Here is a 124,005-nt window from a genome sequence, read left to right as displayed (position 1 = left end):
AACCGTCTTTTGCTTGACTTCTTTTCATTTCTCTTGCCGTTGTTTCCTGTCATCTTTCCACTGATTGCTATGTAATAAAGTGATTTTAAAGATTATTTATAAAAAGCAAAGACATGCATTCATCTTCACATTCATGAAAACACACGCATTATCTTTAGCCAAAAAACGTGTGTTGGCCTACAATAAATGGTTATCCTTGTAGGGATCAGCTTTATGTGCCCTGTATGCCCCCATGTAGCCCATATCCTAAGCCTTAACCTAAACGTAATCTAACCTAAAACCAACCTTCAAGCTCTTTCCAAAAATGTCCTCAGTCTAAAAGTCGTCATCGCTTTGCTGTCTTCCCTGTCTCTCGTCTTGTCTCATTATATTTCCTTCTCGTTTTGAAGGAAATATAATGTGATTCAGCCAACATGGCAATTCATATCTAATTAATTACACATGAGGAGGAGTACTATACTGTTGTATTTTATTTACTGAGGCGGGTGTGCAGCCTGTCGTTGGAGGGAGGCTGTAGTTACAACATGCTTCCTAAATGACATGGCACAAAAGTAGATTCATAATAATACACTCACATAAATGTATACCACATTTTTAAGCTTCATTAATAAATAAAACTCTCATCTTTCCTTCTGTTTTCACCATTTCTAACTTCCATTTCTTCTGTCTGTCACATCTGTGTGCATGTGATTAGCAATGTGAGCAGAAAACCAGAAGTGTTTACTGAATAAACCGGTGATGTTACAACATTTCATGATGGCATTCATTGGCCTGTGGTCACATTAAAAATACATTTGAGTACAGTTCCAGGAGCAACTAATCAGCGGCCGCACATTTGTTTCTTTTAATGTATTCCTGTATCTCCACATAAACCTCAACATCCAGTCTTCCTCCCTGCTCTAGTCACCATCTCCCTGTATCTTCCTCCACTGTCAATCATGCCTCACTGTCAGTTCTTTTCCTCCTTTTTTTTCTGTAACTCCCTCACTCTGCTTCTCTGCTTCGTCTCTGCTATGTTCTTCAGAGAGGCTCATGAAAACAGAGGGAGAGTAGGAGACAGAGACAGCTGGAGCAGGAGCATGTCAAATATATTTGCAGTTGGGATGACCATCTTTGTTTAAATCAAACCAGCTTGTATGCTCACACAAACAACTCAAGGTCAAGAAATGGAACAGCCATAAAATAACATGATTAGGAGACCTCTAACAGTGCATGTGAACATATCTAGCAGTAAGTAGCCAGTACCTCACCGCTTCAACTCTTCTACCAAACTGATGCATTTTGTTGCAACTATGTTGTTGTCACTGTCACCAGTAAAGGTCATCTTATGAATAACCATCTTCAGTACATCAGGTGATCCTGCGCAGAAGACGCCCATCACTGTTTTCAGGGTGATGAGTTTCCCTACATGCACCCACATTATGTTCCTGTCACGCAAAGACTACACAAACCACTGTTTACTGCAACTATTTTTTTTAATGGACGACCCTGTGCGAAGGGAAACGTCAAGGTTCCTCGTCTGCTCTTCCTTGGTGAAATAAGACAAACATACTTGTTATTTAGCACCTCTGGACAAATCGCAACTCATACAATCAATCATCAGGAAGTCAGACTGCTGTTTGCAGCCGCTAAGCACCAGCTCTGCCTAAAATAGCGCACTGAACCCGGCGCCATATGCCCATAGACGCACAGCTAAGATCTGCGCCCCGGTGTGTGTGTGTGTGTGTGTGTGTGTGTGTGTGCGTGTGTGCGCGCGCGCGCGTGTGTGCGTGTGCGCGCTCGTGTGTGTGTGTTAGAGAGAGAGAGAAAGAGCGACAGAGGAGGGCAAGCCTATAGGCTATAGACTGTGCAACACCTAAAACAACCGCAATCATTTGTCTCTGCTGTAAAATCACAACCGTGATAATAAAAGTGATACCACACCAGAGCAGGCTGATGGGATATTGCCATGAGCAATCTTTTTGCATAACTCTCATGCCTTCATATAATCAAATCCTTGTCAATTCACTAAAATAGAACAGATGAAGTGTAATCCATTCTGTGCGTAAATGGTTTTCAAAGATGAGATAACCAGTGGACTGTTTACACAGGCATATTCATGCACGCCAGGTGTGCCTCGAATTCCCTTTTTTTTTTATAACGCACACTTATCATGGCGTTAACGAAAACAACATTAAAACCATAAGATGCACCGGGCTGGTCTGTGCAGGTGTAAAGGCGATCCAGGGATCCATACCTGTTGGTGCAGTGTGGTCTTGTTCTGTTAGCCCAGCAGGTGAACCTCTCTCCTCATAGCCGCTCCGCTATCCGAGACGGAGGAGAGGTTCGCATCCCCTCTCCAGTACCATAAATCGGCTCCTCTCACGCACCGGCCGCTCAGGTTCGACTGGAGCGGTAAAGTTATACCATACCATCCACCTGCCGCAGCCGGGCCGCAGAGAAACTAGACGTGACCCCCTGGATTAAAACCAGCGCGCTACTCCGGTGCAAGGAAAGGTCCCCTGAAAGTTCCGCTCCTCTCCTCTCCTCTCTTGGTGAGACAGGAAACTTAGTTATGAAGCCATACCAACATGGAGGAAACATCCAACTTAAACCGCCGCAATCAGGCTTTTGTTTTGCACCGAGAATCCCCTCTTTATCCTCTTTATAGGGAGAGACGAGAAAGTAGCCCAGAGTGACGGGACAGAGGTGCGATGCGGTCGGGGAGTCAGGCAGACTGTTGGTGCGCTCCCGTCCGTCCGCCTGGAAGATGGAGAGCGCAGCTTGACGCTCAGCTGTGAAGTGGAGCAGCGCTCCCTAGCGGCACGAGGGGGGGACGGCTAAGCAGAGGAGCGCATGCAATAAATGTAAATGATACTGTACAGTAATGTGAAGAGGGCCATATGGGCTGCGCCAAGACCTGTTGGATATATGATATTAGTCGTCTCTTTTCAGCATAGACTGGCAGACACACAGAAAGAGGCATGGACTAATGTATCAGCTCAAACTCACAAAAGGACACACACACACACACACACACACACACACAGTCAAACACACACACACACACAGTCATACAACTCCAGATGCGTCAGCATTGTTCCTCAGGGGGCTGGATGCTGGACATGGGGGAAGTCTGAAATGTTTGTGTCACTTCAAGAAGGACAAAACAATATTGGCTCTCATCCTCCCCCCCATCTCTCTCTCCCTCCCTCCCTTCTCATCCCCCCTCTCCCTCTCCCTCTCTCTCTATCTCTCTCGCTCTCTACTGTGTGAAGTTCAAATTAAATTGAACTCACTTTAGCTGAGCTATGGGCATTTCCCAGTAGACTACACCAAGAGGAGCAGAGGGGTGATCGACACCATGCCCGACCACACTGACCTGTGCGTGTGTGTGTGGTCTCAGTCTCTTCCACTGCCTGAAATGACCTGCACTGCCCAAAGAAGTTTACTCACAACAAATGACTTTGTCCAGACGCAGTCACTCTGACCAATGCAGTTCATTTGAGGAATCAGCCCCAGCGGCTCTGGGGTGTAACTGTGTGTGTGTGTGCGTGTGCATCCATGTGTGTGTGTCGTGGGGCGGGGTGTGGGTTTCTCCTCTGGCTGCAAGAGAAACAGATGGACAGTAATAGGTATTAAGGCCACAGAAGTCAGGCAGTAGAGAAACTTGGTCGTAAAACACTAGACACACAAACACAGCCTGCTCAGTGAAACAAAGTACAGCTGAAGTTCTAGCAGTGTGTGTATAGAATATATAGGAGTCAGCATGCGAGTGCCTGAGAGTTTGTGTGTGTGAGATGTAATCGAGGTGATGATGTATGGTTGCACACATGGATGACAGGGTAATTGATCCATAGTGGGGGCGTGATTGTGCGCGTGTGCATGTGAGGAGGCCCAGTGCCAGTCATATATCATTTCACCCAGTGAGCTAATCTGTTACTCTGACAAAGAGTTCAGATTACTGATCTCTCCTCTCCTTTCCGTCCTCCTCCTTGAACCTTCAACACTCTCTCCTCCTCTTTTATGCTCTTCTTCTCTTTTTTTTTCATCTTTCCCCAACCTCTGTGCTTTCATTTCTTTTTTTTGATCCCTCCATAATATCTTCTTTATATAGCAAGGCATTCTCCTTCCCTCTCTCTGTCTCTCCATTGCTCTCTCTCTCTCTCTCTTAAGTATAACACGGGTGAATCATGGATAACCTAGGCATGGGATTTGTCTTCTGCACTGTTCTCTGGCAGCACAGTTAAACTCAGCATGTGGACTGCAAGATAACAAATGGAGACACACATGCATGCAAGATCCCAGGGCTGCTTGGAAGCCCTCAAAAATCAACCTAATTCCTTTGGGATCTGTGGCATTTGCACACATACATCCTCACCCACACACGCTCCAGTTGTTGGCCTCCCAGTTACACAGAGAGGGATTTAACATGTGCCAATCAGAGACACTGGTGCACTTCTGTCACAGAATAGATAGTCGATTCCCACGGAGAGAAGCTTTACAGACCACATGACAGCCTTGGAGAGGCATGTACATGGGGTAGCACACACACACGCCTGTGTGCACACACAAAGGCAGGCACGTGGACACATTAATAGAGCAGCTCAAAATAGTCTAATCACATTCATTTGTCACATTTCCCTCACTCACTGGAGTAAATGGGAAATCAGCTGAACAAAACAGCTGAAATGGAGACAAATGCTGCTGGACTATGAGATAATCCATGCAGACATGAGGAGTTTGCCACATGGTCCTGCATATTAGCTTCTCATAATCCTGTGTGATTCAGGGGGAGATCGAAAATGAAATTCACTTTTGTTCTATTGTCCATTATGTCATAATTTTAGACACAGGCATTTCCTAAAATGTCTACAGAAAGTCCTGATTTGTTTTGTATATGAGATGAATGTAGACCTCAGTACATTAATAGTGTTACACCTACCTGAAATTGTGTTAAAGTCTTACGAACAACAGACAAGGGTGCTTTATGTTAAAGTTGTCTGTTAATAGCTGTAATGTCTAAGGAGCAGGACTGTGTTGTCTATTTGGTTAGACATTGATTAACATGTATGGGAGTGTTTTCCATTTTTTCTTTCGCTCTCATTGTTCTATGTTGTTGTTCCTGTTTGTTATGTTTGTAGTGTCTTGTAAGCCAGTGCAGGCTGGGCACCTTTTAATGCATGACACATGAAATATAAATGACCTTACTTTTCCTCACCATAATCATCAGAGCTGTTAATGAGTGTTTTGTTCTGTGGTGCAGCTATCACATACAAAACCTCATAGAGAAAAAGTTCCTTTTTTAAGATTATAATGAAATGAATGAATAACTAATCTAAAAACTGACAATGAGAAAACGTGACAAAATGAATCAGGTCACTCATATTGATAAACCTGTAGAGAGTTATCACCTGAATCTATATCTCCACTCGGCTTTAGGAATTTCATTACAAATTTCAGCTCATTGTTTAGCTGTCCAGCCACAAATTACCGTTCACTCTCACAGCTCTCATAGCATTGTTTTGGGCCCCAGCAGGCAGCTGCGTTCTGTGAAAAAGCCTTAAAAATACAGTGTATACTTGCAGCTCAGCACCAAACATCAGGCAGACATAGTCAGCAATTAGCCGGTGAGCATAGTGGGGAATTCAGCAATGAAAATGGCTGATATTTCCCTCAGAAGTTGGAGGATGACCAAAAACAGAAAATTAACATTGGACTTACATTCGGCAGGTGGCCAGAAACACAACTCTAATTGAATGATAGTGCTGCTTCACAACTTGTTTCTGCTGCCAAATGTGGCCAAAACAAAGATCAGTCAAACTTAAGTAATTTTCTAAAACTGGGCACTGAAAATTTTAGCAAACGTCCTTGAAACAGGAGTAAATAGTGTACATGTTGGTGACAATCACAGCTGTACTATTGAGTATTTACAGCAGCAGAATGGTGTACGTGGGATGGACTAAGTAAACCATATTAATTGCAAGGAAAGAACACGTCACTCAGTGCAACATGATGGCTAATTTAAGTTTTTTTGAATAGTTTATGGACAACAACAAAGGTCAAAGGAACAAGCAACAGTGTATCAGGCTTTGGCTTGACAGAGAATACTTAGGATCAGTAAAATGTTGGTTCTGGTCTTTTCATGGGATTTGTTGCCAGTAAGAAAAATGTAGAATATCACCAGATTTGTCCTTTAAGAAAAATGCCATTTCCCTTGGCCGCCAACTGGCATCACAAACCTAGCTCAGTACAATATTGTATCGCATTTCATTTTCATTTTCATGTAAAAACATCAAACCAAAGATGAAAGCTTTTTACACAGTAATATGTGTGAACGCGTGCATATGTTTCAAAGCCTTGCCAGATGATTCGTATTACCAATACCATGTGAGTGCATCGTCTCATTTGGAATAAACACACATAAACATGTGCACACGCAAAAACACACACATTGTCCTCTGTGTTGCGTTGGCAGGCAGTAATACCAACATTAGCATATGAAAGGCAGCAGCTGGAAGGTGTAGCTGTCACTGTTGTTGTTGCTTGTTGCTGGTTGTGTTATCCATTTGGATGGCAGCTCCCCTGTTCTTCCTAAACCTCGTCTTATGAGCGCTCACTGTTGCGCTCCTTCCTGTCTCTCTGTGTATCTCCTTCTGTCTGTCAGTCATACTGCTTGTGTTTTTTCCTGGGCCTCCACGTGTGACTAATCACATCTCTCGGGGAAAGTAAGGGACTACATACAGTATATGTTTGAGTGGACATTGTTCATCATATTTTGTTTCATTTTTCTTGGTCAAAATTCAAACATATGCTGACTTTCCACTTATTCTAAAGGTTATTTCCTATAAATTCTCTTAATCTGGAAAACTCTGTATTCATTTATAAAATTGAAACAGCTGAGGAAGCCATTTTTTTTTACTTGAGCAGTGATTTTTGAAACTCAGAATAATGTGAGTTACAGTGTAAAAAAGTTACAGTAGATCACTTATCACAGGCTGTAAGTTGAGTTGAAAGACAGAGCTGCCCTCGGCAAAGAATACTTTATCTCAGATAGCAGCAGGGTGCAACCTACCATCTCAGCTCTCTCTCCTCATGTCTGTTTCTCTCTTTCTCTCTCTCAAAGATGTAAATGTTCAAACGGACTAATTCCTTCAAAGCTACGATGAGCATGAAAGACCAGTCTCCGCCCTCATTGCTAATTGATGGCCTTGCATCGCAGCATGAAAGCTAGATGAGCGTTGCTTGAGACTCTCATTAGCGGTAACTACACTACAGTTAGCTCCATTAAAATTACATTACAGACATCCTAGACACACCTTACACTGATCTCCTCTCAGTCTAATTCCTTCACTTTAAATGTCACTTACAATACATGGAAGTGAGCTGAATGATCTGCAGAGGAAGGCGCCTACATTTATATGGTCTGATTAATTTTTAATTTGCATAATAACAATAGATGCAAGAATGTTGCACTTTTCTCTACTTTATCTGAAAAATCTGAAAAATGGTCTCTAGTGTAAAATAATGAGATCAATCATCAAAACTTCCAGACATTCCAGTCCTTTATAAATGCAGACATTTGCATTAAGCCCCAACTTTCCTTGTGACTGGTCAAACCACAAGAACAGACCTCTTTTTCAGACTGAGCGTTTCCCCTGGGAATGCTGGTAGATGCTAACACGTGACAATATGCAGTTGTTGAACCTCAAGTTCAAGAGCAACATGACAGAGTGAATGACAACATTTCCCAGCTGGTATGGCAGCATCTGGAGATCCTCCAGGGAGAGATGTTCTCAATAAAGAACATCTACGATACTCTTGACCTGATGCCACTGCACCTTTAACCTGAAAGTTCGGCTGGAAGATGCGGGAGAAGTTGCATTTATTAGTTTTAGTAAAATAGCTTTCTCTTAAAGCAGCATTAATTGATTTTTTTGCCACTTGGGGCAGCAGAACAAGTTGTAAACACAACACTGTCGAATTGTTATGACAAAAATGTTAGCACGCACTTCCAGCCAGTAGACACAGAGCAACATTAGCATTCATTTGGAGTCTTGTTTCTGGCCTCTCTGAAAATATAAGTCCAATATTCACTCTCCTTTCAGCACTGTTTTGGCCTCTGGCTCTGTAGCTGCTAAGTTCTTTGTCTGTCTGGTGCTGGGCAGGATAGTGGATTTATTAGAGCTTTTTCACTGAAAACAGCTGCCTGCTGCAGTGGGGAAAAAGGTTGATGATGGCGGTGAGTGTGAACCAGACAGTAAAGTTGACGTTTGTAAAAACAAAGCATTGAGCTGAAAGAAAGTTTAAGAGCTGAGGGGATCACCAGAGTCGGGTGACAATTATCTGTCAGTTTGTGTGTGTGTGTCACTACGAGTGACCCATTTCACACACGGTCATTTAATCCATTGTTATAATAAAAATATGGCTAAGAACTGCTTTAAACACAATTTGGATCACCACTGTATGTCTCTCCTTTGGCCCTCGAGTTAGTTCAATAATAGTATGATACTTTACAATGTGATGACATTATTACTTTCCTTTGTCTTTCCCCATTATCCAAACTGGTGATGTGAGAGGACTGAGGGGCAACAACTCCACAAATGCTCTTTTCATATATAAATGCAATGGTCACACACATACAGTAGGCTTTAGGACATTCATGATAGCGGCCTCCTTACATCCAGTTGACTTTGATAAACACAGCAAGGAGGAAATGAAGAGAGCTGGGTCACTACTTGATGTTCTGTTCTCAAAATGTCACTTCCTTATGCTTTGTCAGGCTCTGCACTAATGTAAACACAACAGGAGTGCAGCAGGGACACCTTTGCAGGGAACACACTGTCCTCTGCAGGAATAATTGTTGCCTAGGTCCTTATAGTCTAATTGAGGCTGATGTTGAAATTCAGTGCCAAATGTGGAAAAGGTGTGATGCTTTCAAAAAAACTTTTGACATTGAACTCGGTCATTGATGGTTTCTGTTTACCATGCTGGCGATCTCATATGACCAAGCTGAACTACAGTGGTAAGTAGAAGAGAAAACACACATATGTGTTGTTTAGGAATGCAGCGACACCTATTTTGTCACACATGGGCCGCTCTGGAACAAGAGGAGGACCCAGAGTGATGACCCTTTAACTTATCAGGTATCCATGTGTGATGGGAGTCAGTTGTCCCATACATGGAGGATGATATGCACACCAGCTGGAAAGCTCTCTCAGTGCAATGAGAGAGGCTGCATGAGACTTGTTTCCATGGCTTTTTAAAATATTCAGTGGTGAAGATGATGGCACAGGTTCACAAAGCATTCTGGCTTTGACACTGCAAATAAAAGCTCTAATGCTTTTTACAGTTAATAGGGACCAATGAAGTGTCTGAGTATATAAGAGAAAAATATAGAGAATTGTTTTTTTAATTCTTAGTCTAATCTTTTCAAACTCTTCTCTCAGTCTCTCTCCTTGCCATGTGTCTTGACCTCTTAGCTCCACTCATCTGAGCTGCGTGGGCAGTGAGGTCGTGTTTATAATCTCCAGAGCACAATGAGATACAGGCGTTATGATACAACAGCCACTCATAATCCAAAAGCTTTTCAAGAAAAACAACGCCCATAAAAATCCGGGATTATGTTGTTCCGCGCTACCGGTTCAGGGACAGGAATATCTGTCGCTACTTCTGTCTTTCTTTTTCTAATCCTCTCTCACTCTCCATTTTTCAGCCTATCTTTCTCTGTCTCCCTCTTAGTGTCTCTCTCTCTCTCTCTCTCTCTTTCCTTCTCTAAATCTCGTAAACAGCTTTAGTTCTTATCAGGATGGGATCAGACACAAAGGGCTCTATTTGGAAGCTGAAGAGAAAAGTTTTCTGCAAATGCAGGTTTATACTGTACTATAGCACAGACTCACAGAGACACAGAGAGAGGGAGAGAGCATATAGTTTCTTAGGGTTTAGAGACTGCTCTTCCTCTTGCATTGAAAAGTATTAACAGATATTGTGCCCTTAACCCATCCCTGCATCCAACACCCTGCTATACTGTGGCTCTGTGTATATAAGCTGGATTAGAGGCACAAACACAAGCATGGATGCACTCCTTTAGCTTTACATATTTGAGCGCCACAGCTGGATATTTCGCCCAAGTGAAATGGGATTAAACTTTTTAAGGTCTCCTCAATTCCTGGTTTTTATGTTTGGCGACTTGCTCATCCTTGTGAACATGGTCTGCTGAACAAAAGTCTGTCCAGCCCAGATTCACAGTTATATAGGTTTAAATTGCCTGATAGTCAGACAACATCCCACCCATACAGATGTGTGTCTATAACCCCATAGAGGCATCACTGTGCAAAGCACGGCCACTGAAAGCAATTCAGTCTGTTTGTATAAGCTGCCAGTGGGACTACACTGCATTGATTCATCCGTCTCACCCCTCCCTCGCCCTTCCTTTCCCACCTGCTTCCCCCTTTCCCCTCGCTTCTTTCCTCTGACCTCCTCACTTTAGTCTGATGACAACACCTACTCATGATTAATGATAATCCATGCTGGCCATTGGCTGCGATTTGGGAGCATTTTATATGAGAGGCAGCAGGGGGAATTTTCACTCACTCTGTCTCTGTTCCCAGCAGTGTCTTTTACTCAACTGACTCCAGCTTACCGAGGAAAAAGACACCAGAGGGAGCCAAGATAAAAGACACTTTGGAGAGGAGAAAACCAGTGAGCCCACATTCTCTGCTACTAATAGCACTATTTTGAAGAAAAATCAGCTCCAAGCAAGAGTAGGAGGAGGCAGACGAGGTCGGTGGTTATAAATGTTGTCTCGTGGAGAAATGTAATTCTTTTTATTTAGTTTTGGCCTAGTTTACAAATCCCAAACTTATCCTCTGAAGGGGAGAATGAGCATGAGCAATGGGTAGGGTTGGTTCATCAGATGTCAGGGCTGGTAAAATTAGTCACCTAAAACACCTTATATAAAGAATATTCATTATTATGCAATCATAAAGACAGAAAGGCATACAGAGGAGGGGTGTTACATTTGTTTGATTTTAGGTCCCTCTAGTGGTCAGGTCTGCATGCACTTTGATTTTTTATACTACCAGAAACAACTGTTTCCACTATTTTTACATGAGTGCAATAAATTATTGGCCTCGTGTTGTGTAACATCAGATTATTTACTTGAATGTTTTGTTGCAGATGTATGATTAGTTCTTCACAATTATGAAGATTTTTCCTTTTGTGATATGAGAAAAGACTTTTTACTATCTGATCTGCCACGACCATCCACTTTTTGAACTGCAACTAACAATCCCTTTCATTATTGATTAATCCACTAATCATTTTGATGATTATCTGGTTATGCGGTCTGTAAAACAGCAAATTGTGAAAAATTCCCATCCCAATTTCCCAGAACCCATAGTGAAGTTTTGAAACATCTTGCTTCGTCTCATCAACAGTCCAAATATTCAGTTTACTACCTTGATAGACAAAGAAAACAAGAATAAATCACATTTAAGAAGCTTGAACCAATGAGTCTTTGCTCAAACAAGACATTCATTACCAAAGTAGCTGCCAATAGATTTCCTCGTCTAATCAGTTAATCGGCCAATCATTCCAGCTCTGTTGTTGATTAATTGTGATTATTTTTCACTGCACATCTGATCTTTTTTTTTTTTAAATTATCTATATTTTCTACTTTAATTTGTATTCTACACACAGTATTTTGACATATATTGTTTGTCTCATTTTAACGCGTTTTCTTTAAATGTATGTGTGTTCAGTCAGGTGGCAGGTGTTTGTTGTTACAGCCCGTGACTTTAGCATAAATTTAAAGAATATGTCTCTAATAAATTCATTGCTGACAGTGTGCAGGACCTTTTCCTTTAAAGTATTTATGAGGAAAATGAGGAAAAAGAGTCCAGATCCCGTTTCTGTTCTTTTAGCCAGACCTTGTCAGATGGTTGTATAATGATTTTAGCCAAAGAAGAGAATGAGAGCAGACAGGTTATTGTGGTGGATTTCCTTCTGCTCCTTGTCATAGGTGTTCCTCACTGTGCCTACAGGATTGTCTGATACAGTGATGTGCATGCAGGTTGTACTATGTGTACAACCACTAAGTGTCACTGTGTCCTCACATTTCAGCTGTGTTAGTACAGTAAGGGTGAAGCGAGGACATCTAGTCCACCTCCACTCTCCTGATTAAACTTCCTCTGGGACACGATGGGTGACTCAGTAGCAGTCTGGAGCTTGATCTCTTGTTTTCTGTGTTCACTGATCCATAACGACCAGTGTGGGTAAAAAGATGAGAAATGCCAAGCCTAAGTTACACACAGTTATTATTGATAATGTGACGTTGTGTCCTGAGGGTGAAAACACAGTTAACCATATACTGAGTTATATAAACTTTGTTAAATCAATGAAGGGTTCACAGGTCTTTGTTTGTGCAGCTTTAAACACACAAGCAGTCCTTTCAAAGTGATACTTTTAGCTAAAACAGAAATGCAACAGTTAAGTTTTTGAATTTGCATTAAAAACACTCAGAGGTTTGTGAATCTCACATCTTGCATGGAGAGATGTCAGAACACCCTCAGAAACAGAAACTAAATAGAATCAGAAATAGAAACTAAAACTAACTTTCGGTGCTGGTGTTAATCAACAGCTTGTCCTTTCTAAAGTTTTAGACGCCACAATCGATGCTGTTATTCTGTATGTCCTGTGCTTATTCATTTATTTTTGATCAAAACAATGGTATATGAAAAGGTGTCCTACACTCTGTCCTCACACTGTCATCTCAGCTGTAGAAAAAATGTTCAAGAATAGAACAGCAGCCTTTAAATCCAGCATAATGGTGACATGTTGACACCAGAGTCTACTGTACTACTCTATAATCCATTTTTGAATAACAAAAATTTCCTCTGACAATTCGTGACTGTATTTCCACCTCAGGCTTTTCTACCAAGCAGTGTTGCCTCACAGCAGGAAGGTTCTGGGTTTGGCCCTCTCGGCTGGTTGGGGTCTTTCTGTGTGGAGTTTGCATGTTCTCCCTGTGTTTGCGTGGGTTCTCTCCAGGTACTCCAGCTTCCTCCCACAGTCCAAAGACATGCAGGTTAAGTTAATTGGTGACTCTAAATTGACTTCAGGTTGTGAGTGGTTGTCTGTCTCTATGTGTGGGCCCTGTGATTGACTGGCGACCAGTCCAGGGTGGACCCTGCCTCTCGCCTAATGCCAGCTGGGATTGGCTCCAGCCCCCCTGCAACCCTGAAGGATAAGTGATATGGATAATGCATTAATGGATGGATTTTTCTACCATGTAATGTGTACTACTTGACACTTAACATTTTCATTCAACTTACAAATTGAGTTCTTTCAAACAGCCTTGAAAGGTAAATAGGGGGAGAGTTCACGATCTGGTTCTTATTGGTCTTCAAGGCAGACATCTGATTTATTTGTCAGCATGTAACAATAACAGTTAAATTTTCTACTCTAACAATAATATAAAACATGCTGAAGTTAATCCAATATCAGCTTTTCTGAGTTGTTCGGTTTGGTGAAGTTAGTACAGCCTTGTTGTTAATGTTGACATGGTTCATGTGGCTGTAAATAATACTTAAATGTTTTTTTATTGCTGCCACTTTCATGAGCTGGAGGCTCACTGATAGTGATGACTTCTTTGAGTCTCGGTTTCAAACGGTTAACTCAAGAAATTGTATTTGTGCCATCCACTTCTGTTTAACGAAGGATTACAAACTTTGCCACTTCTCTTTAGTGGAGTATTTTATAGTCTGGCAGAGCAGGGTGTTTTAAATTGGGTGGTGTGACACAGCTAATATTATTGCTTGGTTTCTATATTGGACCAGGTCCCTCTGCACAGTCAAGTTGAATTATCTCAAAGGCACGAGTTTACATGTGAAAACACAATTCTGTTTCACCTCCACGAGCCAGTCCACTGATTTAATTCCATTTAAATGAATTGATTTCAGCATGGAATAAGTGCTTGTGTCATTGGGCTGTAAGACACTTAGACTCCAAAGTGACTCTGTGTGCACTGATTCAAGTAAATATCTGAATTTCAACACTGTAGATGTCTCCATACAATCCAACCAGCTAAATTTACAGAATCAGATGACGCACCGTGTAGTATAGTGTCAAAATAAGAGTTTACAGAGGGACAGGGGAGAATGGTAGAGAGTATGGGTGTGTTGTGAACCAATATGTGGGGTTGTGTTCTCCCTGAACTGCAGCTGCACTTCAAACACTCATCTTTCTCCCATCAACACACATTAGCCGGTAGCTCCCGCTCCCAGACAGCTTACAGAAATAGCATCGCTGTTGCATGGGACTGGGAGGTGCCACTGTGCACCGTTTTTCCTCATGCTACAGTATGTGGGTATTACCATGGAAACTGCAGAGAAATGTCCAAATTACTGTCAAAGAGCCAGGATACAGAGACGTAGGCTTACATCAGTTTGTACAGTCAGTTTGTGCATCCAGCCTCTCAACAACTAAGCCTTTGTTTTACTTCTACTTCCCTCCATGAGAAGCTAAACCAGAACACCAGAAATTTGCCGCTAGGTGTTGTTTTTTGAGCACAATAAAACTTCTTGATTTACTTTAAAAAGAGCACTTGATAAGATTTGTGAGTGCTAATAATACTGTGGGTTAACAATGTGCATATTGAAGGTCCTGAAATGTTCTTAAACTGGGGCTGCTGTGTTTTTACAGTGCACTGCACTGGAGGGTGAATGAACTTACGACCTCATTGAGGGAATGGCATGTTAAAAAGCTCAAATCCCTGTAGTGTGATTTCCTGTTGCACTGTGGGAGAAAAGCACTTGGGTCAAAGTTCACTCCCTTATATAATAATGATAATAATAATGATAGCAACAATAAACGAAGTATTCATCTCACATTTTACACAGAAATATTGCTGGTGGGATAATGGAAATCCCGACTAATGCTGACAACTTAAATGGCACACACCTCCTGATGAAAATGACGTCATCATTCTCTAACCGTAAAGGGGAGGGACCTTGTAACGGTTAAATCCTCTCAGCCATTAGCGTGGAGGCGCTGCAATCTCAAACAGCGAGGGCACCATGCTGCATTCAGGTACAGTCGAGAATTTTCTAATCGCCCTTTTAGTGCTCTGGTGGAAATGTGTGGTATGCATTTGACCCTCTGTCTCAAATGTGTTTTATACTCTTTGCCAAATCTGTGTTTTTCACTATATTCGATAACATGTGGACTATTTCTGTCTCAGGATGCCACACGCAGCATTAATGCAGGGGCCTTTTTTAGCTGAAAAAAGTGTAAATATTGTCAGCAGTAGTGTGACAGTTCTGGAAACAGTTCACAAAAATAAAAAATAAATTGCACTGATTCTTAGAGAGACACTTACACACACAGACGTACATACGCAGACAAATATCTGTTTTTATCTTGTCTTGTTATGCCTTATCCCCATTTTATGCTGCTTTGCACTTTTACTCCACAACATTTTGAATGCAATATTACTTTACTGCTTTTTACTCAACTACATTTATTTGACATGTTAGTTACGTTGCAGATTTAGACTATCAATACAAAATATTAGTCAACTAACAAATACTGACACATTATTATGTATTAAGCCTCCCTGTACTGTATAAAGCAGTTAAAATTAGCTCCACCTTTTCTAGCAGTGACATTTAAGTGACATGCACATTAATGCATCAGTAACTCTAACCCTATAATATAATGTACATGAATCTGAAATGGGCCATTTTGTATAATGAATTGTTTTACTTTTGGTACTTTAAGGACTATTTGGGCAGCTTAGTATTGCTATTTTTTTCCACAATATTTTTATTGAGTTTTCAACTACATAAAATACAACATGTTATATACATATAGTGTATAAACATCAGTAGATTGCTGCTTTGAAAAACACAGAAACACAGAACAGAGTACTCTAATTCCTTTGTGTAAAATATAACAAGTAGGCCTCTTAAGAAAATTATTAATTCTAGAAGATCGGAAACTGCACTGTCTGCAGTCAGTCTCTTCTGTTAGATCCAATCCCTTCACATAATTAATGAAGGGCGTCTAAATGCTCTCAAATACCTGCTGTGTAGCTTTTAAAATATAAGTTATCCTCTGTAACAGAAGGCTTGATAACATCCATCTTATCCACTGAGTAGTGCCTGAGTCTGTGAGTCTGTTGCAATACATGTTTTGGCATAGAGCAGGCTGAGATCTATAAATTCTTATTTATTTTTACTTCAATTGTGTTTCTCCAGATACACACCCAACAGAAAAAGCTTTGGGTCATCTAAGATTTGTTTTGAAATAATCTTTTCGATTATAGCTCTTACCTCTTCTCATGACTTTTGAATTTTTCTGCATTTCCATATATAGTAAAGCAACATCCCTCTTGTTTTCTGTACATTAGCATTGCTATTCTTACTTAAAGTTCCCATATTGTGCCAAATGCACTTTCTAATGCCTTCTCAAAATAAATGTGTCCAGTCCATGTGTTTATTCCCCTGCTCCATCTTTCAGTAAATGTGTGAGAAAACACCTCATTCAGATTTACCTCCCTTTATGATGTCACAAGGGGATCTGTTGATCATATCCTCCAGCCAATCAGTAGGTGGACTGTCTCCACCCATGAAAACCTCCTGAGTCCACCTTGGTGTCCGCCATTGTTTTTTCCTCACTAAAACCAACTCAGGGTAACAGAAAGATGGTGAATGCAAAAGCAAAGCACAGTTTGTCCTGTTCATCTAAAACAGAGTGTGCAGAAAGAGGCTGGAAAAACTGCAGCAGCCCTCTCATGCACATTAAACCATTTAAACCTATTCTAGTAGGACCCCCAAATACAAGTATGGACTTTAAAATGAATATAATATGGAACCTTTAAATAAAATATCTGAGAAAAATAAAAATTATTGTCAGTTGCAGCCCTGTTTTCCAGCGAGCACAGGCATAGATGAATGCTAAATGTTCCGAGGGGTCATGAATGCAGCAGTATGGGAGGGTCTAGTGAGTAGCAGTCTGGCCGCTGCCTCGGTCCTTCACTCCGACCACAGCTGCTTCACGGGAAGGACTCCAGCGGGAGGGAAACACGGAGGTCTCAGACACTTGAAAGCTCACTGTGGGAAAAGGTAAGAGAACAAACTGTGGCTTTTTGTCTCTTTGGCTTCATTTCACAAGCGCCGAAAAGCGCCTGGAGCCGTTCGAGCGAGTTTGCGGTGTGTAGGAAAAAAGTAGTTCAGGCGAGCACCGATCTGTGAAGACACGCTAATGAGCCGAGACAGCAGCGGCAGCTCGGCCAGCTGAAACCTGTTACTTGTTTAGAAGTTTTCCAACGGAATGACTCTAGTGTTTCGACGTTTGGTGGCTGGAAATGCCGGAGAAAAGTGTGAGAAAGTGGGGACACTCCTGTTTGTCCTCTCTCTGTCTCTCCAGCAGTATCCTGTCGGAGATATGGATCATATCAGCATTCCTGCCACACAAACCCAGCCCAGTCTGTACCCATAAAATACTTCAATACGTATTTAAACCATATGGACTTGAGCTGTGGAGGCAGACAGACGATATTTACCCGCTGTAAAAACTTTATCTTTTCTTTCTCTTTGGGAACCTGTTTGGCCAGTAAAGGGAAAGGATGGTATCGGATGTTTTTTTCCTCTGGACAGGGATCCCTGGAAAGCAAAATATACATATATAAAAACCACTTTTATGCTAACGACAGAGTATTTTTCACGTTTTTATTTGCTCAAGAAAAGTCTATCCTCTCGCCTGTTTAGAATAATTGCTCAAACATTTGTCTGTCCCGAGGAAATTCCTCTCTCCGAGTCACCACACCCTTGTTGTGTTGCTCGGCTACTGTAGCGCAGACCCTCATATCTCTCCCAGGCTTGCTCCCTTGTCTTGACATGTCCCCCATAGCAAAATGCACCACCAGCATCGACCGTCAATCCTGCAAAAGTCAACCATGCATCCACTGGGTGGGTTACTCCCTTTTGTGATTGTGCTCTGGCACAGAGAGAGATGATGCTAAAAGGCAAGACACAAACAGGATAAGGATGCATGAAATGTTTTCCTACATCTTCATCGCCTTATGTGTGCATGCAAAGTGTTTGTGTTTGTGTGGCTACTACAGGAGAAAGTATGATGTCATTGTAGCTGAACAGCTGAGTGCTGACCAAGCTGTTTGCAGGTGGTGGTCAGAAGTGGAAGTGTTACCCAGTGGTATACACAAACACAAATCAGTGTCAATGCAGTGGGAGGAAATGTTGTGGAAATCCCCAATCTAGACTATGTTAGTGTAAAAGCAGACGTTAGGATGTCTGCTCTTCACATCCGTGTGTGGTTTTGACTGTGGTTCCACTAAGTGATGTAATCCAGAGCCACACTGTGTGAAGTTAGCCGTGTTAAAGGAAGTAGTTTTAATGGCGTTATATACACATATAAGTGCTGTGGATTCTGGGTTGGATATTTTAGTATGCAGACAATAAGTAAGAGCCCACACACAGTGGGAATTCCTGCAGAAATGTAAGTGGGGAAATGGTTGAAGATGAATATCTCTAGTCAAACCATTAAATAATTAAATGTTTTGCAGAGAGTTCCAAGCATTTAGAACATAAACAAGCTAAAATTTAATATATTTCTAAACCATCTGTCAATAGTAGTACAGTAGAATGAGTTAAACACAACAAAATATGCAGACAGATATATTAATGTAAATATGATTACCAGCCAGGTGGTTTTGTCATTTCTTGATTGCTTGTTCGGTTTTATAAAATGTAAGAAAGTAGTGAAAAATGTCCATCACAGTTAATCAAAACTCAGTGTTAGGTCTTCATGTGTCTCGTTTTGTCTGGCCAACAGTCCAAAACCCAAACATAATAAATGAATGTAAAACTGATTAAAGCAGCAAATTCTCACATATTGGAAGCTGGAAGTTAGTTGGTGTTTTTGCTTCAAAAATGACTTCAATGATTAATCAATTAACAAAATAGCTACCAATTGATTTTTGGTTGATTGATTAATCAGTCCATCAGCCAATTATTTCAGCTCTATACCAGAGGTTGTTATACTGATCTAAATGGACCATCATATCCCTCCACTTTTTTTAGACCTGAGTCCTACTTTTACATATTTTCATGTCTAGATGACTTTTAGGTAGAAAAACTTTTGTAATAATCCACTGGACCTTTTCCAAAAGTTTTTGCACCAGTCATTTCAAACCCAAAATATGTAAGTACAGGAGCCAGGATGACATATATTTGGGTTATATTTTAAGTAGATATAAGTATCGGATGGGGTATCACTATCGGCAGATTCATCGTTAAAGGACTCTGGTTGGAATCGGGTCTAAAAAAACAAAAACGCTACCTCTGCGAATAACCTTTAATATCCTAAATTTCAAATTAAGATAACAAGACAAGGTGTTTCATGTTGACCGAGTTGACATTTGGATATGGTATCTTCCATCTCTAGCTTGTGAGTTCTACGTATTTTTCTTCTTGCCATATTGAGGTCATTTCAGAATACCACTCAATAAGCTCAGTAGGTCAGGATGAAAGCCTTCATGGAAAACTATTATGGATCAAAAGCTCCATATATGCCAGGATCGCCAGAGGCCATTTCACCCTGGTGCTGCGTCTCATTTTGCTCCCCGTGACATGCTCTCCACCACCGACCGACAATGAGTGTTTTACTATTCACCAGCCGGAGCTTCAGGGATGGTGAACATAGGAAGTACACTCAGAATAGTTCTCCAAAGCAAACCCCCTAAACAAATATTTAGGAAGAAGTGCATGAACAGAAGGGGGGTTGCTCAGATGGCATTTTTTCCATCCTTCCTGCTCATGTTATTACGCTATAGGTGCTTATCAGCAGGGGTATTCAGACACAATGCTCCACAGTATCCTTTCTTAGATTAGTCAACTTTCCATCAGTGGTGATTTCCAAGGAGGCCAGCGTCATCCTGAAAACTAATTTTACTGCAGTATCTTTTACACAGAGAACACAGGAAAATGCTGAGTTCAGGCTCTTAACTGATTCTGTTTCCCAGTCATCTGATGGTGACCAACGAACATGTCCGCATGGAAAATTGTGTCTGTGGCCTGTGGGGTGTATCAACCACAGACAGCAAGCCAGATGAGCAAATCCTCTGTGGTTTAAAAAAATAAAAAATAATCTCTTGGAGAGTTTCCTGTTTGGATCTTGGTGCTTGCTGTCTCAGGAAGTCCCAAAAAGGACATTTCAGAAAGCTGAACACTTCTTCTGAGTTAGCAGCAGAGTCCGAAGGGATGGTTTCTGATAGCCGCTTCCATTTCGGATCCAGTTCCCGCTTAGCTAATTACCCAGATTTGTTTAGCTCAGACACTAACGAATCTTTTTCTCTCCTCCACAGTTAAACCTTAACTTATATGATATCGACATTTTGAATAGTTCCGAATCAGGACCTTCAGTATTTGGAGTAAAGAGGCTACAGCTGTTAATTAAATGTGTCCAACACATTTATTTAACATGTCATATATTATACTAATTATCTCATTCCCAGGTCGTACATGATGTGAACATTGATTGGGCTGCCAGTAAAAACTAGTGTTTCTGTCTAGTCAGCCAGTAAAAGGCAGTTAGACTATCTCAGTTGGTTAGCCTTGAGTGTCTCGCAGATGTTAAGATGATAAGATTCAATAAAGGATTTGATAAAACGAAACTGCCGAGGTGATGTGGGTGGTGACTCCATCCAGGCTGCATGCGTGTCTCAGCTTCTGCTTTCATTTGTGCTGTGTGAGTCGGAAAGGAGGAATGCAGCACCCTAAGGATACAGAACATTAGCTCCCCGATGGTGACATCACACTGCAACACAGGAAGAGAGGGAGAGGCAGAAAAAGGAAGGGATGAGAGGAGGACACAGTGTGAACAAGAGCCCGGAGGAGGATGTGTAGAAGAGGGGTAGCTATAAAGGAATAAATCATGAGTGAGTGAGAAAGACGTTGTAATAAAGTTCAACAGAGGCGGTGTGTGTCCGTAAATATGCACACTTTATAATCTTGTAGCAGCAGCGGAAACTTAGAAAACAGAAATGCAGTCATGAAATGCATTCAAATCCTGATTAGCTCCATTCCCAATCCACTCCATGACTAATTCATCCTCTTTTTTTTATTTCATTCACATGGAATATTAATCAAAGACTTGCTTACTTACTAATCTTTGATATGTTTTAAGTTTATCCAAATGTGTTGCTTGTGCTATAACATGTTCTAGTTTTGACCACCACGCCTCTCCTTCCTCTCTTCCCTCCGTCTGTCCGACTTTTCTTTCTGTTTGTACTGCAAGCGGAGGCTCAGGGGCGGATGAAAGCATAATTCTGTGTGATATTCCTCTCTTTCGTCCTCTGCTCTGAGCTGAGCTGTGTGCACTGTGATAAATTGGGCTGGGGGAGTCTCAATGGCTCTGTCCTATTTTGGGCTCCAGCTAGGTTCTCTGACTTGAGCTGCCTCCCTGGCCTGGATCCTGAGCAGCCACTTCTGGTCTCAAGTGTGATTCAACCTTGAAAATTTGAGCTTGGCTTCAACTTCTCAACAAGAATTTCTCTAATCCCACCTCATGCAAAAGGTTGTTTAATAATAACAATATATTCTATAATGAGAGAGAGCAAAAATCTCATCGGCCGCAGCACTATTTTGTAGGTGCGTCTTAATGAGTCTGGTTTGCTCTCCCAGAGTTCGATCCAGTATGTATATATCTTAATTGTATATTTAATTTGTTTTCCCTACACAGCTCCTATACATCTCCACAGTGCACTCCTAGCCTTAAGTAGGTCTACATAAAAATTACGAAAGCAGTCTGAGTGTTTGTCTGCTAAATAGCTCTGCATTAAGAAAGTACAGCCAGCATCTCCCTTAATGGTTTCTATTAAAGGGGAACACCAATGATCTCACACATCAAACTCTGTTTACGGGTTTTAAAGAGTATGGTTTCAAAAAAAAAATTATAATCCAGAGGGAGCTACTTGAAATCTGAAGTTTGAAAATTTGTAGACACTACAAGGCATTCATTAGAAAAGCAAACTTGTTTTGTACGTAAGTACTGTATTCGCCATCCTTTGTCCTGTTCTCATTAAGCAGTTCTCATTAAGTGGTCACATGCACCGTTTTTTTTTGTCTTTTTCATGTTGTCCAGCCAAATTGAACAAAGGACCTCCTCTTCCTGTCAGGCAGCCGTCGTCATGTTTTCTAGCGTGTATGTGTGGAAGGTCTGAGAGACGAACTTTTGCATATTTGGGGACAGTAAGCTAATTGTGAATGTAAGTTTAAACACATTTGTTTAGATACACGTTCTGTATGTTTATGGTAGAGTGTGCTTCATGTATAATCCTGTCCTCAACATTTCAACCCGGAGAAACAGAGGCAGACGCTGCTGGGAGGAGGGATGTTGTGTGTTTAGAAGAAAAGGGTGAGGGGTGTTGAAAGTGGGTGAGACATTCCTCACAGCTTACGTCCTTCCACAGTCAGACAGTGTGTGTGTGTGTGTGTGTGTGTGTGTGTGTGTGTGTGTGTGTGTGTGTGTGTGTGTGTGTGTGTGTGTGTGTGTGTGTGTGTGTGTGTGTGTGTGTGTGAGAGCATCCAGTGACCTGTTATTAATCATCATGTGGAATGCATTTTGCTGCTTTGACCAATCAGTGTGTCAATACCTGAGCTGCTAACCCTCAGTTAATATTTGTCTGTAACAGCTCAAATGTTTTGTTCATCACCAGCAAGTGTAGAGGTAGTTTATATTTGACCGGTGGGGGGTCCCAGCAGAGCTTGTGCCACTTTCCAAAGAAAAGGGATTTAGGGAGGACATATTTATTCAGTCGTGGTCAGGTGCAGATCTGTTGAGCAGCTGAAATCCTCCTAGTTTATCTTCTTGTAATTCTATATTTACCCATTTTTCTGTCCTTATTCAGTAAACATCTTTAGCCAAGGTCACAGATGTTGTATGTACTGTCCTTAGCCTTTGGCTGAATAAGGAAAAAAATTCAAGCTGGTAAATTTAAGGAAAGTGAAACCACATTTACCCATGTGTGTACCCAGACTCTTTATTCAGGACAGTACAGAAGAAGCACGAAGTTTTGACTGTTTTCACATCAAGATTTCAGCGATTTCTTTCTATTTTCCTTGCTGTTCTGAAGTGACACCTTCAGTTCTCTGTAGATTTTCATTCAAGACCAGACTCAACGTAACCACTCACAGACATTTACCAACTTTCCTGAAGGCACTCCAATCTGCGTTCTTCAGGCTGTTGAGAGTACCTCACCTCTGTCGAGGTGGTTTGCATCATTGAGCTGGTTTTCTTGAGGAGCCTGTGAGACATGAAATACGGCCCAGGACTTCCACTCAACAGATCTACAGTCTGAAGGCTTCTCAGATGCCAAAACACTGTGCGGCGGTTTAACTATACTCTGAGGCAAGTTATCACACCAGCAGCCGTTTTGCCTTTTGTCACACTGATCACGAGGTAAACGGTAGAAATATGCTGTTCATGTTACAAAGTAATCCTCCGGGAATGTGTGCTTGCAAGTATTTAATTGGTCACACAACAGCGCCTTGCTAGAAGACGTCACATTGCTTTGCATTAAAACTTGAGCCAGGTTTAGGTTCTAACTTTATTGCTGGCTGACCCTACATTTTTTCGCCTGAACCCCCTCATTGCCGGATTGGCCTCATTCAAATTAATTAGGATGCAGTATTATTTTTCCTCGCATAGTTAAAGTCCGCCTGAACACAGCCTAAGCCAGGTGATGAGTGTTGTTTGGTTATGATCAGATGTAACATTTAAGTGATTTCCTAAATTATTTTGTACAATGGCCTGTGGAGTGGTGTGTGGTGGGACTGCCTGTGAAGAGAGACGTGTCTCTCATTGTGGGTGGCAGAAAGGTTGGACAGCTTTCCACGAAACAACAACATACTAATGCTCAAATGTAGCTGCCAATAATTGGCAGCTTTTTTAAAAGTGTTCTCTCAAAATCAAAAGAAACAAAGGCAAGTTTTTATCTTCTTTTTTCATCCATAGCAGCCCTGATTGCATTGTTTGCTGCTGTTTATATCATTTATTGAAACAGATGTTCTCCACACATAATTCACCCATTCACAACACTGTGCAGTTCCACTGTTTTAACAGAGCTCAGTGGGGTGTTTTTCAACAGCTGGCCCATCTAGAACAAACCGAGAAAAGATTGGAAATGCTTTGGGCTTTTTTGAATAGTCAGAATGATTAATGTCTTCAAAATGTAATGAGTAAAACATGTATAGTAACTGTCTGTTTTGATCTTTGGAACTCTTGAGTGCCTTCAGCCTTTAGATAAGTCTAATATCATACAGGATTAGATCAGACCTAACCTTTGCGGCTCCTCGCCCTGTGGGGTTGGATCATATCTTAAAGGCATTTTATCAGCTGGGAAATGTCTCTGTTGTTCAGGTGAAAATACACAAATCCCTGTATGTACTTTGATGATTCTGCTTGAGTTGGACCGGTGCAAGCCTTCGTGACTTAATGAGTAAGCCATGAATACTGAAACTCCTATTATTAAATCATCTCAATGACCGAATCATTATTAAGACATGAGGATGATTTAATTATAGGAGTTTTATGGCTTCTGCATACTCTTGATGGGATGATGTAAATAAAACGAGTTTGCTGATTAGAAACTGGTTGATACTTCAAGAAGAGAGGGTTTCTTATTGTCCCTCCTGGAGCTCACTGGGTGGTTTGCTTTCTCTACCACTTCTAATGAACAAGACCGGCTAATGCGTTACTCCCGCAGGGGTGAGTCAAAACCTGCCAGGGAGAAATGAGCGTATGTGCTGCATGTGCTAGGAATGAGAACTTTGTCCTTTGCTACCCCGCACAGGGACAAACATTACGCAAGACAGGATCATTCATCCCAAGACACGTGTGAACACGCATTCTCCTGCACAGCTATACGCCCGTTCTCCGAGGTGTGTGTGTGTGTGTGCACGTGCGTGTCTGTGGACTGGCACTTAGAATATGTCTTCTGTTCATTTTCGCGTTCTTCTTGTTCTTTGTAACTCAGATTTATGCAGCTGTAATGACATGTGACCAGCTTGGTCTCCGGCTCTCATATATCCAGTTCACTGCTGCTTCTATGAGTGAGTTCAACGCCACACAGATAGCTATCCTTATTTCAATTATTTATGGGCACATTTTGACTGTTTTTTTTTTTTTTTTTAATTATTTTTCCTCCATCACTGACAGAGGCCTACTTAGTACAACATAAAATCCAGGGCACACTTAATTATTGATTGCTGAATATGGCACAGAGTGTCATAATAAAAAGCAAATGGTAAAACAATGAATAGCTGCTGACGCTGTAAGATTTAATTCTTGGGTGCATTTCCTTTGCTTTTAATGAGGTGAATGTAGCCTCTGTAATATGATTAAGTATCATATTAAAATGCAGTTAAACTCACTTGAAGGCCATAGAAAAGTGAAAAGTGTCCCTAGGTAGTACTGACTTAATATAATATTCATATGACCCTGTGTAAGTCTGCTCTCCATGAACCCTCACACACACTATCTTTTAGCAGACTGATAAAATGAACATGGAAATTGCACCACGAGTCCCAGCTGTTTAAAGATGAGGAAAAAGAAGAGGAGTGACTGGTTGCCTTGGACTCGTCCTTGTGCTAATAAGGATTATTTGAAGTGACCCGAGGGGAGAAACTCAGAGAGGGAGACAGTTGTCTTTCCTGTTGCTCATTACTCTCCCCCCTCACTACTGTTTATGTCTTACCAGGAAGTGACAGGAAGCAGAGAAAGGAAATGAGAAAAACACATTAAGCACCTGCAGATCTTTACCAGTTATTTTAACTGAAGACTGACTTCAGCTTTGTATAAGAAAAGTCATGCTTTGTCATCTTCAAAGCAAAGCTTTTACTGTCAGCCACCTGCAGGGAGTGTGAACTGTGCACCAAGAGCATACAAGTGAATCATTTGAGATAATTAATGCAGTGAAACCTTAAAAAATATATTTTACTGGTTCCCCTGCCACCAGCTTAACAGGTGTCGACTCACCTCTTCACTGTCTGGGACTTTGTTTGTTACATGTAAATGTCACAGCTGTCAATTATTTTGTATTATATGTATTTTTATACTTGCATGGTTTGAAGAAGGACTATTCATCTATTCTAGGTCTGAATTCAGTACTGTGTTGTTAATTCAGCTGTGTTGCTTTCCTAATCTCATATTTAAGTTATATTTTACATATATCCTTGCCTTTCTTTCTACCTCTTGATTAACTGATTTCTCCTTTGGATTAGATGCTAGACAGTAGTGAAAATGTTGATCACAGCTTCCTGAAGTGACATCTTCAAACGTCCTGGTTTGTCTGACAAACAGTCCAAAACCTAAAGATATATCGGTTACAATCACTCAGGCCAGAAAGGCTAGAACTCTCTAATGTTTGGCAAGTTTTCATGAAAACTTACTTCATCCTATTTGATTTACCAAAATAATTAGGCTAAATGATTAAATGTTTCAGGTCCATTTGTCTTACTTCCATAAACATCTCTACTACTACAATTACTAGGGGTTTTTCGGAAATTTTCAGTATTAGTCTTTTTGGTTTGGTTCGTGTGTATATGGAACTAATGCACCGTTGTTTTAGCCTTTTTTAGTGCATGTGCGGAACTTAATTTAAAACTCAGTTTCTCTCCGTAGCAAGATATACCCATGTGCTGGGTGTCATCCATTCAGCACATGCACACCTCATGAAGTAATCTCGGTCACCATGCGTGCATTCACAAGCGCATGCCGCAGAGAGATTGCATGTAATTTAGCACAAACCAGTTTGTAGTTATGGCGAAAGCAGATAAGCCGGAGCTGGAAGATCCTCCAGTATCATTTAAGGCTGCTGTTTGGGAAAATTACAGTTTCTCAGTTCACAACAATGACGATAGACTAAGACAGGTGAAGTGGACCAAAGCTATATGCTGGCATTGTTCAGTTGTGATCAGGTATGCTGCAGGCTTCATTGGAGTCCTTGGTGTCACTGCCCCTGTCCTTGTAGTGGCACAGTCCCCCAATACACACCATGTGCTGCCAATGTTGGAGTAGTCAGCATGCTATCATCATCAATAAACTGCATTATTTGTCACAACACAAAATCTGCAGGACAAACCCCGTTTTCTGAAGCTTTCTGGGGCTGCACGGTACCTACCACTCACGTGTGTGTGTGTGTGTGTCTTCCCTCTGGCAGTGACAGTATGATGTATGGAGTAGCAGCAGCCTGCTATCACAGAGAACAGGTGGCTCTCTCCAGAGACAAACTGACAACACACTGGCCTGATTTAATGTGTGGGAGAGAAAAGCAAACTGAACAATTGCGTTTTTTCTTCTTGTGGTGAAAATGACTGTGGCCAATAGAAGCAGAGGAAACTGTGGAGATGCACATTTAATTCTTGAACGTACACAAACACCTGGTCCTGGGTCCTCTTGGTTATCTCTAGGACTCATTGTTTACAGAGCTGAAGAAAATAATGTACACTGCAGGGTTTTGACAGAATAAATTGTTTTGGTCACTCTGCATTGACGAGCCATCAGGCAGTTTGTAAGAATTTAATTGGCTTTAGTTTCTATGAATATTTTGTATCTATTATTTGTATTTTGTGCCTCCCCAGCCCACTCAGACCATTTCAGAGGAACCAACTGTTTATACACAAGTGCAGCAAAACTCTGTTGGAGAGATATTACAGTTGTATATTTGTTGGTGTCTGAGTGGTTTGTTGAGCTGTACTGATTATGAAAGAAGTAATTTTATCTGTATTTAGATTTGCTGTTTTCTTGGGTCACTGTTTTACTCCACAGGATAAGTTGTTTTACTTCTAGGCTCCTTAAACATGTAATGACCGACTGTTAAGCCTCTTGGCAGGGAACACAACACTTAACACACCAGACACATGACCTTTTTAAGTTGACATGGCAAACTTGTTAGCAAACAGTTGCTTATTTGCTGCAGATACGAAGCAACATTATCACTTGTTTGGAGTCACGTCTATGGCCGACTGGCAAATATAAGCCCAGTACTCCTTTTAGGTCCCTACTACTTCCTGAGGGAAATATGAGGCTCTGTAGCTGCTCCACTATGTTCACTAGGGTTAAGAGCCTAAACAGTGCTATGAGAGCGGTTAGAAACCAACGCAATGAGGTGGAAGATGCTATAAAGCTCTGTGGAGTTGAGAAGTGCAGTCGGGTGATAATTTTCTACAGGTTCATCACTATGAGTGACACCTTTCACACACCAGTAGCCATACCATTCACTGTTAATGTAAAACTATTGATTATTTCATTAATTAGGGTGTATCTTTCTACCATTTATCAGCTGTGATTTAGATGGTTTTGTGATGGCGGAGGTGAGAGTCTTTGTTTTGGTCCAGGTAGTCTTAGACTGGTGAAAGCTGATGCTGCTGGCAGGCAGCCAGTAGGTTGTCTCATCACCTACTGCGTTCTCTCCATTATTGTCAGCTTGTGGGTAGATGGCTATTGATCCGTGTGTGTTGGTGTGTGCGTGGCCACGTTGCACTCACACATGCACTCCTTCCGTGGATGAAAGCAAAGAGAACAGGAGAGGATTTGTGTGCAATACAGAGGTGTCATCAAAAACCAGTAAGAGCTGTGGATCACGTGGCCACAGGGATGTAGAAGTGACACATTAAAAATCCTTTTTGTGCCAGAGGCCATGCATGTGCAGCAGTGTGTAGAGCACAGAGGCTCTCCTCCTGTTCTCTTCCCTCCCACTAATGTTGAATCCACAGCCTGGCTCTGTTTTTCACCTCACACACAGGACGCAGCCCAGGAAAGGGAAGAGGGTGCGGCTCTAAAATGGACTTTGATCGTCTTTTTTTCCCCCTCGTTCTAACTCTTAATATATCTGGTTTCATTGTTTCACCTCCGCCCTGTTTGAATCATCTTGTTTTCACCAGTTCACTGATTGTTTGGTCTATCCTATGCATCTGAGTCTTTTCCATATAGACTAACCACAGTTTGTTCTGTTTGTAGATGGCTGCCATCAGGAAGAAGTTGGTGATAGTTGGGGATGGTGCATGTGGGAAGACCTGTCTGCTCATCGTCTTCAGCAAGGACCAGTTCCCAGAGGTCTACGTCCCCACTGTGTTTGAAAACTACATCGCTGACATTGAAGTTGATGGCAAACAGGTACTGTATCTTTAAAATAACTTTATATTTGTTTTGGTGAGATGGTTTTTAATAATGGTGGTATGAAATAACCAAGCACATTTACTCAAGCACAGTACTTTACTGCTAATTTTGAGGAGTTGTACTTACTTTTACATTACTAGTTACCATACAGAAAATGGTTTTATATTAAAAAAGTAAATGTTAGACTTGTAATACACAACACATTGTGAAGATTAAACCAGTGGTTCCCAACCACAAAGTCTGGTTTGGGCTCCATGTCACGTTTCAGATGTTCCACCAACAAGACATTTTCCCTTTTAATATCCTCAAATGGTTTAAGCTGTTTGAAGTCCAGAGAAATACAATTATCAAATATTTCTCGAAGGAAACTGTTATAATAGTCCAAAAATGAAATTAGATTCATGAAACAGAACTTTGTTTTGTTTTTTTCTTTCCTGTCCCATAAATCTTGTCTGTCGCCTTGGATGGGAACCTCTTGACCTAACCACCAAACTGTATATAAAGTAGTTAAAACTAGCTCCACCTTAACAGCTACAACAGTAAAATGATGCTTACACTTTCTTTCATTAGTATTAACAATTTACTAATGTAATATTTAATTATGTAACACTCATGGGGGACATTTTACTGCAGAAAAAATACTTTTACTTTTGATTCTTGAAATGTATTTCGCTGATAACATGTCTGTATTTCTACAGTAAATAGGATTTTGAATGCTGGACTTTTACATGTAATGGAGTACTTTTGCTTGTTGTATAAGGATGTGAATCTATCTTCCACCACCAATAGACACACAGTACTCGGATCAGGCAGCTTCATGTGCCACACACTAAAACTGCTGCTGTAGTGCTAAAAATGTGACCCTGTGACCACGTGCCATCAAGGCCGATGGGGATAAGTGTGTATTGTAAGCAAATCCTTGGTTCTTTTCATTGTTGTAAAGCAGTAGACCTCTAGCCAACAACAGGAAATGGATCAGTGCCACCTTCCTGCCCAGTGTTGGAACCTGCAGACCCCTCATACATCATGACTAATGTCCCGTTTCCTGTTCCTGTTTCCTGTGCTGTACAATACAAAGCTGCTTGTACTCAAAGCTTCTCATCTGTGGTACAGAGATTTTTAAAAATATATATATTTGATGTTGTGAAATATTTAAGATTTACTGTCATTATTGAACTTACAGCTTCCCCTTCTTATGATTCTTTTATATTTACTTGTGGTGACAACAAAGAAAAGAAGGCAGCGTTTCAGGCAGGCAGCATTGGTGGTAAATTAAACTACAGACGAGGCTGACTCCTGAGAGACATCTAGTGGTAAAAGATTTCAAAAGCAGAAATGGACACCAGTTCGTCATGGTGAGGTGTTGCTCACTTTCCCAGACAGACGATGTGATGCAGCCCAGCCCACTGTCTCACATACTGTGGAAAGTGCCCCATCTATGCTAAACTATAAGTCAGGAGGCAGTGTGGCTTGCCAACCTTGCCAATGCGAGTAGTTTGTCAGCCAACAAGCCAGACGTGGCAAGACATGAGAGTAGAGATATGTCAGACAGAACCACTAATAAACTGTAGTTGCTCTCTGGGGGACAATTATAACTGTTTTAACCCAATACTCAGCTGTATCAGGCTCAGAATCCAGCTGTGATTGTAATGGTGATGTTACCATAGAATTAAATCAGCATCATGCAGGATAAGCTAGGTCAAGATTACAGTGAAAGCTAAGTGACCACAGTCAATAAGGAGACTGTTTGAGTCAAAAGCTAAATGTTGTACATATGTAATGACACTTCAAGGCTACTGTGTATACAACACTCCTATAATGGTGCTTTGGGGCTGCATTGTAGCTTGTGCTACAGCAAGCAAATAATTATTTTCTGGGCATTTGTTTTATGTAGAGCAGGTCAGGCACTCTGGGATTGCCAACAGTTTGATTAACAGCCCAAGAAAAGCCTGCGAGAGCCATCTCCACCTCTGGGGAGTTGCTTTTTAGGCGTGACAGCGGAGGAATGAACTGTGTTAAATCCTATTTTTCCTTCCTCTTTCCAGCCTTGTCGCCCAGATTCTCTTTGTTCACTTCCCCCCTCTTCTTCTGTCAGTGAAGTGGAAATAACATATCCTCTTTTAATAATGTGTTGTTTTGATCTTCGTCTCTCTCAGGTGGAGCTGGCGTTGTGGGACACAGCAGGTCAGGAAGACTATGACAGACTGAGGCCTCTCTCGTACCCTGACACAGATGTTATCCTCATGTGCTTCTCCATAGACAGCCCCGACAGTTTAGGTAAGGCTGCATGTAAATTGCTTATCCACTAAGCAAAACTGTGAGTAACATTTAAGAAAACCAGTGTCCCAGCAAAGTCATTTTTTGATGACAGAGGAAGAAGTGTGCAAACCTGATTAAAATATTGATGAAAATAAAGTAATGTTTTTGACCTTTTTGTAGTTGTACTTCAGTGAGTCAAGGCAACTGGTCATGTTTTTTCAGTTTAGACTGAGAACAAGCAAGACGAGGCCCATGTATGGATTAAATCTGCAAAGTTAAATGCAGAATTTGCATGCCATGCTGATACTAAACATAGGCTAATAACACCTGGTAGGGGGTTCCCTCTGAGTCCATAAACCTATTAACATTGAACAAGCTACAATCCTTTTTTTGTTTTTGCACCGATGCAGGAAGGTATTTTGGTTAACGCTCCATTAAATGTCCACATTTTCCACCACAAGGAGAGCCCATCCGTCGGTGCAGTAAAATCACAACTGATCCTCTCTGTAGGATTTTCCCTTCTGGCAATTGATGTATTTTTGCTGAATTTCCCCATTTACAGCCTGTGTTCAGACTTCATTCAGCTAACGATCCATTTTATGAAAACTTTATTCAGATGGTGTTTTTAATGATTATGATTAAATTATTACAGTTGGCTGTTAGTCTGCTTTCATGTTCCTGTTCAGTGATTCAAGTCCACATTTGACTTTTTCTCGGCTACAGAAATATGAATGACTAATTAGGAAGTTAAAACATACAGTAAGAAGAACATGTTTAAATTAATAGTAAGTTGACTGGATCATCACTATTCATTAGATTGTCCAAGATCGATGTAGATGTAGATTGACTGATCAATTCTAAGAGAGACTTCCATTTTTTTTTTATTCAGTCAGTTCCACATTAAAGGGAAGCAAGATGAACAAACAAATTTCCAGACTATAACCAAGCTGCTGCTGCTGCTGTGTGAGACTATGAGGGCATTTTCCAGAGGGATACTCAGAATATATCACATGTATTTCAAGCAAAGACTGAGTGTTCTTGGCCATCAAAAACCTAAATGAAACTGATGGAAAAAAACAGTCTTGTTTAGTAAGTCTCCAGCCCTGAGGCTTTCTCCCAGTGTTTGGAAATGGGCATGCCTATGCTTATCACAGCACGGCATCTCCTTCTAGACGGCACAGATTTTTTTGGCTAGCAGACTCGACTGTGTATCTGGGAGGGACCTCAGTGACCTCTCGATGTTTGTATGGTCACAAGGGAAAGTACAAAGCCTCTCCCATCTGTCCTTGTAGGGAGAAAAGACTGGACTTCACTGTGCAGTAATTTTTCATTCTTGTAGAGAACATTCCCGAGAAATGGACGCCTGAAGTGAAACACTTTTGTCCCAACGTCCCGATCATTCTCGTGGGTAACAAGAAGGACCTCAGGAATGATGAACACACACGCAGGGAGCTGGCCAAGATGAAACAGGTGTGTGTTTCTGTATCATTTGTGTTACTGGCAACAAATGATCCCAAAACTAATCAATCTTCCTGTTTATTTTAACCCACTATGTGCTCGTTACACCTCCAGGAGCCAGTGAAGTCTGAGGAGGGCAGAGACATGGCCAACCGCATCAGTGCCTTTGGCTACCTGGAGTGCTCCGCCAAGACCAAGGACGGTGTGCGGGAGGTGTTCGAGATGGCCACCAGAGCAGCACTGCAGGTCCGCAAGCGCAAGAAGAGAGGCGGCTGCCAGCTGCTGTGAGCGGACACAGTTTGTCAGCCAATCAGCACCTGAGGGAGGACACCCCCCTCCCTCTCCCTGTTACACACAGAGCAAACCTAGAGAAACCTTAAATCAATGGCTTCCGTGGACTATACTTACTTCACAGATGCAGAAATGCCATAGAAGAATATGAAAGACTGACACACCTGTTTAAAAGCAAAACAAATCAGCCTTTTTTAAACCTATTTCCTCTGCTACTCACACACTGTCGGTTTTGTTTCCTTGCCATTTTGTTTTTCTCCACCAGCATACCAGCCTGTCTGTGTGAAGGATCTGCCCCTTCCGCCTATATGAATGTATGTTTGTATTTATATGTGCATATACTTTACAAATATATCATGCGTCAGCCTCTGTCATGATTGTTTACAGAGAAGGGTCTTGAAGCTCACATACTTACTGTCTCGCTCTCAGCTCACGGCTGCAAGTCGCAGACAGTTTTAGATTTGCTTTAGATTAGTACAGAGCCCCATGCCTCTCTTGAACCTGCATGTACGACTCAGTCTCCTTCAGTCACGATCCACCTGTTTGTCATACCGCTATTCATTTCACACCCTCAAAGTGCTATTTCACCAATTGCTGAGTCAGCAGAGCTCTGTTTTTCCCCAGCTTTCGCTTCTGACAGAAAGGACTAAATTTAGAGCCTGTTCACTCTGCATTAATCCACCAAAACCTACATAAACTGAAGCAGCAGCGACTATTTTGTGCAGAGAGATTTTGGACTGCACCTAGCTCTGTCTCTCTTTCATGGTGACAGCTTAAACTGGCACTGGAGACAGTGGTCCATTGTCATGGGCACAGTACTCTCAGTCACGCTCACACTGGCTCTGACAGACTCGCCTCTGTTATGACGTCACCTCCGCCTTCCTCCTGTCTGAATTCTGTACTGGGGATTCAGATCCAGTAAACAGTGATTCCACATCACTGTGTCCTGGACTCCCTGAGGAAAACTGTAATCTGCAGGTTGGATAATGGATGCACAGTAAATACAGCCATATTGACATTCAGACAGATCGTAAGCCTGTTCTGTGTATAAAAGTTTTAATGAAATTACCAACTGACTTTATTACCAGTGTGCCATCTCATCAGATTGGCTCACCAGATCAACAGCTCTCTGGACTATTTGAAATTGGGCCTTGATTTTACTCCATACCCAAGAGGCATTTCCTTTAAATGTGAATAAGGATATGAGTGCATCGCCAGCGTCCAGTCAAATATTTTCTCTTGAGTAGCCCCTTGATAAAAATCTACAGAGGGTGTATATGTCAGGGAACAACTGTGGTGTTTGGCCTCAAAGCTGAAACTAAATTTGAACTAGTTTTTACATCTGTGTCATTAAATTGCAACAGAATTTAGAGGAAAAGCCTGAGAGGCAACTTCATGTGGCTGTTTTCACAATTTGGACATCAGTAATTTTCTCCACACTTCTTCTTCTCATGACATAAAGTCATCAAGCCACCTCATCTTCTTAGAGCTAACCCTCCAATGCTGTCAGTGTGTGCTTCTGTATCACGGCTGGAGCAAAGAGATGCAATACACGTTACTTAACAGGTCCTGTCATGAAAGAGCCCTGAACACACTGTATGTAAATGTAATTTGGCTGTTATGCGGGCTTAGGCTAATCCCTGAAGAGTGCCTCTATGTCTGTAATGTCACACACCATAGTTCAAGAGAAAATGTTGATTGTGATGATGCTTTACAAACAGGAGTTGAATGTGTGGGTGAGACAAACATGTTATTAAAGTATTTTTGGAAAACTACGTAATATAAGCTGGTTTGATTTGCTTGCAGTTTTATTTATTTTTTACAAATTAGCAGTGAAAGTCAGTCTTACGAAGGCTTTTTGTTTTTTTGTAAATGCATTTTTACATTCATGTTCTTACTTGGTTTGTCCAAGTAAGATTTATCAAAATGCTATTTTACTTTTACACAAATTTTACATTCGGCATCTAAAACTAACCATTATTTTTCCCTTTTAAGAGCAACACCCAAAGAAATCAAACCCAACAAATGCCAACTGGGCCGAACAATTTACACATTTAGAGCTCTTTTATTTCATGTTTTAAAATAGCTTAGGTTTTCAAATTCAGAAAATAGTTAAAAATGGGCCATACACAATTTTTATTTGCTAACTGTCAAAAATAGCTCCTAGTGATATAAAACTAGATTGGACACTTTGACACCGTTGATTCAATTAATCGGCAAACTACACGATTGATGCAAAAACTTAAATCAATTAAGTAACATACCTGAGACTCCGTTCATTCAACAATATACATTCATTTCAAATTGAAAATTAAAATCTCCAAATCATATTAACTGAGTAAGAAGAGCAGAAACAGTGTTAGTACAGTCCACTGAGGTAGCTAAGACAGTCTATACAGCAATCAGCTCCCTGTCCTTCATGGTCTTTGGTCTAGTTCATACAGCTGACATTACAACAACCTGACATTTCAGAGATATTTGGAATGTTATTTTTGTCTTGTAGATACATACCTTTTAATGTGGAAAATGTAAGCTGTTTTCTGAGAATTTGAGTGAAAATACAGAAACCTTTTCATGAATATTTTGTTTCAAGTACTTGACTAAAAGCTAAATTAACTAAAATGAATCCTTTCAAGTGCTCCGGATGGTAGTTTGGGCTCTCCTCTCCCCTCACAGGTCGTGCCTCCACTCGGGGTCCAGGTGCTGCTGAACGCCACTCTCTGCTGTCTCCACTGGCAAGAAAGGATTCACAGACGGGAAGTGAGGTGGGCAGTTTTGAAATCAGTTCAAAATGTTAATTTTTGAAGGGGGGTGGGGTATTAATGAAAATAAAAACGTGTGTCACCTTGAACTTCGATATCAATGTAGAGGGCTGCGAGTCTCGCCACCACGTCCTCGTCTTCCTCCGCTTGAACAAAACCGGTGTAGCCGCCTTCATCTTGACTGTACTGAATGAACCTGCAGACGAGTATTTGAATAACGACAAAGATAACAGAGGCTGTTCTCTTGCATTTAAAATCCAATTTAAATGTTAATGTATATGTATGCTGACAGCCAAAAGAGACCAAAAGTAGCCATGTGACGCTTACCGGGCCCAGGTAGGGTCTGTGGTCAGCACTCTGGGGTTTCCCACCACAATCAGCAGGGCTTTAGCTCGAGTCACAGCCACATTGAACCTCTGGACAGGAAAAGAGCGCCTCAGAACAATGTTTTGTGTGTACATATATAGTGTATGTGCATGTGTTGCTGTTCTGTACCTTCTCATTCTTGACAAAGCCGAGGCTGAACTTTTGGTCTATCTCTATGTAATTGGGGCTGCTCCGAACTGTAGACACCAGGATCACTTTCCTCTCTTGGCCTTGAAACTCCTCCACCGACCCAACCTGAAACAAATGTATACATACACACTTAAGACAATGCTTCTGCTGCGTGTTTCACATTACACAAGAGTGAAGCGTTGAGTTACCTTGAGGGTGCTCATGTCCTTTTTAAGGTCTTTCCCAACTTTTTCCAGGGCCCTACGGATTTTCTGCACCTGTGTGACACCAACACAAATGGGTCATTTATCCACTTCAACGTGTGATCATTTGAACAATAAGCTACAATGCTGTATTCTGTGTGTGTTCACTTAAATTCATACAGACCTGTTTCCTGTAGGGGGCGATGATGCCTATGTGTGCTGGTGAGATGGTAGCCAGGCCTCTCTTGCCTTGCGTCTGCAGCAGTTTCTTCACGTAGTCCATCAGCACCTCCACCTCTGCTACGTTGAAGAATGAAGGACTGCTGGCCTCACGCTCGTCGACTCCGGTCACACCATGAAAGATCAAGGGGAAGCCCTGAGAGATATGTGAAATACATTTTATATTTTACACTAGAAATATTACAGAAAATGTTTTGTCAGAACCCATTTTGATTAGGTGCTGCTGTGAGGTGGAATGAAAAGAACCGTTACCACAGTTCACAACATTTAACCAAGTTTTAAAAGTGCAGCATTAGGAAAATAAAATATTAAAAAAAAAAAAAAAAGTACAGCATTAGTCTTGATAAGCGTGTATAAATCCACGCAGTCCGTTATATGGCTGGTTTCTTGGTCTTTAAAACACATGCACAGTCAAGTGAGTATATAGTGTGTTATACAGAATTAACTGGCACCTGCTTTCCTCAATAATGAAATGGAAATCACTAATTTTGTATTTTTTTTAATAAAGGTATTTATCAATAAAATCATTAAATTAATCAAGATATTAAATGTAATTTATGTCAATGAAAATCATTTGTCAAAAAGGAGAAAACTGCACCTGAAAGTGACTACTAGTATTAGTTAGAACAGTTATTTTCATTATCAATTAGTAATCTTAGAATTAGTAATCATCTAGTCTATGACGTTCAAAAATAGTGAAAAAAGGCTCATCATAATTTGTTGTGTCAGATTGCTTGTTTTTTCAGCCAACAGTCAAAAACTAATATATATTCAATTTACAATTACATAAAAAAAAGAAAATCAGCAAATCCTCACCGATGAGATTAATAAACAATAAATCGATTATCAAAATAGCTGGCAATTAGTTTTATGTCACTAAATTAATAGATTTGGTCAATTTACTCGACTTATTTTAGCTCTAGAATGATAATGAATGTCTACATTATATATTGAATAACAAAGATATAATTAGGTGTTGAGGTGCAGGTGTGTTAGTCACTTTTAATGCTTTGCTTTCTAAATGATCAGTCTCTGTTTGTACATACACTGTACAGTATCTGTGTGCCAAAAGAGGAATGGTTACCTGCTTCGGGAGGTATTCCCAACTGCAGTAGGAGTTGCGTAAAATTTCATCCGCGCAAGCCTGCAGCTCCCCGTCGTAGAAGAGCTCATTGGGAATCTTCAGAATGGCAGGGTGGGACCTGAAAAGGACGAGCGGAGATGAGAAATAGATTGGAAGATGTGCAAACTCAAACATATAATTTCTATCACGGAGTGACTCATAACCATCTGCACTACCATACCTGTAGTTGCGCAGAAGTTTGGTGACAAAGCGATTGCTAAACACACCCTCGTCCTTTCGGTACAGAGAGAAGTCATTCATCATGCGCTCCAAGAGGGACACTCCTGCAGACAGCAGAGCCTTTAAGCTCCAGATACTCCAGAAGTACACACACAAGTACAGCAAGGGTGTGTCAGCTGACAAAAACAGTACTGTAGAACTATTTACCCTCATTTATCCAAACCACAGTGTTACACAGTGGAGATGTGAGTGTGTCTGCACTTACCCATGCCGCATTTTAGTGCAAAAGGGGATCTGAGAATGGGTCCAAGCTGCTTGGGGTCTCCAGCCAAAACAACCTGACCAGACCCTGCATCAAGCAGCCCTGTGTTCCATGGATAACAAAAATCAACCGAGACGTAAAAATCACTTGAATTATGGAAAACACACTGTTTGTTTTCTTTACCTGCCAACGGGACTAAACACTCGGTCTCCACGGCGTGTCCTGCCTCGTCCACAAATATGTGAGTGAAATGACCTTGAGGGATGTCTCCTGTTACCAGCCTGTAGAGATCAGAGAGGAAATGCATGGTGGCAAACTGTTACCATGACTGTTAGTATTTTTGGATGGCAGAGAATATACACAGGATGTGAACACCGTAGTTTCCAACAGTTAAATGCAACTTTTTGACAGCCCCATGCAGGTGAGAAAGCTGCACTGTCAGAGTTAACTACCTTGCAGCAGTTATCAGGGTGGTGACCATGATCTTATACTCCATCAGCTTCTCTTTAGCAGGATAATCATAACACTCCCCTACCAGGTTAGAGCATTCCTGTGAAAATACCACAGTGAAGAAAAAGACTAACACACAAAACACTAGGAAGAGCAGCAGTGTTGCAGCAAGAAAACAAAGAAATAGTGGTGATTCATTTTGACGGCTGTAGTCCACTAGGGGGCAGATAGTTTAACTGTGACCAACTGAGCATCAAAGACATGCAGGACAAACATCATGTGTCGAATGCACCGGCACTCACCTTTAGGCTGTCTGAGACACTATCTGGGTTCCAGCTGCTGGCGTACATGCGGAAGACTTTATGCTTGTCCACGTGGTCCACAATCTTCTTGCAGAGCAGATCAGCAGCACTGTTGGAGGGAGCGCAGGCCAGGATGTGGCAGGAGGCCTGGGTCTTCTCTATCTGCTTGATGGCCTCCACCAGAGTCACAGTTTTGCCTGAACAGACAAAGAACCATCATAGTTAAGTCAGGTGCATTGAATCTCTAGCTTTGAGAGCGGTTAGAAAGATAACAGGTCAAACTTAAATTACAGTGCTGCCACTGTATATTGAAAATCAAGATGAAATAATGAGCTGGTTGTTGTGTTGCTGTACCTGTTCCAGGCGGGCCAAACACCAGGTAAGGGGCAGGTTTGGATGAGCCAGCCACAATGTGCTGTACAGCCTGATACTGCTCTGGGTTCTTCTGCAGCTTTGAGTCAAACAGCCTATCAACAGGAAGACAGAGGAACAGAGATACATTGTTAGAGCTGAGCCACAGGTAGAAATAGTCAACCATTATGTTTACACTCACAGCAAATCACAACACAGTTAACTGGCTTTGGGTCAGCGCTGTTATGGTTTATCTTGTAATGAGACTATGAGAAATCTCTTTAAAATGCCTCCATTAGTCTGGTTTTTCGATGTAGTACCGCTGTGTTTGTAGGTGTAGTTGTAAAGCAGAATGCCCTCCTGAAAAAATATGGCTTTGGTTCCACTTTTCTCAGAAAAAAAGTCATTGAGGATGCATCACTTTCATGCTGTTTTAAGGCTGGGACTAAAAGTGTGCGTACTCGGGCATTAGCAGACGTTTGCACAGCCAATTTTTTTGGTTGATGTTTTTTCTTTTTCATTTCAAATATGTCTCCGAACCCAGGGTGGATTAACTAACAAACGTTTACATGAATTTTCAAACAAAAACACATTCCAGCCTTAGTTGACTAGTGGGGTCATATGTTTACATTATTCATTCATTTGTAGAGGGAGGGATAGTACAGACATTCTGGGCTGTAACACAGCCATTTAACACACTGCACTTTATGCACAGATATACATATATATATATATTTATGCTAGCATGGCTAACCTGAGTTGGGGAAGCTCAGGTTTGTGAGAGTAGAAGGCAGGTTCTGAAGGGAACAACACTTCTCCCAGTCCGTATGTAGCTGCTAGCTCTGCTGCTCTGTGCTGAACACGCAGGGTCAGGCGGTTGATAGTGAACTCAACATTGAATTTCATGCCGTCTACAAATCGATCCAGCAATCTGCAATCAAATTCAGACAGTCTGAATCTCGGATACTAACAAACATGTTAAATACCAGACAAATAAATCAATAATTGTGTCTCCTAATTATTGTTCATTACTGTAATGTTTTGATCTTACGCTGAGTTGAAGCCAAGTTTGACACTGTCCAGCTGCACACTGTGGACATAGCCACGGTACTTGACCTTCTCTTCTCCTACGGGATACGCTAGCAGTGCATCGCCTCGTAGCACAGACGGGCGGTTCTCAGACACACCAGGTACCTGGCAGGTTAACACATGTTTCAGTGTTAATCAAACTGATTTCAAATATATAATTTGTCTTTTTGTTTTACTATAGTATAGTAGTAGTAATATAGAATAGTATTTTTTCATCATGCGGCATCCCAACCTGGTGTTAGGAATGTATGATATTCTAAAAATAATCCATTAAACTTTAACAGATTTACATCTAACACACATTCCCTGAGTCTACATGAAAGAGACAAAAGCCAGTAGTGGATAATGTCCTTTAAATGAAATCTACACAATTGTGTCATCACTAATACTTGCTTTATATGTTTAAAACGACAGTTCTCTGCCCTGTGGTTTATTACTTGTGATATACACTTCATCACTTTAATTTGTTCCTCCTGTCCAGACCCTCCAGATGTTATTTAAGTGAGTAGCTTGTGCATCATTTAATTATCTAAAAAAGACCTTTTAGTGAGAGAGAAAATGAGCAAGTGAAGGACTGAATGAGCGAGCACATACTAACCTCCAGAACCAGAAGTCTCTTGTTGACCTTGTCTCTGATCATGTGGGCCTGTTCTCTGTCATTGTTGGGGATGTTGTATCTCTTGATGTCCACCTCCATCTGTTGCTCCTCCAGATACAGCAGCAGGTGAAACTTCTCGCAGTAGTTCTCCCAGCTCAAGGGACTTTCAAGCAAAGCTCTTCTAAACAGACCAAAGGAAGAAGAACAAACCGTATGGCAGTGTTTTGTTTCAATTCAATTCAATTCAATTCAATTCACTTTTATTGATCCCCCAAGGGGGGAAATTCCCTTTTTTACAGTGGTGGGGAAAGTGAGGGAGAAAAACAGGAGGAGAGAGAGGGGAGGAGAAAAAACATGCGACACCAGACTGTACTCGTGTGAAGTGCAGTGTGGGACCGGTAAAAAAACCTCAGCACAAATTTAAGCACATCACATGACAATAACAACATTGCAGCAGGGGAGGGGAAAAGGGGAGTGTCGAATTTCCAGCACCGCAGGCCGCTGGCTACAGACCCGATAGGCGAACCCTTGGACCACGCCCCTCGTGCTGGAGGGGTGGAAGCTGGCGAAGGCGTTGGATGCAGGGCAGGAGTAAGTCCTGATGTGTTTGTTCATCAGTTCCCAAAACCCGCCTCAGTTCATTCGCGGTCGTCGGCGATAACATGGCGGTTGCCATGGAGACGTCCCTGGTCTGGTTCCAGACAAGCCAAACAAGCACCAGGTGGATGGGGGTGGGATGGGGAAGAGCGTCCCAGCTGCAGTGAACTCAGAGGGGAGATTGTTCCAGCAGTGACCTTGGCCAAGGCCACAGTTTAGGGGAGGCCAATTCAGATTAGATTATTTGGGTTAGAGCGAGACAGCCATATTCAATAGACTTGGCTTACTCTATTGTCCATTCTGGTCACTCAATCGATCCAAACGATCCAATCCTTTCTACAGAGCCGAAAGCTTCTCCACGCGGTCGCGGCCTGAGCCCTGCCTAAGCCCTCAATCATGGTCGGCAGCGGAGTGGGGCCCTTGACTGCTTCCAGTTTTGACGATACATCAGTGCAAAGCAAAAACCAATCAGCAGAGCACCTATCATCATGGATCCAAATAGATAAACATCTTCCACGTCCTCAATGGACAGGTCCGCCAGGCACATGGTCCTCCACTTATCCCACGAGTCGACCGTGTAGCCAGCTGGAAACGTTCCTTGAGGGCATGCCGGTTCCCCAGGCACCGCTCTTCTGGTGCTGAAAATTTTATCAACTGCATGGAGAGACCAGTTCACTAATTCCATGGTTAAGGTTTAGGGTTTTAGAGAACAGTGCAGAGAGAGGCTCCTAGTCAAGACAAGACAAGACTGAGAGCAGAGCAGGAAGAGATAAGGGAAGGAGAGAGGGGAGAATGCGACCGCCTTCGTCGAGAGCCAAAGAAGAAATGTATGTTTTTGGTCTTTGGTCACTCTAACCCTGTCTCCAAAAAATGAGAAGTTAACATATTGCAAAATTCTTCTGTAATTCTGTATTAACCAAGTGCTACCAGTGTGAGAACATAACCACAAAATTTCACAAAGCAGTAGTTACCACAAGAGCATAGTGTATTGTATTGTTACACCAGTGTTATCTTCTAACTACTGACGTGTAGCTGGAAATGACTGAAATGATGAATTCACCTTGAATCGCAGAAAAAAGGAGACTGCTTCATTGACTTGATGAGCTGGTTCATATATTGTGGTATTTTATACATTTTTAGCTCAACCACATTTCGTAGCTGCATCACTGACAGCCTGGTGAGAGGAGATAAAACGGAAAAGGTAGGATGCATCACTAGGAGACATACAGCATTTCAGTTTTTACATTTGCTGAATATTTGTAACAGTGTGTCGGGTGAACAGTGATACCCTTCAGGTCGCTGTCCATCCACAACCGTGTAATCAACCTCAGGGGTCCATGCAGGGAGGGAGCGAGGTTTGTAGGGGGCTATAGGCGCCAGCTCCAGTCCCAAGGCAGTGATACACCGAGCCTCAATAAAGCGCACAATGTGGAATGCAGCAGAGGAGGGCTGCTGGTCTGGTTTGAATTCAAAGGCCAGTGTGGCTGGATAGAAACCGACCGAAGAGCAGTTGAAGTGAACCTGGATTTCGTAGCTGTCACCTAGAACAAACAAGGTAATCATGTGTTACTTTATTCACAGTGGTTTATTGTGCCCATAAATTCTCTCTCTCTCAGTGGAGCAAAATATGGCATGTAAATTACCTGGCTGTAGATGCAGCGGGTTTGCCTTGGTCACTTTGTGCTTATCCATCAGAGTGAAGTACTTAAGCCAGTGCAGTGGGGTGTAATAGGTGAAATACACAGGTTCTGTTCCAGTGTTTTCTACTTTCAGATTTACCACACACTGTTTAAAAAAAGAAAAAGAAAAAAAATATAGCTTCACATTTGTACCAGGATCAGCAAACGGGCTCATCTGTTTCAGCATGCAGTTTCATAACAATACCTCAAATTCTTCCACACTGAAGCAAAGTTTCCCGTTCTCAAACTGATGGTCAGAGCTGATGTGGACACCATGTTTGTCAGAGATGAAATGAGCCCTATGTATGTAAAAAGAGCAAAGGTTATGATGCACTGTAGCCGAAATGGTGTGTGACTTCAGACCACCATTAAATCACAGAGCCAAACTTCAAATGTGCATTTTCACGTACACTCCCCTCCAAAAGTATTGGAACAGTGAGGCCAGTTCCTTTATTTTTGCTGTAGACTGAAAACATTTGGGTTTGACATCAAAAGATGAATATGAGACAAGAGATCAACATTTCAGCTTTTATTTCCAGGTATTTACATCTGGATCTGATACACAACTTAGAAGATAGCATTATTTGTAACGGAACACCATATTTTTAGGCGAGCAAAAGTATTGGAACAGATAGACTTAAAATAGATTAACGTGAAAAGAGTTAATATTTAGTTGCAAATCCTTTGCTTGCAATAACTGCATCAAGCCTGTGACCCATTGACATCACCAAACTTTTGCATTCTGCTTTTGTCACCGCAGCCTCTTTCAGTTGTGGTTTGTTTTGGGGGGTTTCTCCCTTCAGTCTGCTCTTTAGCAGGTAAAATGCTCTATAGGGTTGAAGTCTGGAGATTGACTTGGCCAGTCTAAAACCTCCCACTTCTTGCCCCTGATGAACTCCTTTGTTGTTTTGGCAGTGTGTTTTGAATCATTATCTTGCTGCACCATGAAGGATCTCCCAATCAGTTTGGTTGCATCTTTCTTTAAATTGGCAGACAAAATGTCTCTGTAGACTTCTGAGTTCATTTTGCTGCTGCCATCATGTGTTACATCATCAATGAAGATGAATGAGCCCATCCCAGAAGAAGCCATGCAAGCCCAAGCCATGACATTACCTCCACTGTGTTTCACAGATGAGCTTGTATGTTTGGGATCATGAGCAGATCCTCTCTTTCTCCAAACTTTAGCCTCTATCACTTTGGTAAAGGTTCATCTTTGTCTCATCAGTCCATAAAACTTCCTATTCTTCTTGCTAATGAGTGGTTTGCACCTTCTTGTGTAGCCTCTGTACTTTTGGTCATGAAGTCTTCTATGAACAGTAGACAGTGACACCTTCTCTCCTGCTCTCTGGAGGTTGATGCTGATGGCAACAGTTGTTTTAGGGTCTTTCTTTACAGCTCTCACAATGTCTCTGTCATCAACTGCTGCTGTTTTCCTTGGTCTACCTGTTCGATGTCTGTTACTTAGTACACCAGTGGTTTCTTTCTTCTTCAGGACATTCCAAATGGTTGTTCTGGCTATGGCCAATGTTTGTGCAATGACTCTGATTGATTTTCCATCTTCTCTCAGCTTCACAATTGCTTGTTTTTCACCCATGGACAGCTCTCTGGTTTTCTTGTTGGTTACACCTCTAACTATAAATGCAGTCTGCACAGGCAAAACCCGAATCTGAAACTGAACGTAGACATTCAGCGCTATTTATTGTTTGAATAATCAATGTAACAGGACACAGCAGGGCAACAAAACACACCTGTCAGTCACATGTTCCAATACTTTTGGTCACATGAAAAATGGGTGGGTTCAAACAAAAGGTGCTATCTTCTAAGTTGTGTATCAGATCCAGATGTAAATACCTGGAAATAAAAGCTGAAATGTTGATCTCTTGTCTCATATTCATCTTTTGATGTCAACCCCAAATGTTTTCAGTCTACAGCAAAAATAAAGGAATTGGCCTCACTGTTCCAATACTTTTGGAGGGGAGTGTATATCCTTGTTTTATAGCTGCATGGAGAAATAGTGCAGGCAGAAGAGACGGACGGCTGTAGCGAATTCAGGAACAGCAACAGATGTTAAGTGACAGTAAAGCAACTAATGAGAAGCTGTATAATCCATAGTTTTGTGGATTGCCATTGTTAGCCCACTAGCTATGATCCTAGCACTTGCAGTTAATGCTTACAGCCCGACCCACTTTATTTCTTGCCCCATCTGCTTTTTGCCACAGCGTGTGAGTAAATTAAGCTTGTTGTGTGCCTGGATTTCAATCAGGACCCTTTGTTTGTTGATTGAGACTTTTTAAATTAGTTTTTCTTATTGTCTATAAAGCAAAATCATTCCAGTTTTCTCTTTTATTGAGTTGCCTACAAAATAGATTAATCATGTTTCACTTCGGAGGATTGTGGTGTAGGACGAAATAGTAGAATTTTGTGTGTGTCAAAAAACATGTGTGCAAACAAACTGCTCTTTTAGCACTCTTGTAGTGACAGGCAGATGTAAAAACAAATGTACTCGCATAATGTATTAAATACTCAAAAGTGGACTTTGGTCCAGTTACCTGTCTGTTTTCAGTCTGTTCATCAGAAGACTGGCCAGTCTCCTCCGGGCTCGAACTCCCGTCTCTGCTTCCTCTGGAGACATGAAGGCCTGCACTGTCGCGGGACTGGCAGTTCCATTCTGTAAAGGCTGTGGCTGACTGACCTTGTGTGAATGCCACTGGTCCACATAAAGAGCTTTGACCTGTAACAGAGGATCACTTTTGTCAATAACATATATATCAACAACAACAATAATCATAATAATAACTGTATCCTCATCTGTTTTTAAAGATACTTAATCTGCACATAAATATAGTATCAATAAATCTAAATGCCTGTATATATAACAAAGCTTTGTTTTAAGACATTCCAAAGGGCTTATCTGAGACAGTTTCATTTTTGAAAAAAGGGCACCACCCTGTCCAAACACAAACAGCTTAGGTTATTAGGCCTTACAGCGAAGCCTTTGCTCTTGAACTGGCACATTGCTGCTGTCATTTCATAGCATCTCCGAAAATATTTAAATCCCCAGAAAACCAGACTTCAAATCTTCACAACGTTCCTTTATCATTCATTAATCATTAGATATCAAATAACCAACCCACCAGAATATAGTTGTTTGGGACCAAGATTATAATTAGTTAGATTTGTGAATTGCTAGAACACTGTAACACCGATCTATGGTGCAACATCACATCACTGTTGTGTGTGATTCCCAGTCCAGCAGCTTCCTGACCAATTTATACTTATATATACTTCCTGATTTATAGTGGTCAGATGTTTAATAGACTTTGACCCATCATTTAGAGCAAGTCAGTTTGTAAAAGACAGTTCTTAATAACAGAGACACTCAGGCTACATCCATCATACATCAACCTAACTGTGTGACTCATCTTTTAATATTCTAATCAAATAAATATTTCAAATTTTACTGAAGATTATCCATATTATTCTATGTATTTATATTTAAAAACTTAAACCAAGTTGATATTGAAACAATGCTATCAAAACATCAGTAAAATAGGCTGAGGTGCCTGTCACATAAAGTGGGAGTGCATACCGTGGCAGTGAAGTCAATAATGTCTCCTCGTCTTTTTATTTTGTTGGACACTTTCAGCGCATAGAGGACCGAGCCGAAGTTTGGATCCTTGGTCCCTGGGTTCCTAAGATAAACGCAAAAACATAAACATGTATAATACTGTCATACATACACTACACAGAGATCTCCTGCGTAGTGAAGAACCACTGACCTGCTCCTGAACTCAGCGTTGTAAATGTCTCGGAGTTCAATTCTGTTTTTGACGGTCGCTCGATCAGTCTCCTTCAAAAACTCGAAGAACTCCAGTCCGATCTGGCAGCGTATACTTAACTTGATGTTCACCATGGTCTAAAATCAATATGATGGTGGTTATTCAAACAAGAAGATTATTTAGCCTAAATAAGAATATGTCGCTCATCAACAGACGGACTCTCTTCGCATCTCGCGTTCAACCCACGGGCGTGTCTGTGCGTGTGTGCGTCCTGATCCGGAGCTGCACTGAACACTCACACACCCACTAAGTCCTTCGTGTCGGAGAAACGAAACTTAACGCGCTGAAACCGACAGAAAAGAGAAAAGCAAAACTGGAAACAAACGACATCACAAGAGAGACACTAAAACACTGCGTGTGACTGAGACACTGAACAGGTCAGCAATAATACTTGGATGTCTCCGTTTTCGCCTTTATTCTTCTTCTTCATATTATTATTGTTATTATTATTATTATTATTATTATTATTATAGAGTGAAAATCCCAGTAACTTATGGTCTTTAAAGTGAGAGCAAGAGGTTAAAATGTTTTTCAACATCACATCACAGTATAATAGAAAGCTGTAATACCTAGAAGTTAAACTTAAAACTCGTTAGACAAAGACTTGCTGACATTAAAACTAGTTTCACAACTTTCAGTTTCATTTTTTCATTTTTCCTCTTTAGAGATAAAAATCGGTGTACGCTGCAGTCAGAGCTCTTATCATGATGCTAGGAAGATGATAACCTGCAGAAGTCAATAAACATTTCCTTAGGCATTCATTGAATTAAGAAAAGAAACAAGGGCATTTGAAAGACAATCTACAAAGAAACATTAAAATATGATTTGAAAAATTAAAATAGAAAGTAAAAATATGCTTAGATAGAATATTAATAGTCACAAATGTAATTTAATTAAATTAAAGGCAGTGGGGAAAAAGAAAAACCCTAGACCCTGATTTAAAAGAAATGAGAGGTGAAGCAGACTCCCAGTTTCCAGGTATATGGCGCATAAAAACTGAATGCTGTGTCTCCATGTTTAGTTTTAACTCTGGTACCGTGAGCAGATCTATCCCAGATGACCTGAGAGGTCCGGGTGCTTCATAATTTATTTATTTATTTTTATTTACCGTTATTTAACCAGGAAGTCCCATTGAGATTAGAAATCTCTTTTACAAGGGAGACCTGGCCATGGTAGCAGCCATACAAAATCAAAAGCTATATAAACCAGATACATGATACACAAATAGACAATAAACAGTAAAACAATAAAACAGATTGACACCTTTTTAAGGATAGTGGCCTCTCAAGAAAAACAGTGACATCCCTCCTTCACTGCATTATTTATGATACTCTTAAACTCATTAATGGATATGAATGTTTCTAGTTTAGTTTTTGGTACGTGAGTCTGTGTTTTCCAGTTTGTCAGTTGACTGCAGGTGTCACTGATAATTGCATGCAAATATCGCTCTTCTATTTTGTCTTCATTCATTTGAATCTCAGAAAAAAAACTAAGATATGGGCAGTGTTTCAGACGTCTAGAAACAGGATATGGGTTGGGTGGCATACTTCTGAATCAAAAAATGTGTCTATTTTTGTGCAGCAATTTTGTTCACACTAGGTTAGTCAGAACAAGATTTATCTCCATATGGCAGTTTAACGTAAATCACTAAGAAAGTTGGTAGATTTGTAAGATAAGATAAAATTTTTGACATTCTTTAAGATAGGCTGGTTTGTGTTTGCTCTGAGCTGAGAAAGACATTTGTGACTACACGCTTCATTCTTAGTTTCTCATCCTGCTGTTTATTCTTGCGTTTTTTATGTTAAATACTGGAGCTCAAGATGAGCGTGCGAAGTCCGTTTCTCCCGTCAACAGGACCCAGCAGTTGCTGAATCACTCTCCTCTGTGGGGTGTAGATCAGAGGTGCACAGTGAACCCTTAGTCCCCAAGACAAAGGAGAGACACACAAAGTGCGTGTGTGTGTGTGTGTGTGTGTGTATGGGTGAATGTGTATGTTACCAGAGGTTTGTTGAGTGTACATCGATGTATCTTCCTCTTCCTCTTCCGAGACTGTAATGCCTCGGTAACCCCCCTCTTTGGAGCAGTAATGGATAAATCTAAAAAGACAGAGAGGTCAGTGAATGAGGCATGTAGCAGTTAGATTTGTATTTGTCCAACTCTTCCCCCTCCAGTGAAAGGGAACTCGACTAATGAGGACGTACCTGTTCCAGATTTGGTCAGCTTTCAAAACCCTTGGGTCTCCAATCACAATCAGTAAGGCCTGTGCTCGGGTCATTGCCACGTTGAACCTCTGAGGAGATGAGGCATTTCAGTTATTGTGCATGTGTTAATCAGTATATGTGAATTGGTTTACTAGTGCTACCATTGTAGTCTTTTCAATTCAGTCCATATTTTCTCATGAATACGGAAGCGTTTTTCACGAGCGCTCAAAAGGAGCATCTGATTTATTGTGTCTTGCACAAATCTTTTTGTTTTATTACTTTATATATCGTGTGTTATGTAATGTTTCTCACCTTCTCATCATCAACAAAACCTAGAGTGAATTGTTGCTTGTGCGCCGTCAGTTTGGGATTGCTGCGCACTGCAGACACCAGAATCACGTTGAACTCTTTACCCTGAAACTGTTCCACTGAGCCAATCTATGAAAAATAGAAATGCAAAATATGATTCATGGTTCTGCAATCTCTCTCAAACATGTTTTGCAACACACAATCACTTTCTCTCGCCTACCAATATGTTTTCCAAGTTTTCCTTCCTGAGATCTTTGTCCATCCGAAGGGCGTTTTGGATTTTCTCCACCTGTCAGCACACAAACAAAGGACGATGCTAACAGGGTTGCCTTTACCAGTGGTCTTGGTCATTACACTGCTCCGTGAAACTCATATGCAACTATCATCTCATCGGTAATGTGAGAGATGTGTGATTGCATATATATTTATGTGATCTGTTGTATGGTACTCGGCCCCTGGGAAGAAATGGCAGCATACCTGACTTGTAGTGCAGTATCCAGGCATGTGAATATATAGTCACAGACTATTGAAAAAACATACTCACTTGTTTTCTGTAGGGGGCAATAATGCCGATTTCTCCTGGTTTAATTCTGGTCCTATCCTTTTTGTGATGATGGACAAGGGCTTTTAAGTATTCCTTCAACACCTCCACCTCTGCCATGTTGTAAACAGAGGGACTGTCATTGTCACGTTCATGAGTACCTGCCACTCCATGGAAGATCAAAGGGAAACCCTGAAACACAGAAAGAGAATTGAGAATAGGGGTAGGGAAAGGGAAAGGGAAAGGGAAAGGGAGAGAAGTGTGTGTGTGCGTGTGTGTGTGTGTGTGTCTACGTTACTTTCTTGGGGAGGCATTCCCATGTGGAGTATAAATTGCATTTCTCTGCATGAGCATAAGGCTGAAGCTCTCCTTCATAAAAGAGCTCATTGGGAATTTTCAGAATTGCGGGATGGGACCTGAGAGACAGTGAAGAGGAAAAAAAGACCACTGAAAAAATGTTTAATGACAAAGCATGAGCTAGTGGATGGAGATATCAAGGAGTGGTTTAACAAAAATAACACTGTGAGAAGATAAGCCATCATCAGTGTCGCACCTGTAGTTCCTCAGTAATTTGGTGACAAAGCGGTCGTTGAATCCATGACTCTGATGTGACTTGTAAAGGTTGATGTCCCGCATCAGACGCTCCAACAGGGACACATCTGCACAGAGTAAATGTCCTCAAATTCCTTCAGGTACAGGCAATGATCAACAGAATTTGGATTGCACTTGATTGAAATCTGTTGAGTTAGTAGTTAAACTTTTCACATTCTGCATTAAATAAACCTTTGCTGCATCAAACACTGGATTTATTACTGAAACTAGAAACCCTAATAGTGTAGGTATGCACGGTGCTCACCCATGCCATAGTTCTTTGCCATTCTGGACATGATGGTGGGACCTAACTGTTTAGGATCTCCAGCCAGCACTACCTGGCATCTCTGTGGTGTCAGTAAACCTGTGGAGCAAACACCGAAACATTGAGGGCACACCTCGTACAGAATATCAAATACTGTTTGTTAAAAAAGCTGAACTTGTTTGTTACCTGCTATAGGGACGATACACTCTGTTTCTGCAGCCTGCCCTGCCTCATCCACAAAGAGGTAAGAGTAATGGCCTTGGGGAATCCCTCCCGTCACTAGCCTGGAGAGGGAGAGGGAGAGGGATACGTTTCAGTTGTATTAACAAGTGCTTTTTGATTTGAGGGTTTTAAACTTTCTTGCACTGAAGGCAGTTGCAGGCTGTACTCTACTGCTCTAGTGAGTATTGTAAGTGCTGTGAATCTCTCGGATGTTAATATCCATAACAGAGTGTTAACTAGGGAATCACATGTTCACAATAAACAAGCTTGCTAAGTAAACATTTACTGTGCGGATCCAAAGAAAGTTGTGTTGTCTTGAAAAGGAGCCTATTGAGCCAGCGTGCCCATGGCCACAATACCTTTCCATTAAATATGCAGCATCATTAATTACACCTGTGTCTATCCTGCTCTGAAATGTCAAACTATCTATATCTATATAATATCTATTGTGAAAAATCCTTATAGGCTATTTGAAGACAATTCTAACAAACGTAGTAAATTCAATCGCATTATGGAAATTCAAATTCAAGTGGCAATTCATTGCATTAGCTACTGTACCTTCCTGCAGTTAGTAGGGTGGTGACCATGATCTTATACTTCATCAGCTCTGCTTTAGGGGGAAACATAACTGTGTTTGTCTCGCTGTCCAGGTTGCAGCAAAACTATAGAATGCAAAACGCATACAGTAGAGGTTTACTAGAGTTATACGGAGGCCAGAATTCAGTTTGATAGCACTAAACTAAAATAATAACACTACATTCACATCTTGTGTCCCTAATTTGATTCATTTATTTGATTATTCCCTGCTGAGATATAGATGTTAGAGCAGCACATAGCATATTCAGGATTTACGATATCAGACAGTGAAAGATGTTACTTGATGGAGGTGAAGCAGAAGAACACTTAATAAATCTATTATTTACTGTTATGTTTGTGGATCTTCATAAATAATTCTTGGTGGAAATTGTGGTAAATGTGATATTTGCTAATGTTATTTTTGAGGCAAAAAACGTGTCCAGACCTTTATGTTTTGGGGAATATTTCTGCGACTATTTAGGGCGTACAAGCGATACACCTGGTCCTGGCTTATCTTTCCTTCTATAATCTTCTCACAGAGATGATCAGTCGCACTGTTGGAAGGAGCGCAAACCAGGATGTTGCATGAGGCCTGGGTTTTCACGATCTGCTTGATGGCTTCCACCAAAGTCACTGTCTTGCCTGACCAATACATGTAAAAGTCAGTTATTCTAAATGTAAATAAAATTATTACATAAGCCATTGACATTTACATGTACATTACCTGTGCCAGGGGGACCAAATACCAGGTAAGGGGCAGGTTTTGCGGAACCAGCTACAATGTGTTGAATGGCCAAGCACTGCTCTGGGTTTTTCTCCACCTCCGACAGCCTAATGGCAGAAATGCAGAGGTGCAGGTTGTCTGAGCCACAGCCAACAGAGTCAGTGTTTACAAGCATGTATCTTTATATGCACAAGGAGAACGCAAATAGAGGGACCAATGAGATAAAAGGCACACAGACTCAGTAAGACACTACTGAAAAATGACCTTGTTTTTATCAAATGTTTTGGATTTTTTCCCTGAATTCTTGAACTTGGGTAGACGGAGATGTAATCTGACCTGTGTAGATGCGAATGGTGGGAGGAAAGTTGTCCAGTGGGAAACAGGAGCTCCTTCAGTCTGTGCCTGCACACCAGTGATACTGCTCTATGCTGGACACGCAGGGGTACACGGTTCAAAGTGAAGTTAACATTGAACCTCATGCCCTCCTTGAAGTGACTCAGGAACCTGCATTCAAATTCACAAGTAGTCATGTGTGATACTATGGACTGAACAGCTAAACAAATAAAATTGGTGAGCAGAGACAAAAACCTCAAAACAGTACTGAAACCAAGAAGCATTTTAGGGGCCCGTCAGTATTAGCTGGTATCTCTATCTTCCTTTTCCTTACATTTCCCAGAGTCAAAGAATTAACAACCCAGAGAAAAGGTCTGAGCTATTTCAGTCAAGACTTATATTTGTTGCAGGAATGTAGCGTAACTTATACTATTCAATAATTAAGCAGGAAGAAAACCAGCATGAAAGAGGCAGCGATACCAACTTTTTACTAGTAGCTTGTCTACAGCATCCTCTTATACAGATCTCTCATTTATTTAGTTGATTTTATTCTGCTGCAATACAAAGATGGGTGGCAGAGTTTTAAGAGGTGTATCATTTGATCATATTCTTGTTTTCAAATAATTGTCTGTTCTTACTTTTCATCTAATTTCAGGTAGACTCGCTTCACATCCACATGATGGACCCATCCTTTATGAATTCTGTTTTCCAAAGCTATTGACTGGTCTAAAGAAGTCACCAGCACCTGGTTCCCGGGCAGCTTCGCTGAAAGGTTCTTAGCAGTCTGAGGGGACAAAATGTTTCCAGTTTTATTCTGAGTTGTTAGCTAAAAGCAACAACAGTTGTCAGTCTTAATGTCTTATTATGTGTGTGTGCGTGATGCATCACCTGTAGAATAAAAAGGTCTGTGTCTGTGCCTTTGTGTATGAACATGGGCACATCATCTTGGATATATTTCTCAATTTCTGTCTTCTGCTGGAGCTCCTCCAGATGCAGAAGCAAGTGGAACCTCTTTGAGTAGTTCTTCCAGTTCAGAGGTTCCTGCAGGTCCCTAAACAGATCCCAATGACATGACAAGCAGGATAATTGCTACAGACATGACGGACGGTGGGAAGTTATGACAGTAGGCAACCGAATTTTCTGCCTTGAAAGCTTTTTGTGGCTTTACTTTTGCATTTTACATACTACAGATTAGCCTCAGCACCTTGAATCTCTCAGTTTATAATCTTGCATATATCCTACAAATTTGTACCCTTAATGGTGTGTTTCCACCAAACAAGTAAACAAAAATGATCTATTGATCAAACTTGAGCGAGAAGCGCAAGGTGAATATTCACTTCACGTTTGGTGGAAACACACCATAACAAGCTGACCTTTTTCAGTGCATAAAAATATCTGTGAGAAATGGTTTGATTTTCTTTTTCCAATCACTGAAATTAGCACGTCATGTTTAAAGGTCCCATATTATGCAAAATGCACTTTTTAATGTCTTTTCAGCATCAAAATGTGTGGTGTGTCTACAGAACCTTAAACTATGAGAGAGGTCCTCCCTCTCCCCTTTTCTTCAGCTACATCTTTCAGGAAATGTGTATGAAAATGCTCCATTTAGATGTGTCTCCCTTTATGATGTCAGAAGGGGATCTGTTGATCATGTGACCTCCTCCATCCCTTCAGCAGGCTGACTGTCCTCGCCCAATGAAAACCTCCTGAGTCCACCTCGCTGTCCGCCATTGTTTTTTCCCCACTAACACCAGCTTCAGGTAACACGAAGATGTCGCAGGTGAGAGCAAAGCAACAGATTGTTCTGTTCTTCTAAAACAGAGCATTCAGATAGAGGCTGTTTGTGTTTTTTTGAACATTAAAACCACATCACCCTGTTCAAGTAGGACCTCAAAATACAAGCAAGAACTTGAAAATGTGCAGAATATAACACCTTTAAGACAATGTGCCCATTTAGCTTAAGGTGTACTATTTCCATCCACGATTTATGAGTTGTTATTTGAAAAAAAGAAAAAGAAAAAAAAGATACTGCACATTATAATGCCCTTACATGTTTGGTTGTTAATGTTATCAGTATTTACAATATGCCACGAAAACCTAAGTTGGTTTACCTTGACACAATAACTTAAATTGGTGTAAATCATATAAATTAAATAAATAAATTATGAATAAACATAAATTACAATCACCTTATTATTTTGTGTGTGTGTGCATGCATGTGAAAATACATACGTTTTGCATTTTGTGATGTTTTTTATACCGTCAGGCATCTGATAATTATCCAAAGGCACCACAGGATAAAGCCACATCAAAACACTGGAGTGGAACAACAAAGACGGAACATAGGACAGTAATAACTTATCGTGATGACTAATAATACTGGTGACTAGTAATAATAATAATAAATTGTGCGTCTTAAAAAGGCCATGAGACAGGGTATTAACCAATAGATTCTGAAATCTGTCATAATTCACAAACAGTACTGTATTGGATGATTTTACATGTAATGCTGCACAGTGCACTCATAAATAAAATAATATAAATAACATGAATATTACATGATATTAAGTTGTTATACCCTTCAGTGGAGGTAGACTTCACAGGTTGGGGGTCACACAGTGGGTCTTTGGTTGTGGGGAGGAGCTCCTCATTAACAGATGTCTGATGAATGACTTCCAAGAGGCGCATAATCTCAAATTTTTCTCCAGACTGCTGTCGTGTTTCAAATGTAAAGACCAGTAACTGTTCATAGAAGCCAGCATGGTCACAGTTGAATTGGACCTTGATTTTATACGTCTCTCCTAGAAACAGCATGACAGAAAAAAGTGAAAAAAAATTACATATAAATGCAGAAATTGTGAAATACAAATTAAAATAGAACATTTCAAAGCTGGAGACTTTCTAAAAACTTGGCTTTTGCCATTTATTGAAAAATAATACATTACTGTGCACCACATTAAATCATAATAACTGTCATATTTTCTGTCTGCATGTTTCAGTTTCACTAAATCTTCAAGTCAATGTAGAATTTTTGTTCTTTCTCCTTAGTTACGAATAGTGCACACAATATGGACGATTACAGGAAATGCCTCATTTGTCACTGGTATCAATATCCAACAACCACTAAAAACTGCGTAGACACACTAAGTATGTGTGTGTATCTTAGTCATACCTGGTCCAAGCATGTGTTGCTTGACAGTCTTGATAATGTTTCCATGACAGTCTCTGACAGTGAAAATGTTCTTTACAAGGGCAGGAGCCCAAAAAGTTAAATAAACCGGTTTGGCACCAGAGTTCTTCACAGTGAGCGGCACGACTTCCTGTTGGGCAGGAAACATGTTCAAGCAAACTGTCAGTGTTATCTCTGTAGTCACACACACACACACACACACACACACACACACACACACACACAAACTCACATAAAAGGCCCCTTTGCCACACAAACTCACCATCACACACATTCTTGAACCCATTAAAAACCCTGTTTTATAAAATTCAATTAAGAACATTAAAGTTGTGTATATTCATCATAGTACATTAAAATCAGAGTACTGGGCTTATGTGGGACAACATGTGTGTGTGAGCTCATACAATACAGTGATGGTAATGATGAGACCCAACTAATCTACACTAGCTGCCTCTACTCAGACATAATAAAAATGTTTACAATGATATCATTAGTAAAAATCTCACAGGCTACTGATTGGTCATTAAAAACTATGGCTTACTAGTTGTCATAGTCTCACCTTGTTTTTATACACAGTGAGGCAGATCTTCTCTTCTGTGGGCGCAGGCTCTGAGGTTACGGTGACATCATATTCATTGGAGTTTAGCTGAGCCCTGTGTTGACAAGTAGTAAAACAAGGCTTGTCTGAAATTATATCATGCATAACATGGACTGACAAACATTTACAGTACATCTTGCAAAGCTTTGATCACATCTAATAGTTTAGGGTGTGCAGCCCCCATCCCTCCCATTAAACTAAGATCAACTGAAGAAATACAGCCTGCAGAGTAGATCGGCTCATGTTTTCGCAGCCCTTGAGGACATCTGAAGAAGATTTTCAACAGTCTGAGCTTATAACTGAAGGTTTTCTTACATGTATTGCTGAAATAAGTGCGCCATTTTCTGACGGGCTTGAACCTTTTGCTGGGCCTGATGCATCTGTGCATCAATGGATGCATTTTGTGGCCTATTCAGAGGACCACATTTTCGTCGTCTTGTATTCTGTACTGCTGGCTGCATTTGTGGCTGCTGCCACTGCCGGTGGAGTGTGCTCATTTGGTCCTGATGGTACTGAAAAAAGAACCAGAGAGGATCATAAACTCACTGTTTGAGTAGTATACATAAATTAAGAAACCTTGGCCACAATATAAAAAAGGTCCGAGCTCACTGATTAACCACTGCAAGCAACAAGCAGTCATTCATCCTATATAATTGTGACTGATGATTTTGATTTCTCTTTCCCTACTGTTTAACTGCATTTAACCCCAGAACAGGTAACTAAAATTACAGCTCACAGTAGTATTAAATAGGCTAAACCTTTAGCCTTGGCAACATATACATTCATTTTTATTTTATAATCCCCTTACTAGCTACTGCCCTAGCTACCAACATTCATGTCAAGTAGCTAACGCTAGCTAGCTGGCTACATATAGCGCTACCCGCTAGATGGCAGTGGAAAAGCAGAAAAAAAGCTAGCGTCAACAGTGTGGAGCGAGTTTGAGCTTGGCAGTGAAAGTCAAAACATAAAACAGCTGGGTACTTCGGTAAGTACAGCTAACACTAACGCTACATGCCCAGCGTGGTCTGTGATGTACTTCCCACATATAACCTAGCTAACGTTTGCTTTAGTTAATATGCGTGTTTATGCATGTTTAGTTTGCTAAATGCTAATATCGTGAAAAGAACTAGCTAATCTTGATCTCAACCGCAGCAAATGGCAGTAATACATTATTTAGCAATTGAGCTAGTAACTTACTTTACAGACGCATGAGAAGTTGCAGCATGGGAGAGTAGCCTGATTAAGTGGATAAAGTTTGGTCTTGATTTGAAGGTAAACAGGTTGACAGCGCATCCTAGCAACAGCGAGTGATGCAGCTTATAGCACAAGGGGGCCATGCCATGTTTGTAATATATCTAAGGTCCCTGAACCCCACTTAAACAAATATAAACTTGAGTTATGGCGCACATTTCTTGCGTTGTTCAGCAGGTGGCTTTATGCACTACAACAGAACAGAACTACAAACATGGCCCCCTTGTGCTGCAAGCTGCATCACATCACCGTTGCTAGGATACACTGATACACTATCAGTCTGTTTACCTTCAAATCTTCAAATCAAGACCAACCTTTATCCGCTTAATCAGGATATATATATATATATATATATATATATATATATATATATATATATATATATATATATATATATATATATATATAGAGAGAGAGAGAGAGAGAGAGAGAGAGACTCCAGTTTTCTTTTTTCTTTTTTTAATACATTTGAACTTTTGTCACTAGGGGGCAACAGAGACTAATTTTTGCTCAGCTTGTTAAAGGTGACATAGTATAGTCATTTGAATAATGTTTTAACAAATTTTACATTGTGGTAGCCTTATTTTTTATTTGTTTTCGGTCTTGAAATGTGCTATAGCCTATAAATTAAGTTTCATTTGATCTAATTCAGTTTGGTCTCTTCAGACAGCAGCTTTTCTGTACAGATTTACAGCCTGTCTTCACTACTTAATGAGCTTAGAGTGACTGTAATATTTATGTAAGTATTGAATTTGTTTTGCTGTGATTGATTTATCATATCTGCATGCTTTAAATCACTAGTATCAAATACAAAGCCGCTTCATAAAAGATGTGACCTGTCAAGTCAGGCTAGACGTGTTTAATGTTGTCCATCAGTAAGCAGAGGGGGATCTGATGAGGGAGCGATTATTACCATGATAGTTATTATGATTTTAAGATTCAAGCTTTCTTATCTTTATCATTTCGCAAAGTACAACCAAATTAAGTGTGCACATACAAATGGTGAAAGCAAGTATGGTCAAAATAAGGGAAAATTGTGTGGTTCAGCATGCTCAGTAGTTCCTCAGGAGAGACACTATAGGGTTTGGTAAGCTTTTATGCTGGTTGTGAGTTCCGGCATTTAGGCGGGGTTAGTTTGTGTGCGTGTATCTGAGTGTAGGAGGTGTCTGCTGATGACTCTGAAAAGTTTGGAAGTGGCCAAATGAGGATTAGAGGGACGGGGGGTTGTTTGACACAAAATCTTCAGAACAACCAGAGGTGTTTGTTTATGCTCATGCCGATCAGTGTTAGTGCTGTGCATGCATCTGTTTGTGTGCTCTCTGTCAACCTCCTATCTGTCTGCCTATCCGTGTTTGTGTTTGAAGCTGAATTCCGTCCGATGACTATTGTCTTACTGTACAGTCTGTCATCAGTGACTCAGTGATCATCTCGCTGTCCTGGCGGCTGTGACCCCACATGAGCCAGAATCACACCCAGACAGCAGAGCTTGTGTGTTTCGACATGTGTGTGCCCCTGATAGCAGTGTGCGCGTGTAACTGTTTATCAAACCGACATGTCGATACATTGTGTGTTGGTGTGCGTGTGTGTCAATGACCCAGGGAGACCAAGAAATGACTTAAACGGCCACAGCTGCATTTCCATGGCAACGGGGTGTTTTAATGGAGGGACATTATGGGCTAGAGAGCGGGGTAATGACCGCTCTGGCCGTCGGAATGCCTTGATCTTATCACCATGGCGAGAGGGGATGCTCCCACTTTCTGATGGTCTAATAGCCCCCTCTCTAATAGACAGACAGCCTGGGCCACTGAGGTCACCCGGAAACACAGGACCACCGCTCCCACACACACACACACACACACACACACACACATACTGGCACACACACCAACCCAAACCAGTAATGTTGCTTTACTCACCTTAAGTGCTCTATATCTGGTCTCACCAATCAAAACACATACATGCAGCAAGTATATTTGTGATGGAAATATAATCAAAGGGCATTACTTCTAGGAGAGAAAGAAACAAGGGAATGGATGAGGAGAGTGTAGAGGAGAGATAAGAGCTTGTTGTAAACCTGTTTGTAAAAGAATGGCCTGTCACTGTTTTGGCACCGTCACACACTCTCGTACTCATGTACCCTCCTGAGTCTCACAAAGCACGGCAGAGTGTATACATGGACAAATCCTATAAATCCATTTGAATACCACAACAGTCTTCTTCTAATCTGTTTGTTTGAAATTTGTGATGAATCGGCAATTTTCAGCGGACCCAACGCAGGCCTTATCCATGCCTATTTGTCCATGTTAAGGGTTGAGTTATTTCTCAGCACAATTGGTTGGATGCCAGTGGAGGAGTGTGTGTGTGTGTGTGTGTGTGTGTGTGTGTGTGTGTGTGTGTGTGTGTGTGTGTGTGTGTGTGTGTGTGTGTGTGTGTGTGTGTGTGTGTGTGTGTGTGTGTGTGTGTGTGTGTGTGTGTGTGTGTGTGTGTGTGTGTGTGCGAGAATGTTCCTCTTTATCTCACTCAATGAGTGAGTGGAGGTTGGCTGTAAGGCTATCTGTCCCTCTCAGACACCCAATCTGTCTTTGTCACTGTGCTCGCAGCCACACACACATACACGCTCACACACAGTGACGTTACCATTGATAGACGCTGCTGTTGCACCAGTGCCACGTAATTGTGTACTTGATTCTAGCCAGATCGAGAAATGACAGTAATAACTGAAGTGTGTACTTTTTCAGTTGGACTTGGCTGTAATCAAATTAATTAGTCTCCACCCAAGTTGAATTTATCAATCAATCCCTGTCTGGCAGACAGACAGTGCTCAGGGTGAGAGCTGTGCCTGTGCTGAAGTGTCCCATTGAATTTGCTGAAGTGGACTTATCTCCTACCATCCCTCCTCGCATCTCGCCCTTTCCTGGATCCTGACAGGCCTGAGCGCCACACTCATCTGTCCTCCTTACACCAGAGAGGCCTCTCTCCTCTGAGCTCAGTCGCACACTCAGACCCCCTCAACCACACATCCTCCTCACAGCTAGCAGAGTGCTGCATGATGCTCAAGGCAATGATATTGTGTGTGAGGAGTGGACAGTTGATGGCGACAGTGATCATGCTGACAGAAATATTGATGACACCACTGAGTTTAAGTTGACAGTAAAGACACCGTCAACCATCTGGTTCGCTTGAAAAAAAGTAAATTTATGTCATTGAAAATTCAGAAAATTACATCCTACAACTTCTTTGTAAGTGAAAAATCCAGAATCTGAGAAAGTAAAATATTGTTTATAGTTTATTTCAAAGTTTTTATGTGAAACTACTGGACACAAGATGTCTTTTACTTCACTGAAAAGCTAATTCTCTGTTTATGTGCTTGGGGGACTTCAAGTATCCACATCACACTTTATAATGATGACTGTCTTCTCATGTAATGCGTCTGTTCCTTACTGGAGGAACAGATGGAAGGATGAATGTGAGGAATCCACATGTTATCAAATATTTCTCAAGTCAAAAGAAATTTGGAATTAGTTCCTTATGATGTGTTGGATGGATGTGTCACCTTCAGCTAGACATGTGTTAATTTCTTGACGCTACTTAGTGCGATGTTTGTGAGGTCATCACTGCAATATGTCTGTATACTATCCCTTAAACTTGGGTCCATTTTAATCCTATCGGTTCATCTTTAGCGTCCAGTTATTGAAGAAATTTACAGCAATGCCTTTTAACTGATAGTTTCGTGCCACTGTGTCATGTATGACGTCTGAACAGTAAATATGTGATTTAAACCATTTTGCCAATTTTAATCCAACTGAAGGCTTGTGATGTTATATTGGACTACGTAAATAATATTAATTTGACACGATTGACTACCACAGGTTGTGTATAGCACAAAAGAGCCCTGGCTGTCTTAGAAGTAAGTCTGTATCATTGCAGCTACATAGATAAATACATGCAGGGGTTGTGTGTGCAGTGAAATTACATGGCTGTCCCAAAATGACCCTTTGGAGCCACCATAAGCTCCACCTCATCACGTGCACATACTATATTGAAATACTAAAACTATGAATTACGAAAAACCACTCTAAAATATAAATGAGAGTTCAACAAGAGTTTAAATTTTGCACGAGGATGAAAACAACGTTGAAAAAATATATCTGCAAGCAGTAATGCTTGAGGTTGGCCCATGGCACAAATATAACTGGATGTTTGAAATCCTACAACTGTTCAGGTCTTCTGTGCACACACAGGCTATTTGTGTTTGTCCTATGGACAAGGACCTCACGCGCAGCTGCATGCAATTATTTTTTTTTTATGCTTTCTCCCTCACGTAAAGTCTAATCCCTGTAACTGATCTCTTGTTTGTATTTTACACTGGTTTTAGTATCTCATCCATTAAACAGCCTCTGTCCTAAACTCTCTTTCTAAGAGGACAGAGCTGCGTTACCAACATTTGTCAATTGTGAAGTGACTGTGGGACTGTTTCACCATATATAATCAACTCATAATCAGCTAAACGTCAGGGTTGGAGGACCCTGTGATGGGTTGCCCTGGAGATGACATCTGCTGTGTGTTTTTTGTTTGTTACATTATTCTTGCATGTATATCATGATGGCTATCTAGTTTCTTTGTGTGTATAGCTGCATGTAGCTTGGTCTGGCATGGTATATTGTTGTGAAGTGGAATCAGGTTTATTGATTTGTTTACCAGGAGTAGGAAGCTTTTCAAGCATGCGCATGGCTTTCATCCTCTCTCCCTTACTGTCCCTCTTTGACTTTAAACTATTGGGTGAGAGAGGACATTCACGTGCAGGGTGGTCATATTGTCACAATCCCCCAACCAAACCAAGACACAAACCCCCTTTAACATCACCTTCTCTTACAGCGTGTTACTCCATCAGATTACATGTTCCTCGTGCTGTTGTTGTTGTATGCGGCTTGGCTCTCTGTGTGGTAAACAGCTGTTGGTGTGTGCTTTAGTGTTTGATAAACACATTAGACTGTTGTTTACTCTCCCCTAAACTATCCCAGTTCAAACACTTGATAGAGATGGAGCTCCGAGCCAATAATGAAGATGTGAGCATCATTATAGTACTGTCAATAGAGAGAACAAAATCATGCTGCTCACATGCATAAAATATCTTTAAGTCATGCACATTGTTGACATTTATCAGTCCTGAGTAGCTAGGATGAAAACCATTTTCCAGGTGTTGTACCATTCCACCATTCTTTATCTTTATATCAACATATTTGTCACAAAGACCGTTTTAAGTAGGATTTGATTAGCTAATTTCAGTCTTTGTATACAGTATGTATGTGTGCATAGAGTAGCTGGTCTGTCAGTAACTCAGAAATAGCTTTTTCTAACATAAGGGGGACCGTGAGACCTTGCAACATACGGTATAAGAGTGATGCATGTTTCTACACCCACTGTTTGTATGCGTGTACCTGGTGTAAATGGGTGTTTGCATGTACAGCGAGCATGGGTGTGTACGTCCTTTCATACATGTTAATGTGCTAGATGTATGATCTATAATGTACAATTTGAACAGTGAGGTTGGTGCTGCTGCCGCCTCCCTCCTACAGCCTCTGCACAAGAGGAGTCAAAACACTGTGAGTAGTTGGCTTTAGTTACTGGAGGGGGATGTGGACTCAGCATGGTATTGCCAAAACAAGGTGTGGCGTGTCACAGCCTCTCTAGCTCACAGTGGGTATAATTAAAATAGCAATCAAAGAGTACAATTTCCTTTAGGCACTGCCATACCAATGTGATCTGACTGCTTCCCTTCTCTCCTGAGCTTTTGTTATACAGATTATGGTTGGTATAGTATTATTATTGTACAATATTTCTCATATATTACACACACATTTAGTTTTGTTGGGAATATTTGTGTGTATGCTCATTATTGTGTAATCTGATCTTTTCTATTATAATGCCTAAATTTCTTTAAAATGATTTTGATGATGAAAATTAACATTAACATAGAAAAAGATTGTTTCATTTATCTCATTTAGCTCAGATTTCAAAATGAAAGATCAAATCTCTGTTAACAAAGTGCAGATAGTAAGACTGAAACCTCTCATTTATTGACATGGAGTTTTTTATTTCATTTATTGACAATTTTAGATATATAAGAATATATGAGACCAGGCTCTAGATTTAGGTCTTGTAGCATTTGTACTGGGTTAAGCCTTTGTGAAAGCTCTATTAGACTTGATTAAATTATCTCCTCAGAGAGAGTGGGATGCCGAAGCATAAACAAGTCACTCTGAATGGAGAGAGGGACAGATGAGTTTCCTTCTGTTGTTTTTGTTTCACCAGCACTTTATTGTAAAACTGAAATGATATCGTTCCCGTGGCAGCTCTGTGTAAATGTTTTGTGCGCAGTATTCCTCCATTTCATGCCGAGTGCTTGCTCTGTTTACCAGTGTTTACTGAGCAACTGAGGCTACTGTACTGTGTCCTTGCTCTCCATCAGCTGTCTCTGTGCTGGTAGAAGGTGAAGCCCAGCCGGGGGTGGTGTGGAGGCTTGTTGTGGCACCAGCACTCTGATGGTCAATATGAAGACAAAGATGATCCCAAGTTTCAATTATTCTACATCTGGGCCAATTTAACACACAGTATACTCCAGGAAGATGAAAACTGGAGAAAGCTGCACCTCTAAACACAAACAAGACAGTCTCCAACATTCCACATGGAGAGTGTTTGTTTGCGTGGTGTGACTTAGGGATTTGTTGTATGAGTGAATTTATCTTTCTTGTTGTATCTTTAGTGGTTTGTGTTATTAAAGGTGAGGAGTCTTGGAGACTGGGAGTGGGATGTTGGCTTCAGTGATGTGGTAAACACATCTACTCAACTCTAAGCAACAATAAACACACAGTTGTAAGCATGTTTGAGTACAGGTAGACAACCCCAGTAGATGCTTTCACCTTTCACCCATTTGGCTACGGCCTTATGTTTGTTTTTTTTCTGTGTTTAGACTGGCATCTGGTACTGTGATATTTTTTTCCCCAAGTGGTAGACGTTTGAGGAGTCAGAGTGTACCACCCTTTGGCGCAGTATGTGCTGATTAAAAGTCACAGGGATGAGTTTCGGTTTGATTGTGTGTTCACGCTGGGATGGTTCGGCGCTATCTATCACTGTCACTCAGGTAGCCGCAGTATCACTGTTAGTGTCAGCATCAGTGTGTGTCAGCTGGTATCACTCACTGGTATCTATGTCTGTGAGGCCTACACAATTTGACCCTGACCCTGTATCTCTCCCGTTTCCCACACCTCTGTCTCTCGTTGTCTGTGTGTGTGTGTGTGTATGTGTCAGTGTGTATTGTCAGCCCAAACCCCCAGATTCCCTGGTATGTTGGTGGAATTTCGACTATTTTACCAGGTCACTGTTGTTTGTGCCTTGCGAGGTGTGTCTGTAAATTCCCACACAGGGAGGGAGATAAACACACTCACACTGTCACACGCATATACAAACCTCGTCACATGGCATCCCACACCTTGCACGGAGAAGGTCCACTGCGACTGTCTAAATGTCCGACTCAAGTTCAGCACAACTACAGTCTTTGTCCTTTTAACCCTAATGGTGGCTGTCATTGAGTCGAACCTGTGGAATATTCTGCTTCCCAACGCTAAGCTTGACTTCTGGGCTTGCAGCGAGCAAGTTATATCACAAGATAAATTAGGGATGACAAATTAGTGCTGTGTCAGGTCACCCAGGCTTTCTATTCACGGAAAATTCATTGAGGTCAACCTACATGGGGTTGTATGTGTCAGCAGTTGGAGCAATTATAGAAGCACCGGAAATGTTTTACATGCAGTGGTGAGTGATTGCTGAAATACTGCCCTGCCAATGAAGACTAAGGAATTGTTAGGGAAAATTACAATTTTATTCTTGCAACTTGCCAGATCAAAGAATTGATTTGGCAACCAGTTTCCTGTTGGACTAATACTTTGAGTGAAGGAGAACCGCAGTTGCTGCAGTATATTATAGAGGCACTACTGTGATGCTATCCAAATGTATTGCTGTGAAGCATTATAGGAGACGACAGAGCAAAGGTGGAAGTTAGTGAAAGTTGAGGGCCTGGGGGGTAATGGGTGGACATTTTTTTGCTGTAGCTTTCAGGAGATAAGTGTTTTGTGTTGAAATCCCCTTTTTCCCTCTGTGCAAACCCATATTTTCTCTCCCTCTGTGTCTCTACACCCCTCGGGTCCTGGCAGGTCACGTAAATATTAGTCTGAGCTCCCTAATAAATCTGCACGTCCTACTGCTCCCACAGCCTCCCAACCCAAACCTGTTCCCAACAAAGCTGCACCACCTAATACCTAATAGCTGACACCCACCTCATCAAATAGAGGCAGACCGAAAGGATGAAAAATGAATGGAAGAGTTGACACTGTAGGCAGCTACACTGTAGGCCAGATTTTAAATCCAGCAGAGCAGGTGTTCTTCTGAATAGGTTCACCTCTTTGCCTGCCAGCCAGAGAGGAGCTTAGCTACATGAACAAGCCGTTAATGTTTAGGAGGTGTCAACAGGCGACGGATCAGTGGTGAGCATTCATAGTGCTGAAGGTTCTCTGTTGATACACCTAAACTTTATGACCCCTGACCTCCCTAGACTCCTCTTCCAACCTCTGGGAAAAAAAATGACCCAGCTTCTACCGGCCCTGAGGGGTAAACTCATCCCACCACACATATACACACACACACTTGTATGTTTGTATGCACTTTCTGGACACAAACAGTGAGTGACAGAGCAGAAAGGCTTGCTAACACACTGAGGGTTTCACCAGACAGGTGATAGGTGAGCTCAGGGGGCACTGGGGTGGGGAGGGGTCCTATCCTCGCCTGCAGGTATGTACATGTGAATATGTGTGCGAAACAGATCGCATGGCCGACACACCCAGACCACCCCAAGGTGAATGTTATGGGGCAGTTGTTGGTGGGGTCTCCGGCTAAATTCCCACACACAGAAATCTGTATCAGAGCGAAGGAGGAGGAGGGAGGTGGAGGGTGGCGGTCAGACGGAGGTGGCAGGTGGGGCGAGTAATGATGATGAATTGTGGGGAACGCGGTTCTTTCTGCTCAGATTAAGATCTTCTGATAAACATGCCCGCTAGGTCTCTAAGTAACCCTAGACATTTCTCTCTTACCTTCATCCATCCATTTGCCTTGCTGTCTTCCTTCTGTCCTCTCACACTCCTTTAGTTTCTATTTCTCAAGTGAGGCTTCATTTTAGAGCTAGATGTGACGGTCAGCTGTCACACAGGCTGTGAAGTCCATCCTCTATTCTCAGGCTTGTTGTTATTTGACAACCAAAGGTCAGACTGACATGCATTACAGCCTGGACATATGGTTGATAAATTTACATAACTGTCAATGGTATGGAGACACTGGGGTGGGAGACGGAGGGAGAGAATATAGAACAAGTGTGGAAAAAAAAGGGTGACACAGTTCAGAATAACTGTGACAATGTTGAATAAATGAATGGCGCACTGTGTGTCTGTCTGTGTGGCAACAGTCCAACGTGTGTGTCAGTGTACCCGTTTAGTTTGTACTGTGTTCAACAACTGCGCAACCTTCACTTTTCAACAAAAAATACAGAATATTCAAATGAGCCACAATTTGATTTGTTCCACTTGTGCCTGTGATTTTACCACAAAGCTGCTGAGCTGAGGGCCCAGTCAGATTACTTGGCCTTGAGTGATTCTGATTTATTACAATTTCGGTCTCATTTTTCAGCTTTGACCAGTGTTGGTTATGATAACACACTAAGTTAATTGCTGAAATCCAAGAACATGGCAACATTACTACAGTGGGGAAATTAATCGGAAGCAGTCAAGACGTACAAACAAGCTGTGAACAATCCAACTGATTATCTAAACCACTTCATCTTGAAGTAAAACCAAGTTAACGCACATGTTATGTCTGTAATTACATAATAATAATAATAAATCGCCATTGCACAGAAAAACTGACTGCTCCTGTTTCTTGTCCTATCGGACCTCTTTGTAGTAATGTCACCACTCCCAGTCCCAGATCCCAATAATTTACTCAGTGAGTACAATGTTATCATAACCAATAGAACTGATAGCCAAAGCTACAAAAAAGTTTTTGGGATAAACTAGAATTAACTTTTAAATCTCCTTTGTTGCTTGATGCCATTTCTGTGTCCTGGGTAAGTACAACCTCCCTCGCCCACAGCGCTGCCTGCCAGCTGTGAAGACTAATGGTTTGCCTGTGATAGTCTGTAACAGGAATGCTCTCAGCCTGGCATCCAGGACACAGATAGACTGCCATAGGATGCTGGCACTAGAATAGTCTCAATGACTGGAATTGCTTGATAATATTACCCTGAGGGATAATAAAGCTTATCTTATCTAACAATATGGGCCTCCCGTGGCTACTCAGACACCACTTCTAGGATGTTGAGGGTTCTTCTTTTCTTTTTTTTTTAAACTGCTGAGTGAATCATGAGTAGCCTAATATTGGTGCATCAAAAACTGTGATTATAAGGCGATGTCCCATTTTCAAAAAAAAAAAAAAAGATTGTGTCAATTGAAGACACTAAGGAGAGTTCAGTGTTTTCATCTCAGTTGTTCTTCTGTACTGTACATTTCTGACTGCTTCCTGCATTAAGGTATCTCCAGGGCAGATGTCATAGAATCAGTGTGTTCAATCCGGCCTGAACGTGGCTGCGTCCTGTCCCAAGCCTGGGTAAGGAGACAGGATCTTATCACCAGGGCACGTTGACAAACACAATCTACAGGGTAAAACCTGACAGAAAAATGTAATAGTGTCATAAGACAGTACAGATATGCTGAGTAAAAAGGCAATAAATTAATGCTGTGTCATTTGGCCTCTCCAAATAGGCATCTATGCAGTTGGGTTTACACACTACTTTGTCTTAGGGTTGCGCTTGTGTGCGTTGTCTTTTTGAATTCACATTATCAGGAGTCTCTCGGCTCTAATATAACAGAGACTGAACTGGACTGAGAGTCTGGGGAGCAGAGGGGGCTGATGCAGAGAAGATTGCTGGAAAGTATTCCCTTTGATAAGCTGGCCAAGAAGCCTTTGATTAAATGTGGTCCCAGCAGGAGCCCACACTAGGTCCTCTGTGGCACGACCATGTCCAATCACCAGCTATCAACAGCCCCGGGTAATTACAGCCATCTAGTCATTAGCCTGGGACCCACCTGGAATTCCACATAGTGAGGGGTGGGATGAGGCCAGCAGGGGTTGGGGTTTAGGTTGGCCCTTTAATCAAACACTTCCCTCCCCTTGACTGATATAGCGCACCCCACCCCAACTCACACAGAATCAACCTTTGTTACTGACATAGATTGTATTATTACTGCCCCAGTGTCTCTCAACTCATGCTGGTGAAAAGCAGCCATGGTGTGTATACATGTGTGTGAGTGTGTGTGTGTGATGGGAATAACACTAGTTGTAGAACAGAACTTACTGAATACCCTGCGCAGTCATCACAACGATTAGTTCTGCGCTGTTGGCACTATCAAGTCTCGTTCTTGCCTTCAACCTCTATGTTTGTCGGTCTGAACAAAAAACAAAGATTCCAGTGTCATACTAATGCACCATATATTTCATATGAACATCTGTTTAGATAAGGCAATATACACAATGTTATACAAGCAAGCTGGAGAGCAGAGAAGTGAAATCTGTCTGATGTTGTGGTTATGTGTGACCGCCTCCTCCTTATTCTTCTTCTTCTTCTCCTTCTTCTTCTTGTCAGCGGCAGTCAGTCATATTACACACTGAAAACTAGAGTACACTGTATAATCATAATAATGGCAGTGCTCTTCTCCTACTCATGTCAGCCAATGTAGTGCAGTCTCATCTGCAGATGAGAAATGAAACAACACTTTACAATTTAAATAAATCACTTTAAACAGGTTTTTTTTTTTTTCTTTTTTTCTTTTTTTTTTTTACATTTGCATTCAAAGTTCCCATGACGCATTCGTCCATTTTTTCATCCGGTGTCCATCTCCTTGTCCTCCCTTGAAGTCCTCTGCCTGGACTTCTGTTTGGCCATACACAGCCAAACTTATGTTTGGATGTCCACTTCTCAAAGTGCACTTGTCAAGCTACTTCCCAAAGTCCTACCATGTTTTCATTTTTGGCAGATAAAAGTGAATTTCCCCAAAAAAAGAAAGAAAATTATGTGAGTATATGATGTTTTTGTAATAATACTGGATACGTTTGAAGGCTCAGTTAATGTAAAAATGTGTCTTTAAAGCATGATGAAAGCAGCAAACCATTTTAACCCAGAACCACACGCTAGAAAAAAAGGCCATCTGGACTGAATCTTTGATAAAAGCCCAATCCACCAAAAACCCAAGAGTTCGCTGGTTTCACCGTTCATCGTCTGATCCCAGGAATTCAGTCACACGGCCATTCACAAATGGGGGCTAATAGGTATTAATTCATATTGATGGGTACTGAATTCTAGTGCTTTCACAGAGACAGGTAGAAAAGCCATGCATGATGAACTGAGGTGGGGGCAGGGGAGGGCGGAGACGCAGAGCACTTTCGGACAAACTTTCCCAGAATGCCATGTTCCACAGGATGTCCTGTAAAGGGGAAAGGGGTGGGGTTGCATTACAGGGGGCAGAAAGGGTGTGTCCTCAGGTCTGGTCCAACCATTCAGCTCGTTTGGGGGCTTTGCAGGTGTGTATGTCCACCGCTTCCTCACAGTCCTTACACTCCACGGCACAGCACCATTTGAACTTGCACTCGCACTTGGTGATTTGTTTGACTCTCGTGGTGTCGTAGCCCCGCCCACAACACATGACCTCACAGCCGTCTGTGCCGCGTGACGTCTTATTGCAGACCCGGCCAGCTGTGCCCAGGGAGCCTGCACAAGATTACAGAAGAATGTTAGCTAATGAAAAGCTAAACGACAACCAAAGCTAGCTTCTCTCAACTGGTCATTTAAGTTTTACCTCTCTGCAAATTCTTCTGCTGAAAAAAACTGGTGGGTCATTTCATAGAGAGCCAAAGTCCTTACCAGAGCGCAAGTGATTGCTTGATTGGGAAAACTTTGGATAATTTTTCATGCTAAAAATCCAGAGAGAGAGCAAAGCAAGAGATTTAAACAAATGGAGTGAACTTTAGAATATACCTGAAACAAGTTGTGGAAGAGGACCCAGAAGTTTTAGTTTCCCTTTAACTCTCTATTTGCTTCAATGTACTATCTGCAGTAGCCTGGCAGGCATTGTTATTGAGCGTATGAGAGAGCAGTCTAGCTATTACCTAATGCAGTGGCATATTGTCTGTATCTTATGTGAATGTCATCCCCACAGAGATTAGCGCTGGTGTTTCGTGTGAGAAGCTCCCGGTTTGAACTGCTACCTATCACAACAAGCTGCCCATAGAACAACAGACCCACACACACAACTATGCAGTGTTGGTAGAGTGGCCTATAGTTACACTGCCTTTCCCAAGCCACTGCTCCCTTTGAAGTGTGTGTGTGTGTGTGTGTGTGTGTGTGTGTGTGTGTGTGTGTGTGTGTGTGTGTGTGTGTGTGTGTGTGTGTGTGTGTGTGTGTGTGTGTGTGTGTGTGTGTTTTAAATGGACAGTGGAGCGTGACAGACAGACAGGCTCTCACACTCTGAGGCCCACTTTGCCCTCCAGCTACGCTTAGTTCAGACAGACAGAGAGGGAGAGACTGTGACAGACAGAAAGAAGTGATTTTTTTTTTTTTTAAATTAGCTGCTTGTGTCCCTAGGCTGTGGATTCCACTGGGAAGGTGAGAAAGAGGGGGAGGATGGATGGAAGTGACGAAGCGAAAGGCAGACAAAGGGAGAAAGGATGAGGGAAAACTGGACAGAGGGATGGATGTGTTGCTGTCAAATGTTATAAAAGTTTGTCAGATGGGTTTTCATTCATCAACCGGGCAATCAGAAACAGTCCTGGCTTATTAGGCGGATTGTATAAAGGTTGATCAACACATCTTCTGACCATTGGGTTGTGTGTATGCATATGTGTGTTGACAGAGACTGATAGAGGTCAGGTGGTCACAGAACAACCAAGTCCCCAGGGTACAAGGATATTAGCTTCCACAGACATCACACAGGAGGCCTGCTGTGTTACCTGACTACCATTGCACACACACACACACACTGACATTCACCCACACAAACACACTAGTCATGCATGAACATATACACAACATACACATAACACAGTCGGGGCAATCCATCAACATCCATGAGAAACTGCCTCTCTGCGTCTTTCAGTCCAGTCCACCTTCTTCTTTTTCTTCCTTCCTTTTGACATCTTACCTGCTGATTTGTCTTGTAGGCAGTAATCCGGAGAGTTCTCAAAGTAGACCAGGTCGTTCTTGGTGGCCTTCCTGAAGGCTTTGTTAGCTACAGTGAAACCTGTTCCATCCTGATTCATCGTCACCTCGATGGCCCCATTGTATTTCCTCCTCAGGTAGTCACCAGTCTTCCTGAAGTCTGACATGGCCATCCAACATGTCCGCAGCGTGCAAGACCCGCTCACGCCGTGACATTTACACTCCAGCTTCATGAATCGCTTCACGGCCTAAATACATTGAGAGAAGTGGAAATTGGTGTATATTGTTTAAGCCATTGTGAAATTTGGTTTTAATTGTTCTAAAAATGAAATGCTAAGGCAGGAACATTTCTTAAACGGTTAGTTTAGCTGTCATGAAAACATATTTTTCACTTACTGAACCACTAGTGGTATCTAGTCTTGCAGATCATTTTTGGTTTTTGGATTTTGCTCCCCATTCATTTCTATGAGAAGTAGGGCTAGATATTTTCAATGACCATCTGTTGTGCTTTGTGCAGAATGAAATAAGATTAAGCTCTAAAATATGAAGCTAATTTAACATTCAGCTTGTGCATTGCTGCTGTTAACCCGTTATTCATGCTAGCACTCATAGTTTGATACCGAAACAGATCAATGGTGCAATGTACTGCTGGAGTGGAAGACACAACCTGTTAATGCTGAAAAAATAAAATTTTCAGACTGAAGAGATGATTACAGATCAAATTAAGTCTTTTTCCATGTTTGTTGTGTACAGTTTTGCTTGGGTTTTAAGAAAAAAAAAGTTGAAAGTCACCTAACTAAATCTTCCACTAGCCCACCTGCTCCTTCTACGTGACTTCCATATTGAGGTTCAATCACAATGCTGGTAGAATTGAGATAACGAGAATGCATATTAATACCAGGTGTAAATGAGGCCACAGGTGCAGGTATATCAAACCTTAACAAAATAAACTGCAGAGCTAGACATACCACTAGTTATAAGTGAGAAAATATGTTTTCTTTTCATTATATTTGTAAGTTGACACTGCTGTATTCGCACACTTACTGTTCTGCCACAGCGGTTGTTGTGAAGGTTCATGAGTGCCCGTGCATCACGGACAGTCCTCTCTTTGGCATCTATGAAGGCTTTGGCAAACTTAATCCCATAGTTGATATTATCGCTACAGCCGCCCCAGTCAAATTCTCCTCTCTCATCGCTAGCCCGTCCTCGCTTGTGCGGATCGCAGTTGCACGTTTTCAGCTCCCCCTGGCTGCAGGCTCGAGTGAGTGCATACACCACTCCTGCTGAGGAGATGGCATAGACAAATGCTGCTTCACGACTGCCTAAGAGAGAGAGACGGAGAGAGTACAAGCGCAAAACAGAAACACAGATGTTAGACTGCGGTAGAGGTTAGAATAACACAATTTATTATTGATTACAGAAATTACAGTTACTGGGGTTTCCACGGTCATGGAAAACCTGGAAAAGTCATGGACTTTCAAAATCTTACTTTTCAAGCTTGCAAAAGTCATGGAATTATTAAAATCCTTTAATGGTTTGGGAAAGTGATGGAATTTTGTTGTGTGAAATGAAATTAATTGTTTCCGTAATCTTCAGTAAAATTCACATAATATAATGGCAAATTTGCCGGCTGCCTGAAATTATGTTTGAATAGAGTTTGAATCTGATATGTCGGGAAAATGTACATTTTATATTTCATGGCTCTCTAATGACAAACTTGTGGGGTTGGGTCAGTTTCTGGTTTTGCTGTTCTCGTCCATTGCATGAGCATTCGTCGTTATGAGATGTACTTGATGACACATAATTATTTCTGGATGGAAGTCTGAAAAACGATGCAGCAACAAAAGCCGTATGTGCTCTCACATGTCAGCGGTCTAGCGATCTCACAGTCTGGAAGCATTTTCAAAAATAGGCCCCCGACATCACTACAGGAACTGCATTAATAGTGCGACCTTAAGTACAGAAGTATCTCAGAGGCCAAAGTCACAATACCAATGGATGCTGGTATTACATTTAAAGTGCTTTGCACAGACTGAACTCTGGTCAGAGGCAGACCCTGGTCCACTTGGTCTTACTGTGGTTTTTATCGAGTAGAAAAACATCTGGAATGGTACACCATCTCTCACGGTCTTCTCATGTTGTATGTGCTGTGTTTCCCTTGCATGACTCGCGAGGGCAGCCTCCCCTTTATTGGTAATATCAAAGCTATTCTGCAAAGCTTACATCTTGCACATTGGTCATTCTCTTGTTTAGTTTATAAACCAAGTTTGTAGGCTTGGGCTGATGGAAAAAATGTCAAGCCAGTTTGATAATAAGTCCCAAAATTTGTGACTTTGCTGCTCCCAAATGGAACATAATAACTGCCCATGAATGAGGATGTAGCGGCACCAAAATCAGGACAACTGAACAACCATTAAACTTAACTTTTCTTCTTTTAAAGTTTAGCATCAAAATAAAAAGATATGATACTTTAGAAGAAATTGGGAATTAGGGCCACAGACAGGGTCGGAAAGACGTGGAAGTTAGCAGCTGGTGTCTTGTCCGCCCAGCTGATCTTTGTTTTTAGCCTTGATGTTTATTTAACAGGACTAGTGTTAACATAAAGTTTCACAATGCCATAACAACAGAGGATTTTACCAGATAAAACCTTCTATGGAGCTCTGTCTCTCTGGTTGTGACATTAGATGCTGTGTAGACATAACAGATACTAGTGGCTCCCTGTATAACCACACAAACATAATATTATTTGTTTGTTTGTGTAAGGCAGGATGTTATATTGCATATTACTAATACAGAAGTTAGATTTGGCACAGGTTGCTGATGTCCCTGTAGTGATGTCGGGGGCCTATTTTTGAAAATGCTTTCGGACTGTGAGATTGCTAGAAATTTAGGTATGACAACACATACTGCTGCTGCTTGTTTTTCAGACTCCCATCCAGAAATGATAAAAATCATGTGAGAGTTGTCTGAGATCACTGACCGGGTGTGGCCCATGAGGTAGGTGTGTGTTTGTGTGTGTGTGTGTGTGTGTGTGTGTTTATAATTAAATGCATTAACTGATAATAGAATCAATTCAGTTGTCCCTGATGCTTGAAAGCCAGTACCAGATTTTCATTCAGCCATTGTTTTAATTACAAGTGTTTGTTACATATACATACTACATACCGTGATAGTATCAGTTCAGTTTTCCTTAATGCTTGAAAGTCAGTGCCAGACTGCCATAAGTTACTGCAAAGCTACTTTTTGAAAATATATATAAATATTTGGAATAAAGTATACCATACAGTTCTTATATGTTGTGAATGGTCATGGAAATTTTATTCAGTGCTTGGAAAGTCATGAAAAATTTTGAAATTTTGTCCATGAAAATGCGTGGGAATCCATATCATGCAATAAAGTAGATTTTCTAAGACCTAAAGACTTGTTGCTTGTGCTTTCCACATGTTAACATGCGTGCACAGATACATGTAATGCCATGACCAGGCCTGGGCGTGAGCCATCAGGACGTGAAGGTGCAGCTGACGGGAGCATATCAGGCCTGATGTGAAGTATAGGACAGCTCTGTTTAAATATTATCATGGAAATAATCCTAGCTGCGGGGCTCTCCACTCCTCACATAAATTGTTTAAATACAGACACAGTGATACCCCATTAATCAGCAGCAGGGTGATGTCATGACAGCATTTTCTACCATTGCTGTGCTTTTCTGGTCTCTTTAGTTCCTTCAAATATGACTCATCTATTGTGTGGCCAAAGACACATAGAGAATTAGATTTAGTGTTTGGTCACAGTTGCTTTTTGCAGTGCCTGTGGGAATGAATAGCCCCCAAAAAACAACATGGCAGCAAAGGCAGAAGAACTTGTCCACTTGGTCAATGTAACAGACATAACTGGGGTTTTTTTGGTGTCGCAGAGTAAGTTAGTCAGCTAGTCTTGTTTGTTAGTGCTGGACTGCGGTACTTCACTAGCATTACCTAGTCTCTGAGCGATGAGTGCTAAGTATCCTCAAAATACTTAAATTCTTAGTTATTAAAGTTATTAAATCCAAATTACATTCCAACACATTTTGAATATGAACTACAAAATAACTCCAGCATAAGCACACTGAACATCACTGAGGTGCTGCACTGCACCTCAATGGCTGCTCCTACAGTTGAGTTTCACTTTCTTTATTACGGCAACCTCAATTTAGGAACAACATAAAAAACAATTTGGGGCATTTATGAATTGATTCAGAATCATTGAGGGTAACAAGAGTGCCTCTTAATTGATTTCTTTTTTTTATTCTAATGCCCATCTAACTCCGGTCAGTCAGTTTGTCATTTTGTCTGTCAATCATAAAACACTTCTGTCCAGATTAAGATATTTTAACAACCATCAACCAATTTGAAATCAACCATGAGTCAATGCTTTGAAACAAGACAAATCCTCTGAAAAACTGTTGGCTTCATTTCTGTTAAATTTAGTGTGGATATTTCATGGCTCCCAGAGCATGAATTCTGATGTTTTTGTTCCAACCATCCAACCTTTTCATCTCGTGCCACCAGCAAGCCAAATATTTTACTTCCACACAGGAAACATCAACTTCTAATAAAAATTGTATCTTGATTGAATGATTAAATATTCATGCTCCCCAGATGATGAATCTCTGCTGCTAAGCGCATTCAGTTCCCAAGAGGATAAACCATTTTTTAAAAAACCCTGTCGAGATTTTAAAATGTTTCAGTCATCCGTCTCACACTCATCTGACATCCCAAAGCTTGAAAAAAAAAATCAAGATTTAATTTAATGGCCGTATCGGCCATCCGTAGCTTCTATTTTAATCAATACAGCTGTCTACAGAGGTCATATACCAGCTCACGTTTCACTTCCGCTCCACACATTTAACTGTGACTTAAATCTGCTATGCATTGATCTCTCATGTAGCCTGTGTAAACAGTATGTTAAGACTTTTAATCTTGTTTTATATTAGAGACTGCTCACAATTGCATGTTAAGAAAAGGTGCATAGGATAAATAAAAATGCTAAAACAATGTAGTGGAGCACAAGGGTAAAGTTTCATGAAATGGAAATATTCAAGTATCAGCACTTCAAAATAACGTAACAAAGCTAACTGAGATAGCGCTGATAATAAATGACAAAGGGTGGGGTGCTTTTCTGAAACAGGGTATACATTCACACTGCAAACCTATCTGAACCAGCCTGGACCAAAAGAATTTGTGCGATCCAACCTGCTCTGCTCTGTATACACTGGAATGTCCCATCCCATCTCAGGGGTGAGGAGAAGGGGGCAGTGGGTGCTGCTGGGGGGGTGTATGTGGGGGAGGATGGAGGAGGGCAATGCTGGTGATCATTCAAACCTGCGCTGTTTGTCTGACAGTGAGAAAATCTCTAAATATTTACATCTACATTACTGTTTATTCCTTTCCACCACACACACACACACACACACTGACACACACACAGCCTGTATCTACATATCTGCTACTTTTTTCCATGCATCATTGGCCCCCACACATGCTTAGGATGGCTGTAAGAGGGACAGTAACAGGCCAAGGAGGGTCAGTGACGTCAAATACTAAGTCTGTGGAAACAAGCACCTTATTTTGTGCAACCATAGTCCAGATGCACTACAATGAACTGCCGTAAATTAGCCTTGTACCACTGTGTCTTGCTCAAAAAGCAGCAAAGTCCCAAAAAAGCCTTATCCACAAACATAACGCTTAAGATATGGCATCATAGTCACTCTTTTTGTTGGTTGCCCTGCATGCAACAGTGACTTACAGGTGTGTCACTTTATCCATGTTCTGCATTCAGAATTCATTCATTGCAAAAATAATGCCTTATAGAACAGACACCATTTAAGTTTGCACGCAAAGTAACCAGCAGACGCCGAGACACAAATGTAGCTTGGATATCAGGTGTTTTTACGAAGAGCTCCCTTCATTCTTGTTCAATAAATATTCATGATCCAGACTGGCTGCAGTTACAAAACCTTTCATAAGGAGGAATTAAACTGTATATGCAGTACCTACAAAGATAGCTGGAAAATATGTTAACATGCATGTGCGCCTGTGTGCATATGTATATAGGCAAAGCACAGAGGTCTGGCAGGAGTGGAAAAACAAAATGACGACAAGCCCGCGTCTCGAAGCCCGTGTGTTTATTGACGAGGCGTAAGGCATTACAACAGTCCATTAGCGACTATAAACACGGAGCGCCAGTATACGTGAGAATGAGAAGGACAGATCGGAGAAAGAACAGAGCGAGGGGAGAAGGACAGAGAGCAGAAGGGAGAGATAAGGCAGTAAAAGTGAAGAAGTAGGTTGAGAATGAGGAGTGAGATAGTAGCAGACGAAGCTCATGTTCAGGCTCAGTATCTATGCACACTGGCAACACAGTCAGTAGTATGTAGACACACGCATTGACTTACTCCTTAGTAAGACGCGCCCAAACACGGTGTGATCTCGGTCCAGTGTGCTGCAGTTCCAGCGATGGTGTCTAAACTGGTGCTGGCACTCTCTGATCCACTCCTTGGTGCCCTCACCGATGGCCTGCATGATGTCTGGGTGGCGCTGGCAGAGTTGCCGCTGCTTGTTCACCAAACCCGGGATGTTGTCGCATATCACTCGTGCCCCCAGCGCACCAATGTACCTGATAATGCAAAAAAAAAAACACAAGAAACTTCTAGGTGATTTTTGAACTGAATCCATACTGTCTTGGGCCATTTAGAAGGACTCATATGCGAATTACAAAGCTGTGATTGATTATATATTGCAGTTGATTGTCGCACACAGGCCCCATCATATGCTAGGTGTATACACATGTGGATACACAGACACTCAAAGGTGGTGAGTGGCGTGAAGGAGAGCCGCAGCAACAGTCCTCTGTGAGTCAGAGTTCACTACACTTAACAGTTTAGGGTTTGCGAGGAGGAGGGGAGTGGAAACCATTTACTCCGCTCTCCAAATAAATAAGCACTTAACCTCTCCCCACAAGACCTGCATGTGTATGTGTGTTTAAATGTTTCCCAATGGGATAGTTGAAATCATGTCGTCACAAATCAGAGCACAAAGTCTGGGGCCTCCAATAACCCTGTCAAGCCAAGACCCCATTTACTCACTTTGCTCCTCTCTGTCTCCTGCCTGTTCACTCTCATTCTCATCTTACTCACAGCTCTCCAGCATGCTTCTTCCACATCCATCTCCCTTCCCTAATAAAACAGGACCTTGCTGTATCTTAACAAGATAAATGCTGCGTTGAGCTTGCTCTGAATAAACTCTGAACTGTGACGCGCTCCCGTGTGTGTGTGTGCATGAGACCTCTTGCAGCTCAGTGGCTGCAGGGCTTTGGCGGGTCAGGGAGCGTGTAGCTGTGTGGTCGTGTTTTACGAGGCCAGGCGAGAGGATGGAGACTGGAGGCTCTCTACTCCCTAGAGGAGGATTAGAGAGGAGGAATAAGAACAGAGTGCTCATCAAAGGAAAAGGCCAGAGCTCCAATTCACACTTAATTTTCTTTCTCTCTCTCTCTCTCTCTTTCTCTTTCTCTTTCTCTCTGAGAGTCGGGAGGACTTGTAGATTTTATAGCACAGTAAATCATTATCCACAGGTCTAAAACAACATGCTGAAAAGCTTGGACTCTACTGTGAATCGTAGAAGAAAGACAAGTGTGAGACAAATAGGGAAGGCTTTTATTGACTTCTGATGACACAGCCACAGCTACATCCTATATTGCATTGGCCTCTTTTTGCTCAGACGTCTTATTGGAGCACACAGTAACCATTGAAAAACGACTTCGCTGCATTATCAGTAAGAAATCATTTGACTTTAGTCAGAGGATTTCCTGACTCATATATTAAAGATGCAGCAAATAAGCACCTTAATGCTCAAGAAAATCACTTTAATTTTGAGTTAGGGATTAAAATCGAACTTGGCCACAACAAACGCGTCAAACTTGCAACAACTTGACACAGGCACGCACGCACGCTACGATTACCTTTGACAAGTATTTGGAATCTTTGGGTATTTTTTTTTTTAAACAATATCTTTATTGGGCTTTATATAATGAAATAATTAACAATATACTCAACATAAATCAAACAAAGAGCAACATAGTCCCCCCAAATAAATAAAAAAATGAAAGAATGAAAAAATTAAATAAATAAAAATAAATATAAACACACAGCATGCAGCTCAGCAATTCAGCACCACTTTCAAAATTAATTGGCCTAGTAACATCTGAGAAACTCAGTTAAAGGTGACCATATTCTCTCAAAATCCCCTCCTCTTCCTCTGACAATATAAGTAAGTTGTTCCAGTACAACACAAGATGCCATCTCCCCCACCCGCATATGTATTGAGGGTACGTCAATCTTTGGGTATTGTTAATGTATTTTCCATTACATTATAGTCGTTTTTCACGTCTCGGATGGTGGGAACATCTCACAATCATCGATGACGTGTTAAATCCCCAGACCTGTCCATATCATCACTTACTGTACACCCAGAGAAATTTGATAAACAGTGAAATACTGTATCTCCTCCACTAAATTCCCCTCAAAGCCAATAATGCCCAGCTAAAGCCTCCACACACCCTCTTCCCACTACTCCCCATAACTGCTTTTAATCTACACAAACTATTAGGCATTCCATCACCCCCATACCCGCCCACACACAGACACTTCTCCTATAAACACACTCACACACATGGACATTTTCACGTATGTTATTGCGCAGGCAATGAGATATTTTTTCACCCCTCACCTATTCTCTAGATGGCTGGTTTTGGGGTATTTTAGTAAAGTGTGTGTGTGCGTGTGTGTGTGTGCGTGCGTGTGCGTGGTACCTGGTGAATTAATGACCGCTCTGCCTTGTCGAATACAGGCTCCAGCTGAGCTGAACACGCGCTCAGCCAACAGCGCCGACATAAATTACATTTATCGCTCTATTATTATTGCTCAATATGGCAGGCCAACAAACTGACACGAAGAAAACGCATTTTAGAAACAAAATCCTAAAGAAGCTTGAATCTAGTTCACAATCTCATAATTTAGGTTGGGGTTTTTTTTTTCCACCTTTAATGCCCCACGGTGTTTCTTACTCCTTTTTTCCTCAGGAGCAAATCATTTTGACTTAAATTAACTGATGACAGAAAGACACATTTAGAGTTTTTCTTTGCAGTCATTTCCCCATAAAAATTACAAGTGCATGCAATCATTCGTGACAAATAATAGCCTATGGAACTATTTTTAATAAACCTCAGTGCGCGTAGATTATTTGCAGCAAAAATGCACAAATGAGAACGAGAGTGATGAAGTTTTAAATGGTGCCAGCAGTTGCGCAGAGACAACACAGATGAGAAAAAGTACAGTGAGCCCGCGATAATAAATTAACTGATACAAACCCTGAGCCCTCATAATGGCCTTTTTCTGTCTGCTGTAGGAAAATCGCTGCTCCAAATTAATTGGAACGACTTTTGCTTTTGCTTTTGGAAAGCGGTTATTAAAATAGTCATCATAAGTTAAATTCGTTGGCAGTTTGAATCCCTTAAGTTTCTAATGAAAGACCCAAAGCTCGGCAGGAGTCCCAGCTCCGCTTCAGATGATTAAGATCAGTGAATGCTGTTCAAAGCGTGTGGCAGCCTCGACTCTTGATTTAATTTGGCCAGTATTATTATTGTTATTATTATTATTATGTGCTTATTGAGCTCCCATAAATCGTGTTGGTGGCAGGCAGGCCTGTAGGTGTGATGGATGCACACAGTACTCACCACCATGAAGAGTCCACTCGCGGCGTTACCAGTAGCAGCAGCAGCAGACACGCACAGTAAATCCTCGAGCTGGCACCGGGGTTTTGGCATGAAGACGACCGGGATGAGAGTCTGGCTCCCGGCGAACCACAGCTCCCAATCCGGGCTGCCCGCAGGCTCAGAATCCTGTTTAAACCCAGCATGGTTTTCAACCACCAAAAAATCCCTCCTTCCCCCCCAAAAAATCAGATTTCAGAAGAAAATGCCCAACTTTAACAGACAAGGTTTGATGTGAAGTAGGTTAAGCACCCATTCAGTGGGTAGGCCTCATTATCCAGTGTGTGGCTCCATAGCAATAGCGCGACTGTCAGGAGTGTGAGGAGCGCGTTTTCGGTGCCATGTGCGCAACAGACTCTCCACCGAGCACCACCTCTCACTGCCGACCAGGAGGTCTACCTGGCGAGACGTGCAACAAGTGTCGGCTATTTCACCCCTCCAGTCAGCTCCCCGAACACTTATCCTTGGGTTTTGCTTAGTTCAGAGGCAGAATTGTGATCTGAGTCACCGCTGGAGCCAAAGGTTGGCGGATGGGAGGCTCGCTGCAGTTCTGTCGGCTGTGTGACTCAGTGCTGGGTCGGATGCTCGCACCGGACCTCTCCTTTATCAGTGCGCTGAGAGAGTCAGAGCTGAGAGAGAGAGCGAGAGAGAGGGGGGTGAGAGAGAGAGAGAGAGAGAGAGAGAGAGATATGAGGGAGGGTTCGCTGCTGACAGCTCCTCTCGCCCATTGGGCAGATGCAGGGGTTACAGAGTTTGACTACGAAGGAGATATTAAAGAGGGATGGATGGAGAGAGGTGCGTTCCTGCGTGTGTGTGTGTGTTGGTGCTGGGGTGATGATGCTGTTGAGGTCCAGATGGTCCTAATGTGAGGAGTTCATCTGTAACCACAGGCAGAAATTATTGTAACCAATGATGGCGCCTTCATTTTACAACCCAGTAAAAACCAGAAAATTAAATCACAGGAAAAATGTGGTTTTTCACATTTAAAAGTAATGTTTTGACAAAAAAAGTGCACTTTCCATATGTAATGTAAAGTGCTGCAAAATTCAGTCATATATGTGTAGAAAAATAATGAGAGAGCTGATGGCCTACGTGCACCAATATGATTATTGTTAATTGCAGTCACAGATCTAGTACAGTGGGAATGGTATTCACACAGATATTATTTTATCTAATATGTTATTTCCATAATCATGTTGTATTAATAATTAGAATCAACACTATCATATCCACTAGATTTGCATGTGATTGTACTTCCTCTGTTCCTCAAATACACCTTTCACATTTCTGCATAACAAAGACCTTAGAGGTAATTCAACCTGCCTTTGGCTAAACCTGGCACGCTTACATTATGATGAATTTAGTTGATTTGTGCCGCCCCCGATAAAGTAAATCTGTGACATCGTTTAAGTTATTATCAAAAGATACTTGAATATTTGTCATGCCTGCAGATATGCACCACCCAAAGCACAGCAGAAATAAAAGACAGAGAAAAAAGCAGGGAATGTGGGAATGGGAGAACAGAGCCAAAATCGTCCAGTGGAACAGCACTATGGCTTAAATATGAACCACATGTGTAAGAGAGAGTGCTGAGACAGCGCTTGAATAAAGCACACACACACACACACACACACACACACACACACACACACACACACACACACACACACACACACAGTACGCTGTCCCCAGAGAGCGACCATCCTTACCTTCTTTTCCCACACATTTGTGTGTGTGTCTTCAGGTTGTCTTCAGGCTTGGCAGTCAGGTGTCATCCATCGTCAAATCTCAGATTTTTCTTTTTGTCCTTGAATGGCTCCTTTCAGATTGAAACCTACTTTAAGTATCCAAAGGCCTTTCTCAAACTCAAAAAACGACTGCTTGACTTGTTTACAGACACCAATTCACACAGTTTTTTTTTTATCAGCGTAGACTTGAACCTCTCTGGGGAGTTTGAGATATTGGATTAAGAATACCACAGTTGATTCAGCTGACCCAGTAGTACTAACAAACAAGTAAACAAATCAGGAAAATCCCTTTCGGAATTGAAACTATTAGAATTAGCTATAGCTGTCGCAAACTGCTATTTCATCAAAAGCTTGAGAAAACAGTTCTAGTGTTTATGCCAAAGCTGCTGTTAAAGCTAAGCTCCTTTAGAGACATTTGTATATCTGCTTAGGCTGCTGTCAGAATGGGACACACACACACTTTTGAATGTTTTCAGAGACAATCACATGCACAAACACACAGACTAGAGTGGATGCAGGTTTGTGAGAGGCCGTGAGGTGAGGTAAAGAAGCTAAGCTCTGGTGAGCATTTGCACACTGCAGCTTAGCTCACAATTTTCTGCTAAATCAAAAGGAATTAGGGAAGCACAAACACAGCAGAGTTATGCTCTCTCTCATGGGGCTGGAGCTGGAATGGACTTTCTCTGTCTCCCTTTCTGCCTCTCTCCCAGCCAGTGAACTTGACCCCAGCTTTCTCCTCATAAACAATAACAGAGTCAAGTGCCTTCTCGTCAGTTGGAGGAAAAGTTTGCCCTGATCTACGAGGTCCAATCTGGCAACCATCTCCTCAGAGGAAAAGTACTGACGGGGGTTACTATGTTTAAACGCTGCACTTGGGTGAAGGAGGGATAAAGGTGAGATTTACAGAGGCGGTTTTGGACTAATCCAATTGATTTCTGTGTTGATACATTATAATTACTTAGGATTATTTCTGAAAGGAAAGTTGAAGGGAGAAAAGGGAATGGGCTGAATGAACCAAGGGCAAGCCAGAGGCATGCGCTGAAGGTGGAAGAGTTGGACTAATGGCCCAGTAATGTGTCCCCTGTGGGCTGTCACCAGTCAGGGATGAGCTCAGTGTGTATTCCCATCCTCTGTCAGGGTGCAGTGGGGAGGACAACCTGTTGTCGGACCTGGCTGAGTTCCCATACTGATGGCAGTCAACACCGGGTCTGAGGGAATATGAACAAAGGTGGAAGAACAACGAAGACAAAAAGGAGATCAAATGAAGCAAGTTAGGGAGGGATGTAGACTGTTACAGTATCCAGCATCATGTCTTACTAATAGATGGTGTCATATACTGTTCAGATTGTAAAGCCAGTCTTTAAATGCATTAATCAGCTACTCAAACTTGACCCCCTGGATCATGTTTCATGTCTCACCGGTACCTAAACAACATATCCTCAACAACACAGCGTGCTGCGCTGTTCTGTCTCGTTTAGGCAAGTAAAACTACTGCTAAGGTCAGGTGAAGATTAGGGTCATGGTTGAAGACTGGGTGAGAACAGTGGTCCTCAGTGTAAAAGTTAAATGCATTGCACCCCTAGTCATCCACCTTAAACTTCTCCGTACAAGGTTTTGCATTATTATGACAATGATATGCTACTTCCTTTGCTCCTCAGAAGCAACTGTTCATTACTTGCATGGCTGGAGTTCGCTGTAAGTGTTTTTCTGAAAAGGGCAGTTTACATTATAAAAAATGTATTTAATTCCTGCAGGATAACTTATTGTGGATGGATTCGATGCTGTCATAATTTCTGCATGTTAAGTAGCCGTGGTGATAAAAGGACCAGGCTGGAGTGGCTGTTAGATAATAATCAGCTGAAAATCCAGTAGCGTTATCTATAAATCTAATGAAAGGTCACAATACAACACAGACCCTAAAAATACACCGTGCTCCAGGGACAGAAAAGCCACAATGTGTGTGCGCGTGTGTCCAGAGAACCAGATCTGCGATAATTTATTGTCCTGTAAATTTAGATCTGCTGACAGAGATGAACTGCCTTGAACAAACACAGCGGCGTTGGAACTCCAGAAGCTCCTGAAACGTTTGGCTAGCTCTCAGAGAAGGTGTCGGGGCCTGTTGTCGACCCCCCCACCCACTACAAAGGGTGCAGAAAAAGTCATGAACACTGAGGGAAAGTTTGTGCTTGTGCAGATGCAAAAATGCTCACACACACATGTACCCTTACCCTGAATATGTCAGAATTCTCCTCTCCCTCCTCTATATGTGTGATACCATTTTCAAAGTCCCTGCCATTATGTGATACAACAAGTGAGAGTTTATTTAGCACATCTTTGGCACCAGCATCCACCACTGGTTTAAAATTGACTTTGACTAAAATTGACCTTCTATGATTTCTGTTTAATAACGTTGTGAAAGAGCCACATAGAGCTATTCAGTCATCAGTGGTTTTAATGAGTCCAGTGAGCTACTCAAGAGCTTAAGTATTGGCAGGCTTTACCACGAGAACACCGATCACCAAGTTTTGTTTGTCTTTTTTAACAGTTAAAGTTGTATCACATACTCGACATACGGTTTTATGTGGCTTTGTCTCTTACTTGGATTAAGCCATTTTAATGCCAGGGCTTGCCTCCCCGTGCACAAGATGAGGCTATTATGCCATGTTGCCCAAGATGATTGTGATTGGTTTGAAGAAATACAAACAAGCCAGAGCGTTTTTCTCCTACACCAAAAGGATAATGGGTCCAACCAGACTTTTCTCCAGCACTGGAACAGCTTAAAACAAAGTGTAGAGATAGGTCTGGCCATGTGGGACTATATCATGGTTGTCCTTACAGGGCTAGGCTCTGCATACCTGTGACTCTGTCTTTCTTTATCCCCAGGACAGCCTGTCATTAATAGATTTTATAGCTCCTGTGAGCACACTTAGTGTCCGTAGATGTGATGGTGATAACTCTATAATAGAATGTTTACTAGGTCGCTGAGGATGCCGTCATGCTGGGCAAATTTGGAGCATGCACACACATGAACGCACACACTCAGACTGTGACTGTAGAGCAGGGGATTCAGATGACATCAAAGGGATATCCGAGGAAGCATGGCCTCTTTGACGTTTAACACATCTCAGACACTTCTTGCCTCAAAAACAGGCATGCTTCACTGGCAATACATAGACCGGGACAACAATACTTGCAGGCATACAGTCACACACACAGACAGAAATAATCAGACATACATCATCCATATTAGATGGGATAGCCTGGGATAAACTGATAATCGGACAGCTTTGGTTATCTCCTCCTTATACAGCATTTACATTTTAAAGAGTGAAATCTTTACCTTTGTGGATGCTGGTAATTTTTACAGCAGTGTCTCCTTGCTCCCTCTTGGTGGAACTGAGTTTGTGCTGAGTAGTTTCCTGTTTTAGCAAGGAACTGTCTGTATGACGTACACAGCAGTTCATGGTCACATGGTGGCTAGCTGAGGTAGCATAGTGAACAGCGAATCAGTGAATTGAACTTTGAAATAGTCAATGCTTCTGTTTTGTCTGTTTTCTTGTTCCACAGGCAAGACAGTGAGTCACCCTGTAAACCAAGACTTAAATCATTGCTAGGGAGCTTGTGTTTTTTATTTCTTTATTCAGGAGTTGAGAAGTGTGTGCTTACTCAGATTAAAGCAAAATTAGTTATTTTTGTATTGGTCGCTGCCTGTAATTATTACAATCTGTCGGCAAAAAAGGAGTTTTAATGTTTCTACATATACACATATATATATTTACTCCTCTCGGTTGTCCCATTCAAGCTTAAAATAGTTGAATGGCAAAGCAAGGTGTGAAAATGTGATGTGACGTCTTAATTTTGGGGTTCTACTTTAAAGCTACTTGTGTCAATATTTTTATGTTAAGAAAGGATCAGATTAATATGTATAATGTCAAAGGGGGAACTCAAAGTGATGGACACACAAAGAATTGTCATCCCAATTCATCTGGATTCATCTTTTACCTCATTGTTTTGTTATTGCGGCCAGCTACTTTACTGTTTTGGCTTTGTCTCACTGATATCATCAGCCTCTTTTCAACAACGGCAGGCAGCTGTTGTCAGCAAAAAAGCCATGATAAACCCACTGAACACCTGCCCAGCACCAACCACAGAAAGACAAAATTAGCAGGTAGCTGTTAAACACAGTGTAGTATTTATAGTAGCAGCTAAAGCGCAAGATATTTCCCTCAGGAGTTGGTGGAGACCAAAAACTGAGCTAAAAGGAGAGTGATGGTTGTCTTTACATTGATCAGTTTGTCAGAAACACGACTCCAAATGAATGTTAATGTTGTTCTGTGTCTGCTCGATGTATAAATGGGCAATTTTTTGTAAACATTTTCGCCATAGCAAAATGAGATAATAATGTCACTGTTATGTTTACAGCTTGTTGCACTTCACCCAAGTGAAAGAATCAGTCGATGTACAGTTGTGGTCAAAAGTTTACATACACTTGTAAAGAACATAATGTCATGGCTCTCTTGAGTTTCCAGTTATTTCTACAACTTTTCTCTGATAGAGTGATTGGAACAGATACTTCTTTGACACAAAAAACATTCATGAAGTTTGGTTCTTTTATGACTTTATTATGGGTTAACTGAAAATGTGACCAAATCTGCTGGGTCAAAAATATACATACAGCAACATGAATTAGCAATTTTGGTGACTTTGTCAAAGTTGTGTCAATGAAATGAGCTTCATAGCATGGCCTCTTAACTTCTTGTGAGTGATTATGAGTGACTACAGCTGGTGACTTCTCTGAGGCCATTTAAATAGGGCTCATTGGATACAAACGCCCACAAACGCTACAATGGGAAAGTCAAAGGAGCTAAGCACAGATCTGAAAAAGCGAATAATTGACTTGAACAAGTCAGGAAAGTCACTTGGAGCCATTTCAAAGCAGCTGCAGGTCCCAAGAGCAACAGTGCAAACAATTGTTTGTAAGTATAAAGTGCATGGCACTGTTTTGTCAGGAGGGTGAAGAGTCAACTGAGAACCACCAAAAAGCAGATCTGCCAAGAATTAGAAGCTGCTGGAACACAGGTGTCAGTGTCCACAGTCAAGCGTGTTTTGCATCGCCATGGACTGAGAGGCTGCCGTGCAAGAAGGAAGCCCTTGCTCCAAAAGCAGCACCTTAAGGCTTGACTGAAGTTTGCTGCTGATCACATGGACAAAGATAAGACCTTCTGGAGGAAAGTTCTGTGGTCAGATGAAACAAAAATCGAGCTGTTTGGCCACAATGCCCAGCAATATGTTTGGAGGAGAAAAGGTGAGGCCTTTAACCCCAAGAACACCATGCCTACCGTCAAGCACGGTGGTGGTAGTATTATGCTGTGGGGCTGTTTTGCTGCCAATGGAACTGGTGCTTTACAGAGAGTAAATGGGATAATGAAGAAGGAGGATTACCTTCAAATTCTTCAAGATAACTTAAAATCATCAGCACGAAGGTTGGGTCTTGGGCGCAGTTGGGTGTTCCAACAGGACAATGACCCCAAACACACATCAAAAGTGGTAATGGAATGGCTAAATCAGGCTAGAATTAAGGTTTTAGAATGGCCTTCCCAAAGTCCTGACTTAAACCCCATTGAGAACATGTGGACAATGCTGAAGAAACAAGTCCATGTCAGAAAGCCAACAAATTTAACTGAACTGCACCAATTCTGTCTAGAGGAGTGGTCAAAGATTCAACCAGAAGCTTGCCAGAAGCTTGTGGATGGCTACCAAAAGCACCTAATTGAAGTGAAAATGGCCAAGGGACATGTAACCAAATATTAGCATTGCTGTATGTATATTTTTGACCCTGTAGATTTGGTCACTTTTTCTGTTAACCCATAATAAAGTCATAAAAGAACCAAACTTCATGAATGTTTTTTGTGACAAAGAAGTATCTGTTTCAATCACTCTATCAGAGAACAATCAGAGTTGTAGAAATAACTGGAAACTCAAGAGAGCCATGACATTATGTTCTTTACAAGTGTATGTAAACTTTTTTGACTTTGACTTTGACCACTCCTCTTGACAGAATTGACACAATTGTTGTTGACATAATATGGATTGGTCTGATGCAAGAAATTACTCCATTTAAATGTTTCATGTGAGAGTACATATATGAAAACATTTAAACTGTGAGTTTCAAAATATTCTCCTCATACACTTTTTAGAGTTCTACAAATTAATTAAGCATAACGCAAGAACAGAATAGAAACACCTTCTAACAGTCAGTCTTCCTGTGACTTATTTGTATATATTTGATTAAAAGCCTCATATTGGACTGTATTGTGGTGGTTATACAAGCCTTGTGTGACCTGTGGTGGGGGTGGCAAAGACCGTGTGGTTGAGGCTGCAGGACCCCTACTGTGAGTACTCACACCATGTGACTGACGTTCAGTTCTTTAGTGAAAGTCGTGTGGGCTACCTGGTGCTCTAGGTTGAATTCTTGAGTGTGGGCCATTGCGGCCATTTTGCAAAAGGCTTTGTAGGTCTCTAAGTTGTAGGAGAGGTCCTTCCACGCCCTGAGTGATGAGAGCAGGGTTTAACCGGCTGCAGGTGCGCTCGAGACAGGCGGGCAGGGCCTTTGAAGTGGAAGCCAACTGGGACCCCAGCCCATCTCTGACCAGCAGCCAGCACAGACACATTCGCTTTCAATTAACACTCTCCCTTCTTTCCTGAACGCTGCTCTCTGCTTTCTTCTCTCTTTTTCAATACTCATGTATGCGTATGTTACTAATGAATGACTGTCACTGATGAGCTGATAAATTCACTGCAGCCACAATGCCAGGATTTTTTGACCATATATGTGCTTGTTGTATGTCATATAAATATATATACACAAACATACACACACGCATACATATATATATATATGTGTGTGTGTGTGTGTGTTTGTGCGTGCACGCTCTGTTCTTACTTCACCCCTCTCTCAGGCTTCACAATGTGTCTCAGGGCCAGGTTGAGTGTCCAAAAAACTGCGAGTCCTCAGAGGTCTGACACACTGATCTATTGTTTCTCATTTATCATTATGTGATGAAATCATGGATCTCCTCACTCTCATGCAGCTTTCATCTGAATAGGACACATCCTGTCTTTGGCACTGATGAACAAGCAAGCAAAGTTATACCAAATTTGTAACTGGATAGAGCAATATTGCAAATGCTGTTGCTGTGTATTGGCTACTTTTATTTGACCATACATACACACAACTATGTATGTAAGCATGCACGCACACATCTCATTAAAGAGAGCGAAAAAGAGAAATAAATGGCTGTTTCGATGGTAAGCTCCCTGGAGGCAGCTACATCTGGCTCCTGTTAGCCACAAGCGTATAAAAATCAAATGCGGTTTAGTCCCAGGCATTTTGTACTGACACACACACACACACACACACACACACACTGGGAGGTAGATCTCCAACATGGTGGTCACCCCCACCAGTTCCAGTCTCTTCAGTACCAACCCTAGTGAACTCAGCAGACATCAAGGGGCTCAGACAGGGACTAGTACTCCTGGCACAAACAGTAACAACGACCCATATACAGCCACTATACAAAATATTAAACCCTTAAACCCTGTGATACCTGTCTGCCAGGCCTCTGCTAATATGTCTGAGTGAGAGTGGGGGGTGTCAGTAATAGAAAGAGAGAAAAGACTAACTCATAGTGTCTGTGGTAACATACTTTATTTGAACAAAACACAACAAAATAGAAAAATAACTACCACAAAATATGTTGCATGCAACATTAGTCTGTAGGACAACATTAGCATTATTTATATATATATCTTTTTTATGATGTGTGTACCTGTACAGTGCGAGCATAGTAGATCTCTATGGTTTCTTTTGTCATGTTTGAGCCCATGACACACATTGAAATAATTTGATTGCATGCTACTGTATAAAATGAGGATGCTACGATGAGTTCATTGACAGGATTTAAGAGATAGTTTATGCGACATAAACAGACACTCATGGACAAGCAAATGACCAGACTACCTCGACATCCCAGATGTCCAAACAAATCAGTGTACACTCAGGGACACATGGCCACACATTGCTTCACTAAAATCATGACTCATTGATCAAACAGTCATCCTCATCGTCGCTGGTGACAGTGAGATCTCTGACACGCACTTGAAGCATGTGCTCTGGTGTTTGAGTGTGTAATCACTGTGTAATTGGTGTAGTGGTTAACAACGGCATGATTACAGTTTATGATGTTTAGGCAAGCAAGTGGAGAAGTAAATGCATTTATAAGGTTGTCACATCTTCTCGCCCCAAAAAGAGACTGAAGTTCAACGTCATTTCTGAAATGTTCTGATGTTCTCGTCTTGTCTAAATGTCACTGAGGTCAGAGCCAGCTCATCCTGTGTGTTCCTCCAAGCCCAGCAGGCATGTCTGAAAGACTCTGCAGCCCTGTGAGTCTGTCTCTGGCATTCAATTTCCTGCCATGTTGAATCCTGGACAAAACAGCTATCATGATTTCAGCTTGGGTGGGATGGACAGCACTTCAATAACTTTTGTATTACCGATATTACCATGTAATGTCAGAGTAATATCACCAGTATGCTCATGTAACAGTTCAAGCTTTGACGGGACAGAGCTAGCTCTCAGTCAGAAGTACACGTCACAGGCAAGTATATGTGCTTTTTTTCTCTTGAATGTTTGAACATCATCTAAAGTTTTGGTTGCACGCTCTACCCAGCGTGAAATTATGACACCAGTTTACCAGCTCCATATATAAGCCTTTGTGATGGCCAAGCTGATGTCAAAAAAGCTGCAAGAGACTGTCTGCATCAAAATGAAAACATTTTCTTGGTGAAGAACACTAGATTTCACGCCATATTTTAACAATAGCTGTGTTGTGGTGGGCTGAGGCAGTCCAGTGAAAGCTGGCATGTCCTTGGCAGCACGTTGGCACTTGTCCTGAACTGTCAGAGTGAAATGTTGCCCTTATGTCAGCTCTCAGTAAACTCTACTATCTCCGACTGTGATGGACGGGCCCTCTCGCGGTCTCTGGAGATCTGACTCACACCAAGATACACCAAGGCTTAGATCAGCCTCTGGACTGATTTCAGGGCCTGGAAGAACCTCCTGATTTGTTGCTGCCAGGTTTCAGTAGATGGTGAGGATCAGAGAGCTTTAGGACGGATTATTTTGCCTTGCTGCATTGTACTTTAGGCAGTGGTGGAAGAAGTGCTCAGATCTTTCACATAAGAAAAAGGTCACAATGCAATAACATAAAAATCCATTACAAGTAAACTCCAACCCCAACTACAGTAAAAGTTGTAAAAGAGTTATCATCAGCTAACTGTATTTAAAATGTCAAAGTAAAGTACAGTGGACCCTGTGATTGATATAATAACATTATTATTGTTTGTATTGAAGCATCATAGCATATTAAGCATAATTTTGCTGTTGGAGGTGTAGCTGTTTTAATAATTTTATGTTTCCCATCCTACTGCTTGGACCCCTCCAATGTGTCCCTGATGAATCTGAGGGGTCATAAGAAAGAGTAGAAAAGAAGAAAGTTCTGTTACACAGATTTGTGCAAATGTTTTGGAATATTCTCTATTCTCTAATCTTTGCTTTCTTTAGAAATGTTTAACCTCTTTGAGCCTCAGAACATAATTTAGCCTAAACGATCTAAGAAGTTTAAAGGTTCACTGCTTCACTGTCAGGGGTCACAAGCTCAAAAGTTTGGGATTGTTTTAATATGTAATATTGTATTACAGTATAGCTCAACCAACAACAGACTTTTTGTGGCTGATACTAATTTTAATATTTAGATGCTCAAAAAACATGATCACAGTGTCTTTTTTAAAAAAAAACATTAACACGTAACATGAACACACAATCTTGGTATGAATCGAAATTATATTTTTTTCTCTTTCTTTTTTTATTGTGACCAACATACATACAAGCCCAGTTTACCATTTCTGCACTGCAAGTTCTTCATGCCTGGGCAATTTAGCTCTACAGTGCATTTGATTTTATATACTTATATGCTTTTTTTTAAAAATATAAATTCTTAATCTGACAAGTTACTATTAATTTAAGCCCTCAAATAAATGCAGTTTTTAGAAGAGTATAATATTTCCCTAGGTGGAGTTGAAGTATTAAGTAGTATAAAGTGGAAATATAGAAATAAAGTACCTCAGAATTGTACTTGAGTAAATTTACTTACCACTTCCACCTACAAATTCTGGGGGTGTTGGGTTCTTTTGTCTGGTTCGGGTTAGAAATCACCCTCCCCTGGGAGTCAGCTGATGTACGTCTGACCAACCGTCATCCTCACACACAAATGTTGCAATGTCTGGATGTCTCACCATGTGCTTCTAATCCACCTCCAAGGTCCTCTGTGGTGGTCGTCTGTCTCTCCACTGTCCTACACTAAGCTCTCTCACTCTCTGTCTCTTGCAGCATCCTGCCCTCTTCACTTTAGCCCCCACCATCGTCTCAAACCTCAGCAGTTCATCCAGCTCTATCTCAACACCCTTACTGCACCCAACAATAATTCATCTCTTTCTTTAACACACTTCACCCAGATAATCATCCATTAGGGATCGCTAATGGATGATCCCTATCATTTTGCAACAGTTTGCATCAAAAACGGCTTTAATGACAGAATTATATTTATTCTGAAAAATACATCAGTTCTACATCTAGTCTGATTTTTATTACTTTTGTGATTTCTCTTTTTGATATGATTGGGGGAAATGCCAGTGAGGGAAGGAATTGCAGTTGTTTAAAGGAAAAATCTGCTTTTTTCTTTGTTTTCAAGAATTAGATAAAAAGATCAATTCCACTCTCATGTTTCTATGTTGAACATGAAGCTGGAGCCTGCAGCTCGCTAGCTTCTCTTAACATGACATGGCTTCATAGTTATAAAACAGATGTCAGAGTGATGTCAATCTTCTCCTCTAGTTCACATCAACAGAGGAAATAAGCGAATTTGACACAATGTCAAAGTATTTAATTAATTCTTGCTCATCATATTGGTATATCCAAAAGTGCGCTGACATGGATTTAAGAGGTAAATTTATGGTTTTCATTCTAAACATAAAATATGAGTATAAGTGATAATTTCAGAAATTACTGGTGAACTATTTCTAGCGAGTTTTCCTTTTCACATTTTGGCATCTTCTTCCAGTCCGATTTAGCATCAAGAGGAGCTTTTGCACTACAAGAGAAGCCAAATGACAGACTGCAACAGAATTTACATGGCGTTACATAAGCAACAAATTAAAGGTCTTGTAAATCCCGCAGACTGCCTTATCGGCCTGCTCTCTGTGGGATTCAAAACAGACGCTCTCTTGCTCGTTTAGTGTGTATGTGAGCATTTGCGCCCTGAAGCAGACTGTTAGCAGGGGAAACACATGTCCACATTAAGCGGTTTCACTGATCAAGCTGATATGACAGGAGATGAGAGAACAGAGCGGGAACTTGTCCCCCCCAGTGCTCCTGCGGTGAGCTGTCAGCAACAATAATCACTGAGTCTGCTCATGTTATCATTAAAACTGTACATCTATTTAATACAGCTGCTTACAAGGCAAAATAAAATACAAGGGAGAGATAATCAGAGTTGATATCACTGATTTGGATGTGGGTGATTGTGAAGTACATGATATTCATTCGGTTTCCAACATGAGGAACTTCACAAGGTTTTGTAAACGTCTCCAGAATGAAAACAATGAAGAGGAAAGAAAGGGAAGGAGGAGAGTAGAGGAGTGACTGATTGCAGGGCATCACACCAAATGGGAACCAGAGACTGTGAGATGTCAGAACTACTATAGATTTATACTTTACCTGCTCCCTTGAGATCTACCACACATACACCCGCTCCAAGCAGAACAAAAGAGGGGGGAGAGATATGAAAAAGTATGGGCACCAAGTCATAGGTCAAACGGTGCAAGAGGATTAGTAAAAGAGGCCTACAAAGATGAGTGAGAGATGGAGGAGCAGAGGGCGAAAGGGCTGGTTTTGAGGAGAAAACAGCAACATCAGCTGGGTCTTATTTAGATCAACCTTTTGCACTCCATGCACACGCCTGTACATCTGCCCTCCGCATGTTGGACTGCAATGGGTGGGCTGCCCTTTTCTGCCTTAGCCCTCTTCTTATGCTGTTCTATATCCTTCTCCAGGGCATAGCAATGATCAGACTTCTGATTCAATAGGATAATATCCATCTGAATTTTATTTTGATACAATGCCATAAGTTACAAAAATTCCTAATAGAAAGTCATGCTAAAGAAATTGTTAAAGTTGCTTGGGGTAAGACAATCTATATCGCCCATTTAGAAGAAGAGCTATTGTATCCTTGATCTATTTGCTCAACAATGCAGATTCTTGGGACTGGCTCTGAACATCAGGAAGATGCAAGCTCTCCATTAGCCACCAGTACGGCACAGAACTTCCACTAGTAACACACATAGGCCTTTTTTCTTCTCATAGCAGGAAAAGCATAGGTATTACAACTAAAATTAATGATGGCAGCTCTGGCCCAGTAAGCTGTGACAATGAGCCACCACGCACAATTCCAGTACCTAGAAACTAAAGCAGCTAAATGGAATCCAGCTTTCACTGATTTGATTATTTACACCTGCGCTTGTTCCGACTGTGACAAGTCGAACTGTCCTCTGTGGAAAAAAAGCCTATTGGCAACACTAGTCTCAAAAACATGGATCCCTTCCTTGGCAACGTCCTTTCCTCCAGACATGACATCGACAGAGAAATTCATTATGTCATTATTGTATCACCATTGTATCAGCTGTGCCATTGGGGCCTTTGCAAAAATAACAGACAGGCAAAGAGAGAACCAAGCTGCTTGTTTACAAGGCAGTTGCTCCTTCAGCTCTACTGTATGAACAGACCTGGACTGCCGATAGGAGACATAAATCCTGAGCATCAGTTGGGAAGACAAACACTACAAACATCTGTATGCTAGCGAAAACAAACACTGGCTGCATTGATTGCCACCACCATCATTAAGCACCAACTCACATAGACTGGCCATGTTGTAAGAATCCTGGACTCCATAAACAGATCATCTACTCCCAACTTCAGGCAGGCCACATGTTCCACACTGACACCACTAACTGGGAGGACATAGCCCGAAACGGAACGTGGAGAAATAGAGTCCATGCAGGAGCTGCACTTCATGAAGAGGATCTTTGGCAGCAGAAGACAAGGATCAGCCTCATCTGTGCACATAAGACTCTGGACAACATTAGTAGCCAAAATCCACATTATATAATAAAAGCCAGTATCCTCCCTATTGTTCCAATGCTGGTATGCTCTTGGCTTGAGCCGTTGGCTAGTGGTCAACCTCCCACCACCCAAATCTAGCTCTTGTCTGATTGATGCGACTTGTCCCAACACAGACACCTTGTTGACAACACTGCGTGAAACCACCAAATGTAACTGACAGACACACATGACAGCTAACAGACCGCAGCAGTACTAACTGTTACTTTGACTGGAAGCTGGTCTGAATTAGAGCCCCTCACCCCCTCCGAGGACCTCAAATCCAAACCTTACTCCTGACTAAATCATAGCCCGCCAGGTGATTTCTGAATCCTGACATTTGCGTCTTTTCACTGGCCAATTTAGTCCATCTCTGTCAACCCACGATGAGTTCACTGGCTTTTTAAGAAGAGATGCAATTGGGGGCACCTCACCTGTGCAGAATTAACTCAGAGCAGCTGATACGTCACTAAGTTAAGCCTCCAGGCCTAACAGACATGGTGTCTCCTGAACACAGCTGTAAAATCTTTATGGATATGTCTAGCAAACCTTTACATCAAACCCCCTGCATTATCGGAGGTAGATACTGCTACTACTGTTTTCACAAGTATGAATAAGTATTCTCTTTACAGCTGATCTAATGTCAGCTGTAAAGAGAACACTTTCTCAAATCATCTTCTGCCATTTTCTGACAGGAGTGAGCACATAAATTTGTCATCTACAGGAAATTGTGGACATAATAGCGTGCAAGCAGTGTGACATGACATGAGCAGGTGTGTGTGAGTGTGTGTGAGTATGTCCACATATGGTGGTCACTCACTGGTGGTGGTATATACCACCAAAGGTCTAACTAGCCTTATCTAAAAGTGCTTAGATGGTATTAAAAGGTCACATGGACTGCCAGACTGTATGTAGGTATGACTGTTCAAGGAGAAACATATCCAGATGTGTGTTAATATGAATGCGTGCGGGGACCTAATGGTCCACAGTGACTTTCTCTGATCACTGAACACACACAACACACAACACACTGCAAAAGAACACATGAAAGTGCTGTCAAAAGAAACTTCTCAGGCCCCCTCACAGGAAGACCCCATTACAGCATGTGCATCGATAAAAACGGTCCCCCAATCTGCCCTCTGGCTCCCAGATAGCCATCTCCTCCCCTCAGTGGGTTCCTACTCAGGCTGTGAAGGTCCGACTGTATAACTGGCCCCCAGAGGAACAACATAATGGAGTTAACTCTGTTTATGCTCCAGATAAAACAAATTTACCCTCGCTTTCTGCCAGATTCCCCATATTGCTGGCGAGCACACACATATTAGCATGCTGTGTTTAGTGATGGCAGAATAGTGGCACACTTAATGTGTGTGTGTTTGTGTGTCAATGGGAGGTAGCAGATTTAATAATTTCATATGTATAATGTAAGGTGTGAGACACCCTGATATGAATTTAATACGGATTTGGTTTGAGTGACATACGAGCACACAGATAAACCCAGACCACAATTTTTATTCATAAATTCCTCTGTTGCACTGAATCTAGAGCACAAATGATGGAAAATCAATGTTTTTTCAATAATGATTTTCAAAAGGATTATAGTCTGTGTACATAGTAAAATATATACAGTACTTTGTGGCACATACACAGTGCATGAGTAGAAATACATGCAATGTTAAGGGAAGTGCAAAATACATGGATACATAAAAATGACACGGCTGAAAGCACAGGGCTATGCTATAATATAATAATTTTACTGTATACAAAATGGAAAATATGAAGTATGAATGGAAAAGAAAAACTGCCAAATAAAACAGTTAAAAGGTATTAAAAGTGCATCTCACTGCAAGTACCAGACATCATTAAAACAGCAGATCTAGCAGCCAACAACCGTGGATTGAGATTCAGGTACATGAACTGTGCATTATAATGATCCTTGTCAGTGTCCAGCAATGAGACAGAGGTTGTCCAGACTCATGGCCACAAGAACGAAGGATCTCCTGTGGGATTCAGTGGTGCACCTTGGTGGCATCGCTCTATTGCTGAGGGTGTACCTGTGTTCATCCAGAAAGCCATGAGGGTAGTTAGGGGTATTGTGCTTGTTAGTGAGAGCTGTAGGAGGCGTTGAAACATCATTAATGTTCCATTTCTGTTCTAGGAAAAGGACGTCAGTCATATAGTTTTAATAGTGCATCTCACAGTTTTACGTGTGGCCTTAACAGTGTCACTAGAGCATGACTTAAATGTGCAAATGTGCATCTGCCACATAAGGATGCAATACTATGATGTTTTGTTACTCTGGGAGTTGAAGTGGGAGCCTGTGTTTTTCACTTGCACTTGAAGCAATCTCATCATGACATTATAATGTTGATGAATAGTCCTGACCTGGCAGACTCTGCTCCATCACTGCTAATGGAAGAGAAAAGTCATACTTCACTGCTTGTGCAACTCTGCTGGCAATCAGTTTGAATTACAAGGCCTTGCACCAATTCAGGCTTTGGGTTTTTTTTCTTCGTGTAATACTCGTGTGACAGTGATAGATACAGTGTGTCATGTGTGTTGGTGCCACAAGTGATACCTTCCTTCGCTCTGTCTCTCTTGACCCTGTTGTTTCAGTGGCTCTAATTAGCCTCAGGATCAGCCCACTTGACCTGGAAACCTCAATAAATGAAACTCCTGTATGCTGGCAGCTCATTATGTAGTCAGACCACTCTCAGTATTCATGAATGCACACTGATGGATTTATATGTAAATTACATCATTTTTTTTCAGAGCACTCATTAATTATTTTGAAATTATACCCTCAAATCTATGCTTACAGTGAAGTTCACACATGGGAAGAAGTTTGTCAATGCAGGTTCAACAGTTTGTATGTAATTGTAACAAAATCCAAAAATGTTTCTGATGAAAATGGCAAATATTTATATTTGGGGATTTAGAACAAAGACATGTTTGTCCATCAGAAATACATTTAAGAACCTTATTCTTTATTTGTGGATTATTTATATACAATGATAACTATTTACATGTGCATTGAAAAATATTTATGCGGAGAGAAATATTCATGTAAAAGTCCTGAAATACATTTGTGAATTCCTCTATGTGCATTCATTGATACTGAGACTGATGTGACTCCATAGCTCATTGTTATACTACAGCATTCCCCCTCACAACACAATAGGAAATGGTGCAGTAAGTCAGATCTATGATTACATTTTTATGTTTCTTGTCAAGACTGTTATGCTGTTGTTGGAAAGTTTGTTTTGACTTCTTCAGCTCAAATTTGACTTTTAATTTTTGAGCAAAGTCCAGTGGAGGAGTCTTAATGAGGTATGATGATCCTTTAGTTTATGTAGTTTGTCTAATCTACTAATGCTGAGTGTGGGAACCACTTAGAATAAAGCTTCTGCCTTCATGCTGAGTTTACATAGTGAAGTCTGAGCCTGTTGTCAGTGTCTCTCACTATAAACAACAAACAGCCCCAGGGGGAGTAAAACTAGATACAGTTAAAGTACTCAACACACTAACACATACATGCTCGGACAACATTATGTGCACCGGTCTGTCTCACTACGAGGGATAAACACCCTGTCGTGTGGCCCGATCTGTTTACGAGTTAGCCTCTGGCCGACCAGGGTCGCAGAGGTTGTATGTGTGTGTGTGTGTATGTGTGTGTGTGTGTGTGTGTGTGTGTGTGTGTGTGTGTGTGTGTGTGTGTGTGTGTATGTGTGTGTGTGTGTGTGTGTGTGTGTGTGTGTGTGTGTGTGTGTGTGTGTGTGTGTGTGTGTGTGTGTGTGTGTATACGTGTGTGTTACTGTCTGAGAGTGTTAGGGAATGTGTGATGGAGGGATTACAGGCGAGCTGGCCGCCACTTTCGTGACGAAAAAAGAAACACAAACAGGCAGAATGTAAGACAAGCTCAATGTTTAGAGCTTTTGATGGGGGGAGAAGTGAGTCTTCAGAGTAGGCTGCTGTCTATAAAGAAGATGGCCACCATATCATGGATTAAAAAGAAATTCTGTCAGTTTATCACCTTCTTTGTCCTTCTCTCTCACACAGCCAGTAAATTGTGTTGATAGAGTCCGTGGTGGGATTGACATTCTCGGTTAGTTCCGCTGTGTGATCCTGCTGGTGGTCAGTCCATCTTTATCCTCGTGGGAAAAGTCTCCACCCAAATCCACATCTATCTATCTATCTATCTATCTATCTATCTATCTATCTATCTATCTATCTATCTATCTATCTATCTATCTATCTATCTATCTATCTATCTATCTATCTATCTATCTATCTATCTATCTATCTATCTATCTATCTATCTATCTATCTATCTATCTATCTATCTATTCTCTCTTCTGTTCACCTGTCTCACTCCACCTTTTCCCAGAATGACGCATGTTGAACCCCTCAGAGAGGGCAGCAAAGGCCGTACCAACCCTCCAAGCAGCGTAAAGCTTTGGCTACTGAGGTTGCAGCTGTTCCCTGGACCCATCTACTGGCAGGTTGCAAGCCCTTCTGGCGAACATCAAGCGGTCCACGAGCCCTGGGATACATGCTTCTGAACTTACCCACTGGGATGTTTCACAAGAGGCCAGCTGGGAAGTCGGAGGGAGCCAAGAGGAAGGCGAGGGGGTTGAAGGAGATAGTCAATAGGAGACGCAGAGGAGAAAGAAACGATATTGGTAACACATGGATGGGGATTAAAGAAGTGAACGTTCTGGTTTGTGTGTGAGAAAGAGGGAAAGGCGGGGAGTTGTAGAAGGAAATATTGGGACAGCGAGGGTAATGTCCTTGAAGGGTGATTGTGAGATGCACACAGACACACTATTTGCTTCCCTTCGTTATCAGAAATGTATAATGGCAGACAAAAGTATTTGAAAACTCTAAATGTGAATGTTTTTTATTGTACTCTCAAGAAACATTATTGAAAGTCCATTTGAAATGCAGTACAATTAGAAAATGTGAGCACTTGAAAAGACTGAATTTAACATCACCTGCTGCATTTAAATCAACTCTTACATTTTTGATACCGTAGATTTTGACTATTTCTGTATTAAGCACCTGTGGATATTGATACCAGAGCGCCTGCATGTATTAAAGCACTAAGTAGGCGTGCCATTAGGATCTGAAATCTTGTCATTTACTAGCTCCCTAACACTACATTAAGAGATTCAGCACCCATTAACAGGAGGGGAAGGTCCTCAACTGAAAAAGGGTAATGTACTGGAGGAGGATCTTTTTGAGAACTGTGGGTTATATTACCAAAAGATGATCAGAAAACTAAAAAATATCTGGCCAGTCTTCTGTGTGTGAAAAAGTTGTAATACAAAATTTGAATTTCTCTAATGCAGGCCAGAAAGAAGATGTGGAGTAAATGCTATAATTGTCTACTTAAACTCTACTACTACTCTACTGAAACCTAAACTCTCCTGTGGGAGAAATGTGTTGATTGTAAACACATTAGTAGTCATTTGCCTGCATTAAAATGTTTATCCTCACTCTTGTTTAAATATACAAGAAATCAGGAAATTTTCATTTCATTTCACTAAAAATAATATGTATTGATATTTGATATTTATTTTATATTTGTTTGCATTAGATTGACCGAGATCCATTTCCATCAACAAACAAAAGCAAAAAGTCAAAGTTGTATTTTTCAGTTTATTTACTTCATATCATTGACTCACGTTTCCAAATGTTAAAATATCAGGTCTTCAAAAGTGTTTTCTCATCACTTTCTCCTCTGCAAGTTAATTTCCTCCAAAGCACTAAAGCTCAGTTGAGCACTAGTCTTATATTCTCACTTATTCACTCCAGATAAAACATATTTTCTCTTCTTTTGTCCATATTTGGCTCTAATTGAGTGCATGTGTGCACAGTCCGTTTGGGAGTGACTGTCTGCTGCCAGCGTTAAGATACAAATGCTGCAAAGCTCCAAGAGTTTCAAAAACTTCATATTGAAGATATATAACTGAAACTGGGTTACATCACTCAGTGCCAGTGAGGCTGACTGCGCTGCACACCGTACAGTCTGCACTGCACCTGTACAGGTCGTGTTAGGTGTGTGTGTATTGTAGGGAAGAGAGAGACCCCTACTGAAAAGTCATGCTTGTAATGCACGTCTGCACGATCTATGGTACTGAAAAGTATAATTCAGCAGAGGTAGCAGCTTTTTTCTGTTTGTTTCAGCTGTAAATTACTTGAAATTGCTCTAAATTACATAACTTTAAAGCAGCCTTACCATCACACGATCACAGGTTCTGACTCCCATCGAGTGCCCATTGAATTTTAGTTTATGAGTCCCGTTTTTCACCATCTTTGTGCACCTGTTTATTCATGTGAGTGACTGCAGCTGTAGATCTGTGTCATATTGCTTCATTTTTTCCGGTTGTTCGTGGCTGCAGTTTCACTCTTCTTAACCTAGTTGTTCTTAGTGGTGTCTCTACAAAGAGCCTCTCTTTACTGTAAATGAGCTGGATGACAGTAATGGTGACTGAGGAGGCCTCAGTGTCCCCAAACCAGATTGAGATGTTTCAGTGCAGCACTTCTATTCAGTCATGTAATCTACTTTATGTTTTATTTTAGTATCACAGTATTATCTGCCCATTTTGAGCTATAATTTGACCCATATTGGGTTTTTGAACTGACTTGAATATTTGGAAATTATATTTTTTAAACAAATACATAACATTAATAATATGGATCCTGTAGATTATTTTTCATGATAAATATACATATTTTCCACTGTAAAAGTTGCTGAGTAAGTGGTGCTTCCACGAGTACATAGCCAGCACCTTCAGATATATGACTCAGGTATTTTTACAGCTTATTTTAATTAAGATTATTCTATTCTGAGGCATTATAATCACATTTTTTCTTGTTGGATTTGAGAGGCTGGACATCCTCACTAACCTGGAAAAAATTTAAAACAATATTGAGTGAATGCAGCATGTCGTCCCTTTTCAGCAACAGTTGCTTCAGCAACTTTAGTGCATGGCTAAATGCTGCCACCTGATGATATAACATAGCATATCAGGACATAAAATGGACCACCTTAAAATGTTGTAAGACAAACAGAAATGTATATTTATTGCCTCAAACTCTTATGTGAATATGTTTTTTGTGTATTGTAGAATTGTGGATTTTAGTTGGACCTTTGTCATGAATACTAAAACAAACATGGTCGTCTTTGTCCACTGATACAATCTCATTAGTTTATTACCTCGTCTCATACTCATCAAAGGTCAAACAGGCCCCATATAAGGGGACAGATTGCATCTCAGATTACCTCCTTCCTTTCTGTCTTTGTCTCTGTTTCTCTCTCTGTGTCTCACACACACACACACACATGCTTGTCGGTTGTGGTATTTCTCTGATAGACCTAATGGTTTCTAGTGTGTGGAAGATAGAGCCCTAACTCATACTGACAGGACATATTAACACACAGGCCTTAAACATGAGTGGTACAAGTCAAAGGTCAACACACAGATGGAGTTGAAAACACTGTGTGTTCTCTAGTAAGATGTGACAAGGCACAAAATCATTTTCTAAATCCTGTGTTCTAACGTAACAGATATATTTTGTGGTGCACTTCATTTGACAAGCCTGTGCTGCAGCTTCAGCCCATAATTCCCCCAGCATCAATGTGCTCAAAAATCATGATACACACATACACACAAACAGCTGAAGACATTTAGATTACATTCATATTGCATATAAAAATTACGTTGTATGTTTTTGCACGTGTGAGATATTTTTCTTATCTGAATAGATCTACTCTATATAAACAGAATGTAAATGTAATAGGATAAAATAACATTAGTCTTTATGGATCTCCAGAAGGGAAATTTGGGTATTTGAGCTGTAGATATGGCAGAAATAAGTACAGAGAAAATTTAAAAAATACTATACAAGAGCAGTTTAACTCAAAATTACTAGGCAGCTAATAGTGCAGAACCATGTGGTGCATACAGGTGTAGTTAGTAGTAGTAAAGTAAGTAAATGATTGTATATGAATGAGTAGGCTAATACGATACCATTTACTGTAATAACAGCATTGGCCAGACGACTATATGATACCAGATTATCCTGTGTCTTTATTGATATAGAAATATGACATATAATGCATTATTTGAAGAGGAAATCAACATCACAGCCTCACCAATAAGAGATAAGACCAAAGACACAGTCTGTGTTCATTTTCAGGCTCTTTTACAGTTTTATGGCAACTTTCTGTAGAAAGTTGTAAGATAAGAGCAGTAACCATATCAGAGGACACGTGATATGAATGAGATGAAATTTGAAGTCCTCATATAAGGGTGAAATAACAGTGGTAAGGCTAGTTTACTTAACACACTGACAAACAAATAGACCAAAATAACTATATTACGCGTGAAATAATGTCAATGTACGCTCCGGTACAGAGGGCGGCGGTAATGTGCCTTCGATCTGGCTTCGCAGCCCCCATTATAATGTCACACGAAGAAGAAGCAGAAGGCGCATCAAAAGAAGAAGAAGAAGAAGAGGAGTAGTACTTGGCGTCTGTTTACACTCACACATTACATTAGTCTGTGATTGACGGGACAGCTAATGCTTCATGTCAGACTTGTGCATGAGGTAAGATCATAGATATATACCTTTTAGTCAGGCGTAGCTCTTAGCAGCCACACAGACTATGTGGAATAATGAGATTTAGTTTTTGGATCGCCGCCATAGCTATCTGATGCTAACTAAAGCTGCTTTGTTTACTGTTGACAGTAGTTTTATCAGGCTAACGTTGGGAACGTTAATGCATCTGCTAACATGATTTCATACACGATGTAACAACAGGAGACCACCAACCCACTGTTTACCGAGCTTAACTTTCTCAGTATAGTCTAAAAAGTCAAATAAAATGAAAACTATTATCTTGCTAATGTTAATGTAAATGGTAATGTTACATTAGCTACATGGTTGAGACTGTCGGTGCTAACAGTCTTAGCTAGCGCTAACTCCTCATTTAAGTTTCAGTGTTGTGGTTGTGATAGCGAAGTGAACTTTAGGGTCTTCCTCTCCGACGAACGGGCTTTTCTTTGTGATTAGATATTGCTGTTGTTATTGCACATGTAAAAAAACTTACATTTGTTCATAGATAGGATAGATGGGATAGTTATTGTGACACGGTTCACTTCATATTGTATAGACACTGATAAAAGGGAAAGAGGTGGAAAAACTCTGTTTTCTGTTCTGTTCTGTGAAGCCCTTAGTCAGTAAATGCACAGTATTAGGATTGTTGATGTGTGGTTTATTTCCAGATATGAGAGGACATTTCATCAAACTCTTCAAGTTTCTTTTTCAAAGCTTTTCTAATTTTTCCTTCAGGTGTAAGGTTGGTTGTTGTTGTAAGCCACTGCTTCATTCACAGTCTGGGAATCATTTTTATTTATTCATGTATTTTTTTTAACCTGCGATAATCTCAAATAAAATTATTTTAATTCAGCTCAACCCCAAATCCCAAACACTCCTTGGATTGGACAATATGCTTGGTTGCAGCTCTAGTGTTTGTGGTTATTTTTACATTCCTCTACACAAAAATTGGCATTTATCGTCTTATGTGAGTGAGCAGATGATATGATCACCTTTTATGTTTGTCTTGATATTTTTATGAATCCAGGTATGGACACAGAGATGGATCTCCCTTTAGAAGCACTGCATAGCAACAGTGATCACGATGGCGTTGATGTCACATCCTGGGTGTCTGTGTGTCCCAGAGGTCTCTGGAAAGTCCAGCAACGGCGAACAAGCAAGAGAAGTCAACAGATTGTCTCTAATTGTGGAGATGATGCATGTATGATGGTTTTCTGCGGCTTTCTTCCACAATATCAATGATACATTTTTCAGTCCACATTTTTAAAATAGAAACGTGTTTATAATCTAGCTCACATAAAGTGCCTTTTTGTCTTCTAGTATGTTCATCCAGTCACTGTCCAAGGATGGGTTCTCTGTGTCGAGTCCGAGTGCGGCTCAAAGCTAACACGGATAAAACGGAGAGTTTAGTATCTGAAAAGGGACACGAGAAGCTGTCAGTCCATCCTGACCAGTCAGTCACTGAGGTTACAGAGGCTGCGGCCACAAACTTCCCCAGGTGTCAGGAGTCTGTGCTGCAAGTCCCACTGGATGACTGGACAACGCTGAGGCTGGGGGAGGGTCAGTGCGATATCACAGAAGCATGTGTGGAGGGGATGAAGGCGGGAGAGAAGTGTGAGGTAAGAGGAATGGGGCGTAATTCAGTATTATTGCATGGACCAAATTAATCATTGTGTTTTTTTATGTTAAATATGTGAAGATGTATTCATTAAATGTTTTTTATCAGGCTATTTTGTTTTGATATTAAGGTTAGAAAATTATTTTGTCCACTGGCACTGGAGACTGAGAATAAAGCTTGTGAGAGAACAGAAAAAGGGTTTAAGAAAAAGGGCGAAAACTTAATTAGCCAGTGCTAATAAAAGCTGTAATTGTTGGATATGGACTACAGGCTTATTAGCTATTATGTTTTCTTTTAGTCTTTTTTCTGAACCACATTAAAGTATACAGCCAGTGTAAATATTATGTTTTGCTTTTGCAGATAGTGATATCTCCACTGGGAAATGGACCAGATGACTCTGTTTGCCATCCTGCTGAGGAAAACCTGCCTTTGTGGGCCACAGTTGAACTCCAAACATTCACACCAGGCAAGGAATCATGGGAGATGTCTCCTGGCGACAAGTGGGAGTGGGTGAAGTCACACAAAGAGAGAGGTGGAGTGAGATTCAAGAGTGGAGATGTGTGGGGGGCAGCAGACAGCTACAGTCGGGCCCTCAAACTTCTCATCACTCTCCATGGCCAAGATGGGAGGAAACAAGGACACAAGCAAGAAGTGGAAGAGCAGAGAGACAATAACAGCGGTGATAAAACACTGCAGCTACCTTCAGCTAATGAGTTCAGAACCACCAAAGCAGAGCTCCACTCAAACCTGTCCTTGTGCCAGCTCAAACTGGACCAACCAGAGCGGGCGAAGGCCAGTGCAGCTAAAGCTACGCAGCTGGAACCAGGCGGCACTAAGGCCTGGTACCGGCTGGGCCAGGCATGCCAGATGGTGAATGAGCTGGAGGAGGCCAAGCAGGCATTTAGGAAACTGCTGGAGCTACAGCCAGACTCACCTGCAGCTTTAAAGGCACTGAAAAACATAGCAAATAGAGAGAAAGAGACAAACGCTCAGCTGGGGCTTAGACTCAGCAAAATGTTCAGCTGAAGAAAATATTATCTATTATCAGGTGTTATCTGTAGAAAGTTATGTTTCTTCTCATGATTCATCATTAAACACAAGTGTATGTACAGCCATCTATCATGCATGTTTTTCCTCCCAGCCTATACCGCTTGAGTGTGTGAGATGTGTGAATGAAGCTTAAAAGTAATCAATAAATATGTGTTCAGGAGCAATTATTACGCTCATGCAGGAGTGAGGACTGCATCAAAACATGGTGTTCATTCAGTGTCTGTAATATTTGAGTTAAGACCTTTAAAACTAAGATGCTGTACTTCCTGGACTCGACCACAAGGTGTCAGGCTTTTGTCAGTCTGCCTCACTCAGTCAGCGGTCTGTGTACACTGGTGCACCGGTACGTTGTGCCACGTAGGCTCAAAATGCCGAAACCCGGGATCGAACCAGGGACCTTTAGATCTTCAGTCTAACGCTCTCCCAACTGAGCTATTTCGGCGATGTAACGTTGCAAGTTACCGATATATAATAAAGGTTTCCTGTATACTCGATGAAGACGATCATTGATTTGCTCATTCATTCATTCATTCATTCATTCTTTCATTCATTCTTTCTCCATATCCATCCATCCATTATCTATAGTACCGGATTGTCCGTCACGGTCGTGTGAGGGCTGGAGCCGATCCCAGCTAATATTGGATGAGAAGGCGGCTTACAGTCTGGACAGGTCGTTCAAATATTCTATATTACAGTAATTTAAGTCAACATCGGTGCATAGACATCATTATTCTAACAAAGAAGGAAACTCGATTACACTGATGTCTGCTTCATAAACTTTGTAGTTTATGTCCTAAACATACTAATGTAACATTCTCACAGCTCATGGTTTCTGACACCTGAATAGTTAAATTCGTGTTTTATGTATATTTATGATAGATTAGTTGTGCATTTGCGTTGTTATCATTTATTTATTAAGACCTGTTTTTAAAGAGCCATATTTGTTATGGAGATTACAGTGATTTTCTTGGTTGATTTCAGAGGTTATGTTACTGTGGTAGATTGATTATCCCAACTGTTGAGTTTCATTGCTGCCATAGTGAGATGGACATACAGGAGGCTGCCTCAAAGGAAGGGTAAATGCATTCAGACATGCAAAATAGCGTGCTGTAGTGGAAAATACTCAGCAACAGTGTGAAGTGCACTTTGTTGCAAAGTGTGTAAAAGCACATAACCAATGAAAATGAATCTTAAAGTAAAGTATGCCTGAAGTGGATTAAACATACTCAACTGATTGGATTATATAAAAGGAGCTACCCACTAAAGGGGATCTCAACAGTCTTGGTTTTATTAAGCAACAAAAACAAATACTTTGACCAAATACTTGAATATGGGCTCCGTGTGAAAGATGCACTTATAATATATAATAAACCAACAAACTGAAGATGATGTTGGGAAAACAATTATTTATTTCCCTCCTCTCCCCGAGGCTCTACAAAGCCAGAACAAAATTCAGAGCTTTTGTTGTCACGTGCACAAGGAACAAGCGGCATTTCAAAATGAAATACTTAGTTTGCAGACAATTATTGGGTATTCAAGGCGCATAATACAGCAGGTACAACATGACATCTTAGTTGAAGCCTGTCCATCTCCAAACAATGAATAATTTTTGTGCATCAGCTTTCAGTGTAGTGTTCTTTCAGCAACATTAAGTGAAGGCTATGCCGCCCCCAGTTGTCAGTCTGTTCTTTGTGCTGTCACTTCCTCTTAGACTTGTGTGACTTTGTGCTGTCAGTGTGTGTCTGGGCTGCTGACAGCTGTCTCCACGCGTCCACAATGAGCGCCAGCGGTATGACGATCCACAGCATGTTCATGAACACAAAGTAGAACCAGAAGTAGATCGGGTGTCCCAACTCACTGTGAGCGTAACCGTCTCTGTGCTCAAGGAAGAAGTAAAGCACTGCTCCATACAGCTGACCTGGAATCAGATTGTGCAAAATACCCATCATGTAAATACGATCAACAACAACAAATTTGCTTATGAGTGACAGTTTTTGTAGTGACCACATCATCTTACCTAATGAAATGATGAGCTGCAGAACAAATCTGTAGGGCTTGTTAGTTAAGAAGGCGAACATGACCCAAAAACTGAAAGGTCCCCATAACCATGCAGTCACAGTCTCCATACAGACAGTGAAGTTATCCGCTCTACATAGGGCAAGAAATATTCATTATACAGTTAGTTACAGCTTGTTTTTATGTCAAAGCTCAACATGGTTCTGTGCAAAAATGAACTCACATTACATATCGACTGTCTCCTTTGGAGTATTCTTTCCCTGTGAGATAGAAGTTTAAAACATGTTGTTTAAAAGAGCCCTTCCTGACTGCACCATCGCACTTTTCTGAACATGTTTTTTCCTTGTTTGTACTCACACAGCTGTGACAGGAAACTCTGGTCTCCTGGAATAATATCATAATACAGCGAGAACCAGCCCTCAATGACGCTGTGGATGAAACCACAAACAGCAAACCAGCACACAGCCAGACGCCTCAATGTGCCCAGCCTGACGGTGGTCCCTGTGTGGCCGGTGATCAGCCAGGTCACGAGAAGAAACACCCCAGACACAGAAAACAGGAAGGCCAGAATCTCTGACATGGACCTGTCGTTGGCGACATAGGTGGGAATCAGCAGGTTTCGTGGCCAGTAGGGATGAAGAGTTGCTGATGTGGTATCCATCACCTGTTACAAGAGAGGATGGTCAACACCATTCAAAAACATCCACAACAGGCTTAAAAATAATATGTATATCAGTTTGAATAAGCACTTCCTGCTCTGCACTGATAATGAGTCTAAAAAAAGTTAGCTGCTAGAGTTTTTTTTATAGCAGACAAAGTTAACAAGCTAAATGTGTATTTTGTTCTTACCGGTGATGCTATCAAACTGGGTGTCCAGCCACTAAAAGTTTAAGCTTTGTATTTAGAAAAAAAAGGAGTATTAGATAAATTCAACAATATCTTTGAGGTCCAACAGTTCAATGGTCTCTGACTACAAGCCACATCAGTGCAGAGGGACTCAAACACGGAAGTCACTAGAGTAGGGGGCGGATACTTGTGATTGCAAGGACCAATAAGAGGCCCGAATGCATAGAACTAGCGGCACATGCGATCTGCGGGCATTTTGATTGGCTCTTCATCTCGGAACACTGGACGTTACCGCGACAACCACCAATGAAAACGCGTCTCTTACCCCGAAAGACCGTCCCTGTTTTTATGACGATGATACTAGTGATATGTCTACAGACGGTGAAGGGTGAAGTTCGAGGTATCTTTCCCACATGTTCTTCTTTGACGTGGCTGTAGGAGGCAACCTTGTGAGGGCAACATTGACCTAAAACACTGCTAACCTCTAACTGTATGACCGCAGTGAAGTCGTTTTTAAGTTGGCTATTCATCAGATATTCCCTCCGGACATGGCTGCGTCCTCTTCCTCAGTTTAAAGCCTCTGTTGGCAGCAGGAGGACGGTCAGCTCAGCTCTCAGCACCGCGGGCTGAACTGCTGGAGACTGAGATGGGGACCATCAATGAATTACTGTTAACACAAAAACAATGTTATTTCAATACCTTCATAATGACTTGCCAGTATTAGTGAAAATGATGGCTAAAATATTATTGTTTTATTTATTTATTTATTATTGTTTCATGCAGTACCTTTATTTAGTTTGCCAGTATAGTTGATTTATTTTACATGAACATGTTGATTCAAAATAATGGATTTTTCTGTGTTGACTTTGACTTTGTGACAAATCATTACCAGAAATCATTTTTTTCACTTTTTCAGTATACTTTGATCCAGTGACTCAAAATCACTGCCAAAGTGTATCACTACACAGCCTGCAAAGGACACACCAATTTATAATGGGTTTTAGTGCTTCCTTTAGTTTACACTAGTGGGTATTTTTATGCATTTTTAAAATCCTCTTTATATTGGATTTTACAGCTTATTTTATTCAGCTCTAAAATGCAGTATAAAGTATAAAGAGGTGTGTCATTTTTACCATTTAAAGTGTAAACTATATAAGATGAGAAAACAGTGAGTAGATGAATCTAATTACATTATTAGAAAAAAACATATTTCATCCAAGAACTGTCACAGAAAATTATTATAGTCCATGTGAAATGAGAGGAAACAGGCTGATCTAAAGCATAAAAGCATACGGAAACATAAATAACCATTTAATATTATTATTAATAATAATAATAATACACTATAATTATGTCCAGAGATTATCCACCTTGAAAGCAACTTAAACGTGTTCACGTGAGATGTCTGAAGATCAGTATGAGTAAATAATTTAAATGAAGGACAGGTCCTAACTTTGCAATTACCAGAATAAAATATTTCGTAAACGATAAATTAGTCCGTAATCTTTGTGAAAAAGAGAAAAAGTTGTCCTCCCAAGCCGTGTCAGGGATCTTATCCCTGCCGTGACCCGGATTCGAACCGGGGTTGCTGCGGCCACAACGCAGAGTACTAACCACTATACGATCACGGCGAGCTACTGGGAGTCATAGTGAATCACCGTACAGAAGACATTATGAAGCCATGCGGGGGGAAAGGTTATTTGTTGAGCTGTCTGTCGTCAGAGAGCAGGAGCTACTACTGTTTCAGCAGATCCACAGAGTATCCCCGGGATACCTCAAATCTACAACAACAAATGGCAAACATATACGCATATTTTTTTTTTTTACATGAAGACAAACTTAACGCCAGCTGTCGTTTTCTTAATGTTCAGTGTTGGTCGAAAGAATCGGCTAACGTCGACATAAGGCAGGCTTTCCACAATATGTACCCGCGATGTGCCTGCTACATGAAACCTAGTTAGCTTGTGGTATGCTAAGTTTCAGCATGTTTAGCGGTTTATAGCTGGGCTGCATAACTTAGTCTTATTTGTCTCTGTGCCCTGCCTTGTCGTTTCACCAGCCGTACACGGAGACATTTGCCAAACAGCCACAATGAGAACAGAAGTCATCGCGATAACCGGTTAAAAAAATACATGAACTGAGCAAAGTGTAGGTCCCATATGGTCTAGCGGTTAGGATTCCTGGTTTTCACCCAGGCGGCCCGGGTTCGACTCCCGGTATGGGAACTGAGCTTTTCTTGTTTAAATTAATTTGATGAAGGGAAAAGTCACGAGCAGACATAGAACCAGAAATTTCTTGGCCATATTTTTGTAGGATGGTTACAAATCAGAGTGCAACGACATTGAGCATGCAAGATAAAATGTTGTCATTTGGGTTATTTACGAATATAACAGCTTATTTTGTGAGTATTGGTTGCTACGGTGATACGAGTAAATTACTTCAAATGCACTAATGTTTTGCCTTCAAAACTGAAGTCCTGACTGATTTCTGTGTTTTACTGCGACGGGTTGAGTCTAACCACACGTGATTTACGTCATACGTCACATGATGCTATACGGAAGTAGCGCAGTCTATTTTTTTTTTTTACGTTGAATGGCTGATTTCCAGTAGAAACGACCGCGGTGAAGACTGTAGAAGAAAGCATTTGAGTTAGTAGATACAGTCGACATGGGTTTGTCAGAATGTGAGGAGTCTTCTCTGTTACTGGACGAAAAGCTGCTCCGTTTCATGGACCAGCTGGAGTTACTGGAGGAGAAACGAGCCACTCTGAACTCTCTCATAGAGCAGGTAGCACAGAAAGTAGAGTAGAGTAATGTCTTGTAATGTCCTTTTAGCAAGCCTTCCACCCTCAGACATGTATCTCTGTTTATATATGTGTTTATGAATGAATACAAGCTACACAAAAGATCCTTTTTTAAACTCAGTTAAAACAGCACTTCTGGTAAATAACCAAACGTTTGCCAAACCTCTCATTTGTGATGGTTTGCTGGGTTTTGTAGTATTGTGTGTTAGTACACTGAATATCGTTTAGATTTGTTGTGTTGATCACACTAAAAAAGAAATGTGTCAGCCTGGGCTCTAGGAAATTGCGATGGGCAATGTTTTATAATCATCTAATGCTTTACAGACCAAACCATTAACCGATTAATCGAGAAAATAAGCATCAGATTGCAGGCCTCATATCCTATAACAACCAACATCAGTGCTGCTTACGTTTCTTTTCTCAAATTTGCCAAGTCCATGTGTGCAACGCACTCTTACTGTTTGAAGTCCTGTGTTTAAGTTACCATCTCTCTCCACAGGGATGGTTTTCCATTTCCAAGGCTCGATATTCCATGGGAAATAAACAAGTCTCTGCACTCCAGTATGCGAGTGAGATAGAGCCACTGGTCCATGTTAATGCCAGGTGGGGAAATGAACGCTACCAGGTTAATTGTTGGCTACTGGAAATGAATTTGCTATTTTTATGACTTGCGTTTATGTGTTGCAGAACTCTGGACAGCGGTAAGGTGGATTTCTGCACACAAGGGGTTAAACAAAAGTGTAGTAATGAGACTGGAAAGGATGTGGGGTCAATAGAGGATATTGGACCTCAAGAAGAAGGTGAGTCTACTATTGTCCACGTGGTGTTAGGAAAGGAATGTTGTAAACTAAACTAATGCAGTTTTTATTCATGATGTTGTGGTATTTCATAGGTGTCAGGAGAAGAAACAAACCAAAAAAGGCTAACACAGAGAAAGAGGCAAGTAGTAAGAGAGCTCCTGAAGTTACTCCAGCAAGAAAAAGTGACCAAAATCCTCAGCAGGATCCATTGAAATGGTTCGGGATTCTGGTGCCACAATCCCTTAAACAAGCACAGTCGTCATTCAAGCAAGGTATGACGCTACAAGATCCAAAAGGTTTAGGTTTAAAGCAGTCAAACATTTGCTTTTCTAATATATTATCACTTAATAATATAACCAAGACATAATTTTGATTTGATGTGTTTGCACTTGACACTACTAAGGACAGATTTTCGGTCTTTTCACAATATACCAAAACAGCCATGTTTCAACAGTTGTACATACGCAGCATAACTAAACATGCTGCTTGTACAGAAAAACACCACCAAATACAGAAACACTTTTAACCTGTCAATGATTTAAAAATGAGCTGAGTGATGCATGGTGACACTGCAGTTTGGCTGAGCATGCTTGTTGGACTTAAATGTCCTCTGGAAACATTTTATTGCAGATTTTCAGTATGTGTTATCAGGTCAGTGAAGATGGTTTCTTCATTTGCTTGTGTTTCATCTGTTTGAATGTGTTTTCTTTAGTTGAAGTGCATTCAGTTCTCAGGGCCACATTAGATTCTTTATATTCAGCATGTAGGAATCTTCTATAGAGTGTATAGACAGTGTATAGAAAGTGCATTTGCACACTCAAAACAAAGAGCCAAATGGAAATGCATATTAAAAAAATAGATAAATAAAGTTAGATAATGGGAAGAAAAAGTGAAGATCTGTTTTCTTGCTGGCAGATGAAGTTATTTAAGTCAAAATGGGGAATGTGACATATTACATTTAAAAAAAATAAATAAAATGAAAACCCTACTTACATGTGACATGACACCTCTAATCAGGCATATAAAAAGAACATTGTATTTCTATTGGAGATGATGGTACTCTTATGTTTGTGTACAAAATGAAACTGTTCTTAGTGTACTACTGGTTGAATGCTTTTCCTCATCCCTCACCTTCTCTCCTTTTTTCTGCCATATTGCAGTAATAGAGCTGTCAGCTGAGATTGCGACCCTTCAGACTGCAGTTCTGATCACCAGACAGGACCTGAAGCTCAGTCTGAGAGACAAACACAGCCTCCAGGAGAAATCCTCAACAGCCCAGTTGGACATGGTGGCAAAATAAGTAATTCCATCAGATGATTCTGAGAAGATCCTGTGGCCACAGATGGACTGGAGTCAGTAGGTTACGTTTCCGGACCAGTTGAACTCAACAGTGATCCTCCTGGTGAAGTTTTTATGGATGTAGCAGTTCCTACTTGATTATTAATTGATAGTAGATTATGTTTGATTTTTGTTCTGTTTCTACTGTCTCACTGATAAATGTGTGAGATTAATGTGTTTGTGACTGCTGTCTTCGAGGTTCAATAAAAGCTGTGTTGTAGTCTGTAAGATTATGAATATAAACAGAACCTTTGATTGAAAGGAGGCTCCGGCTGATTTCGAATCTCATATTCAGGTGGCACAGTGGACCAGCTCTTTACGGTTGCGGGGATGATGGTGCGGTCATGGGAGTTTGACCATCCATACATTTGCTTTGTGGACTTGGAAAAGGCTTATGACCGTGTGCCCTGGAGAATCCTATGGGGGGTACTGTGGGACTATGGGGTGTCGGGGGCTGTTGCTACAAGCTATCTAGTGCCTGTATAACCAAAGTGAGAGCTGTGTCCGTTTTCTTAGCACAAAGTCAAACACTTTCTCCCACACCAGGGCTGCTCCTTGTCACTGATCCTGTTTGTGATGTTCATGGACAGGATCTCAAGGCGCAGCCGAGGTGAGGAGGGAGTCCGGTCTGGGAACTTCAGAGTTGCGTCTTTGCTTTATGCAGATGACGTAGTCCTGTTGCCTTATTCAGACCGTGACCTGCAACATGCACTGGTACAGTTTGTAGATGAGCGTGAAGCAGCCCAGCTGAGAGTCAGCACCTCCAACTCTGAGGCCGTGGTTCTCTGCTGGAAAGCGGTGGACTGCTCCCTCTGGGTTGAGAGTGAGTTGCTGCCCCAACAAAGGGGGTTTATGTCCGGCTTTTGTTCATGAATAAGGGTAAAAAGGAGCGGGAGATGGACTGATGCAGGTGCTGTACTGTTGTGGAGCTGAGCTGGAAGGCGAAGCTCTCGATTTCCCAGACGATCTACGTTCCAGCTGGGACATCCAGAGGGAACTCGGAGTAGAGCCACCGCTCCTTCACATCGAAAGGAGTCATTTGAGGTGGTTTGGGCATCTGGTCTGGATGCCTCCTGGGTGTCCCCCCTTGGAGGTCGTCAGGGCTCCTCCAACAGGGAGGAAGCCCTGAGGCAGACTCAGATGTGGCTGGAGGGATTATATATCTCATCTGGCCTGGGAACAAATCAGGATCCCCCAGGAGGAGCTCAGAAGCACAGCTCAGGAGAAGAACACCCAGATTAGCCCGATGCCCCACTCCGGATAAACAGAAGAAAATAGATAGATGGATATAAATACAACCTGTCTGAAATGTTTTGATAAATGGTCAGTACTACTTTCATACATCATTTACAACTTATTTGCTCTTTATAAAGGAGTGGATTCAAATAGTCTTTAATGTAATTTTTCGGAATAGTTTTTTCTCTGATTTTTTTTTTTTTTTTTTGAGTAGCTGCTACTGAGAGATGAATATTTTTATTCTATATACAGAAATCTTAATTCCAAATATTACATCAGAGGAAAGCGGCCTCCTCTTACTGTAACGACACGAGCATAATTAAAGCATCTGACTGAGCGCCACCACCCTCAGATCCACGCAGCTCGACTGGGGACAGCCGAACATTACCGGGAACTGTCGAAACGGGAAACGAAAACTCCCGTTTATTGTGTGTACTTCCTGGTCCAATTATAATATTGTCTGCATGTCTCCATGAGCCACGGCGCTCTGCCTCCCCTTCACTTGCGTCCGAACGACGGATGGGAGCGCAGAAACAGCGGATGTAGCCTCACTATTATGTTATTGATATTTCCAGACATCCGCAGCAGCCCTTGTAGCCCGATCGTGGCCGATGTCGGCCGTGCAAGCGACGCAACTCCTGCTTGGAATTTAATTTTCTTTTGTCTGCGCAACTGGCAGCAACATTTTTGATGTGTGAGCAGGGATTGGGAGGTAAACACGCTGGCCTGCGCTCATGCTTAGAGGCGAGGTGAGATTGATACCCCAGACTCAGATTGTCCTTGATAGCAAGTTGATTTTTACTTCGGAGCGGAGGAACTGTGGGCTCCAATGGCGTCAGTTTCGAAGGTGTCTATTCTGGATTACTTTAATATTGTGTTTGAAGGTGAAAATGGCAAAATCGAGTCCAACTGCAAAGCTTGTGGCACCAGAATCCAGGCGAAGAGGAGTGTCACGTCCAACTTCGTAACGCATCTCAAGGTAATGATTTCTAAATAAGATGTGTGTCTTTGTTAACATGCAGGGATGAGGCATCTGCACTTACTCTCATCCTCATCATATTTCTGTCAGCTTCAGCGGAAACAGCTGGATCTTCAGTATCTTTTTATGCACACTACAGTGTCAGCTATATATAACCTGACTGTAGAGACTGTTGCTTCTCCACAAGGATGGATTCACTCATACTGTGTCTTCCTCCATATATGTTAAAACAAGGCTGTGTGATGTAGAGATGTATACACCTAAATAGTGTATTAACTGTTCTCCCTGACAACCAATAACATTGTTGTGCCCCACACTGTCTCTCTCCCGTTCAGCGGAAGCACCAAGCTATGTATGATGACTTTGTGAAAAGGAAAGATATGAAGAGAGAGGGTTACTCCTCTGCTTCCCTGCATAGTTTCACCACCAATGGAGGCAATAGCCGCTACACTCTCCCCATCAGTACTGGAGTGGGAGTGGGAGTAGGAGGAGGAGGTGGAGGAGGGAGTGTTGGAGGAATGGGATCTCTGGAGGGAGGAGTAGGAGGAGGCTCTGGTGGAGGGGTGACCAAGTTTGACAGACATGATCCACGTCAGGTGTGTGTTGTAGTCCATCATCGCTTGAGATGCAAATAACCAAGCTGCTATTTATGACTTATGAAGTATTCATTGTGGTGAATTTGTGATGATGAGGGTTTGTGTTGGTTTTTGTCACCACAGGTTCTGATCTCTGAGGCTATAGCTAAGATGATTGTGCGTGATCTGCAGCCAGTGTCCATAGTGGAAAATCAAGGCTTCAGAGAGCTGCTTCAGCTCCTGGAGCCACGTTACACTCCCGAGACGAAGCATTACATCCAGAGCCAGCTCCTCCCAGCCTACGCCTACCAGGCACAGCTGGCAACCCGTCAGGCCCTGGCCTCAGCACACGCCCTCAGTCTCAGCCTGGATCTCTGGAGGGGCTTAACTGGAGCCACTTCAGGGTAAGGAGGTAAAACCAAGCAAACACAACATGATTCCCATTTGGTTTTGTTCCCTCACTGAAGAGTCTGCCTCTCTCTCTCTCTCTCTGTATGTCTGTAGGTACCTCGGTGTCACCTGCCATTTTCTTACATCCGATTGGCAGATGCGTTCAGCTCTCCTGGCGTGTCTTCCCCTGACTGGGGGAAGCTCTGGGAATCGTGTGCTTTCAGATTTTGATGAAGTGTGTCACTCTCATGGCGTGTCAGGGAGAGCCTTTCGTGTAGTTGCGGGCCCTCTCCTGGCAAGAACAACAGCAAAGCCATGTTGTCTTCCTGGTTTCCTTGTTTCACCTACTCTCGCCAATGGGCAAAATGAAGATGATGAGGAGGTGGACAATGGTAACAACGTGGGGGAAGGGATCAGGAATGGCCACGGTGATGGTGGAGAGGAGGGAGAATGGGAAGACTCGTGGGAGCAGGGTCTGGGTGTTTGTCGGGTGGACTGTTTCTCTCGCTCTCTTGAACAGTGTGTCAGAGAAGGGTTACGCTCCTGTTCACAGCTCTCTTCCACACTGGCCAAGGCTGCCTGTTTCTACAACTACATTACCTCTGCTGTCCCGCCTGAGAAACTTAGCCAGGTGTTTGATGGCCTTGGGTTGACCGTAGGGGGACCAGGAAATACCCCTCTTGCAGCAAGAGACTGGGCTGCTCAGCTTAAGGTATGTCATATTATATATATACAGATGGCACTTTACTTTAAGTCCCACTATTTAGGAATTAGTACAAGTAGAACATAGGAAATTAATTATTTGTCTGTAATATAATACATTACAATGCAGTCGTACACTAACTTACATTCTAAAGAAGACATTCTATATGATTAAAGCTATGTTGTATTGTCTTGTCATGTGTTTTATATGCCTTTTATCAGTTGTTTGCATACTGCTGATAAATGCTAGATAGGGGGTTAAACTAAAGTGTTGCCAGTCTGCAGTATGTGGACATAATAATTAAATTCATAGCCTGATTATGTAGCTGTTTCAGCAGGATTTATAATATAAGACTGAAAAATGCAAGATCTCTGCAAGGACAAAATCAAGGGTGTGTTTCCAGTTTTCAAAATATTAACTTTTTGTGTTGTGTTTTTTGATGCAGGTGCTGCGGCGGCTGCTGGACTCAGTGGAGTTCCTGGAGGAGATGAGTGGTCCGGGGAAGTTTGCCCTGGGTAGTTCAGAGAGAGCCCTACTGAGGGAGCTCACAGACACTTTGGAGCCCTTCATTGAGGCCTGGGACATGGTGTATGGGGACAGACAGGCAGACATACAGACAGATAGACATGTGTCCATCAGCCTGGCTCTGCCGTGCGTTCTGGGCCTTCGGAAGCATCTCTCTGAGACGTCGACCCCCCACTGCCCCTCTCTCCTGGTGGGCCTCAGCCAGGCTGTAGAGAGTCAGCTGTCCCCTATCCTGGAGGACCCCCTCTACATCACTGCCACCACCCTGGACCCCCAGTTCAAGCTCACTTGGAGCAGCAGCCTTGACTGGCACAGACAAGTTCTCTTAGAAGAGTTATCCAAGCATTCCACTGCCTCCAGCCCCATAGACCCCAACACAGACCTACATCCTCTATCCCAGACCCCTCCTGCTCCAGCTCCATCACCCGTGTCTTCTCTTTCTCGGCCCTGTAAGCTGTTCTCTTTCATCAAGCAGAGACCCACAACACAGGCCAAGAGCCTCGAGCAGGAGTTGGCTGTTTACCTACGAGAGGAACCCACAGACGAGGAGGCTTTGCATTACTGGCGGCGCAAAGCAATTGACTTTCCTCTGCTTGCCCAGGTGGCCAAGAGGGCGTTTACCATACCTGCATGTGGCACTGTAGTGGAGAGCATTTTCACTACTGCTGGGAGCTGTCTGCGGCCAGAGAGAGGCCTTGTCTTGCCAAAGAACCTGGAGACACTCATCTACCTCAAAGCCAACTACAGATTATTATGGACTTAAAGCTAAGAGTCAGCATTTCTTTTACTTAAATAGTAACTGGAGGCTTTATATCTCCAGTAAAGTTGCTTCTTGGATACCAACATCTGTTTCTCTCTGAACTGAGCTAGCAGCATAACATAGTCCTCGTACTACAGACCATTTGGCATGAGATGGAATTAATCACCCAGAATTTCAGAGCGGAGGCTCAGTCTTCAGTCTTAAGAAAGGTTTTCCAGACTGCAGTACATGTAGGTGTGGATTGCTGCCTGTTTACCATGTAGCCTGCACACACGGACTATCATTTCACATGCTGTGGACCGAGGGGACTAGAAGCAGATCAATACTAAAGCATTTACTTTGACATTATTTTGCCAGATCAAGGTCTCCAGACAAACACAAGACCATGAAGCCCCCCTCTCTATCCTCCCACCCCTGAAGACAGCTTGTGTCTGTACCAGCTAACACTGACATACCAACAACAACAAAATAGTCAGTTTTTGCATACTGTAGCATATGATTTATGTCCACTGATACACAGTAACCAGGTTGTGGCTAATTCATTAGATTTTTTTGAAGGAAGATGTCCGCTGCTAAACAATTCGTTCAACATTCAACATGCTAAGCATTCTTTTTCCCCCTCTATGTATGCCACTGGGACATCATAATAAATGAGTTTGACTTCTGAATGCAGAGGTGTGTGCAGTTTCCAGATGTGTGTGCACTCATGCTTGCATGCATGTTACGCACTGTTTTTAGTCATTGGAGAAACGCTAAAATCTTCTTCAGATATATCTTTTTTTTTTTTTAACCCTAATTCATTTTTATATTTTCCTCGGCCTGTCCTTTATGACTCCACATGTGCTCTTTCAGAGTGGAGGTCAATTCCATTTCATTTTCTTTATCAACACTTTTTTTTCAATTTCATGTCCAATTCTACTTCTGAACTTTCAGGAACTGAAATGGGTTTGACCCTGCTTCTGGCCCAGAAAACTAGCAGAGGATGTGCATGTGTGGCACAACAGAGGCTTTTGCTTTGTCGACCTCACTGAAATACTTTGAAGCCATTTTTCAAGGCATTGCTTTAAAAAAGAAAGTGTGAATGTTGGTGTGTGTGTTTGCCTTTGTTCAGGGACTCTGTTACTCTAGACTGGGCCAGTGGGGATGCAGGGTAATTGCATTTAATTCCATTACAGTTAAATTTGAGTCAGCAGGAAGGCAATAGTCACATCCTACACAGTACTTTTCTCCAAAGCCAATAAGGCTCACAAAACCTCATTACTAGAGTACTTGGAAATAAGTGGCAGAAGATTACATGTAGCTGCTGTACTTTTGTTCATTAATGGTACATGAGAAGGCACAAATTGCTCTGGTGAATTGATTGATGTTTTGTGAGTAATACGGAACAGTGAGACAACAGCATCAATCAATTTGAAGATGACTGGCTATGCAGGAATTGCAATAGGTCTGATTTAAGGACTGTCATAAGAATTTCTTTTCTTTTCATTTCTTTTTCAGCAACTACCAAAACGCTTCATCCAAGTGTCACTGTTTTTGTTGTTGAAAACCATTTCAGAGGAAGTGTCTTAGTCTGTGTGAGACAGACTTAGATAGATAGATCATAATTATGAAAAAAGATTGCTGTGATCTTAATGATTTTCGCCCCAGGTTGTCTCTGTGGATTTAGATGTGTTGCTTGATATATCCATGTGAATGTATCAGTGTGTTTTTGCTCATCCCCATGGGTGTGTTGTTGTTTGCGAGTGTGTGTGGAGCAGCCTGAGGCGTCTCTCCCTCCCTCCCCCCCGGCTGTGACAGCTCATCCATATGAGTTAGACGAGCAGGCTGGGCTGCGGTCCTATTGGTAATTGCCTCTGAAATGAATTACTTGGCAGAGAGTGAGACTGAGGGAGGGGAGGAAATTGTAATTGAACTGCCCCCTCCCTCCTGTCCTCTCCCTTATGCCTCAAGTTATTACATCTGCAGTGCAGAAAGCCATTTTCCATCTGCGCATAGACACACATAGACACAAAAATACCCACACCCTAACAAAACCAATCTTTCCCCTCCCCCATACAATGGCCTCAGCAGAGGGCCATACTGATGGGATTTCATAGATTGATTGTTCATGGGCACATGCACACTGGGCCACACTTCACTCCTGCACTCTTATTAATAGCACAGAGACAAACATTCTGTTACACATCATGTGTGTTTGTGCTGCACTGCTCCCAATCTTCCCCTTTTTGGGATGCCCTTAAGCTGGCCTTGGTGTACTGCTAAGGCCTAATGGAGTTGGCACAAACAAAAGTGGTGTTTAGTATCGAGAGAACCCTGGTAACCCATACACACAGACACACACACAGCCAAGCATCGTTATTAATAACCCGCCTGCTGCTGGCCTGTTGACAGTTAAAGCCTGGTGGATTAAAGAGCTACCTGTCACTGTGGTTGAAGTTGCACACTTGT

General features: G+C 41.5%; 8 protein-coding genes, 2 long non-coding RNA genes and 3 other non-coding genes across 13 annotated transcripts; 6 read left to right on the top strand and 7 right to left on the bottom strand.

Moving 5' to 3' along the window:
- Positions 1-16,996: 16,996 nt before the first annotated feature.
- LOC139225141 (rho-related GTP-binding protein RhoA-D) lies at positions 16,997-34,961 on the top strand. Its single transcript, XM_070856177.1, has 5 exons — positions 16,997-17,105; positions 29,020-29,175; positions 31,335-31,455; positions 32,777-32,907; positions 33,010-34,961. Exons 2-5 carry the CDS (start codon positions 29,020-29,022, stop codon positions 33,181-33,183), a joined length of 582 nt encoding a protein of 193 aa, XP_070712278.1. The 5' UTR covers positions 16,997-17,105; the 3' UTR covers positions 33,184-34,961.
- A 245-nt stretch (positions 34,962-35,206) lies between these two features.
- On the bottom strand, positions 35,207-47,531 carry LOC139225132 (putative helicase mov-10-B.2). The gene is made up of 23 exons (XM_070856170.1): positions 47,297-47,531; positions 47,107-47,209; positions 46,067-46,248; positions 43,723-43,816; positions 43,482-43,623; positions 43,127-43,379; positions 42,899-43,012; positions 41,242-41,422; positions 40,606-40,748; positions 40,309-40,485; positions 39,558-39,670; positions 39,204-39,400; positions 38,904-39,001; positions 38,635-38,732; positions 38,455-38,553; positions 38,191-38,293; positions 37,971-38,088; positions 36,831-37,022; positions 36,653-36,721; positions 36,444-36,569; positions 36,276-36,364; positions 36,032-36,144; positions 35,207-35,918 (listed from the first exon to the last, which is right to left on the bottom strand). The coding sequence occupies exons 1-23, from the start codon at positions 47,428-47,430 to the stop codon at positions 35,857-35,859; spliced, it is 3,000 nt and encodes a 999-aa protein (XP_070712271.1). The 5' UTR covers positions 47,431-47,531; the 3' UTR covers positions 35,207-35,856.
- A 1,593-nt stretch (positions 47,532-49,124) lies between these two features.
- LOC139225133 (putative helicase mov-10-B.1) lies at positions 49,125-52,179 on the bottom strand. The gene is made up of 11 exons (XM_070856171.1): positions 52,044-52,179; positions 51,450-51,547; positions 51,264-51,362; positions 50,961-51,066; positions 50,706-50,823; positions 50,411-50,599; positions 50,087-50,155; positions 49,870-49,995; positions 49,558-49,646; positions 49,355-49,452; positions 49,125-49,238 (listed from the first exon to the last, which is right to left on the bottom strand). The coding sequence occupies exons 1-11, from the start codon at positions 52,109-52,111 to the stop codon at positions 49,204-49,206; spliced, it is 1,095 nt and encodes a 364-aa protein (XP_070712272.1). The 5' UTR covers positions 52,112-52,179; the 3' UTR covers positions 49,125-49,203.
- Positions 52,180-52,792: 613 nt separating this feature from the next.
- LOC139225136 (uncharacterized) lies at positions 52,793-54,076 on the bottom strand. The gene is made up of 4 exons (XR_011586934.1): positions 54,007-54,076; positions 53,757-53,902; positions 53,122-53,289; positions 52,793-52,892 (listed from the first exon to the last, which is right to left on the bottom strand). It is a non-coding gene; the product is annotated as an uncharacterized lncRNA (long non-coding RNA).
- Positions 54,077-54,111: 35 nt separating this feature from the next.
- Positions 54,112-55,559, top strand: LOC139225135 (uncharacterized). The gene is made up of 3 exons (XR_011586933.1): positions 54,112-54,241; positions 54,793-54,898; positions 55,385-55,559. It is a non-coding gene; the product is annotated as an uncharacterized lncRNA (long non-coding RNA).
- Positions 55,560-69,755: 14,196 nt separating this feature from the next.
- Positions 69,756-82,424, bottom strand: LOC139225131 (protein Wnt-2b-A). The gene is made up of 5 exons (XM_070856169.1): positions 82,237-82,424; positions 78,902-79,122; positions 73,513-73,790; positions 72,452-72,716; positions 69,756-71,022 (listed from the first exon to the last, which is right to left on the bottom strand). Exons 1-5 carry the CDS (start codon positions 82,416-82,418, stop codon positions 70,793-70,795), a joined length of 1,176 nt encoding a protein of 391 aa, XP_070712270.1. The 5' UTR covers positions 82,419-82,424; the 3' UTR covers positions 69,756-70,792.
- Positions 82,425-105,809: 23,385 nt separating this feature from the next.
- LOC139225138 (FK506-binding protein-like) lies at positions 105,810-109,080 on the top strand. The gene is made up of 4 exons (XM_070856173.1): positions 105,810-105,909; positions 106,946-107,119; positions 107,239-107,537; positions 107,897-109,080. Exons 2-4 carry the CDS (start codon positions 106,948-106,950, stop codon positions 108,560-108,562), a joined length of 1,137 nt encoding a protein of 378 aa, XP_070712274.1. The 5' UTR covers positions 105,810-105,909; positions 106,946-106,947; the 3' UTR covers positions 108,563-109,080.
- Positions 108,956-109,028, bottom strand: trnaf-gaa (transfer RNA phenylalanine (anticodon GAA)). The gene has a single exon. It is a non-coding gene; the product is annotated as a tRNA-Phe (tRNA).
- Positions 109,081-110,006: 926 nt separating the features above from the next.
- LOC139225140 (3-beta-hydroxysteroid-Delta(8),Delta(7)-isomerase-like) lies at positions 110,007-111,561 on the bottom strand. The gene is made up of 5 exons (XM_070856176.1): positions 111,452-111,561; positions 110,960-111,266; positions 110,826-110,862; positions 110,604-110,734; positions 110,007-110,504 (listed from the first exon to the last, which is right to left on the bottom strand). The coding sequence occupies exons 2-5, from the start codon at positions 111,261-111,263 to the stop codon at positions 110,284-110,286; spliced, it is 693 nt and encodes a 230-aa protein (XP_070712277.1). The 5' UTR covers positions 111,264-111,266; positions 111,452-111,561; the 3' UTR covers positions 110,007-110,283.
- A 1,446-nt stretch (positions 111,562-113,007) lies between these two features.
- Positions 113,008-113,079, bottom strand: trnah-gug (transfer RNA histidin (anticodon GUG)). The gene has a single exon. It is a non-coding gene; the product is annotated as a tRNA-His (tRNA).
- Positions 113,080-113,601: 522 nt separating this feature from the next.
- Positions 113,602-113,673, top strand: trnae-uuc (transfer RNA glutamic acid (anticodon UUC)). The gene has a single exon. It is a non-coding gene; the product is annotated as a tRNA-Glu (tRNA).
- A 357-nt stretch (positions 113,674-114,030) lies between these two features.
- Positions 114,031-116,608, top strand: LOC139225139 (coiled-coil domain-containing protein 115-like). Its single transcript, XM_070856175.1, has 5 exons — positions 114,031-114,235; positions 114,751-114,854; positions 114,939-115,051; positions 115,144-115,323; positions 116,212-116,608. Exons 1-5 carry the CDS (start codon positions 114,116-114,118, stop codon positions 116,349-116,351), a joined length of 657 nt encoding a protein of 218 aa, XP_070712276.1. The 5' UTR covers positions 114,031-114,115; the 3' UTR covers positions 116,352-116,608.
- A 2,514-nt stretch (positions 116,609-119,122) lies between these two features.
- Positions 119,123-122,191, top strand: LOC139225137 (zinc finger BED domain-containing protein 4-like). Its single transcript, XM_070856172.1, has 4 exons — positions 119,123-119,200; positions 119,324-119,583; positions 119,684-120,281; positions 120,718-122,191. Exons 1-4 carry the CDS (start codon positions 119,123-119,125, stop codon positions 121,558-121,560), a joined length of 1,779 nt encoding a protein of 592 aa, XP_070712273.1. The 3' UTR covers positions 121,561-122,191.
- Positions 122,192-124,005: the final 1,814 nt, after the last annotated feature.

This window comes from Pempheris klunzingeri, unplaced genomic scaffold (genome assembly GCF_042242105.1).
Source record: "Pempheris klunzingeri isolate RE-2024b unplaced genomic scaffold, fPemKlu1.hap1 Scaffold_66, whole genome shotgun sequence".
NCBI classification, from domain to species: domain Eukaryota; kingdom Metazoa; phylum Chordata; class Actinopteri; order Acropomatiformes; family Pempheridae; genus Pempheris; species Pempheris klunzingeri.
Note: the sequence above shows the minus strand (reverse complement) of the source record. Positions and strands in the feature narration are given on the sequence as shown.

What these genes read in the sequence shown, in the direction of transcription:
- LOC139225141 (XM_070856177.1), top strand. Translation starts at nt 29,020, where the DNA reads ATGGCTGCCATCAGGAAGAAGTTGGTGATAGTTGGGGATGGTGCATGT. An exon ending in TTGAAGTTGATGGCAAACAG is followed by an intron (nt 29,176 to 31,334) that starts GTACTGTATCTT and finishes CGTCTCTCTCAG; the next exon opens with GTGGAGCTGGCGTTGTGGGA. An exon ending in AGACAGCCCCGACAGTTTAG is followed by an intron (nt 31,456 to 32,776) that starts GTAAGGCTGCAT and finishes TCATTCTTGTAG; the next exon opens with AGAACATTCCCGAGAAATGG.
- LOC139225132 (XM_070856170.1), bottom strand. Translation starts at nt 47,430, where the DNA reads ATGGTGAACATCAAGTTAAGTATACGCTGCCAGATCGGACTGGAGTTC. An exon ending in GGGAATACCTCCCGAAGCAG is followed by an intron (nt 37,023 to 37,970) that starts GTAACCATTCCT and finishes CATATCTCTCAG; the next exon opens with GGCTTCCCCTTGATCTTTCA. An exon ending in GCTTTGTCAAGAATGAGAAG is followed by an intron (nt 36,365 to 36,443) that starts GTACAGAACAGC and finishes TTTCCTGTCCAG; the next exon opens with AGGTTCAATGTGGCTGTGAC.
- LOC139225133 (XM_070856171.1), bottom strand. Translation starts at nt 52,111, where the DNA reads ATGTTTCCCCCTAAAGCAGAGCTGATGAAGTATAAGATCATGGTCACC. An exon ending in GGCAAAGAACTATGGCATGG is followed by an intron (nt 51,067 to 51,263) that starts GTGAGCACCGTG and finishes TACTCTGTGCAG; the next exon opens with ATGTGTCCCTGTTGGAGCGT. An exon ending in AAAACTTGGAAAACATATTG is followed by an intron (nt 49,996 to 50,086) that starts GTAGGCGAGAGA and finishes TATTTTTCATAG; the next exon opens with ATTGGCTCAGTGGAACAGTT.
- LOC139225131 (XM_070856169.1), bottom strand. Translation starts at nt 82,418, where the DNA reads ATGCTGGGTTTAAACAGGATTCTGAGCCTGCGGGCAGCCCGGATTGGG. An exon ending in CGAGTGGACTCTTCATGGTG is followed by an intron (nt 79,123 to 82,236) that starts GTGAGTACTGTG and finishes TTGCATTATCAG; the next exon opens with GTACATTGGTGCGCTGGGGG. An exon ending in CCTACAAGACAAATCAGCAG is followed by an intron (nt 71,023 to 72,451) that starts GTAAGATGTCAA and finishes AATCTTGTGCAG; the next exon opens with GCTCCCTGGGCACAGCTGGC.
- LOC139225138 (XM_070856173.1), top strand. Translation starts at nt 106,948, where the DNA reads ATGGACACAGAGATGGATCTCCCTTTAGAAGCACTGCATAGCAACAGT. An exon ending in TAATTGTGGAGATGATGCAT is followed by an intron (nt 107,120 to 107,238) that starts GTATGATGGTTT and finishes TTTGTCTTCTAG; the next exon opens with TATGTTCATCCAGTCACTGT. An exon ending in AGGCGGGAGAGAAGTGTGAG is followed by an intron (nt 107,538 to 107,896) that starts GTAAGAGGAATG and finishes TTGCTTTTGCAG; the next exon opens with ATAGTGATATCTCCACTGGG.
- LOC139225140 (XM_070856176.1), bottom strand. Translation starts at nt 111,263, where the DNA reads ATGGATACCACATCAGCAACTCTTCATCCCTACTGGCCACGAAACCTG. An exon ending in GGAGACAGTCGATATGTAAT is followed by an intron (nt 110,735 to 110,825) that starts GTGAGTTCATTT and finishes TGCCCTATGTAG; the next exon opens with AGCGGATAACTTCACTGTCT. An exon ending in GCAGCTCATCATTTCATTAG is followed by an intron (nt 110,505 to 110,603) that starts GTAAGATGATGT and finishes ATCTGATTCCAG; the next exon opens with GTCAGCTGTATGGAGCAGTG.
- LOC139225139 (XM_070856175.1), top strand. Translation starts at nt 114,116, where the DNA reads ATGGGTTTGTCAGAATGTGAGGAGTCTTCTCTGTTACTGGACGAAAAG. An exon ending in TGAACTCTCTCATAGAGCAG is followed by an intron (nt 114,236 to 114,750) that starts GTAGCACAGAAA and finishes CTCTCTCCACAG; the next exon opens with GGATGGTTTTCCATTTCCAA. An exon ending in CTGGTCCATGTTAATGCCAG is followed by an intron (nt 114,855 to 114,938) that starts GTGGGGAAATGA and finishes TATGTGTTGCAG; the next exon opens with AACTCTGGACAGCGGTAAGG.
- LOC139225137 (XM_070856172.1), top strand. Translation starts at nt 119,123, where the DNA reads ATGGGATCTCTGGAGGGAGGAGTAGGAGGAGGCTCTGGTGGAGGGGTG. An exon ending in ACAGACATGATCCACGTCAG is followed by an intron (nt 119,201 to 119,323) that starts GTGTGTGTTGTA and finishes TTGTCACCACAG; the next exon opens with GTTCTGATCTCTGAGGCTAT. An exon ending in TTAACTGGAGCCACTTCAGG is followed by an intron (nt 119,584 to 119,683) that starts GTAAGGAGGTAA and finishes GTATGTCTGTAG; the next exon opens with GTACCTCGGTGTCACCTGCC.